This window comes from Cucurbita pepo, chromosome 2 (genome assembly GCF_057944985.1).
Source record: "Cucurbita pepo subsp. pepo isolate OVF chromosome 2, ASM5794498v1, whole genome shotgun sequence".
In the NCBI taxonomy this organism is placed as follows: domain Eukaryota; kingdom Viridiplantae; phylum Streptophyta; class Magnoliopsida; order Cucurbitales; family Cucurbitaceae; genus Cucurbita; species Cucurbita pepo.
The window spans coordinates 7,477,360-7,605,178 of record NC_141799.1 but is presented as its reverse complement, the minus strand read 5'-3'; the positions used below and the strand labels follow the sequence as shown (position 1 = coordinate 7,605,178).

Here is a 127,819-nt window from a genome sequence, read left to right as displayed (position 1 = left end):
GGTTAGCAATTACTTTTGCCAATTTAATCGATTCTATTTTGTGATCATGACATGTCTTTCTAATTGTGAATGGCTAAATAAAACTAAATAATTGGATAAAAGAAAAGGAGGGTGAGATATAATTTAGGGAGAAATCTCAAATCTCTCTCCCATGTAAATCTTGATCACCTCTATAAACCCATCTCCTATACATTTGATGTGAGACATGTTCTCTCAAATCTGACATTTTTCCATTTTGCACCAATTGAATTTGATATTTTCATTTTTGTTTCATTTTCAAGAAATCTCGCATCTCTCTCCCATGTAAATCTTGATATCTTTGTAAACCCATCCCCTATAAATTTGATGTGAGGCATTTCTTATTTCTCAAATCTGACCTTTTTCATTTTGTTTCATTTTGCAAGAATTGAATTTGACATTTTTCATTTCTGTTTCATTTTGCAAAAATTGTGAGGTGTATTGAGGAGAGATTATTGGGGGAGTGACTGCCGCGGGGAGAAACCAAGGGAATAATTGTTTTTATTTATTTATTATTATTATTATTATTTATTTATTTATTTTATTTTTTTTTATTTTTTTTATACGGTTAGTGGGGAGAAAGGAGGGAATACTTGTTTTTATTTACTTATTTATTAATTTGTTTTTTTTGGGCTGTTACATCCCCTCCCAGCCAATGTGGGACATCACAATCCACCCTTCTTCAGGCCCAACGTCATTGCTGGTACTCATTCCTTTTTCGAATCGATGTGGGACCTCCTCCAAATCCACCCCCCTTTGGGGCCAGCGTCCTTACTGGCACACCGCCTCATGTCTACCCCCCTTTGGAGTACAACGAGAAGGCTGTCACATCGTCTAGTGTCTGGCTCTGATATCATTTGTAACGACTTAGATCCACCACTAGCAGATATTTTCCTCTTTGGGCTTTCCATTTCGAGCTTTCCCTCAAGGCTTTAAAACACATCTACTAGGGGAAGCTTTCACACCCTTATAAAGGGTGTTTTGTTCTCCTCCCCAATCAATGTGGGACATCACATAGGGTGTATTGAATATAGAGATTCATGTGCTTCAGTCAGGAGATCTTCTTTGATCTGTTCATCTGCGGGGACACATAGTCGCCCCTGCCATAGTAGTCCTCCATCAGAAGACATGGTAAATCCTTCCTCCCTCTCTGCCTCATCCTTTGGCAAATCAAGTACAAGCGAGGGTCGTTGCTCTGAGCATTTATGATCTGCTGCCTCAGATCTGGCGGGATCCTAAGTTAACTTAATCTTCCTATTGCACCTCTTGCCATTACTTCTATTCCAACCTTCGCCATATCCTCCTGCAATTTGTACTCCCTTGTAATTAACGCCGAAGAGTGAGCGGTCTTTCTACTCAGAGCGTCAGCTACGATGTTAGCTTTACCTTGGTGATACATTATTTCAAGGTTATAGTCCTTGACTAATTCCAACTAGTGCCTTTGTCGCATGTTGAGTTCCTTTTGGATGAATAAGTATTTCAGGCTCTTGTGATCGGTGAAAATCTGTATCCGCTCGCTGTATAGGTAGTGTCACCATATCTTCAAAGAAAATACTACGGCAGCTAACTCCAGGTCATGCGTCGGGTAGTTTCTCTCGTAATCCTTTAACTGTCTCGAAGCATAGGCTATGACCTTGTCATTCTACATTAGGACACAATCTAGGCTCTTCCCTGATGCATCGCTATAGACCACAAAATTGCCTGAGTTATCTGGTACTGCAAGTACTAGCGCTGTAACCAGTCGGTGCTTGAGTTCCTTGAAACTTTGATCACATGCACTATCCCACGAGAACTCCTTTCCTTTCCTCATTAATTGTGTGAGACTGGCAGCTATTTTGGAGAAATCTTGAATAAATCTTCTATAGTATCCAGCTAAACCTAAGAAGCTTCTCACTTCGGTTACTGAGGTAGGTCAGGGCCAATCTATAATTGTCTCTACTTTGGTTGGATCCACTCATATACCCTTTCTGAACACAACATGCCCCAAGAAGATTACTTCTTGTAACCAGAATTCACACTTCAAAAACTTGGCATAAAGTCGATGTGCCCTTAGCCTTGACAGCACTTGACATAAATGCGCTTCGTGCTCCCCGTCGATCTTGGAGTATACTAATATGTCATCGATGAATACTATTACAAACGAATCCAGTAAGTCCTTAAACACCCTATTCATAAGGTCCATGAACGCTGCTGGGGCATTCGTCAAGGCAAAAGACATCACAGTGAACTCATAATGACCATATCGACTCTTAAAAGCCGTCTTAGGGATGTCGCCTTCCTTGATCCTCAACTGGTGGTACCCTGATCGCAGGTCAATATTCGAAAATACTAACGACCCTTGTAGTTGGTCAAACACATCATCAATGTGAGGCAATGGGTATTTGTTTCTTATTGTTATTTTATTCAACGCTTTGTAGTCAATGCACAATCTCAGGGTCCCGTCTTTTCTTCTTGACAAACAGTACTGGCCCCCCCATGGCGACACACTTGGCCTGATAAAACCTCGATCTAAGAGATCTTGCAACTGCTCTTTAAGTTCTTTCAACTCGGCAGGAGCCATCCTATACGGTGCCTTAGATATTGGGGTGGTACCTGGCTCCAACTCATTTGCAAAGTCCCTGTCCCTGATGGGCGGTAACTGTAGAAAACAAATTTGCTCTGATACCAATTTGTTGAAATTAAAAGTCGCTATGATACCGACTTGTAGAAAATGGACGCTCGCTCTGAAACTAACTCGTTTAGATAACTCTCACGAAAAGGGTGTCGAGAGGGAAGAGACAAGGAGACAAAGAATTCTCAAAAGCCTTTTTCTAGTACACTTTCTGTTCTGCTACTTTTTGCTCTATGACTCTTGCTCTACTTCTTTTCAAGTTTTCCTAAGGCTAAAAATGGTCATAATTATCCCACGTTCTCTCACCCATAAACTACTCCTTTCCTAAAATACGTATGCTTTTTGACTGAATTTAAAAACCAAAATTAATAACCGCTTCTTTCCTTTTTTTTTTTTTTTTTCCTCTCTCATTTAAGTTTATTTCCAACAAAACTCCCCCATAAACTTAAATGCTCCTACCATCTGTCATGCTAATCATCTTCTTGTATTTGTCGAGAAGTACTTTCGGTAGCAGTTTTGTAAAGATGTCCGCAACTTGATCCTGACTTGCCACATGCAGCAATACCACGTTTCCTTCCTTCACATGATCTCGAATAAAATGAAATCGAGCGTCAATGTGTTTGCTTCTTTTATGGGTCACTAGGTTCTTGGCCAACTCAATTGCTGATTTGTTGTCAACTTGTATTACGGTTGCACCTCGTTGCTTTAGCTCCATCTCACTCAACAAATTTTTAAGCCATATTGCGTGGCACACACACCAAGGTGTTGCTACATACTCAGCTTCACACGTTGAGAGTGTCACGATTGGTTGTTTCTTTGAAAGCCAAGTAAAAGATGTGTGGCCCATGAAGAATACATAACCCGATGTACTTTTCCGATCGTCTATGTCTCCACACCAATCATTGTCAGAGTAACCAACTAACTTGTAATCTTCTGTTCTTGAGTAGAATAACCCAAGTGACAATGTTCCTTGGAAGTATGGTAGGATTCACTTCAAAGCCTTCCAATGTGAATAAATTGGCTCCTCCATGAACTGACTTATTATGTCGTGTAACGACCCAAAAAAAAATAACTAAATAATTAAATAATTAAAATAATAATTTTCCCTAAACTACTCCCCACTAACTCCCTCCCTCTCCCAACTATCTCTCCTCAACCAACTCATCCGTAAAAAAAAACCCAAATCAGAATACTGGATGCATCCGAGATTACTACAAAGAAAAAAAAAATACCAACAACCAGATTTGCAAGGAGGAGCTGGAGAATTAATTATTGGAGAGAGATCTTGCTTTGTTATTACTGTAAGTCATAGATCTCTTTTTCATTTATCCCAATCAGATTTCCTTTTCCATCTCATTAATCTGAATAAGATCTCTTGTTCCCTGCCCATTTATTTAGATTTTTGGTTATGATGTTAGGTCATAGGAAAATAACGAACAGATTTTCTTTTCCTTTGTCTAATTATTCAGAATTAGATCCTGGTTCTCTTGCCCTAGATTTTTTGTTATGATATTAGGCCATAGAAAATAACTAGAACAGATAAGCAAATATTTGTCAACAGAACAGATAGAAAAATAAATACAAAATAGAGAGTAAAAGAGAAGAATCGGAACAAAAAATTAACAGGTAAATAAGAAAGGAAAGAGGGAAGAAGAAAGGAAAGATTTGAAATGAAAATATATCTGTCAATTTTAGATTTTAACAAAATTAAAGATAAAGGAAAGATTTGGAAAGAAAAATTAATTAGAATACACAAAAATAAATATGAGATGACGGTAGAGAGGCAAAGTACTGTTAACAAAATAAAAAAAAAAAGCGGAAAAAAAATAAAGAGCATGAACTAAAGAGAAAATAGAGAGAGCAGGAAAGAACTAAAAGAGAAAATAAAGAGAGCAGTACAGAAGTAAAAGAGAAAATAAAGAGAGTAGGAAAGAAGTAAAAGAGAAAATAAAGAGAGTAGGAAAGAAGTAAAAAGAGAAAATAGAGAGAAGGAGAAAAAAGATAGAGAGAAGTAAAAAGAAAAAAATAGAGAGGAAGAGAAAAATAAAAGGGAAGAGTTGGGAGTAAGAATGGATTCGAATTGACCAAGAATATGATTAAGTAAGAATCGATTAAAAATTGGTCAAGAATATGTCTTGAACAAAAATTGAGAGAAAAAGCAGAGTAAAGAAAGAATATCAAAAGACGAGAGAGAGGTCCATCAAAATAAAAAATAGAAAATGAAATCTTAATATAAATAGAATATATATATATATATATATATATATATATATATGTGTGTATATCTATTTAGAGGTATATTATAACGTTCCAAGACTTTATCTATGCAAAGTCTTTAATGCTCCCATGAAGTTTAACACATGAACCATTGTAAGAGTCAAAGAATTTAACGTGAAATTGATGCCATGGATTCTTATAGGTTGGCTTGGATACAAAGGGAAAAATCAAACTTTCATTAAAGATAAATTGGTGACTAATCAGGTAAGTGGCCTTACTATAGGATAGGTTAAAAATTGTATGAGTTACGATGATGTATGAACTATGTCATACGATGCGGTATATGAGTTTTGATGATATATGATGTATGACTTTGATGATGTATGAGTTATGATGATGTGTGGGTTATGATACCTGATGATGTGCTCAGTATATATATATTTTGATGAATGTCGTACTTGATATGTTTGATGCACTTTGTAGCAATATGATGAGTATGATGATTGCGTGACGTTTACCTTAATATGATGACGTTTTCCATATTGAGCATGCTATATGATGATGAGTGCCATATTGCATCATGTCGTTAGATCGACATAGGACACAACCTTAAGAGCGTGAAAATGATATTAATATAAATATCCACGAGTATGTGTTACCTAGAGTAACAAAGAGATGAGACTAGAGGGTTGTGTCAGAAGAGACATTATGATGGATTTAGAGAGACCTCATGCATATTGTCTGTTCATAAGCATAGGGCTACTTCCCCTAGAGATGATGAGTGCGGACGCGCACCGTACGATGGGCGCGAATGCGCACAGGTGCGAAAGCACACAGATGAGGGTGTTTATGAGGTGCATGACACTATGGGGTTCCGCTGACCTCCGGACGTCGCTACAGATTAGCTTGACCAGAGGGTCCAGGGAGTGTGCGAGCGCCCTAGGGATTCACACTCGCACGTGTGAGTCGTGTGTAGGGAAGTACTACACATCCAATTTGTCCGAGACTGGAAGCCACCCCTAAGATGATTAGAGATAGGTCCCTAAATCATGATTGCATGTGTTTGCATTTGCATGGCCCCTATAGTGGGGCCACTTACTGAGTATTCTTTGAAATACTCAGGCCGTATGCCACATCATTTTTCAGGTAAAGGCAAGGCGCACTTGTACGGAGGACGGCGGCATCGCGAGCAGAGACTGTGGCACGTGCATAGGATAGATTCATATTTAAATTCTTAGTTTTAAGTTAGAATAGGGTGTTTTGCATTCCATTGTTTTAAATTACCTTCTATTTGTTTTTATTTTCTCTAAAATTTAGTATTTTGTATTTAAACACGTAAGACCATGGCTGTCTTTTCTAGAGAAGAAGTTGTTTTAAACGTTTTTTAAGTTTACGTTATAAATGATGTTCATGTAAGAGTTATATTTCCACTTTTAGATGAGCATGAGACGTTAGTGGCTACTCTAGATATGTGGAAATTTAGGGTTGTTACATGCCGACACTTAATAAAAGATCTGGCCTTGTGCATGTAAGATAGCGAAGGCTTCCCACCAGGCTTCGGTACCTATTTGCATCTACTCGTTCTTCTTCATCGTACTTTGAGAGCTTTGGACCTGATTCCATTGGTGTTGATACCGGGTTGCAATTTTTCATCTTGTACTTCTTCAAAATTTCCTTTGCATATTTCTCCTGTGATATAAAAATACCTGTTTCTCCTTGTTTAACCTTCAAACCGAGGAAAAATTTCAACAAGCTCAAGTCCGTCATCTCAAATTCTCGCGTCATTGTGCTTTTGAATTCTTCTATCATTTCATCATTGTTGCCTGAAAGATGAGGTCATCGACATAAAGAGCGACAAGTATCACATTACCTCCACTCTTCTTTGTATAAAATGAATGTTCATGGGGACATTGCTTGTACCCGTTCTCCTTGAAGTATGTGTCGATACGGTGGCATCGTACACCCCGGGACCGTGGCACATGCATAGGGTAGTTGTTTTTCCATTTCATAGTCAAGGTTGAATTCGGTTTGCATCATTAGTATAGGTTAGTATAGGTTGAATTGTATTTGCATAATAAATCATAGGGTTAGTATAAGACATTCATTTCCGTTTTGTTCATTTTCCTTTATTTCAATAATTTTCTTTTCCTTTCTTTCCCTTATAATCATTTTCTCTTTCACGAGGCAATAAAAGGCGAGTGTAAGTCACATTTATGAACAGGGCTCATTTAATGAATATTTCGCATTTCAAGGTATAGTAATGACCTTAGATTAAATAGGTAAAATTTAGGGTCGTTACACTTTTGCTCTTAAGCATTGAGTGAACCATGTTGAGAATGGTTCAGTTCTTTCTCTCGGCCACACCATTTTGTTGAGGGGTGTACGGTGCAGTTAGAAATCGCCTTATGCCTTGCTCCTCGCAGTACTACATGAAAGCCGTCGAAGTATACTCACTCCTCTATCGGATTGTACAGCTTTGATGTGTCTACCTGTTTTCTTCTCCACCATTACTTTGAACTTTTTAAACACCTCAAATGCCTCGGATTTTCCTTTCAGAAAGTAAGTCCAAGTTTTCCATGAGTAATCATCGATAAAGGAAATAAATAACCCCTTTCCGCTGAAGGACTCGGGGTTAATTTGTCCACATATATCTGTATGGATCAACTCGAGAGGTTGTTTAGCCCAAAATTCAGCATTCTTTTGAATTGAGGTTCTCGCATGCTTGCTGAGCACGCATTCTTCACAAAATTTTCCTTCAAAGTCCATGTTTGGTAGCCCATGTACCATATTTTTCTTCGCTAACTTCTTTAGCCTGCCATGATGTAGGTGACCAAAACAGAGATGCCAGAGTGATGCCTTGTCTTCTACGTCAACTCTCAAACACTTTTCTCATATGCTTCTTAAGTTCAATTTGTACATTCGATTTCTTCCTATCTCGACTTGAGCAACCAAACGCTCTTTCTTATCCTTCAGGTGTAGTAGTTGGTCCTTTAGGAATATCGAGTAACCTTTCTCTGTGAGTTGCCCCATACTCAATATGTTGGTCTTGAGATCTGGTACGTAATAGACATCTTGGATTGACCCCATCACACCATCCTTTTGCAAGAAGTGTATCATACCTCGACCTTTTACCTCCACCTTCGACGCATCTCCAAATGACACGTGACCATCTTCAATCTTTTTCATTTCTTTAAATAGGTGCTCGGGACCGCACACATGGTTGCTTACCCCTGAGTCGAGGTACCACAGAGTGTCGTTATTGATGTTCTCTTCATCTTGAGCCATCAAGAGAAGATCTTCATCGGTTATGTCATCCATGGCTAGGTTGGTTGTTCCTTCCACCCTTTTTTTGGCTCGATATGCTTTTGCAACGTGCCCCATTCTGCCAAAATTGTAACATTTTTTGGAGTTACAATCATTCGCGTAATGACCATATTTTTGACATTTATAGCACTGAATGTTTGATAGGCCACCTCTTCCTCGACTGCGTCCTCTTCCACACCAATTTGCTTTGCTCGATAGTCTCTTCTCATTATAGATTTCTTCGTAAGTGTTGCCTTGACCACCTCGACCATTCCCGCGACTTCCACGACCTCTACCTCAAATTTTTTTAGAGTAGAGTGTCTTTTCATCCTTTATTGATTCCTTCGTTTGAAGCGCTTGATCAAATGGTTCCTCCTTCTTTTTCTTACGTTGTTCGTGTGCCTCGAGAGAACCGGCAAGCTCATCGACTGTGAACTTCGTCAGGTCCTTCGACTCTTCTATGGCAGATACGATATTCTCGAAGTTGTCTGTTAACGACCTCAAGATTTTCTCCACAACCCACATCTCGAGTAGCATTTCTTCTTCGTTTTGATTTAGCTGATTTGCCACGGTCTGTACATGTGCAATATAGTCAGATACATTTTCTAACTCCTTCATCTTCATGCTCTCCAACTCGCCACGCTGAGTCTGGAGACGCAACTGCTTGACTTGGTTGGTTCCTTTGAACACATTTTCTAAAGTGTCCCACACTTCTTTTGAAGTAGTTGTTCTTGTAATCTTCTCAAAGCCCGACTCGTCAACAGCCCGAAACAGCATGTATAATGCTGCCTTATCCTTCAATCGTAATTTCTTTAGCGCCTTGTTTTGCGCTGCTGTATAACCCGTGGTATCCTTCGGTTCTTTGAAACCTTCTTCGACCACCTTCCATGCGTCTTGCGAACCGAGAAGAGCTTTCATTTGGATGCTCCAATTCTTGTAGTTCGTCTTCGTCAATCGTGGTAGCGGCATTTGTCCCATCATGTTCGCCATCGGCTCTGATACCAATTCGTAGAAAACAATTTGCTCTCATACCAATGTGTTGAAATTAAAAGTCGCTCTGATACCGACTTGTAGAAAATGGACAGTCACTCTGAAACTAACTCGTTTAGATAACCCTCACAAAAGGGGTGTCGAGAGGGGAGAGACAAAGAGACCAAGAATTCTCAAAAGTCTTTTTTTATTACACTTTCTATTATGCTTCTTTTTGCTCTATGACTCTCACTCTACTTGCTTTGATATTACAATGACAAATAAAGCCTATTTATAAGTTTATTTATAAGTTTTACTAACTAAAAATGGCCATAATTATCACAGGTTTTCTCACCATAAACTACTCTTTTCCTCAAATATGTATAGCTTTTTTTTACTGAATTTAAAAACCAAAATTAATAACAGCTTTTTTTTTTCTCTCTCTCATTCAAGTTTGTTTCCAACAGTAACCTAGGGAGCTCTTCTAGAAACACATCCTCGAACTCCTGTACGACAGCACATTTATCACACTGCTTGTACCCCACCTCATGTCTGATATGCTCGCCAACCAGGCCCAAGCTCCTCGACCAACTAACTTCCTTGCTTTTAGAGTAGAGATAATTCGTGGGGTGTTTTGAGAATCCACCCCCTTAAACTTAAAGCTATGTCCGTTAGGTGGCCTAAAGATTACCTCAAATATTCATACAAACAAGCCATAATCATTCAAGGACCACACATCGTTACATGCATTACACATCACATCAGACTAAAAGCATACATTCACGTTCACATAACTACGTACTTAAGCACAATAATCTAGCATACAATGCATCATATCATAAACAAGTCATAACGTAAACACTTCATAGTCATATCGTTCTCTAACTTACCATAGCCTTAACGTTCTTATACCTATCACAGACATATCATTACGTAACGTACCTTAGTCATATCATCACCAGAACGTATCCTAACGCCATCGTTCTATCAATCTATCACAAACTTATCCTTTTCTACCCATAACCTAACTGTATTCTTTCATCAATCTCTCCTATCCATAGTACTCCGGTATGTAACCTAAGCTTAACGTTTCATGAACGTATCTTACTCCTATCGTTACATTTTGTTTTGTGCATCCTTCTCGTATCCTATCTCAAACATCTCCTAGAGCACATCGTACCATAATTATTATCATACAATCCACATATTATAACATAACATAACATATAGGAAGCATATCGATCCACAGACAATTCACACATTCAACATATATGACACGTGCAGAACCACAGGGCACGTGTCAACATCAAAAATAACCATGCCGATAGTAAGGTCACTTACCTGGCTCGCTTAAGTCATTGTCACAAATATATCTTTAATGAAAGTTCGATTTCGTCCTTTGAAATCCGAGTCAAGCTATATGAGCTCATGACATCAGTTTCAAGTTTGAACTCTATAAAATTATTTCCCTAATTTACATTAGCCATCTAGCCATCTTAAAATTCTGATCTTTTCTGTTAGACAAAATTTTAAGAAGGTCACTGCCCTCTGATAAAAATTCTAATCTTTTGTGTTAGTCAAAATTTAAAGGAGCTAAAGGAGCTCACTGCCTCTCATATTTCCTTTGTTTAACAAATTTTTTCTCAATCTCCCTTCCTCTCTCTCATTTTTTCCATGTAAATAGGTTTTTGAATTGTGTAAAAAGATATTAGTGGCCAATTTTAAGTAGAGGCTATGATCTTTCAGTTTATAGATCTGCCACCTACAATTTTATTGAATCTAACCTTATAACCTTATTTCGTATAACTAAAATGCTAACAAAAATCTAATAATTCTATATATCTGATTATTACAAATGGCAATATAGGAGAGAAGATTTGATCCTAAATTAATTTCTTATAACCAAAACTAAATTAATTTCTTATAACCATATCTCTACGGAAAAAGAAAATCTAAGATAGGATTTTACCGTAATAACTGACAAACTCTGAATCTGCAATCTGTTGAAAGCCATTTTACTTCTCAAATCTGACCATTGCAATCTGTTGAAAGCCATTTTACTTCTCAAATCTGACCATTGTTGTTCTTCTGTTTCTTTGTTTTTTTGTAGTTGGCTTAAGATGGGTCTACAGAGATAATTGTGGGAAGGAATGAGAGATTTGTGAGGAGAGGTGGGGAAAGATTTTTTTTTTTTTTTTTAATTTTAATTAATTAATTTTTTATTTTTTTATTTTTTTTGTTTATTTCTTTATTTATTTTTGGGCTATTACATTTCCTTTCTTATTACCCGTTAATTTTTTTTTTTTCTGATTCTTCTCTTTTGCTCTCTGTTCTTCTCTTTTCGTCTCTGTTTTGTATTTACTTCCTATCTTCCATTTTTCTATCTTTTCTGTATTCTTTTTTATTCCATTGACAAATATTTGATATTTGCCCTCATTTATTCGACTTATTTTCTTTTCTTATTTACCTGTTAATTTTTTTTTTTTCCGATTCTTCTCTTTTCCTCTATGTTCTTCTCTTTTCCTCTTTGTTTTGTATTTACTTCCTATCTTCCATTTTTATATTTGTTCTGTATTTTTTTTTATTCTGTTGAAAAATATTTGTCTCATTTATTCGAGTTATTTTCTACCACCTAACATCATAACAAAAAATTTAAATGACTGGTCAAGGGAACAAGAGATCTAATTTTGAATAATTAAACAGAAAGAAAATCTAATTCTTACTGATTTCTTATAAGATAAATGAGAAGAGACTTACCATACTAACAGATCTCTCTCCAAAAATTAAATCTCCGGCTCTCTTGTAAATTTGTTGGTATTTTTTTTTTCTTTCTTTTTTTAGTTTTAGGAACCACAAAATTCATCCTAAATTCTGGATTTGTGGGTTGGTGGAGGAGAGATAGCACTATTCTCGATTGAGATTTTGACTGATATGTTGGTTGAGGAGAGATAGTTTGGGGGAGGAAGAGGGGTTAGTGGAGGGTACTTTAGCGAAAATCATTATTTTAATTATTTAATTATTTACTTCTTATTATTATTATTATTCTCTTTTTTGGATCGTTACATTATCTACCCCTAAAAGAACTTTCGTCCTCGAAAGTCTCGAACTCTTACTAGCTCGGGGTATTTTTCTCTTATTTCGCCCTCACGCTCCCACGTGGCTTCCTCAATGTGGTGATTCTGCCACAGTACCTTAACGAATGCAATATTTCTGTTGCGTAAGGTTTTTACTTCTCTAGCTAAGATTTTTACTAGTTTTTCCTCAAAGCTCAGATCTTCATTGAGTTGGAGTGGTTCGTAGTCTATTTCGTGGATAGGGTCCGTAATGTACTTCCTCAACATCAACACATGAAATACATCGTGTACTCCTGAGTGGGCTTGAGGTAGGGCTAACTTATACGCTACTGGACCAACTCGCTCTAGGATCTCGAATGGTCCAATGAATTTAGGACTTAACTTGCCTTTACGTCCAAACCTCAAGACATCTTTCATAGGTGTCACCTTGAGGAATACTGGGTCTCCTATCTCGAACTCTAAGCTTCTACGCCTTACATCGGCGTAGCTTTTCTGTCGACTTTTAGCGGTACGCATCCTCGCTCGAATTTTGCTGAACATCCTCATTGGTGAGTCGAACCAGCTCGAGTCCTACTAACTCTCTTTCGCCTACTTCGTCCCAACATAGTGGGAACCTACACCGTTTCCCATACAGGGCCTCAAATGGTGTCATACCAATAGTGGCTTGGAAGTTGTTATTATACGAGAATTCCATAAGGTGGAGTTTGGAATCCCAACTTCCCTTAAAATCTAGTACGCAAGCGCGTAACATGTCCTCTAGAAGTTGGTTTAAACGCTCCGTTTGTCCATCTATTTGGGGGTGGAAAGCGTTACTAAAGTCGAGGTGGGTACCCAGCGCTTTTTGAAGTTTGAGCTAGAACACTGACGTAAAGCGTGGGTCCTGATCCGACACTATAGATAATGGGACTCCATGTAGTCTTACTATTTCTTTCACATACAGCTTTGCCCAATTGTCAACTGTATATGTAGCTTTCCCAGGTAGGAAGTGTGCCGACTTGGTCAACCTATCGACAACTACCCGATCATTGTATAGTCTTTAAGCGTTTTGGATAATCCTACTATGAAGTCCATTGCTATGTTTTCCCACTTCCACTCTAGTATGCTTAGGGGCTGCAACAACCCAGCCACCTTTTATCTAGGAGCTTTCACTTGTTGACAAACTAAGCACTTGCTCACAAACTTGGTCACGTCCCTCTTCATGCTCTCCCACCAGAAGTGTTGTTTTAAATCTTGGTACATCTTAGTACCTCCTGGGTGCATGGCAAATGGCGAGTTGTGAGCTTCGTCAGTATTTCTTTCCTTAGCTCCTCTATTGTCGAGACATATAGGCGTCCCTGATATAATAGCCCTTCATCTGAGGTCTTCGAGAATCTATTTACTAGACTCTCAGCTAGCTGGCTAAAGACTTTCTGTAGGTTTGGATCCTCTCGTTGGGAGGTAACCATTCTTTGCCCAAATGTAGGTTGCACTGTAAGTCGGGCCAGTTGTGCTATGACTCTCTCGGTCGCTACAACTATGTTGGCTCCCTTGAATTTTCTTTATACCCTTACTTCCCTCGTAATGAGGGCCGAAGAGTGGGTCGCCTTTCTACTCAAAGCGTCTACGACCACATTTGCTTTTCTAGGGTGGTATTGGATATCTACATCGTAGTCCTTCACCAATTCTAACCACCTTCTCTGTCTCATATTTGACTCTTTCTGGGTGAAGAATTATTTAAAATCTTGTGGTAAGTTAAACATTTTCTCTCCATACAGGTAGTGTCACCAAATTTTAAGCGTGAACACTACAGCGGCTAACTCTAGGTCGTGGGTAGGGTAATTATCTTCGTATTCTTTTAGTTGACGGAATGCGTATGCAACAATTTTACCATGTTGCATTAACACACATCCTAGTCCATTCTTTAAAGGCGTCACTATAGATTACGTACTCTTCTGAGATCTCGGGTACCGTGAGTTCCAGACGGTTACCAATCTCTCTTTTAGGTTTTGGAAGCTTGCCTCACAAGCATCATTTCATATAAATGGTACCCCTTTTCTCGTTAACTGTGTCAAAGGCGAGGCTATTCTAGCGAAGTCCTACACGAACCTTCGATAGTATCTCGCTAGTCCCAACAAACTCTGTACTGATGTTACCGAAGTTGGGCGTTCCTACTTCGTGACCGCTTTGACCTTAGTAGGATCTACGGATACTCAGTCCTTTGTCGCCACGTATCCTAGGAAAGAGACTTATCGTAACCAAAATTCACACTTTGAGAACTTGACATACAACTTGTTCTCTCTTAGGGTGGCTAGGACTTTTCAGAGGTGTTCCTAGTGTTTCAAGTCTGTTTTCGAGTACACTAGGATGTCATCAATGAGCACGATCACAAAAGTGTCTAGACGATCCTTGAACACTCGGTTCATTAACTCCGTTAACACAGCTGGAGCATTGGTGAGGCCAAATGGCATACCACGAACTTAAAGCGATCATACCTTGTCCTAAATGTTGTCTTTGGTGCGTCTTTTTCTTTACTCTTTATTTAATGGTAACCTGACCGCAGATCTATCTTAGAAAATATCGTTGCTTCTCTTAGTTGATCGAATAAGTCTTCTATTCTAGGCAGAGGGTATTTGTTCTTTATGGTTCTCTAATTTAACTCTCTGTAATCAATGCAAAAATGCATCGATCCATCTTTCTTCTGAACAAACAACACTGGCGCACCCTAGGGGAATATGCTAGGTCGAATGAACCCTTTATCCCGTAAGTCTTTAATTGCGCCTTGAGTTCTTTCAACTCTGCTAGCGCCATGCGATAGGGTGCTTTAGAAATAGACCCAGTTCCCAGCTCGAATTCGATGATGAAGTCGACCGCTTGGGAAAGGGGTATTCCAGGTAGGTCATCCATATACACATTTGGGAACTCATTTACGATGGACACATTTTCTAGAGTCTTTTCTTTTCCTCTTACGTCTATGGCACATGCTAATATAGGCCAATCACCTTGTTGAACTAGTCTCTTTGCTTTCATCATCGAGACTACTTTTGAGGTAATCTCGGTACTTGTGCTTCTAAATTTAAAGCAAAGTCACACCGGTGGTGAGAATATCTCTTTTTTTTTTTTTTTTTTGCGACAGTCTATACTAGCACGATTTGCAGCTAGTCAATCCATGCCTAGTATTACATCGAAGTTGGTCATCTTTACTACTATTCTTACTTACTAGGTCTACCCTTGCAAGGGCACTTGCCGACCATACATACAATAAGGGTTCTAATTCAAACTCTGTCTCTGATCCTTCTCGAGGAGGGCTCTCTTCAGCCTCACCTCGTCCTCTACCTCTAATAGGAGGTCATCCCCTTCCTCGTCTTACTCTTTTGCGTGATCTAGGCAGCATGGTTCTAGAAACCAAGATGGCATCTCATAAGCCTAAGGCTCATTACTTATGAACTTATGCTATACATCACATATACTAAGTTCACATCATATTGACCCATCCACGTATTAGACTACAACCACTCCAACTCAATGAAGATTTGAGCTACAAGGAAAAACTAGTAAAAATCTTAGCTAGAGAAGTAAAAACCTTACGCAACAGGAATATTGCGTTCATTAAGGTACTGTGGCAGAATCACCACAGCGAGGAAGCCACGTGGGAGCGTGAGGATGAAATAATAGAAAAATATCCTGAGCTAGTACAAGAGTTTGAGACTTTCGAGGACGAAAGTTATTTTTAGGGTAGATAATGTAACGACCCAAAAAAAAATAATTAAATAATTAAATAATTAAAATAATAATTTTCCCTAAACTACTCCCCATTAACCCCTCCCTCTCCCAACTATCTCTCCTCAACCAACTCATCCATAAAAAACCCAAATCAGAATACTGGATGCCTGGATGCAGAGTAGGTTCCTACAATGAAAAAAAAATACCAACAACCAGATTTGCAAGGAGAGCTGGAGATTTAATTATTGGGGAGAGATTTTGCTTTGTTATTACGGTAAATCATATTTCAGATCTCTTTTTCATTTATCCCAATCAGATTTCCTTTTCCTTTATCTAATTAATCAGAATAAGATCTCTTGTTCCTGCCCATTTATTTAGATTTTGGTTATCAGGTTATAGAAAATTAACCATGACTGAGGCTAATATCTGTACATAAAAACATACAGAGGGAAAATGGAAGATAAGAAGTAAATACAAGACAAAGAGAAACAAAAGATTCTGTTTTGGTTATAGGTAAAATTAACCATAGAGGCTAATATCTGTTTATAAAAAAATACACAAATAGAGGAAAAAAGAGGGAAGATAAGAAGTAAATACAGGGAGAAAGAAAGAAAAGATTCTGTTTAAAAAAAAATTAACAAGTAAATAAGAAAGGAAAGATTTTGTAAGAATAATTTATCTATGATATCTGTGAACTTAAATGATAACAAAATTAAAGGAAAAAAGAAAGGAAAACAAGATAAGATAAAAGAAAGATTTGGAAGGAAGAATTAATGATAACGGAATGAAAGAAAAAAAAACAAGATAAAAGAAAGATTTTGGAAGGAAGAAAAAATACAAAGAGAAGACCAGATAAAAACGAGAATACTTTTAATAAACTCAAAAGAAAAAAAGAAAAGAAAAAGAGGAAATACCTAAAAGAAGAAGAAAAAAAATAGAGAGGGAAGGAAAGAAAGAGAGAAGGAAATACAGAGAGAAGGAAGAGAAAAATAAAAGGGAAGAGTTAATATGATTAAGTAAGAATGGATCGAAATTGACCAATAATATGATTAAGTAAGAATCGATTAAAAATTGATCAAGAATATGTCTTGAACAAAAATTGAGAGAAAAAGTAGAGTACAGATTAGAAGACAAGAAAGTAGTCACTCGAGATAAAAAATAGAAAATGAAATCTTAATATAAATAGAATATGTATATATATTTAGATGTATATTATAAGGTTCCAAGACTTTATCCATGCAAAGTCTTTACTACTTGCATGAAATTTAGCACATGAACCATTGCAAGAGTCAGAGAATTGAACATGAAATTGATGTCATGGATTCTTATAGGTTGGCTTGGATACAAAGGGAAAAATCAAACTTTCGTTAAGGATAAATCGGTGACACCCTTATAAGCTAATCAGGAAAGTGGTCTTACTATAGGATAGGCTAAAAATTGTATGAGTTACGATGATGTATGAACTATATCGTACGATGCGGTATATGAGTTATGATGATGTGTGGGTTACGATACTTGATGTGCGCAGTATATATATATTTTGATGAATGTTGTACTTGATATGTTTGATGCACTTTGTGGCAATATGATGAGTATGATGATTGCGTGACGTTTACCTTAATATGATGATGTATTCCATATTGAGCATGTTATATGATGATGAGTGCCATATTGCATCATGTCGTTAGATCGACATAGGACACAACCCTTAGAGCGTGAAAATGATATTAATATAAATATCCACGAGTATGTGTTACCTAGAGTAACAAAGAGATGAGACTAGAGGGTTGTGTCAGGAGAGACATTATGATGGATTTAGAGGGACCTCATGCATATTGTATGTTCATAAGCATAGGGCTACTTCCCCTAGAGATGATGAGTGCGGACGCGCACCGTATGATGAGCGCGTATGCGCACAGGTGCGAAAGCACACAGATGAGGGTGTTCATGAGGTGCATGACACGATGGGGTTCCGCTGACCTCCGGACGTCGCTACAGATTAGCTTGACCAGAGGGTCCAGGGGGTGTGCGAGCGCCCTGGGATTCACACTCGCACGTGTGAGTCGTGTGTAGGGAAGTACTACACATCCAATATGTCCGAGACTGGAGGCCACCCCTAAGATGATTAGAGATAGGTCCCTAAATCATAATTGCATGTGTTTGCATTTGCATGGCCCCCTATAGTGGGGCCACTTACTGAGTATTCTTTGAAATACTCAGGCCGTGTGCCACATCATTTTTCAGGTAAAGGCAAGGCGCACTTGTACGGAGGACGGCAGCATCGTGAGCAGAGACTGTGGCACGTGCATAGGGTAGATTCATATTTAAATTTCTAGTCTTAAGTTAGATTAGGTTGTTTTGCATTTCATTGTTTTAAATTATTTTGTATTTGTTTTTGTTTTCTCTAAATTTCAGTATTTCATATTTAAACACGTAAGACCTTGGCTGTGTTTTCCAAAGAAGAGGTTGTTTTAAACGTTTTTTTGAAGTTTACGTTATCAATTATGTTTATGTAAGAGTTATATTTCCGCATTATAGATGAGCATGAGACGTAAGTAGCTACTCTGAGTATGTGAAAATTTAGGGTCATTACAATACTAAAAAAAAGAAAGGAAAAAAAAAAGAAATAAAAATAAAAAGGGAAGATTTGGAATAGAATAGATTAACAAAATTGGTCCATACTATCTCCTTACCATGAAAATAATTACAGGGGAAGAGGGAAGATTGAGAAAAAGATTTGAACAGAATTAAAGAAATAAAACCAGAAATATCATAGGGCAATTCCATTAAATTTCGTCTAACCAGAAATATCAGAATTTAACAATGGCCAATCTAAATTAGAGAAATAATTTTATAGAGTTCAAACTTGAAACTGCCATGATCCTGAACCGATCTTACCTGGGATCGCAAATCCCAAGTTTGTCTATGAAGAGCAGATCTAATTGTATTAGTATCTATAATTGATTTCTTATGCATAATCCTAATCGATAGGGCCTCATTGGTAAGTGCTACAAGATCTCGTACATTGGAACCCATGGTTATGGAACTGAATCCATTAGTATGGAACATTTTCTTTTCCAAGTGAAATCCCCTAGTATATGAAAGAGTGAAAAAGTGCTTTCGTTGTTGTGGAATAAGGATGTCATGGGCACACATAGGTTGACTTGGATTTCAATGGACTTTCAGTAAGGATAACGACGGAACATCAGCCTAAGCTAACCAGGTAAGTGACCTTACTATCAGCATGGTTATATCTGCACGTGTCATATATATTGATATGTGTGAATTGTCTGTGGATCGATATGCATCCTATGTGTTATGTATATGTTATAAGATGTGAATTGTAGGATAATAATTACGGTACGATGTGTTCAAGGATATATTTGAGATAAGATACAAGAAGAATGCACAAAACGAAATGTAACGATAGGAGTAAAATACGTTCATGAAACGTTAAGGTTAGGTTACATACCGGAGTGATATGGATAAGAGAGATTGATGGAAGAATACGGTTGAATACGGTTAGGCTACAGGTAGAAAGGGATAGGTTTGTGATAGATTGATAGAACGATAGCGTTAGGATTGATAGAACGATAGCGTTTGTAACGACCCAAAATTTTCTACTTAATGTAAGGTCGCTACTGTATACGTACCATAAATATTGAATGCGGAAGACTTCATTTAAATTTCATAAAACATAACGTTTATCTTAAAACACAACCATGGACTTACGTGTTTCGAAAACATATTTGAAACGACACAACAAAAGACTCGAAATAAAATAAATAAGCGTTTAAGTTTAAAACATCCTATTCTAGCCCTAGTCTAAGAAAATAAATACCACTATCCTATGCATGTGTCATGATCTCGAGTTGCGATATCGTCGTCAGCTATACAGGAATGTCTTGTCTTAACCTCAAAAATGTAGTAGCACATGACTTGAGTATTTAAAGAAATACTCTCAGTAAGTGACCCCACCATTGGGGTTAAATGCAACAATCACATGCAATAAAATGATGGGACCTATCTTTCATTAAGTTTCTTTCGTTTTCCCTACGGTGCTGTCCTAACGGGTAATTTTGAACGTGTACCATATACTCTACACATAGTCCATACGTGCGAGTATGGGCTCACCAGCTAGTTCGCACACCGCTAGGCCACTTTCCTTATCCGATGGGCATACTCTAGGAGCCCCTTATGCCGAAATCCGTTAGAACTAGTAACCGTCATGGCAGCGCTATGCAAAGCATAACGATCGTTGTCCTGCCATTGGATGTACGCGTCTATACCCTCACGATGGGATAGGGGTATCCCCCCAAATGCATGACCACACATAATGCATGAGGTCCCAAAACTTTTCCATTTTCATTATCCTTTAATACAACCCCGCTAGCATTATGTACATATCATATCATTTTTCATATCATTTCAGATATCATTCATCATTCATATCATATCGTTTCTCATTCTTCAGTTCTCAAATCATACATAATTCTAACGGGGTTATACTTCATGCCATTTATCGTAATTTCATGTCATTCATATCATGTGGTATACACACAATTTAAGAGACTTAACATAACGTTCTATGCTTTTAACATAACATTTCATCATATACACATCATACCATGACATATTGCGTCACAATGTATCATATCATAAACAAGTCATAACGTAAATCGTAGTCATATCGTTTTCTAACTTATCATAGTCTTAACGTTCTTATACCTATCACAGACATATCATTACGTAAACGTACCTCAGTCATATCATCACAAGAACGTAACTAGGGTTAATACGCCCTGGCTGGCACGACTACCAAGGTACCTAGGGAGGAATCGAAAACGTCTCAAGACTTTAGACTTCTGTGAGTCCTTAGATAGGAGCAAACCAGCGCTAGGGTACGTCGGGCAAGGATGGACAAACGCACCACCAGAGACAGACGGACGGACGACGACCATTCCACCGGCGACAGTAATCGAGTTCTTTGATTAGGGTTGTTGCGGCTTTCGGGTGAGGAAGACGAAGCGGCGGCCGCAGGTTGACCCTTCGGCACTCTGTGAGTTCGTCTCGGTCAGCGCACAGGCCGCACCTCGCGGGCCGAGCTCGAACACCACCATTGGGCCTCATTCCCTTTCAGCCCAAACTAAAGGCACGCCCAGAAACCTTGCGCCGTCAGGGTTCTTCGCAGCCCGTCGGTTTCGGCTCTATTGGTGGCTCAGTTAGGTCGGCTTGGCAGTGCAGCTTGGCGGCGTGGCTCGACAGCTCGGCAGCTTGGTGACGCGGCTCAGCGGCTCGACATCTGAATAGTATCTCGATGTCTAGGTTTTTGACCCTTCTTGAGCCATTCCCACCCTTGTTTCAGCCATCTGAGGTCAGTATAACTCCATTTTGAGAAAACAGCTTGTGATAGGGGCGTACCTTGGTAGCTAGGCATAAGAGCTAGTTGTGAAAGGGCTCTAAGTGTATCATGTTATCTTATAGAAGGTAGGTAGGCGCCGGAGTTAGCATTGTGGGTGACTTTGGCCAAGGCCAAGGAGGTAAGTAACCTTACTGTTGGTGTTAGTTATGTATATATGTTGGTGCGTGTCCTGTGGCCCTTGCTCGCACCATGTGTGTTGTTGATGTATGCTAGGTTAGATGTTTCTTGCAGTGAAATGCTATGTATGTCATGTTTATGTATGTGATTCTTGCAGCGAAATGTTATGTATGCCATGTTTATGTATGTGATTCTTGCAATGAAACGCTATGTATGTCATGTTCATGTATATGACGGTTGTGACACGGTTTGCTACTCTGTATGTATGAGTTTGATTGACATGTCATGATTGTAATGAGAACCCCGCATGCCATGAATGAGATGACTAGTATGCTATGATATGCTTGCTCGATGTTGACCCAGTTATGCTATGTAATGTGATAAGGGGATGGAACATTGTAGGTGTAATGCCATGGAGGTAAACCTTAAGAACCTCATACACGCTATGGTTATGTACTTGGGGCACTCCCCCGTTATGCTACTGATGGTATGGATGCGTATATTCGATATTGTGTTTGCCACGATATCATGCAGGCCCTCTTTGTCCGTGGCGTCCGGTATTGTATGTCATACATACCCGACCAAGCCAGGCCCAGGGAGTTCGCTTGCGAGCTCGCCTGGTGGGCCCACAATCACACACGTGGGCCATGTGTTGAAAAGTACCATGCATCCTGTAACGACCCGAAATTTTCTACTTAATTTAAGGTCGCTACTGTATACATACCATAAACATTGAATGCGGAAGACTTCATTTAAATTCCATAAAACATAACCTTTAACTTAAAACACAGCCATGGACTTACATGTTTCGAAAACATCTTTAAAATGACACAACAAAAGACTCGAAATAAAATAAATAAGCGTTTAAGTTTAAAACATCCTACACTATCCTAAGTCTAAGAAAATAAATGCCACTATCCTATGCATGTGCATGATCTCGAGTTGCGATGCTGTCGTCAGCCGTACAGGGATGCCTTGCCTTAACCTGAAAAATGTAGTAGCACATGGCTTGAGTATTTAAAGAAATACTCAGTAAGTGACCCCACTATTGGGGTTAAATGTAACAATCACATGCAATGAAATGATGGGACCTATCTTTCATTTCGTTTCGTTTCATTTCATTTCGTTTCATTTCGTTTTCCCTACGGTGTAATCATAACAGGTAATCGTGGACGTGTACCATATACTCTACACGCAGCCCATACGTGCGAGTATGGGCTCACCAGCTAGTTCGCACACCACTGGGCCACTGTCCCTAGCCGGTGGGCATGCTCTGGGGGCCCACTGGGACCCGTTAAAACTAAAACCGTCACGGCAGCGCTATGTAGGGCATAACGATCGTTGTCCTGCCATTTGGATGTACGCGTCCGTACCCTCGTGATGGGATAGGGGTATCCCCCCAAATGCATGATCACACAATATGCATGAGGTCCCACTAGTCCTACAATCATCATTTAATGAACATAACCCCATGTCACGTTTTCATGCTTACATGTCATTCTCATTCTCATTTCGTTACATATCATACATATTCCTAGCGGGGTTATGTATCATGCAATTTACCGTCTTTCATGTCAAACAATTCATTCAGTTACATTTCAATACTCATACAACAAGCCATAATCGTACAAGGGCCACACATCGTCACATGCATTCATATCACATCAACTAAGCAGCATAAATAACATACATTCACGTCCACATGATTTCGTACTTAAGCACAATAATCTAGCATACAATGTATCATATCATAACCAAGTCATAACGTAAACACTTCATAGTCATAACATTCTCTAACTTACCATAGCCTTAACGTTTTTATACCTATCACAGACATATCATTACGTGACGTACCTTAGTCATATCGTCACAAGAACGTACCCTAACGCTATCGTTCTATCAATCTATCACAAACCTATCCCTTTCTACCCATAACCTAATTGTATTCTTTCATCAATCTCTCCTATCCCATCACGAGGGTACGGACGCGTACATCCAAATGGCAGGACAACGATTGTTATGCCCTGCATAGCTGTCGTGACGGTTTTAGTTTTAACGGGTCCCGGTGGGCCCCCAGAGCATGCCCACCGGCTAGGGACAGTGGCCCAGCGGTGTGCGAACTAGCTGGTGAGCTCATACTCGCACGTATGGGCTGCGTGTAGAGTATATGGTACACGTCCACGATTACCTGTTAGGATTACACCGTAGGAAAAATGAAACGAAATGAAACGAACGAAAAAGAAACGAAACGAAACGAAAAAGAAACGAAACGAAACGAAACGAAAGATAGGTCCCATCATTTTATTGCATGTGATTGTTGCATTTAACCCCAATAGAGGGGTCACTTACTGAGTATTTCTTTAAATACTCAAGCCAGAAATACTCAAGCCATGTGCTACTACATTTTTCAGGTTAAGGCAAGGCATTCCTGTACGGCTCACGACGGCATCGTAACTCGAGATCATGGCACATGCATAGGATAGTGGTATTCATTTTCTTAGACTTAGGATAGAATAGGGTATTCATTTTCTTAGACTTAGGATAGAATAGGATGTTTTAAACATCATGGCACATGCATAGGATAGTGGTATTCATTTTCTTAGACTTAAAATAGAATAGGGTATTCATTTTCTTAGACTTAGGATAGAATAGGATGTTTTAAACATCATGGCACATGCATAGGATAGTGGTATTCATTTTCTTAGACTTAGGATAGAATAGGGTATTCATTTTCTTAGACTTAGGATAGAATAGGATGTTTTAAACATCATGGCACATGCATAGGATAGTGGTATTCATTTTCTTAGACTTAGGATAGAATAGGGTATTCATTTTCTTAGACTTAGGATAGAATAGGATGTTTTAAACATCATGGCACATGCATAGGATAGTGGTATTCATTTTCTTAGACTTAGGATAGAATAGGATGTTTTAAACTTAAACGCTTATTTATTTTATCTCGGGTCTTTTGTTGTGTCGTTTTAAAGATGTTTTCGAAACACGTAAGTCCATGGCTGTGTTTTTAAGTTAAAGGTTATGTTTTATGGAATTTAAATGAATTCTTCCGCATTCAATGTTTATGGTATGTATACAGTAGCGACCTTAAATTAAGTAGAAAATTTCGGGTCATTACAGAAGGTTTCCACACCCTTATAAATGGTGGTTTGTTCTCCTCCCCAACCAATGTAGGACATCACATGGGGTATCTTGTTTCGACTGTAACTACTTCATTTTTGGTGAATGAAAAATGTGTTGAAATCGTTTTTCTCAACTTTCCACCATAGACAATTCAAAATATTTATAATTCTTAATAATTAAGGGTAAGTTTGTTATCCTGGAAACATCAATTAATTAATTAATTAATTAATTTCAAGAATCTCTCCACAAACCATTTCAAAAGAAAAATGGTATGAAATTCATAAAATCTAAGCTCAAGCGATTTTGCAAACTTGATGAAAATATGGACTAATTGATTAGTAGAGTTTACAAAATCAAGAATAATATGTCCACACGCTCTCTACTAAAATGATGTCTAATGTCAATATATTTAGTTCTAGAATGATGAATATATATTTTTATTAAATTAATAGCACGAGTGTTATCACAAAATAGACACACTATCAAATTTTAATCCAAAATCACAAAGAGTTTGTTTCATCTAAAGAATTTGAGAACAACAACTAGCAATTGCAACATATTCTGCTTCGGTAGTAGATAAGTCAACCGAATTTTGCGTTTTACTAAACCAAGAAACTAATTAACTACCAAGAAATTGACAAGTTCCACGAGTACTTTTACGTAAACTTCAAAATCTGCATAACAATATCCTACGAATTTAAACTCAACATTTATAAAATACCAAACTTCTAAATTAATAGTCACAAGCAAATATTTAAATATTCTTTTAACTAATATTCCTTTTGACAAAATTGAAACCTGGTACACAGACGTACACTAAACATAATATCAAGTCTATTAGTGGTCGAGTAAAGTAAAAATTCAATCATACCTCGATAAGATTTAATATCCACACATTTACCTTTTTCATCCTGTCAAATTTAGTAGATGTGCAAATGAGAGTTTTTGCACTCGTTAATGTATTTCTCTTGATTTATGAAATGAATGTTTGATTTGAAGTCCAAGAAAGAAACTAAGCTCTCTCATCGTACTCATCTCAAACTTATTAGGCATACATTTAGAAAATTCTTCGGGATTAGTATAACTAAATATGATATCATTTACAAATATTTGCACTAATAGCATATCATTTTCTTCCATTTTAATAAAAAGAATAGTGTCGAGTTTACCCCTTTTAAAATCATTTTCAATAACTAAGTTTATGTAACGACCCTCAATTTCCATATACTCAGAGTCGCTACTAACGTCTCATGCTCATCACTAATGCGGAACTATAATTCTTAAAATGAACATCATTTATAACATAAACTCCGAAAACGCTTAAAACAACTTATTCTCTGGAAAGCACAATCATGGTCTTACGTGTTTAAATACGAAATACTAAAATTTAGAGAAAATAAAAACAAAATACAAAATAATTTAAATACTATAAAATGCAAAACAACCTATTCTAACCTAAGACTAGGGTATACATGGTCCGGATTGGGTTGGGTTGAGGGATTTTTTTTTATCCAACCCAAAAGTTTGAGTTGGTGCGATTGGTAACCCAACCCAACCCGAAAATTTTCACATCCCAACCCAACCCAACCCTCTATTTTTGGGTCGGATTGTCGGGTTGTCAACTTTTTAAAACAACTTAGTTCAACATTAATATAGAACTAAACACAAATAAATACTAGCACATGTTAAGCAAGGAAAATATAAGGATATATCATGAAAATAAAAAACAATTAAAAAAAAAAAAGATGAATTTGAAAGGAGTCGAGCCGGGCACAGAGTACTCTAATAAACCCAAATTACCACTCTACCTTACCCGTGAATACGCTTCACTTCTTAGCTTATACTTATAAAAACTTTTATTTGGTTCGGGTCCAACCCGAGTTTTTGTCTTATGAGCCCAAAATCGAACCGAGTCATTTCGAGTTCAGTAAAAATAACCCAACTCAACCGAAGTACTAATCCAACCCAACCCTTATAATTCTGGTTGGGTTGGTCCGGGTTGTCGGGTTAGATGTACACCCTTGCCTAAGACTAGGAATTTAAATATGAGTCTACCATATGCACGTGCCACAGTCTTTACTCGTGATGTCGTCGTTGTCCGTACAAGTGCGCCTTGCCTTTACCTGAAAAATAATGTGGCACACGGCCTGAGTATTTCGAAGAATACTCCTTAAGTGCCCCCATTGTAGGGGGCCATGCAAATACAAATGCAAACACATGTCATCATGATTTAGGGACCTATCTCTAACATCATAAGGGTGGCCTCCTCTAGTTTCGGACAAATTGGATGTGTAGTACTTCCCTACACGACTCACACGTGCGAGTGTGAATCTCCAGGGCGCTTGCACATCCCGTGGACCCTCTGGTTAAGCTAATCTGTAGCAACGTCCGGAGGTCAGCAGAACCCCATAGTGTCCGCACTCATCATCTCTAGGGGAAGTAGCCCTATGCTTATGAACATACAATATACATGAGGTCCTTCTAAATCCATCATAATGTCTCTTTTGACACAACCCTCTAGTCTCATTTCTTTCCCTTTCTGTTAAATTTGCTTCGTGTAGCCATTTCCAATTTTTCTCTCTCAAAATTTTTCTATTAAATTGCCATTTTTGTTTTTGTTTGGATTTTTTTTTTTTTTTTTTGGGATCATTTCGCTTGCAGGTGTTTGGGAGATATTTTGGGAAGGTGGGGAGGGAGTCCATAATTTGGTTTTTTTTTTTTTTTTTTTCATTATTTACTTATTATTATCTTTTTGTCGTTACAATGAACGTGTACATTATGATGACGATGATGATCATGTCTCGCATGACACTCAAGATCTACTGACCTCTGGACTTCACTATGGATAGCTAGCTTGACTATGATGGATCCAAGGGGTGCGAACCGCTTGGGGATCCACACTCGCATGTGTGTGTCATGAATAGGGAAGTACTACTCATCCAATTTTGTCCGGACTGAAGACCGCCCCTATAATGGTTTTAACGATAGGTCTCTAGATCATGAGTTGCATGTGTTTGCATTTCCTGACCCCAATAGTAGGGTCAAGTATTTCTTAAAATACGTAAGCGTGTGTTACTTGGAGACCATGACACATGCATAGAGTAGTTGTACTTACTTTCTTAGACAAGGTTAGAATAGAGTATTTTTAATTTTAACGCTTATTTATTTCATTTAGCATTTCGTTGTGTCGTTTTAAAAATATTTTCGAACACACAAGTCCATTACAGTGTTTTAAGATGAAGTTTATGTTTTTATGATAAAGTTTCAACGCTTATTTCGACACAAAATCATTACGTTATGATGATGATAACGACTCTAGGTAAGTAAAAGTTTAGGGCCCGTTACAAATCCAAAAACAGAGGAACCATCATCTATTATGCACCATGTACAAAGAATTTAGCTAACGAAGATCAAACTAGTTCAAAAACTCACCTTCGAAACTCGAATAGGATCTTCAACTTTCTTCCCTCTTCAGCTTTCAATCCCTTCACGAAAAAAGTTATCTTTGTTTGGAACGAGCTGCAAGAACATAAATCATTAAACTTGGTTGATCATAGAGGAAGAGTTCGGGCACAAAAGCTCGCAGTTCTTATAGCCAATTCACTCCTCCTTCGATGTCGATCTCGAGTATCTATCTCCAAAAATCATCTCTGTAGGACTCTTGGCCACACCTCAACGGAATCGCGAATCTGAGCACCAAGACTGCATGCAGGCTAAGTTGAATTTTTCTTCTTCTTTCCTTCTTTGTTTTCAGCCCCTAAACAATACCAAACTTCTCAATTTTTTTTCCTCCAACCGGAACAGTGGCATCTTTCACTTTGGTCCAACCACCTTCTTTCCTTCTATCGAGCAGTGTTTCCTTCTATCGAAACATCGGGCAGTGTTCCAGTGCTGGCGGCCTTTAATTTTTTTAATAATATTTTTACTTATTTATTCTTTAAGGTATGACATAATCAAGGATCAGAATGGGTTATGAAGCACTAATGAGATTAGAAAAAAAAATAGTTTCATTTTTATAATTTTCTAATTGTTCCGCGTTAGAGCATTGAGAGGACCTTTCCCTAGTGCGAGAGGACCGATCTAAAACTTTAGATAATAGGTGTAATCTGAATGTCTTTCCATTCATTTCAAAACTCCAACGATCCCTTTGGTTGATAGAGTAATTTGGTTGATAGAGTAATCCTTGATCGAATTTTCCAGTATAGGTACTTCACCCATCACAATTTTCTTCAATCTTTGGATCCTAAAACACACACTATTCTGATTCCATTATTATAAAAGTGAATTCTGATATACCCATTTAAATACAAATTGAAGGCACTGAAAAAATGCATATTACCCCCTTGACACAAACTAATTCTAATGGTGTAAACATATACTTTTTCGGGTTTGTACAATACAATGCTCCCTACCACAGCTCTAAAAGGATATTTGAAACTCGTTATGAAAGCTGAACAAAATATAAATTCACGAAAGCATGTCAAATAAAATTCCACTCATACCTCACATGTGTAGATCGGAACCACCACCAGACGAACGATCAGATCCCAGATTTGGTTTCTGTGAAGTAAATAGATTCGGGTATGAAAAGTATGGGTCGTCATCCATTGATGGGAGCCTCTGCGGCTGATGAGGATGTGCTATGCGTTCTGATGGTGAATTACTGGGCGAGGAATCAAAACCCGATTTCTGTGGCTCGAGCTGGTGATGACCAGTAACGTCTGAATCACAGCTTACCCTGTGATATTCTTTGAAAGAATCTTGTGAATAATATGGCATAGAATAATTCCCCAAAGAATCTTGTTGGAATGTTTGTTTATGATCAGGTGGAGTTACAGCAGCTCCGTGGAATGGATTCTCACAACTAACTTCAGCATCTCGATCATTCTTTTTCTTTGTGAGCTCATCGATTCTAACCTTCGCAAGACTGGCTGCAGAGCGAGCAGCCGCAGCAGCACGTTCAGCAGTTTCAGCAGCAGCCTGAGCAGCTGCCAACACATCCTGCAAATCCACACTGACATCCACATTGACCTCACTCTTTGTCCTTGAAACAGAGGGTGGTGGGGAATCTAGATTCTGCTCAAACTGTGGTTTGAAACCGAATTTTTCTTCAGGAGAAACAGAGGGTGGTAGTGAATTTATCTCCTCATGGGTCCTTGAAACAGAAGGTGATAGTGAATTTCTCTCCTCATGGGTCCTTGAAACAGAGGGTGGTGGTGAATTTATCTCCTGTTCAAACCGTGGTTTGAAACCAAGCTTCTCCTCAGGGGTCTTTGAATCAGAGGATGGGCACAAATCAGTTTGTCTATGAGAAAACGAAGACGACAGTGATGGCGGAGTAATAAATGGCAAAAACTGTTTATCTTCGCCAACAGAGATATTCAGATGATCGTTGCTGGGTGAAACAGACCTCACCTCCTCATGTCTCAAGTGTAAATCTTGAGGCGGGATTTCAGGAATAATACCAGAAGATTTGAATGAATCACGATCAGTTTCAGGTGGTGGGGATACAGATGGAGGTGGAATCAGTGGTTGTGCAGTGGCAGCATCAAAAGTAGTAGGAGGATGCAGAGATACTGATATCTTTGGAACTTCAGGAAAGTCTAACGTGTCCAATTCAGAATCAGAATCAGGTTGTGGAGCACTACCCAAATCAGGAGTAGCACTATATGTCTCGTCGTGTTTATCTTTAGGAAGGGGTAATTTTGACGCACTGACAAACTGCGCTGATCCATTCTGCAAGACAGAGAACAGAAACTAAGACACAAAGAGTCACCGCAAGTTGAGACAAAAAGGAACACTTACGAGCAAATCTTCTGGAGATTTGTTAAACTCAGCTTCAGTTCCAGCAGGATCCCAATCTAAGTCGTGTTCTTCAGCGATTTCCTTTAAGAGCTTCAGTTTCTTTTCAGGTGAAGGAGCACGAACAGAAAGCAACTCGATCAACTGCAATCAAAATTGAGAGGAAATATGAAAATCCTATCGACTGCAGTAAAGCTTTTCATCCAATAAATCTAACATAAACAAGATTCTATGAACCTGACGGTTAACACCACAGTTAGGCATGAGCTCAGTTGCAGCTGATACAAATTCCTTCCCATATTTAGCTGCAAAAAGCAACTGAACCTGGAGAAGCTCTGTTAGATCTGCACACCTTGGAGCAGCAAAACACACACTTGAGATTGCTTCTTTCAAGTCTAGAGGACATTCCCTGAAAATTTCATGAGTTTACAATGACGTTCGATACAAGCATAAAATAGAAGGGATAAATGTTCAATACAACTACCATAAGCAACAAAGTGAAATTAGAATGAAAAGGTTCATTTGTACTTCATATAGAAGCATAGAAAGATACCATTTAATATCATACAAGTTTTTTTTTTGTCAACCAAATCTAATAGAGTTAAGTGGTTGTCCCGTGAGATTAGACGAGGTGCACCAACCCAGCTTGGACACTCACAAATACAAATAAAAATAAAAATAAAAATAAACCTGGAAATAAAGAGAGAATAAGATTAAAAGATTTTACAGTCATACAAATTTGGACATGAAGTTTTGAGTTTCAAGTAACTTTGGACAAAAGCTATTATCCAAAAAATGACGAAGATTTTCAACAAAAAAGGAGAGCATGGTGATTAAACCATAAAAATTGTAAATTTAAAAGTGCAAACTAATTCAGTTCCTTGTAAATTTAACAATCAACCTCAAAGTAAAATCAACTGCTACTATATTTCCAGTTTGCAAGGCTTGATGCTTCGAGTCATTTGGCAGAGAAGTTGGATGATCAGGTTGGACAACTAGCTGTAGTTCTTGTTAACAATGCACAATCCATGACTTAATTTCCATCATTGTGAGATGGATCTTCAATACTCCAAACTAGGGTGAAAGAATATTCTTCACATAATTCACTAAAATTCATTTTGTGCATATATCCATTCAAACTTAACCAGCATATTTCTAATGTTCACTCTTATCACCAAAAGAGAACATAGATGTATACTAACGATGGGTTATACAAACACGACAGTAACCCAAGAAAGAGAGAGCCACAAGCAATTTACTAATAGACGAGGAGTAAGGCCAAACATTAGGACAAATTCACTTCATTCAACAATGGGAAAGAATGGACCATAGTGTGGATACAACATCTGTGAGAAACTTTGACATCAATTACATATTTATATATGATGCAGCTTCTCAATTATCAGTCACACTTTATGAAGGAAATCTCTAACCAAATATAAACATATCTAATCATAGAAATTAAATGCTCCTAAAAAGATAGAAATCCTTTATACAACTATACTTGTAGAGAAGTCCAGAATTGATTTAAATTTTAGAACCGCTTAAGAGATCTAACATCCTATTCTAGTTTTGTCAGTTATGTGCATATTGGATAAATAAACGTTTCCTAGAATAAAATGTGTTTCATAATTGCCAAACATAGGTTACAGGGTCCATGAAAACACATAATCTATTTAAATCAGTTGCATTCAGATCTTTCTCGTGCTTATTTACATAACCACAAGAAAACACTTAAAAATCTCACAAAAACTTGAAGATTAAATCCGTTCGGAAAGTTTACCTTTGTGTTTCAATATTTGGGAGACGAACAACAATAAGCTCACAAAACAACTCAAGAATTTCCTGAGCAGCCATCATATTCTCTTCTCTGATTATATGCTCTACCTGAATGCAGCAAAAGCAGATCTAATTAAGACAACAAAAAGTTCCAGGACATCAAACAATTCCCTTGTTTCTGATCCTCCCGATCAAATGCACTTCAGAAAGTAACACATACCCGAATGCGAGCCGTAGCTTCTTGACCCGTCTCAAGAAGCTTAGCTATGTCTCGTCGCATCTGCTTAAGTTGAATCTCCCTCCGATTCCTCAGCAACTTAATTCGTGGAATTGTCAATTTAAGCAGGGTTTTACTGTATACAGAGAAGAAAATTAGAATTAAAACAAAAAACAAAAAAAAACTAAAATTCTGTAATCGCATATCGATTGATGAATGCAGTCACCGACAGAATTAACAAAGAACGATGAGAGCGAAAATGAAAAAGGAAAAAAAGAAACCAGAATAAAAAGAAGAGATACCATTGGGCAGCCTTGAAGCCCCTGTTGAAGAAGGAGTTGAGCATCGACATGGAGATGAAGATCGAATGAAGATCAAAACGAAAACGCTTTTAAGCACGTAATTGAAGAACGACAAGAAACCGAATTAAAGAATCGAAAAGTGTGGAAGCTGTGATCGAGTTGAGAATTGGAAAAGAAATGGCGTCTGAGATGAAGAAACTGAACCTAATTATGAAGATCATCAAGTTGGAAAGACGATGGAGAGAGAGCGATGGGACCCGACCAGACGCGATATTTAGAAATTTTGTTGGAAAAGTTGAAACCATACGACGCCGTATGCATTTGCTTGGAACGTCGTACGCGTGTTCGGTTCCAAGTACAAACTTTTCCTTAAGCCTGAAGAAATTTATTATGTTGAGACGCAGATTTCTGCCATTTTCTTATTTATTAAAAAAAAATGATTTTTTTTTATAATCATTTAATTTTTTTTGTTTTACATTTTTATTTATTTAGAGGGTCCGAGAATGGACCAGTTTACTTCGACTGTTATCCAAACCTTACAACGTTAGATCTAAATTCAAAAAAACTTAAATATCAAACCAGAGACTCATTTGAATAGTTAAGGTAAGAACACTTAGCTCTAATAATAAGGAATTACTCCAAAGAAAAGTAAAAATTCAGATAATTTTATTAATCAAATATCTCAAAATAAGAACATTTGATTGAGATTCGAATCACTCCACAAGTAAGCTTAAATAATTCTAAACAATGAATCTAAACAGTATAAATAATTCTAAACAATGAATCTAAACACTGTATCATTGCAAACAAACTTAGCCCTTGCTAAAGAAAAACACAAATGTTCCCTCCACTACATTTTTTAGAAAATATATATGGTTTTATATAGCCTCAAAATAAAAACCTTTAACCTTTAAGGCATTTCAAGAGTGGTAATTGACCATAATTAGGTAATATGTATACTTTAGGACTATAATTAACCACTCAAGTAAATTTAACTGGAAAGTAAATAAAAAAACTTAAAACACATTAATAAATGTAATAACTATAAATTATCCTCTGCCCAAAATTTGTAACTTTGAATAAGTGAAACTTGAATCTTCTTAAATGTGACATGAATTGGAACATCTTATGATAATTTGAACAACATTTTCTTCACATCTTTGAACTGTGATAGAATTTGTAACTTGCTATCCTCTTGCCTAGTAGGCAAAGATTTACCACTGTGGAAAGGATGATTTATTTGGATCCACATGAGAGTCCAACTACATTGCATTGTCATAATCCATGTTGTATATATATTTGAAAGAGGTTGACCTCCTTACTTCTCTCATGTTACAATCCTGAGCCGAGACAAAAATGGAGGATTGGTGCCAACAGTTCATCACGGAAGAAAGGACTCACTGAGCCGAGATCACTAACTAATACTAATCTAATACTAATCTAATACTAATAGAATAGAAAAGAACTATCTTTTCTGTATACTTTCCTCGGTTTCGTTGCTACCGCGGGCTTTACGCAATCAATCGGATCATATAGGTATCCCGATCTTGCATGATTGATATCTTGGTTCATATCAAATGCATTATAAGAGTTGAAACTGGGCTTAATGGATTCGTGAGTGTGAAATCTACAATGTTGTAGTAGAAACCAAGAGGAGAAAATGAATATTTGGCAAGTTGGCAAGCGAGGGGACATGGAAGGAATTAACACAAAAGATCTGGAAAAAAAAAAGAAAACTACAAGTTGCATGAGGAAGAAGAAGATCGGAGACACGTGATATTCACATGCTCGTGGCCCTATAGAAAGCATGTGGCAATTTTCGATTCATCCTGTTTGAATCCTATTTGTCTATTTGTCGATATCTATCCATATCGACCATAAAAATTATTGAATATAGATTTAATTGGAGGAAATTGGGAAGGAATGATCGACTTAGGGATGTTCTAGGAGAGAAATTGCTATCGAAGCTTCTAAACAAGTTATAACGTGTAACATGTGCGAATCATGTTAATCATGTGATTAGGGACTTAGGTTTGAGTTGTGATGTCCCACATTGGTTGGGGAGGAGAACAAACCACCATTTATAAGAGTGTGGAAACTTTCCCCTAGCAGACGCGTTTTAAAGCCTTGAGGGGAAACCCGAAAGGGAAATCCCAAAGAGGACAATATCAGCTAGCGGTGGATCTAATGGTATTAGAGCCAGACACCGAACAATGTACCAGCCTTCTTGCTGTTCCCCGAAGGGGGTAGACACAAGGCGGTGTGCCAGTAAGGACGCTAGGTCATAAAGAGGGTGGATTTGGTGGTGGTCCCACATCAATTGGAGGAAGGAAAGAGTGCTAGCGAGGACGCTAGGCCACGAAGGGGGGTAGAAGAACAAACCACCATTTATAAGGGTGTGGAAACCTTTTCCTAGCAGATGCGTTTAGCAGATACCTTTTAAAGGTAGACACAAGGCGGTGTGCAAGTAAGGACGCTAGGCCATAAAGAGGGTGGATTTGGTGGTGGTCCCACATCAATTGGAGGAAGGAAAGAGTGCTAGCGAGGACGCTAGGCCACGAAGGGGGGTAGAAGAACAAACCACCATTTATAAGGGTGTGGAAACCTTTTCCTAGCAGATGCGTTTAGCAGATGCGTTTTAAAGCCTTGAGGGGAAGCCCGAAAGGGAAAGCCCAAAGAGGACAATATTTGCTAGCGATGGATTTGGGTCGTTACATGAGTAATGTTATTTGCATGTATGTTCGCATGAGTAGAATACAAGCATGTTTGGGATTCATGATTGTTACGTCTGGTGTGTGCTACTAGTTTATGCTTATGATCCAATCATAGTATGTGTCATGTATGGAAATGTATGGAAAATACCCTTTTGTATGATGGTACGATGAAGAAGCCACTAGAAGTTCAACAAACGAACTCTAGCCAATGGATTTGGGTCGTTACATGAGTAATGTTATTTGCATGTATGTTCGCATGAGTAGAATACAAGCATGTTTGGGATTCATGATTGTTACGTCTGGTGTGTGCTACTAGTTTATGCTTATGATCCAATCATAGTATGTGTCATGTATGGAAATGTATGGAAAATACCCTTTTGTATGATGGTACGATGAAGAAGCCACTAGAAGTTCAACAAACGAACTCTAGCCAATGGATTTGGGTCGTTACATGAGTAATGTTATTTGCATGTATGTTCGCATGAGTAGAATACAAGCATGTTTGGGATTCATGATTGTTACGTCTGGTGTGTGCTACTAGTTTATGCTTATGATCCAATCATAGTATGTGTCATGTATGGAAATGTATGGAAAATACCCTTTTGTATGATGGTACGATGAAGAAGCCACTAGAAGTTCAACAAACGAACTCTAGCCAATGGATTTGGGTCGTTACATGAGTAATGTTATTTGCATGTATGTTCGCATGAGTAGAATACAAGCATGTTTGGGATTCATGATTGTTACGTCTGGTGTGTGCTACTAGTTTATGCTTATGATCCAATCATAGTATGTGTCATGTATGGAAATGTATGGAAAATACCCCTTTTGTATGATGGTACGATGAAGAAGCCACTAGAAGTTCAACAAACGAACTCTAGCCGTGATTAGGCCTCAAATAAAGGTTGGATGGAGGATAGGTTGGAAGGGCATGTCGCCCATTAGTCTATTAAACCTCGCATAACCTCCTGGCTGACATGTTGAGTGATAAGTTAGAGACATGAGTATTCCTGATCATTGGGTTATGAATTATTTTAGACTACTAGAAGAGTGTCTAGTGGACGGGTCGTATGTGACCGAGAGTGAATCTTACATACCAATCCTAAATTCATAAGCATAAATAAATAAAATAGGTAAAGGTTAGTCAGAATACCATGAGACCTGCATTGATACCTAAAAATCCAAGTCTTCATTGGAAAATGAAAAATGTACAAATGGAGAAGGAGGTCCGTCAATAATAGGAATTCGAGAGGCGTCATAAGTAGAGAGCTCGAGCTAAAACAAGGACAGACGATCAAATATTATGAAACGAATGAATAGTTGGATCAAGAACTTGATGTAGAGCAAAAACTTTAGATGAGTAGTTAGTTATAAAATTTAAATGCATTGAAAAAAATAATTAACATAACTGATTAATTACATGCTAGCTAGTGCGAAATAATGAATTAATTACATGCTAGCTACCCAATCAAACATTCTCTTCCACTTACTCCAAAGTATTTGATGTCTTGTCACTATAGGGGTTCTTGCACCCAGTAAAAGTGTGACAAATATTTCGGAGGTTTGGTAGGGACACTAATTTGATTTTCTTTTTAAATTATTGCAAATCATTTCATCATACTCTTTAATTATAAAAATATGGATTTATGTATATATTATATTTAATATATCGTTCGCGCTCTCATAAACGTGGATGAAGCAACATCGCGAGCCCTTTTCGGAAAAAGATATTTCACTTCAAATTATTAAAAATGTACCATAAAATTTTGTTGTAAGTCAGAATTAATAAAAGAAAGTTCCAACTTAGAAATATTAAGGAATGTTAAGTGGGACATTTCAGTCATATGGTCGTATGGTGGAGAATCGCTGCGAGGGTCATAGAGAAGACAGAATCGTTGATGGAGGATATATTCTAGTAAGAAATAATCACCGCCACTGTGTTCGCAAATCTCTCGGAGAATTTGTGAATCCATTTCCTTTTGTTCTTTTTCATTGAAAGAAAAAAAAAAAAAAAAAACTTGAGAAATAATGGGAGCAGAGAAGATCTACAATGGCTCTCTGGATTTGGGAGGAGCTGTAGGAGATGGAGAAGGCAACCCCGAGTCGTATCGGTTATCTACTCTTTCTGTCGACCTCTCTCTTCCTCTTCCCGCCATGACCCCTCGCATCATGTTCGTATCAATTCCTCTTTCAAATTGTGTTTGTCGTGTTTTCCTGCTTTTTTTTTTCTTCTTGTTTTTCTATGAACTTGATAGTTTCATCTCCTACCTTCTGGAGCTCGCGGAATGCGGTTACTGAAGCTAATTCTGTAATATTGTTTGTTTCTTTTTGTTCTGAATCGTTTTCTTGTTTTTCTTGTAGCGAGCTATGTAAGGATCTGTTCAACGAGTGGTCGGAGCTGGATAATTCTCGGTTCTCTGTTGAAACGGTCTCTGGTGGAATCACTAATCTACGTGAGTGTTTGCTTGCAATGTGTTTCTTCGTTCAATTAGGTGAAAGAAAGATTGTGTTCGAGGTTGCGGTTGTTACTGATTTCTTTGTTGCTTGTGGAATTTGTTTTTCTGACTTCTGCAGTGCTTAAGGTTACGGTGAAAGAGGAAAGCGGTAGTTGCGTTTCTGTCACCGTCAGACTATATGGACCTAACACGGATTATGTTATTAATCGTGACAGGGAACTGCAGGTGACTTGCGACGCTTTTTTATCGACTGTTGAGTGTTTAACTATCCGTTCCTTGTGTACGCTAAGTGTTTGGTTTTAGTCTGTGTTCTTTAGGTCGTCTTTCCCTTTTTTCCTCTGCCTTGGCGGGCATGGGGTTTCATCTTTTAGCACAGTACGCCCTAGAACAATCTAATTGCATACTCTGTAAATCAAAAGCTAACCGTTCTTACCATGGAACGGTGATATATAGGTTTCATTTATTAGGTATGCTGTAAGGTTGATAAAGCTACCGGATTCTGGATGCATGGTTCTAGCAGTTAGCAATTCGATATTGATCTCTATTCACCTCTATAATTACAAACCAACATATGTTATAAGTAAGAAAGCTAAATTTCAGCTATCTTTGAAAATATTCTCATGAGATATTTGGTGTTCGGTCATGGTTACATGATAATCAAGAATTATAGCTTTGACGTAGAAGAAATCTATCATGCTCAAACCTCATTTGTGTTGGTTCAGAATTCAAATGTATATTAACTATCTTGTAATCATTCCCAGAGTATTGATTCAACATTTACAACAGTGGTTATATATTACTAGTAATGTTGTTAATTTGTGAATGATCAGTAAAATTGTTTTTGGTGTTCTGGTTGGTGTGTATACAACTCTTAAGATAGGCAATATTCTGTTAACTTTTGTTTTATGCATATATACGAGTGTCGAAGACTTATTCGTTGTAATTAATTCACATTTGTTAAGGAGAGTGTCTATTGTTTTTCTGTCTGTAATTGAGTCTAAGTTATCGTCTCTATGAGGAAAATCCTAATCTTGAGAGAGAGATTGCAAATTGCCTGGGTAAGATCTTGTGACTTTCAAGATTTTGATATTTGATTGGACTTGTTGCGGTCTCTTTGACGGTGTAGTGTAGGTCTTATAGCTGAATCTCTTAAATCCTTATCTTCTTTCTCTCCTCCACAATTTCCTATATATTTCGTTCCATTTTACTTTCGTAGGGTTTTTCCTTCTAGTATTATGATCTTACCCTCCTTACTTATGGGTCTTGAATCAAGAGGTTTCAGGAAAGTCTGGATTTCATTAAAATCTAGAGTGTTGTCTTAATCAAACGATGAATTTTTAATTTTTATCTTGAATTTGATTGTCCAAATAATGCTACTCATTGTTTATTTCTCACTTGACTTCCCCTCCCTTGTAGCGGGTGACTTTTGCTTATATCATGTTATTCACTCTGTAATCTCATGAAATCTTGTTTTAGGCAATCAAATATCTTTCAGCTGCAGGATTTGGTGCCAAGCTTCTTGGAGTTTTTAAAAATGGTATGGTGCAGTCATTTATTCATGCACGAACCCTAGAACCATCAGGTAAGAAACATTCAGAATCTATCTGATTTAGACGTTATCTGCAGACAATCCAATTCTAGCATTCAATGTTGAAGATTGCTACATTATTATATAGCCTTTCATTCTCTAGTGGCTGCATTGAAATTTTCGTAGTTAAGATCTATGTAGACAGAAAATTAAATGTTAATTTTATAATATCCATCTTTAATGGTTGGATCTTAGTCTAAAATTTGTGTTTCACGTTTAGCTGCCATTTGTGGGTTGGGATTTGAACATTGCTCTTGAGATTCTTAAAAATTTCCAGTAGTAATAGTAACAATTCAAATAGCCCTTGATTGGGTTCGAGGATATTGTTTGGAGTTTCGAAAATGCTAGCCTGTCACGGAGATGTGTGGCTTTGAGAATTGTAGCCTGTCATAGGGGATGTGTGGCTTCCGCAGACTTGAGGGTAATATTGTGGAGGATACTTTAATATGCATTAGTTGAGTTTAAAATGAAATTGGTTTGTTTTGGAGGTCAATTAAAAAGACGAATTGCTTTAGTTCACTAACAAATGGACTAAATCGACCTATACCCTGGTTTGGTGCAGGCAATCAATTTTTTATTTTTTATTTTTTTATTTTTTATTTTTGGATTTTGTAACCCGTAGTTTGAGTTGTCCAACTTTTGGTCATCAATAGAGTTGCATGTGTGTTTTATCTTGAAAGTGCTTTCCCCATTCAATCTCTAACGTTCTCATGTATCAAGTGCATATCTTTCCAACCTTTTTTTCTATCTCTATGGGGGTATCTTTTGTAACCTATGATTAATAACAAATATTTTGTTACCTTCGCTTGGTCCTGCAGATATGAGAAAGCCAAAGCTAGCTGCGGAAATTGCTAAACAGCTTAATAAATTCCACAAAGTATATATTCCAGGTTCTAAAGAACCCGAGTTATGGAACGAAATTTTAAAATTTTACGAGAAAGGTTATTTTTCTTGACCAAGAACAAGCTTCTTCTGGTTGGAGGACCTCTCATGCGGTTAAGCATTCTGTTTTCTTTTGAACTGGCTTTCATGTTTCTCATTGTTGAGTTTCAGCCTCTGCACTGCAATTTGATGATACTGGGAAGCAAAGTATATATGATACAATTTCATTTAAGGAAATTCATAATGAAGTACTTGAAATTAAGGTAGTTTCTTCCAATGAAAACTTTTTTAATGATATTTGTAGTAGCTTTTGATTGCTTTTCAAGTGACGAACTGCTGTTAATCATACACATATATGTATTTAGAAACAGAGTCCTGTTTATTGATGCAACTCATCATAATTGAACAGGAACTAACGAGCCTCCTCAATTCCCCCGTAGTGTTTGCCCACAATGACCTGCTTTCTGGGAACATAATGCTAAATGAGGAAGAAGGTAACCCCTTACAATAATATATTCCATTTCTTCTGTTGATTCCTTCAAATTCTCCATTACCATGCATTACTTCCTCGTTCATATAACAATACATGTGTACTCCCCTCGTGCCCTCATGCACTCACATTTACTTATCCTTTTCTATTTTTCATATCGCTTTCTTTTTCCCTTCTTTATGATATGAATTACGAGGATGGGCTATCATATCGCAAGTATTAAGGATGTTAATGCCTTATGAACAATAGGAAACGGTAGTCTGAGTTATTAGGAGGTGGGAGTTGGACTAGATGCTGATTGGTTCTTCAATTTGTAGTAATTCTTAAGCGACATCATCTAAATTAAATCTTTTCTGCTTTCCAAATAGTTGTGCAAGGGGAGATTTTATATCAAAGTTAAGTAATTCTTCCTTGGTTTGGTTTTACTTATTTAAGTTTTAGCTTTTTACCTGTTTGAAGTGATGGCTTTAAGAAGTTCCTCCGTAGAAAATAAATATTTCTGCATGTCCCAATGATTTCTTAATACTTCTCTGAAATGATTTTAGTTGGAGGAGAGGTTTTAGGTTTTTTTACCCCTCGTATGATTTTATACCAACTGTTTGCCTCCCAACGATCTAAATCAGAAAGATTCTCATTTCTTTGGTTCTATCTTTGTCGTTTGGTGTTATTAATGTGACAAATGATGGACTTGAAGGAATATAAATATCAAGATTGGGAGGGAGGATTTGGATGAGGATTTTGATAAAGAGTCTGATATTAGCATTAGTAGTTTAGATTTAGAAGGTTTTTGGGTGGTCCCTCCCCTTGGGGGGCTTTCCTAGAAGATATGGGCTCTCTCTTTTTATCAGTTAATTAGCTGTTAAGATTTTCCTAATACCTCACTAAAATGGATTTTAAGGAAATTGTGGAAGATCAAGCCATCGATAAACCTTTTCAAAGCTTGAGAAGTTTTCCTCTTTTATTGTTAGATGTGGGCTTGAAGTGTATGAAATCCCTCATTCTCCGACTACTGCAAGTTAGATTCTGTTTCATCCAGGGTTCGTTTTTGAAGATTTTGTTTTGGATATTTTCTGCCTTTTCAGAGGGTTTAAATTGTCAGCTTGTGTGTAGTCTCTTTTAGTTCAGTCAAAGGGTTTTTTTCCTCCTCTTTTGTCCTTTTGTGAAGGAAGCTGTCTAACCTGGGATCCTATTGGGCCTTTGCAGTTTACTTCTATTTAAGTTGTTAATTTGCTTCTTTGCTGCGGTCCTCTGTTTTTGGTGGTTTTGCCCTCTCTGATGAGGTGGGCTAAGGGCAGCGTTTTTTTAGTGGCCTTCCTTTTGTGGTTTACTTTTAGTGTCGTTCTATCTCGCTTGGTGGGGTGTGGTTCTTCTCATTGCCCTTGCTTCAGTCTTGCCAAGTTTGTTTCGTTTAGGGCTCCAAGTTTCTTTATCTTCTTGGCTTTCTTAATTAGAGTTTTGTTATCAGTTATGTTGGTATTTTGGGCTTCTTTTTTTTTTTTTTTTTTTTTTTTTTAAAATTCTATTTTACTTCCTTGTGGAGTTATATCCTTTAAGCATTAGTCTTCTAAATTCCATCAATAAGAAAGTTCTTTTCTTGTTAAAAAGGAAAAAAAAGAAAAAAAAAAAAAAAACTCTAGCTGTGCAAGGGACAATATAGAGTGGCTTTGACCGTTGAGAATGTACAACTTAGGAGATGTGGGAGTAGATGAAATGGTAGTATGTGTGGTTTAACATTGGCATAGGACTTCATATCTGGATCTTCTTCTGGTTAGCTAATTTATTTTCTCAGAATAGTGAGAGGGAACTTGACGACCAAGGATTGGTTGCGAGTCTTAGTTTGATTTCTGTGCTTTCCTCCAATAATACGCTCATCCTATTGACCTCATTGTGCATCTTACAAACGTACAGAACGACTCTACTTAATTGATTTCGAGTACGGATCATACAGTTACAGAGGCTTTGACATTGGTAATCACTTCAATGAATATGCCGGCTATGACTGTGACTATAGCTGGTAGGTTCATAACCTTCCTTTCATCTGGAAATTTTCATTCTAAAATATAGGAACATTCGAGTTTGACTTTTAGTTTACCAATGGTTGAGCAGTTATCCATCCAAGGAGGAACAGTATCATTTCTTCAGGCATTATTTGCATCCCGAAAAACCAGACGAGGTGCGTTGACATGATTTATATGTGCTTTTGTGTTCCTACATGATTCATATACTAATCAGAAGTAGTGTAATTTTGTGAAAGGTTTCTCAAAAAGATCTTGAAGCTCTGTACGTGGAGTCAAACACCTTCATGCTAGCTTCTCACTTATATTGGGCTTTATGGGCGCTTATACAGGTACGTACCTTACTCCATTCACTGCCCTTCTATTCTCAGTAACAACAGTAACCATGAACTATTTGACCAAAATGTTGCGTTTTATCCTCCTGCTTTATAGGCAAGGATGTCCCCGATCGATTTCGATTACCTTGCTTATTTCTTCCTGCGATACAACGAATATAAAAAGCAGAAGGAAAAATATTGCTCATTGGCAAGATCTTTCCTTTCTCGATCAGGATTGGGTTGTGAACCTGCTTAGAAGATACAATTGGGAGGAGAGTAGGATCGGCAATCAGTTCACATTCTATAAAACATGTAAGCAATTCTTTGTTTACTGGTTTTGTTTCTTATCTATTGTAAAGTGGTCTTTTGTATTCTAATAATTCGTCGTGAGTTATAATAGATTTGGAAGGTATTTTCTTACTATTATTGTTGATGATAAAAGGACTAAGTGGTTGAGGTATCTATATCTATTACTATATCTGTTTCATCTCAACCTTAGCATAGAACATAGATTGTATAATAATAGATAGAAGTGACAATCGTGTTTGATTTGGGTCACAAATAGCGACTTACAAATCATCTATAACAAATTTTTGTTCTAAAACGGTTAAGATTTGCAATGAAATGTTAGAATGTTGTAAGACTCGCATTGAAAGGTATTTTTAAAACAAAATCTGTTTATGTTTTTTTAAAAAAGAATATAAAACACAAAAGTTTGATCATTAGTCGTATTTTGTTGCTATTTTTTAATATATTTTATCTATTTATATATTTTGTATATTTATCATTAGTCGTATTTTGTTGTATATATTAAGTTATTCTCAGTATAAATGTCCTTTTATGCTCAAAGTTTTTGTTGTTGTCATGTGAATATGATGTTTTTTTTTTCCCTATTTAAATTTTAGAAACAACAATTGGCACCATTTATGACAGAAAATATTTCGTTTATGTGATTAACACGCCAGATTAAAGGATTAATAAGAAGACGGAGAAAACCAACCATATTCCCAAAATCCTCCCTCTGTTGATGAGGTCACTTTGGCCTCACAGACTAAACATAATCACTCATAAAAAAATTAAAGAACAAACCATCAAGGTTTTTGCGATCTTCATTTTAGTGATGAGATAAATTCAGCTTCATCCTCAGCTTTTTGAAGTTTAGAATCCACGTGAGTTAAATACAAAAGAAATCTCAAATATAGTGGGATACAAAATTCAAAACAAAAGACCATAAGACTATTTGACACAGATCTATGGATCCCCTTTAGTTGCACGAATCTACAGCATTCCCACCGGTGATGGTTATTTCACGAATCATTTGAAACAGAAAAGTAGCATGATTGAGTATAAAATACTTAATAAGAACTTCACCTGTACTTTTTAATCAAATTCTATAAGGCTATTTACCACATGGCTAAGTCGCCAACTTTTTCGATCAACTAATCTTGAGTTCTTACAATTTGATTTACCTTAAAAGACCCTACCTCTTTGTTCATAATTGGTCTATTTGAGCTCTTATCGACTCTCAATGTGTTGTATTTGGCTCCCTTGGAGCATGTCTAAACCCTTTTGAGTACTTATTTGGTCTTGAGCTTACTTAGATTAACCCTACTATGTCCTTTCCTATATCACTCGTCTACATGTCAAGTATTTACGAGTTTTTAGGGCATAAATCCCAAGAATATGTGCTCGTATTTTTATGACTAAAGGGTATCATTTTTCATGGAGTACTTTTTTACCCTGAATCTGAGAAAAGAAAGAGTTCCGTAAATATTCCATTCCAAAAAGAGAAAGTTCGAAACAATTGGGATTTTTTTGGAGATTGGATGCAGTTACTAATTCATGATCTGGCATGTACAGAATGAAAACTTCATTCTCGATTCTACGAGAAGCGGTCTGGTGTCCGAGCCAATTGGTCAGACGACGAGGACACGACTGTCAAGTTTCGTAATCGCTTTTGAACTAATAGCTGGAACTCGACTATAGAACCCGGCATTGATAGCACTACTGCCGTCAAGAACCCGGCCTCGGGCATTGGGGACGCCGTCTTCGGAGCACCGAGATTACCTGAACCTACACCTTATACGATATGACCTGACCCACAATTGGCTAAATCTCGTGAAACCATTTCATAGAAGTTCATTGCCAGCGGATGAAAGCATCACCCAATTGATCTTCATATTTTTGTACATTTAACGGTAAAATAAAAAAATAAAAAAAAGAATTTTTTTTGTTCAAAATACTGATCAGTAAAAAATGACCTATTTTGAGCTCAAAATTAATTTTTTTTTGGTGTGGTTATTTCTTTTTAGTTCCTTCCTAAGAATTCTTTCATTTGTTCCTCCCCAATTGGAACAAAAATCATGAGAAATAAATTAATTGGCTTAATCTAATGCCAGGTGTGAAAGTTATCTATTTATAATTAAATAAATTAGAAGGATATGAAAATAGTAATAAATGAAAATGGGACATACGTATGCTAAAAAAATATTTGACTATAATAAAATATCAAATATGATATATATATGATAAACTATAATTTAGTATTAAATATCCTTAACAAAAACCATAAAATATACCTTCAATTATAATGAAATCCACCGACTTGTAAAGTATAACGAACACTTTTCATTTAAAATACAAAGGATATAGAATGTAAAATACATTTTATTTAAAAATACAAAATAAAGTGCATGAGTTTGAGTACATTGAGCCTGATAAATAAAACGACTTCAAAGATTAAATAGTTGAAAACTAGGCATGACTTTCCTCTACCAGCTCCTTCTTGATAACCTGAAAAACATAGAAAACATGGAGTTACAAATACCCGGTAAGTAGCCTACTTTCGACCCTTAATTGTGTTTATGGAGAATGCTAGGGTACCACACTCTTTTCTTGTCATGCTCTTATTCTTATCTTGAGAACTTGGGTCTTTAGATTCTGTTTTTGAGATTTGAGTTCTTATCATGGTTCTGGTCTAAGGACCTTAGTTTTGAGGTTTTGGGTAATAGTTTTGAGAACTTGGATCTTGATACTTCTTCATGTTCTTCCTTGGATCTTGATACTTCATGTTCTTCATGTTCTTGTCTTTGGTACTTATTTATTGTACCTTGTCTTTGGTACTTATTTATTGTACCTTAGATACTCCCCTTAGTACTCTTGATCTCGGAGACATCTGGATGTGGACTAGGATTTGGATTTTGAATTTGGTCCATGGTGCCTCCAACATCTCTTGGATTAGGATTTGAATTAGGCTCGTTAGTACCCCTACATCCCCTTAGGCAAAATTCGGATTTGACATATAGAGGCCCTGACATCCCCTTTGGTCTAAATCCAAATTTGCCTTATAACCGGCGGTCCTAAATCCCTTGTGTCCCCTATGACGTGGCCCTATGATTATGAAGTATGAAAGATCCTAGGTGGTTTAGAATGTCACCTAGTAGTCTTCAAATCATGGTAGCCAAGACTTAAAAGGTTGTGCATTTTCTTATTGTCATCCTTCTTGACATAGTCCTTGACCTTGGAGCATCACATTAAGTTCATGAGGTTCTTAAGCCTCAACATTTCATACATGGTCTTTCATGAGTGTCATGCCATCATCAAACTTCCTCGATTTCATAGATTCTCATGTGAGTATTCTTGGTTCATGATTAAGGTAATATACTCTCTTATGCTAATGGGAAACTTATCTTAGTTTCTTAACGTCTTGTATTATGAGTCATGTAGTCAACCAACTTAGTTTCTTAACGTCTTGTATTATGAGTCATGTAGTCAACCAACGTAGTAGCTATCCTCATCATGCCTCATGACTACTCCCTATGAAGACTTAAAAGGTCACATGATCGGTAAACAACATGAATGTGACATCCTGCGATAAACGTGACCGAGACATCTTAACATGGGTAGGATGAACTTGCAAGTATGGACGGACATCCCCTAAACATGGTGCAAGGTATCTCATCTAGACAAGGAAAACATGACATCCAATTAAAATTGGTACGGGACATCCCATCTACTTGAGGAAATCAAGAAATATGTCATCATGCTAAAGTTAGCGCACAACATCCAACCTAAATGAGGAAAACATGAACATTCCGCTAAAGCTGGCGCCAGGTGTCACAATCGCACTTTTGAAGGCAGCGGACTTGCGATTGTGCGGCGCTCACTTTCCAACGACAAGTGAGCTAAGCCAATTCGTTCTTGCGTCGCCTACGGCCAAGCGACGTATGCTCGAGCCTCTAGCCTCGGTTTTAAGAGAAGGTTTAAGAAAACGAGGGCAGAGAGAAATTTTCGAAAGAGAGATTTTTGAAAGAGAGATTTTTGAAAGAGACGTTATATAAGCAAGCAAGAGAGAAATAACAACGGCTCACAATATATAACCTTAGGTAGGGAGAAGTTGACAACTAGTCATATCCCCCTATAGTACATTCTGAGGCATTTCATGTCTGGCAGGCCTAGACATGATATTTCTGAAACGTTATACTTCCTAGAAATACAAAAGTAAAACACTAGAATATGAAAAGACATAAACGGTTGGGCTTGTCATGGGCAACACGACAAAAGTAAAACACTAGAATATGAAAAGAAATCAAGGGTTGGGCTTGTCATGGGCAACACGACAAAAGTAAAACACTAGAATATGAAAAGACATAAAGGGTTGGGCTTGTCATGGGCAACACGCCTTGGACGAGCATGACCGTGACATCCTCCCCCACCTAATTGATTGACGTCCCTGTCAACCGACTACTTTCGAACCTGGCGATGTGGGTGGCGGCGGAGTCCAGATCTTCGGCGCGTTCCCAGCTAGTTTCCTCCGTAGGGGGATTCTTCCATTTGACAAGGAATTCACGAATCGTCCGTACGGGTCTTCCTATCTTCCTAACCCGTCAACCGACTACTTTCGAACCTGGTGATGTGGGTGGCGGCGGAGTCCAGATCTTCGGCGCGTTCCCAGTTGGTTTCCTCCCTCCTCCGTAGGGAGATTCTTCCATTTGACAAGGAATTCACGAATTGTCCGTACGAGTCTTCCTATCTTCCTAACCCTGTCAGCTAGGATCTCCTCTATTTCTTTATCTCCTACCCTCTATTTCTTTATCTCCTAACCCTGTCAGCTAGGATCTCCTCTATTTCTTTATCTCCTACCCTCTATTTCTTTATCTCCTAACCCTGTCAGCTAGGATCTCCTCCTGTCAGCTAGGATCTCCTCTATTTCTTTATCTTCTACCCTGTCAGCTAGGATCTCCTCTATTTCTTTATCTCCTACCCTGTCAGCTAGGATCTCCTCTATTTCTTTATCTCCTACCCTGTCAGCTAGGATCTCCTCTATTTCTTTATCTCCTACCCTGTCAGCTAGGATCTCCTCTATTTCTTTATCTTCTACCCTATCAGCTAGGATCTCCTCTATTTCTTTGCTGTCTCTTTGTTTCAGATCGATGCTCGGTCTTGTGATTACATGTAATAGTCCAAATCCACCGCTAGCAGATATTGTTCTCTTTGGGCTTTTCCTTTCGGGCTTCCCCTCAAGGCTTTAAAACGCGTCTGCTAGGGGAAGGTTTTCACACCCTTATAAATGGTGATTTTTTCTCCTCCCCAACCAATGTGGGACATCACAATCCACCCCCCTTCTGGCCCCAGCGTCCTCGATCGTACTCTTTGCTTCCTCCAATCGATGTGGGACCACCCCCAAATCCACCCCCCTTTGGGGACCAGCGTCCTTACTGGCACACCGCCTCGTGTCTACCCCCCTTTGAGGAACAGTGAGAAGGCTGGCACATCGTCCGGTGTCTGGCTCTAATACCATTTGTAACGACCCAGATCCACCGCCAGCAGATATTGTTCTCTTTGGGCTTTCCCTTTCGGGCTTTCCCTTAAGGCCTTAAAACGCGTTTTCTAGGGGAAGGTTTCCACACCCTTATAAATGGTGATTTGTTCTCCTCCCCAACCAATGGGGGACAACACAATATAATGTAACGGAACAAAATAATAATAATAATAATAATAATAATAAGGGTCGTCAGCAGAGCCGAAAACTTCGGCGAACGCCGAAGTTTTCGCTCGCACACGACCCACAAAGGGTGGCCGAGGGCTAGGATGCCAGAGAACCGGTCCCCAACCTTCAACCACCCTGAAATGACCTACAAAGAACAAAAACAGTGAAAAAAATGAGAAGGAACAGAAAACCCCGACGGAACTCCGGTGAAGCCGAACCATACGAGATCGACGTCAAAACCTCCATTTCACATCACAAAAGTAATCCCAGAACCCTTTACACACATCAGGGGTAGGTTTTAGACGAATCCCTTACACTGAACACTGTCGGCAAGGAAGACGGAACGTCGGACTTCCGAACTCCTCCAGATCCGGGAGTATAAGGCCCTTACAAACAAGATCTGTACCAAAAACGGGGTTAGGGTGAAGAAGAGTCTTGGGAATGGAGAAAAAAAGAGGGGAAAAGGACGTTAAGACGACATTGTCGAGGAGAGAGAAAGGCCGCCAGAAAATCGTGCAGGCAGTCGGGCGAAGAGGACGAAGTCCGACCCGAGGGCCGGATCTCGCAACCCAAACCGAACCCAGTTCCCTTAGGTCGGCCCAGATCCTGACAGTTCTCGTGGCCTAAACGCTCAAGCCAGCCCGCCTGCACTTCTTTCCTTCACCCGCGAACGGCCCTTCACCCGCGAAACGGCCCATCACCTGCAGACGACCCATCACCCGCGAACGGCCCAAGACCCGCGAGCGACCCGATAACCCGCGCCTCGACCCGAGACCCCTACACACGCGTTGCTCTCTGATTGTGCCATGTGGCACGTCTGCAGTGCGGCTCCCCTCGGCTCCGGCGGCTTATTCGGCTCGGAAAACCTATTTCCAGCCCGTTTAACACCGTTTCGACCCTCCCAGACCTAGTTTCAGCCCTGTTTAAGGTAAAAATGGAACATTTTAAGGTCGTATTTCACAAATTCAAGTTGGGAAATTAATTATATTTGTGAAACACTAACGAAAGTGACGAATGAATCGATAGGAACCAACCACCAACGGAGGCGTAGAACGTTCACGAGGAGCTAGAAGCTTACGTTATATTCTAGGGAGTACTTCGGCTAAGGCCTACCAAGTAAGTGGCTCACCCATCGTAGGTTACGCGTTATTTGCTGTATGTTGTCATGTGCCCGTGGATTTGCACGTGTCATTAAATTGTATGCTAGTTTAATATGCTTAAGTACGAAGACATGTGAACGTGTATGTATGCTATGTATGCTGCTTAGTTTGATGTGATAGGTTATGCATGTGACGATATGTGGTCCTTGAATGATTATGCCATGTTTGTATGGAATATGTGAATGTGAACAGCATGAATTGTATGACATGAAACACGGTAAACTGTCTGGAATCATAACCTCGATAGAAATGTGAACTAAAAATGCGAATGACATGAAGCATGGAACGTGACAGGGGGGTTATGGTCATTAAAGATAAATGTAGTAATAGGGGGACCTCATGCATTGTGTGTGTTCATGCATCTAGGGGATACCCCCATCCCATCACGAGGGTACGGAAGCGTACATCCAATGGCAGGACAACGATCGTTATGCATTGCATAGCGCTGCCGTGACGGTTCTAGTTTTAACGGGTCCCGGCATAAGGGGCTCCCAGAGTATGCCCGCCGGATAAAGACAGTGGCCCAGCGGTGTGCGAACTAGCTGGTGAGCCCATACTCGCACGTATGGGCTGTGTAGAGTATATGGTACACGTCCACGATTACCCGTTAGGATTGCACCGTAGGGAAAACGAAATGAAACGAAACGAAACGATAGGTCCCATCATTTCATTGCATGTGATTGTTGCATAACCCCGATAGGGGGTCACTTACTGAGTATTCTAGAAATACTCAAGCCTCGTGCTACTTTACTTTTGCAGATAAGGGCAAGGCACCCATGTGATAACAATGGTGGCATCGTACACCTCAGGACCGTGGCACATGCATAGGATAGTTGTTTGTTTTTTTTTTTTTTTAATTTCGTAGTCTAGGCTGAATTCGGTTTGCATCATTAGTATAGGTTAGTATAGGTTGAAATATTTTTGCATAATAAACCATGGGGTAGAATAAAACATTCATTTGGTTTTGGTCACTTTCCCTTTATTTTCAATAATGTTCTCTTCTTTTTTTCCTTGTAATCATTTTCTCTTTCACGAGGTAATAAAAGGCGAGAGTAAGTCGCATTTATGGATAGAGCCCATTTAATGTATATTCCGCATTTCAAGGTGTAATAATGATCTTAGATTAAATAGGTAAAATATTAGGGTCGTTACAGTTGGTATCAGAGCTCTAGGTTATAGATCTTGTAGACTAGCATATAGAGTAGCCTTGACATGTTCCACGGTCCAATTACCGGTGACTCGTCGTTGCCAGGTATACCTTAAGTAGGATGAAGGATGTATGAGCTTTGTGATATATTTAATGTTGTTGGCTATAAATGATGCATGACATGATACTGTATGAAAATGTGTTGTGATGTGAACTGATGTAATGCATGTCTTTACGTTTTACGTTATGATAGTTATGTTTTCTTCTATATGAATTATTAGATAGGATGTAAGGAATGTGTAAGTAAGTCATAAACTTAGCTAGAATCCTTCTCTTGGTTTCTAGAACCATGCCACACAGAGGACGTAGAAGAGGTAGGAGAGGGAGAGGACGACCTCCCATTAGGAGAGGGGGAAGAGGAGAAGCCGATAGAAGCTCTTCCCAAGAGGGGTCGACTACCGGACCATATGCATTTGTACAACCTCCTGAATACGCACCTCCCCCACAAACCGTACCACCTTCTGAATACCCACCTCCCCCACAAGCTGGACCCCCTCCTGAATATGCCCCGCCCCCTCAAGCTGCACCACAGGCCGGGTTAGACCCCGCCACAAAGTTACTGTTGGAATCCCTCCAAAAAACTATGCAAACCATGCTAGACACACAACAGGCCACGTTGTTGGCTACGCAACAAGTTGCGGCAATGGCCACGCAACCAGCCAACGGTGGCCACGCAACCAGCCAACGGTGGCCATGCAACCAGCCAACGCGGCGGCCCCGCAACCGGTGGATGCGGTAGCCATACAACTGGTCAACAACCCGCATCCAGATAGGGGTGCGAGTTGGTTAAAGGATTTCAGACGGTATAACCCTCGTCCTTTTGTAGGTTCAAAGGAAGATCCCACAGCGGCTCAGATGTGGATCGCAAACATAGAAACGACATTTGAATCAATGAGATGCCCTGATGAACATAAGGTGGCATGTGCGACATATGTGTTACAAAAAGATGCATAAGTGTGGTGGTCGGATAATAAACAGAGCATCAACCCGGGCGAGGGAGTTACAACGTGGGAAATCTTTAAGGAAGCCTTTCTAAAATATTATTATCCAAAGGAAACCCGTATAAAGAAACAACAAGAATTTAACAACTTAACCCAAGGTGATCGCACAGTGGATCAGTATGATCAGGACTTCATGAGATTGAGAAGGTTTGCACCGTCATTAGCTGACACTGAAGAGAAACAGACAGAAAAATTTGTGTTGGGATTGAACCCGAAGACCCGCCGCATGTTAGAGGCCTTTAACCCAAAAACCTATGAAGAGGCCCTAAGAACGGCCAAGGCCCTAGAGGAACCCCTAGAGGAAAAGAAAACAGAACCAACGGTTGTCATAGGGAGGAAACGCCCTATCGAGGTTGAAACCACAGAATTCCAACCACCGCCCCAAAGACCTTGATATCAGAGTAGGCCACCAGCTCCACCCCTAATGGCCCGATACCTAGCAATGGAGAAGCCCCTGTGCCGTAACTGTGGAAAACAACATGTTGGGAGATGTTTGGTGGGCTCAGGTATGTGCTATATCTGTGGTCATACAGGTCATGTGGCCAGAACTTGCCCTACAAGGAGCTCGGGAAATCCAAGGGAACCCCTTAGAGGACTGGTCATTCGGGAGCCCACCATACAAACCCGCCCACAGACCAGGGCATATGCAACGACCAGTAAAGAGGCGGGAACATCTGGCACCGTGGTGACAGGTACGCTTTCTATACTAGAACACTTTGCGTTGACATTATTTGATTCTGGTTCTACCCATTTCTTTGTTGCTTTACCATTTGTTAAACAAGCAGGGTTTGTAGTAGAACCCTTAATGCATGTATTGTCGGTCGGTACCCCAGCAGGGGTAGACTTAGTTACGAAAAATAGAGTAAAGGACGGACAAATGGTAATAGCAGGACAAACCATCCACATAGACTTAAAGGTAGTAGATATGACAGATTTTGACGTCATACTAGGAATGGACTGGCTAGTCGAAAACTTTGCTAGCATAGACTGCCATAAGAAAGAGGTGATATTCACACCTCCCAACAGACTTACCTTGTTTAAAGAAACCTCCACAGGTACCACCCCAAAAATAATATCGATGATAAAAGCGAGACGCCTGGTACAACAAGGGGGGTAGGCGTTTCTAGCCTGTGTAGTAAGCACAAAAGGAAAGAAAAAACCCATAGATACAGTACCCATAGTAAACGAATTTATGGATGTCTTCCCGGAGGACCTCCCGGGAATTCCTCCATCGCAAGAGGTAGACTTTGGAATAGATCTGGAACCAGGAATGAGACCCATCTCTAAGGCCCCGTACCGCATGGCACCAGCAGAACTAAAAGAACTTAAATCACAACTGCAAGACCTGTTAGATAAGGGCTTCATTCGACCTAGCGTGTCCCCTTGGGGTGCGCCAGTGTTGTTTGTCAAAAAGAAAGACGACTCAATGCGTTTATGCATTGATTACAGGGAATTAAACAAGAGGATGGTAAAGAACAAATACCCGTTACCCCGTATTGAGAACCTATTGACCAACTACGTGGGGCGACAGTGTTCTCTAAAATAGATCTTCGATCAGGATATCATCAAATTAAGATTAAAAATGAAGACGTACTAAAAACAGCCTTTCGAACCAGATATGGCCACTACGAGTTTGTGGTGATGTCTTTTGGTCTCACCAATGCCCCAGCGGTATTTATGGAATTAATGAACAGAGTATTTAAAGAGTGCTTAGACTTGTTTGTGATCGTGTTCATAGACGATATCCTGATATACTCGAAAACGGACCTAAAACACCAAGAGCACCTTCGCAAAGCCTTAACTATCCTAAGGGAGAACAAGTTGTATGCCAAATTCTCCAAGTGCGAATTTTGGCTACGAAAGGTTTCGTTTCTGGGGCACGTGGTGTCTAAAGACGGAATCTTCATAGATCCCAATAAGATAGAAGCGGTCACGAAATGGAAGCACCCAACAACGTTCACCGAGATACGAAGTTTCTTGGGATTGGCGGGCTACTATCGAAGGTTTGTCCAGGACTTCGCTAGAATAGCCACGCCTCTCATCCAATTGACAAAAAAAGGTGTACCTTTTGTTTGGGACGATACTTGTGAGGCCAGCTTTCAAGAGCTTAAACAAAGACTAGTATTCGTCCCAGTGCTCACAGTTCCAGAGAGTTCTGTGGGATACGTGATTTACAGTGATGCATCCAAAAAGGAGTTAGGTTGTGTACTGATGCAACATGGCAAGGTTGTTGCGTATGCACCATGTCAACTAAAGGATTATGAGAAAAACTATCCTACACATAATTTGGAGCTGGCAGTAGTAGTGTTCGCGTTAAAAATTTGGCGACACTACCTGTATGGCGAAAAGACCCGGATCTATACGGACCATAAAAGCCTAAAATATTTGTTCACGCAAAAAGAATTGAACATGAGACAACGTAGATGGTTAGAGCTGGTAAAAGATTACGACATAGACATCCAGTACCACCCTGGAAAAGCAAACGTAGTCGCTGATGCACTGAGTCGAAAAGCAGTACACTCGTCGACCCTCATCACTAGGGAGCCACGAGTGCGAACTGATTTCGAACGGGCTGACATAGCAGTAGTAACCGAAGAAGTTGCAGCCCAAATAGCTCGACTGACAGTGCGTCCCACGCTCAGACAAAGGATCATAGACTCACAACATGGGGATCCAAGCCAAACCAAAATCCTAGACCAATTGAAGGTAGGCCCAGTGGACGGATTCTCTAAGTCAACAGATGACGGATTATTATGTCAAGGACGTTTATGTGTCCCACCCATGAGCGAAATAAAGAATGAAATCCTAACTGAGGCACACAACTCACCTTTCGATACATCCAGGTGGAACAAAGATGTATCAAGACTTGAAACAACACTTCTGGTGGCGAAGTATGAAAAAGGATATCGCAGAGTACGTGAGTAAGTGTCTGGTGTGCCAACAAGTAAAAGCCCCTAGGTAGAAAATCGTCGGGCTACTACAACCTCTAAGTATACCGGAATGGAAATGGGAAAACATTGCCACGGATTTCATAGTAGGCCTACCCAAACATTAAAGAGATATACGGTAATCTAGGTAGTCGTGGATCGTCTGACAAAGTCGGCCCACTTCCTACCGGGTAAGGCAACATATATGGTAGACAATTGGACCCAATTGTATGTGAAAGAAATTGTGAGGTTGCATGGGGTACCGGTGTCAATTGTGTCGGATCGGGACCTTCGTTTCACATCGGCCTTTTGGCGCGGACTCCAAAAAGTGATGGGTACCCACCTCGACTTTAGCACCGCCTTCCACCCACAAACGGATGGCCAAACGGAACGGTTAAACCAAATCCTGGAATACATGCTTCTAGCATGCGTTATGGATTTCACATGGAGATGGGACACTAAACTGCACTTAATGGAATTCTCTTACAATAACAGCTTCTAAGCAACCATCGGGATGGCACCCTTTGAAGCGTTGTATGGAAAACGATGTAGATCCCCATTGTGCTGAAACTTGTAGGAGAACGAGAACTTGTAGGACCCGAGCTGGTCCACATCACCAATGAGGCAGTACAGAAAATTTGAGCAAGAATGCGTATCGCACAGAGTAGGCAAAAGAGCTACGCCGACGTTAGGCGTAGGAATTTAGAGTTCGAAGAGGGAGACCCAGTGTTCCTAAAAGTAGCTCCTATGAAAGGCATTCTAAGATTCGGACGAAAGGGGAAGTTAGGCCCCCGATTTATTGGACCGTTCGAAATTTTGGAAAGAGTAGGTTCGGTAGCTTACAAACTAGCTTTACCACCTTCGCTTTCAAGCGTACACAATGTATTCCATGTGTCCATGTTAAGGAAATATATTGCAGACCCTACGCACGTAATAGACTACAAACCTCTCGAAATCGAGAAAAATTTAAGTTATCAGGAGAAACCGATTAAAATCCTAGCCCGAGAAGTGAAAGCCTTACGTAATAGAAATATAGGTTTTGTTAAGGTATTGTGGCGTAACCACCAAATCGAGGAAGCTACGTGGGAACGAGAGGAGGAAATAAAGGAAAAATATCCCGAGTTGATCCACGAGTTCGAGACTTTCGAGGATGAAAGTTCTTTTTAGGGGTAGGTAATGTAACGGAACCAAAAAAAAAACATAAATAAATAAATAAAATAAAATAATAATAATAATGGGGGTCGTCGGCAGAGCCGAAAACTCCAGCGAACACCGAAGTTTTCGCTCGCACACAACCCACAAAGGGCGGCCGAGGGCTGGGATGCCAGAGAACTGATCCCCGACCTTCAGCCACCCCGAAATGACCTGGAAAGAACGAAAACAGTGGAAAAAACGAGAAGGTTAGTATAGATTAGTATAGGATAGTTGTTTGTTTTTTTTTTCCATTTCGTAGTCTAGGCTGAATTCGGTTTGCATCATTAGTATAAGTTAGTATAAGTTGAAATATTTTTGCATAATAAACCATAGGTAGAATAAAACATTCATTTGGTTTTGGTCACTTTCCCTTTATTTTCAATAATGTTCTTTTCTTTTTTTCCTTGTAATCAGTTTCTCTTTCATTAGGTAATAAAAGGCGACAGGCGAGAGTAAGTCGCATTTATGAATAGGGCCCATTTAATGTATATTATGCATTTCAAGGTGTAGTAATGACCTTAGATTAAATAGGTAAAATATTAGGGTCGTTACATTACATTTCGCTGGTCGTCGTCTGGGTCAGGGTGATAAGGCTTCAAGTTGCTCACATGAATTACTGGGTGGATTTTCATCCATGTGGGTAGCGTAACTCTGTAGGAGGTAGCCCCGATCTTTTTAAGGACTTCAACCGAGCCTTCATATTTTCGAACTAGTCGCTGGTCCTTTCAGCTGCAAAATCTGATCTGTTCTGGTCTCAACTTGATGAGGACTTGATCTCCTGCTCGGAATTGGAGGGGGCGACGCTTCTTATCTGCCCACTTCTTCATATGCTTGGAAGCTTTCTCTAAATATACCCGGGCTATATCTACTGTCTGCTTCCATTCTCTTGTGAAGTTTTGAGCTTGAGGGTTTTTCCCTCCATAAAGATGATCAATAATATGTGGTAAGGCCGGTTCTTGTCCACTTACAATTTCGAAGAGACTCTTCCCCGTAGACGAGCTCGTTTGACAATTGAAACAGAATTGGGCAACATCTAGTAGTTGTATCCAGTTCTTCTGGCGAGCGTCGACGAAGTGACGTAAGTATTCTTCGAGAAAGTAGTTCAACCGTTCCGTCTGTTCATCGGTTTGAGGATGGTAGCTCGAAGAGATGTTTAGTCGTTCCCAAGAAGGCGAATAATTCGGTCCAGAATGTGCCAATGAATCTACCATCCCTATCACTGATGATGCTCGACGGAATGCCCCATAACTTGACAACGTGTTTGAAAAATAGTTGGGCTGTTAGTTCAGCCGAGCATAATTTGGGAGTGGGACCAAACGTCGCATATTTCGAGAACCAATCTACGATAACCAAGATGGCGTCATATTCTCCGACTTTTAGGAGGTGTGTTATGAAGTCCAGAGACACTTTTCCAAGGTCATGTTGGCACAGGTAGAGGTTCCAAGAGTCCCGAGACTTTGGCTTTCTCGACTTTGTCCTGTTGGCAGATGAGGCATGTCTTGGTGTACTGCATGATATCGTCCCGCATATTCGGCCAGAAGTACCCTTTTTTTATTAGGGCATACGTTCTTTGCCACCCAGGGTGTCCTGCCCATAAGGTATCATGACATTCCTGAATGAGCTTCTTCCTCAGTTCTCCCGTTCTTGGGATGTATAATTTGTTTCCTTTAGTCATTAGAAGGTCTCCCTCGATCCAAAACTGTCGTGTCTTCCCAGCTTTAGCTAGTTCGACGATGGCTTTGGCCGATGGATTTTTGTGACGCATCGATCCATCGATCTTACTTGAATGAATATGGGCTAACATGAACAGGGCCGCATGTTCACCCTTCCAACTCAGCGCATCGGCTGCTTGATTACTCTTTCCTGCCATGTGTTCGAATTTGAAGTCGAATTCCGCCAACGACTCCTGCCACCGGGCTTATTTTGTCGTCAATTTTGGTTGATCGAAGAAGTGGCAAATGACGCTGTTATCCGTCTTCACTATGAACTGTGATCCCAAGAGATACTATCTCCAGACGCGTAGGTAATGGACCACAACCAGCATTTCCTTTTCGGAGATGGTGTATCTCCGGTTCGCATCGTTGAGCTTTCGACTTTCATAAGCGATGGGGTGGCCTTCTTGAATAAGGACACTGCCTAGGGCAAAGTCAGAAACATCTGTCTCTATTTCAAATGGCTTTGTAACATCTACTAACCCAAGGACAGGACCCCTCGTCATGGTTGACTTCAGATCTTCAAAGGCCATTTGACATTTATTTGACCACGACCAAGGGTGGTCTTTCTTCAGAAGCTCTGTTAATGGGGCGGCTCGCCGTGAAAACCCTTCGACAAACCACCTATAGTAGTTTGCCATGCCGATCGCACCTCGGATACGGAAGTAGGGATCTTTCACTCTTGGATAACTTTTATCTTGTCGCTATCCATGCCGATCTGTCCACAACTGATGACATGTCCAAGGAAGTTAATGCATGTTTGTGCGAAGGCACATTTCTCTTTTTGGACGTACAACTAATTCTGCTGCAGCTTGTCAAACACCAGCTTCAAGTGCACCTTGTGTTTCTCTAGGGTTGTGTTGTATACGACTATGTCATTGAGGTATACTATGACGAACTGATCCAAGTATTCGTAGAAAACTTGGTTCATTAACGTGCAAAACGTAGCTGGGGCGTTTTTCAAGCCAAAGGGCATTACTAAGAACTCAAAGGCCCCATATCTTGTTACGCACGTCGTCTTGGACTCGTCCCCTTTGGCAATACGTACTTGGTAGTACCCTGATCGTAAGTCCAACTTCGTGAAGTACTTGGCCCCGTGAAATTGGTCGAACAAGTCGGATATTATCAGCAGTGGGTATTTGTTGCGTACTGTCACCATGTTTAAGGCTCTATAATCTATGCACAGACGCAACGTCCCATCCATCTTTTTCTGGAATACTACGGGGGCTCCATAAGGTGCTTTTGCCGGGCAGATGAATCATGCTGTCAACAACTCATCTAATTGTTTCCTCAATTCGGTTAGCTCAGGGGGAGCCATCCGGTACGCGTTCTTCGCTGGGATTTTAACCCCGGGGAGAGTTCAATTTCGTGATCAATGCCTCAACGGAGTGGTAATGTTTGTGGTGAGCTCTCTGGCATTATGTCAGCATAACTGTTTAGTACCTTCTTGATTTCGCTTGGAATAGTTTCCTCAGTGGTCACTTCTTCCATCAGTGGTATAGTCATAAATGTAGGTTCCTCTCGTGCGAGTCCTCTTTTCTATTGTATAGCTGAGATCATTCTAAGATTACCTGGTTGCTTGATGCTTGCAGGTATTACTGTGGGGTTGCGGTCGGTGATCACCAAACATTTCGCCAGTGACATTGGGATAACTTTGTGTTCTAAGAGGAACTTCATCCCAAGTACCACGTCAAAGTCGTCCATGCGAACCACGACAAGGTCTAACTCTCCTGTCCAAGCCCCTAATTTGGAGGGAACTCTTTTGGAAACTCCCACAATAGGCAAGGCCTCGGAGTTGACAGCTTTCATTTTTCCAGGGTTCTTTTCTATGGTGAGTCCCAATCTTCGTGCTTCTTGATCGGCGATGAAGTTATGGATCGCTCCTGAGTCTATCAAGGTGCTCTTGCTTGGTCAAGAGTTTATTGTCGCATCCACAAACATAAGCCCTTTCTCTATTATCTCCTTCGGGTCGACCTTCCGTTGGAGGGCTGACAAGAATTTGAGCACGCCCATTCGGGGGTTGTCTTGATCTTCCTTCTTGTCTAGCATAGTCTAGATTCTTGTGTCGTTGCTCTCTTGAATGGACACTTGGAGTGCACTGAGAGAGGCCCGATGAGGACAGTAGAACATTTTGTGGGGGCCTCTACACAACAGACATTGTAACAGTGTCGTCGGGTGGTTCCTTTGAGGGTAAGGTCCTCGAGATGTCCCCGCTTGATTGTTCTGAGGAGATCTATCTGTCCACACGCTTGGTCTGTCGTTACTTCCGTTTGGCCTATTGGGGCTTCCATTTCAATGAGGCGGCTTATATGTTTTGCCCCCAGTGTTTGGGGCCTGCGTTATTTTTCTTTGGTAACCCGCTTCATTCCCATAGTCCAGGAGTCTCTCGGCGCTGGTAATTGCGGTAGCTAGGTCTTGGACATTTTTCTCGTGTACTTTTGTTTTGGCCCACGGTTGTAACCCATTTATAAAGAAGAACACCTTGTCCTTCTCTGATGTGCCCCTGATACCTAGCATCAGGGTCGAGAACTGTCTGACATAGTCCCTTATGCTTCCAGTTTGCTTTAGGGCTATTAGTTTTTCCATAGATGCTCTACGTTTTTTGGGAGGAATTGGTCCCTCAACTCTCTTTTGAGGTCTTCCCGCGAGTCTATGGTGCACAATCCATTCTCGATGTCTTGCACCTTCGTACGCCACCAAAGTTTGGTGTCGTCTACGAGATACATCGAGGCTACTGTCACCTTTATGTCGTCGGTACAAGCCGGTGTGGCTTTGAAGTACTGTTCGACATCAAAGATGAAGTTCTCCAACTCTTTGGCATTCCGGTTCCCTTTGAAAGATCTAGGGTCTGGGAACTTCAGTTTGTTGGATCCTGTATTAGTTTACCCAGCCGAGACGTTCTCCACGGCTTTCATGGTCACCTCAATTCGGGTGCTCATGACGGACATCTTTTCTTGGATTTCATCGATCGTTGTTTTGAATTTGTCAACTAATCCATTGAACAAACTCATCATTGTATTTTGTAGCACGTCAAACTCTTCGCTACGTCCCTCCTTGTGCGCGACAGAGCTATCGGGGCTACCAGACGGTCTTGGGCTGCTCGTAGGAGCAACTCTTTCTTCGAGTGAGATCACTCGAAACATCAGTTCTGCAATTGGCAACCCATCCAGGCGGTTACCCATTGCGTCGATTTCTACGACTTTTCCACTCAATTCTGTCACCCATGCTTCCAGGAAGCGGATTGTGTCAGGGACTTCTTTGAGGAACAGCATTTCCTCCTCTATTAAAGTAAGCCAATCGGCTTGTGATTTGGGTGTCGACTTTGTCGTTGACATGTTTTCGGTCTTTGCTATTTCACGGAGCTTACAAAGCTCTGATACCACTTGTCACAATTGCACTTTTGAAGGCAGTGGACTTGCGATTGTGCGGCACTCACTTTCCAACGACAAGTGAGCTAAGCCAATTCGTTCTTGCGTCGCCTAAGGCCAAGCGACATATGCTCGAGCCTCTAGCCTCAACTTTAAGATAAGGTTTTAGAAAATGAGGGCAGAGAGAGATTTTCGAAAGAGACGTTATATAAGCAAGCAAGAGAGAAATAACAATGGCTCACAATATATAACCTTGGGTAGGGAGAAGTTGACAACTAGTCGTATCCCTCTATAGTACATTCTGAGGCATTTCATGTCTAGTAGGCCTAGACATGATATTTCTGAAACGTCATACTTCCTAGAAATACAAAAGTAAAACACTAGAATATTGAAAAGACATAAAGGGTTGGGCTTGTCATGGGCATGCGGCCATGGGCAACACGCCTTGAACGAACATGATCGTGACACCAGGCATCCCATCTAGATGAGAAAAACATGGATATCATGATACACCACATGATGGGATGTTACAATTCTTGTTTGTTGTTAATGAAGAATTTGTTTGTTTGAATTATTATAGATTGATTTGTTTGTTTTAACTGTTCTAGTGTCTAGTGTAGCTTTTGAATCAACATTTAGTGTGGCTCGGAGTATTCTTGATTATTATAGGAGTTTTTTTTACCCTTCAAGCACACAAAATTGGATTGATAGAAAATTAGTTTCATTAGATATTTTGTTCTAGACGGGATCGTTTCAAGTTCTAATTTATTTATTATCTCTTTGTTGCAACCCATTGTTATATCACAATTTATATTTTTTTTTTATTTCCAGATAATTTAAGGTTACCGAGCTTTATCAATGTTGCACATAAATAAGTCGTTTTGGACGTGAATAATTTTTTTTTTTAATAATTTTAATTTTTGTTATGCATAATTTCCTTAACTAATTTTTTTTTTTTTTTTTTAATATTGGATCTATCATTGTATTTTTACTTTTTAGAGTAGGAAGTACTAGTATTTAGTTGTTGTTAGTTCTATGTTGAACTATGTTAAGATGTTACAATTCTCACCCGTTATTGATGAAAAATTTGTTTGTTTAAATGACTATAAATTGATTTGTGTTTATTTGTGAACTTTTAATTAGAAGTGTACATAGTCGGGGTTAGGTTGAGTTAGAATTACTCTACAAAATCTTTAAATTTATTGAAAGATCAAATTTTGTGTCTACTCGTGTTATAGAACTCCTAAATAATAAAAAAATATACCGAAAACACTATAACAATCAAAATATTTTGGACAACTCTCGATAAAACTCGATATTTAAAATCATTTACTTTCTCCAATAAAAATGATGGATAAAAAGTAAAAATTCTAAAAAAAAAAAATTCTAGCATTGATTTAAGAATCGTAAAATGAAAACAATTTCTTAAAATTATGGTGGTTTATTAACTTATTCATATTATAAAGCATGCTTTTCAGAAGAATATGATTAGTGGTTTATTTATTCCTGTTATAAACGATGTATTTAAAAATATTATTAAATATTGAGGTATTTAAATATATATATATATATATATATATATATATATATATATATATATATATATATATATATAATAAATTAAATAAAATAATAAAAAGAAAAAAAAAATCTAGATTAGGCCAAACTTCTTAATATATTTTATAAATTTTTGTTCGGTTTGGATCAACTCAAAGTTTCATAAACTCGAAACCAAACTAAATCAATTTAGATTTAGAAAAGAACCCGATAATTTAAATTGAGTCCGAGTTATTAGTTGCCGAATGGAATATACACTCCTGATTGAGTAATTACGAATCTAATGTGTTAAGAATGAGACATAGAATTGGAATTGAAGCTGTGTATTCCCATTCATATTCATAACCTTTTATAAACTACCGACTAATACTTACGAAAAAATATAGACTAATTAAATATTAAAAATAAAATAAAATATAGTATCCATCAAATCATAAATAAAAAAAAAAAAAAAAGAATATTAAAATATAATATTATTGTGTTGGATTATAAAATTTGTGTAGATCAACCCATCCCCTCTAATTTTCCATAGCCAAGAACGTTGAGGCGGAAGAACTTCTACCCTTTACCCTCCTTCCTCTTCGTCTAGTAGCCCCCTTACTACTACGCCCATCGGGGCTGTTTTAGCGATCAGCAACGCCGGCGTTCGATTCACGACCCACCCACAAGCTTCACGCCACCACCCACGCAATCAAACCCCACCTGCCACCCGATTCCTATCAACGGCCAGCTCTCTTCGACGGCGAACCAGTTCTATCACCTCTGTGGTGGCTTGTCCTCGGCAGCGGCGCGCTAATCTCGGCGCCCAGTAGGGAATCGCCGCTTCCGGCACTGATTTTTTCTTTTCTTGGGCTAGTTTCTGAATTTTTCAATCCAACTAAATCTCTGCAAATTTCAATGGGAAGTGGGAGGAAGAAGAAGCGTACCGAGTATTCAGAGCCTTCTTCATCGTCACCGTCCTCTTCAGATAACTCGGACAGCTCTTCTATGCGGTCGCGCCGCCATCGCCGCAGTGGCAGTTCAAGGAGGGAGAAGGACAAGAAGCGAGAGTCGAGGATTAGAGATAGGGAGAGGAAGAGAAAAGATAGGAATAGGGAGAGAGATAGAAAGATGAGAAAGAAGAAATTGAGAAGGGAGGCCAAGAGAAAGAGGGATGATTATGGATCTGAAAGTGATGCTGAGTCCTCACGTTCAGGGAATTCTAGTGACAGCGAGTTTGAGAGACGGAAGTTGAGAACTATTGAGCCTGAAGTGGTTGTACGCGAGCTTCTGAAGGAATTTCCTGATGTTGGGAATGATTTAAAACAGGTATTTTCCTTCAAGTCTTGCTTGCTTTCGTTTTGTTCGGATAATATTTTTCATTTGACATTGTTGTGGGTATGCATTGAATCTTTGAATTCTTGTTGGGAAAGGGAATTTCGTTTGAGTTGGGTGGCTCATTTCAGGTAGGGAGTATGAAACTGAGAAACATATACTGATACCAAAAATAGGAGATGCTCTTGCTTCATTGTTGGATGGGATGGTCTTAAAACTGGTGATTATCCGAGAAAGAGCCAAGAAGAAGTGTTATTTTAGCTGGGAGTTGAAAAGAACTTAATCTTCAGGGTTAATTATGAGTTCTTTTAACCAACCGGATTTGACTATTCTACAAAGAGCATGTCATTTTCTGGAAGGTCATTTCTTAGAAAATGGGAATAGTGAGTCATGGTTCTCTTAAAAAATGAAATTACAGTAGCTTGAGGAACCTTGATAAATGGATGTTCTCTTCAATCTTTGTTCTGAGGTTCGGTTCGGTTCGGTTCAAAAAGTATATGTTCTTCTAGGTTTTAGTTTGATAAGTTGCTCTAAGGGCTCTGGTCTTGGAATACTTTCCTCTCTTTTTCAAACAACCTAGATCATCTTTCTCATAAATGCTTATGTTACCTTGCTCCTTAAGTTATAACTCATTTGGTTTTTTAGGAAGCCTTAATGACCATCATCAAAGCTTCATTCCACTTCCTTAATTTGGGTGATGATGACATAATTTTTCAATCAACTAAATGGTTTAGTTTCCCTTCATTGTTACAATTCCACAAGAAATTTCCTATTTTTCTTTCGAAGTGTTTGCTTTAGAAAAATGGATAAGTATGTAGATACTAGGTAGATATACCAGCACTGCTTGACATAGAATCATAAATTTTTCATTTTCCTAGTCCTCTCCAAGTTTTTATGATTTGAAGTTTTTTGGGACCTGTTATTCAAAAAAGTTATCTGGTCATGGGATAGGGTATAAAATCAAGTAAATTGATTTGATGGTTTAAAAATTTCTCTGGTTAAATATTTAATTTGCTAGTTGATTTATCTACATTCTTGATACTAGCACATATTTTCTATCTATTTTTACTACCCCGCGGCACTCTTATGTCTGATTCTTTTTTTCCTCGGTCTTCTTCATATACAACAGCTTCTAAGAATTATAGATGATATACAAGACATTGGAAACTTATCTGCTGTTTATTTTTACTATCTCTTAATTCTCTTACATTAAATTTAATAATTGTTCTCACTTTTTTTACTTTCGTAATCTTATTCATTAACAGCTTCTCAGTATGATTGATGATGGACAAGCTGTTGATATCAGTGGGATTTCTGAAAGGACTTTGGCCAAGCGTTTAAAGAAGCTGTTCCTTTCATTAAACCTTGAAGAATCTCAAGAGAGGGTATTCCTACTACCTTCCAACGGTCATCCCACTCTAGAAGCTATTGGACCGCTTATTCAAACTCATATGGAACAAAAGAAGAACCAGTTTGACCATTCCGTAACTCCGGATAATAAGTCATCACCACCTTTGAATACAGAAACCACACAATCAAGCAAGGAGAATGTGTCAGATTTAACACACCCAGATGGTGAAGCCACTGGTCCTAAAAGAAGGTAATTATGCTTACTTCCCCGTTTCATTCTATATAGCTTGTAATACCCAATTAGCTTTGAAAAGTGATTGGAAGCATGAATCTGGAATATGAAATGAACCAGTCCTTAACATTTGCATCTTAAAAGTATTTCCATTATTAGTTTTTTTATGTACCTCATGTGGTATGTTTTTTATTTTTGTTTTTTTCTTTTTTTCATAAAAGATGTTTATTGTTATTTCATATGTACCTTGACAAAAAATTGGTAATTCTTTTCCTTAGCTACTTAATCCTATATAGCCGTGCATCAGATTCAGTTACTTTTCCTTCATATTTTGCTTCAGGATGCTTGGCCCTGAAATGCCATCAGCTGAGCTTCTTGCTGCTGCAGCAAAACTAACCGAAGCACAAACTGAGCTTAGGTATTCCACGACATGTTATATATTTTGTTTATTTGATCATGTAATCTTTAGATCCAAATTTTTGTTTAGGATAACGGTGTAGGTACTAGTGAAATAACTTATTTCCATCTCGTCTATATTTTCAGGGAAGTTGAGTTGGAGGAAGACCATGAATTATTTGTTGGGCCTCCACCACCTGCTATGGTTGCAGAAGCTGAAACAGCCAATGAGGCAGAACGATTTGAAGAGGTTTGCTTTTACTTATACTTGATGTAAGATTGGTGGGAAAAAATCGAATAAGAAAAAAAATTCTCAAGTCTAAATCTCCTGATGTTGTATCAAATTTCCAAGATTATTGGAAAAGGAGGACATGCCATATGTTGAGTTGATTGTCAACCCTCTCCTCTGGGGTTAGTTAAATCTCTCTCTTACTCTTGGATTTGGAGTTGAATTAGATTGGTGTATTCAATCCTCATTAATGATAAATCCAGATGGAGGATCAACACTACTAGAGGCGTGAGACAAGCGTGAGACAAGGTGGTCTTATTTCCTTTTTTCTCTTTTTGCTGGTGGTGGACATTCTCACTAGATTGGTCTCGAGAGGGGCGGAGGGCAAGGTTGTTGAGGGTTTTGAGGTGGGTTAGGATAGAGTGCTCCTATCTCACCTTCAACTTGCAAATGACACTATTTTCTTCGGTTATGATAAGGAGGAGTCTTTCCTTGTTTTGAGCCACGTCCTACCTTCTTCAAATCCATGTCAGGCCTTAAGAGGTAAGTGTCAAATCTTTGGTTTAATTATGAGCCAGACAAGTGGGAAAGATGGGCTGGCTGGCTTGGTGGGTTGTGAAATTGACACTTACCCCTCGTCCTATTTAGGTCTCCCTCTTGGCCGTAACCAAAAATGTTTCACCTTTTGGAATTCTATTAGGGAGAAGGTGCAAAAGAGATTGGGTAATTGGAAGAGAAGTTTTTTCTTCAAAGGGGGTAGGTTGACTCTCTTTGTTCTGTTTTGAATGGTATCTCTATCTATTTCGTTTCCTTCTTAGAGCCTTCGGTTATGTCGGTTAGAGCCTTCTTAGAAAATTTGTCTTTTTTCAGAGTTTTGGTTGCCTGTGTGCTAGACATTGAGACCTCCGGGAGGTGATCAAAGAGTTCCTTCTCCATCCTCCGTTTCAAGAGAAGAGGAAGTTCTTGTGGCATGGTGGTGTTTGTGCTTTGTTGTAGGGGTTGTGAGGTGAGAGAAATAGGACCTTTGGAGGAGTTTAGAGCCTAAGTATATTTGGTCTCTCATGAGTTTCTATGTTTCTCTTTGGGCGACGTTGACACGGTTATTTTGTAATTATTCCTTAAATCTCAATAGACGGCATTGGAATCCTTCTTTTAGTGGGTTTGATTTTTTGGTATGCCCGTGTATTCTTTCATTGTTGTGATGCTAATAGGAAGAGGAGTCTTAAGTTTATTTTATTTCCATTGCTACAAGAATGATAAGTTGAAAAGTGAGTTGTTCTACCCAAGGATATCACTTGAAGTTAAAAATCTCTTTATAAAAGGAATAGACCAGCCACATCTAGGTTGGAGGAGGTGCTTTTCAGAGGCAAAGTGTTCTGGGGTATTTAGTCGGGTAAGGAGGTTTGGGAGATTGTTAGATTTAATGCCTCCTTATGTGCATCTGTCAAAAGGCGTTTACGTAATTATGACCTTGGTCAAAAGGCCTTTACGTAAAAGGAATAGACCAGCCACATCTAGGTTGGAGGAGGTGCTTTTCAGAGGCAAAGTGTTCTGGGGTATTTAGTCGGGTAAGGAGGTTTGGGAAATTGTTAGATTTAATGCCTCCTTATGTGCGTCTGTCAAAAGGCCTTTACGTAATTATGACCTTGGTCTTGTTCTTTTGGATTGGAGTTCATTTCTGTAGTTAGTTTTGACTCATTCTTCTTTGCTTTTTTTTCTTTTTTTCTTTTTTTCTTTTTTTTGTATGCCTTTGTATTTTTTTCATTTCTTGTCAAAGAGAAAAAAAAAAAAAAAAAAAAAAACAGATGCACAAGAATTTGATGAAAATGTAATATTTTAACCAATCATATTTCATCTCAGGTTGCAAGAATTATGGATGTTGAGGGAGATAGTCCATATGACATTTTTGGATTGAACCGAAACCTTTCTATTGAAAATATTAAGAAGAGGTATGGTTTTGAGTTATTAATATACTACAACTCTCTCCAAAAAAAAAAAACGGTACTTAAGGCATTCATATATGAACCTATGATTGTTCCTCAATACCCATCCTTTTTAAATAGCGGTTTTTGTTTCATTCTTAGTTTACTATTTCCGAGCACTAGCTTTAGACAATGACTAGAATTTTGTATTTCAAAAAACTCAAACTAATAGGTTTGGGTAAACTTGATCTTTTTAATATATTCTTAGAACTGTTTAATAATTTCTGGTGCATTTTTCTTCAGGTATTGGAAGATGTCACTTTTAGTGCATCCAGACAAATGCTCTCATCCTCAGGCCAACCAAGCTTTTATTAGATTGAATAACGCCTTTAAGGAATTACAAGATCCTGATAAGGTAATTCTTTTCCCCCCAATTGGTTTGAATTTGATTCTGATAATGAGAATTCTTTTAATTGCCCGGTCACTTTTCCTTGTTGAAACCAATATTTAGCTTGTATTTGCAAACTATAATGCTTGTCATGTGAACAGATTTCAAGAGATATAGAATTTTATTCAAAAAAGATAAATTGTAAATTTCGAGTACACTACATTCTTGACATGATGTACAAAAAGAATCTCACCATTTCTTGCATAATATTGATTGGCACTTGTATTCGTGCATGTTTTTGGTCTTCTAACACTGCTTTCTTTTTAAATTTTTCTTGAGTTTTTTTGTTATGGGATTTAGATGGAAAAAAGAATTCTTATGGATTTGAACTATTCTAGAAATTTGATATTTAAGACAAATGAGGATGTATTGTTCTTTATATGAAAATGTTAAATGTTCTCAGAAATATCTGGTTCTCTAAACACAACAAGGAGCTTGGGGTAGGGTAAACAGTTTATCCTCTCCTTTTCTCCTCTTGTCCTTGGTTTCTTAGCCTCCATTCATCACTGGAGTTCTTTTCTTTTCGTCCGTTCAGTTGAGGTTATTAGTTTTCAGTCCAATTTTTTTAAAATTTTCAGTTGATTGGTATTGCTTAGTATCTTTCTCTCATCATGGAAGTCAAGAGTCGTGTTCGTAATATATTTTTCTGTATTTGGAGAGTAAAGGAAGTAATTTTTGTTGAAGATATCACATTTAAACAATTATTCCCTTTATCCCTTTAACATCTCGGTTGATTTGAGAGTTTTTTGTTAGATCTTTTGCATATGCCATTTTTTTTCTAAATTCCTCAAGAAAGATAGAGATATACTTATGTTTATCTAAGTTTAGGCTTCAACAATGATGGTTTCTTGAGAGTGTTGTTTGGCCTCCCACGGGGGTTGGCAGAGACTGTTCCAGTTTGTCCAAATAATTAAGTATGATTAGTTTTTTGGAAGATAAGGAAATTTTTATTGAAATTTGAAAATAAAGTACTTTCTTCAAAGGAGCATCCACAACAGCAGTTGGTTGATGTAATTCCTGAGGACAAGGTGAATTCTTGTTGATGGTATGCTGAGATAGTAAGGACACATTCAAAGGTTGTTGAGGGCAATAACAATTCTGCAGTTTTTTTGAGTAAGCTTCAGATTTCTTTTTCATTTTGGGTCAACAAAGAAAAAGGAATGTAGGAGTTGACTTAGCAAGCTCTTTGTGGTCTCAAGATTTTGTGCGCACAATTTATGGAATGAACATCGAACTCTCGAACATTATTTTGAAGCAATTTTAATCATCAACCCCTTCTTGACTGATAAGGGGCTGTTGAAGTCCACTGGCGATGATTTTGGATTTACCATTGGATGGAAAATGGAAACTAATTTGGGATTATCATTTACAGTTGGAAAATTGATCCGAAGGAAAACATTCTTTACGTAAAGTTATTGAAGGCTATGGTGACCCTTAATCTTCTTGACGGTTTGGCTGCCCGCATTGAAATTGAAAAAAAGATAAAAATAAAAATAATAATAATAATAAAAAAATAAAAAATAAAAAAATTTGTGGTTTTGTAAACACCATGATTATACATCCCTCCAGTAAGTTTCACTCATCAATGAAATTGTCTCTTATAAAAATAAAAAATAAAAAAGAATAAGCCGCGTAATTCCTGCCAGAAGAGAGGTCTTTCTTAATATCTACAAGGGCCATAGAACCCCGTTATCTAAAAACTTTAACTGTTGGCCAATATAATATGAGTGGCTTAAGGTGTATAGACCTTTGGTGACTTCGGAGATGATTAGAGTTAGGTGATTCCAAGTAATGTTTCAGTTATCTTGATTCAAAGCAGTTGTTTTTGCACTAATTCCATGAAAGTTTAATGGTCATTCGTCCACCTATTTAGTCTTTTAGGAACGGTGTTGTTTCTCCTCAAATAGTCTTTCGGTGCATTTCTTTGTCTTTCTTATTGAAGCTTCCTTTAGGTAGTCAAATTCCGCTTTTATGGAGAGCTTGAATCGATTTGTCATGAACTGGTTATTTACAAAGTAAAATATTTTCCAAAGAAGTTAGAGATTTTTCTCCAATACGTACAAGAGCTAATGATGCTTACGCCGCCATATCTAAGAAGTATAAAGTAAAAACTATACCAGAAGATTTGGAAGCAAATTTGGAAGACTTTCCCCAGTTTTCTCAAGTTTCTGAAAATGGTAGCAAAAGTTAATTATGGTCATTTTTTGTATAAGCAGTGTGTTTGTTTTGTTAGGTTTATTTAAAGTTCTTGTTCATGGTTGCTATATGGTTGTGCATCTGTTTTTTTTTTTTTTTCTTTTTTTTTTTTCCCCTCTCTTTGGGAGTATGTATCCCTTAAACTTTTAATCCTTTTCAGTATATCAATGAAAAATTGTTTCTCGTTAAAAAAAAAACAAAAAAACAAATATCTTGTTCCCTAAATGCACAATTGAATAATGAAGGGCCACCAAATATAACAATGAAAAATGTTTCATTAGCTGATGCAGCCAGATGGCTAATTATTTTCAAGTTTATATTCTCACCTGATCACATTGGTAGTTGCATCTGCTTGACTTGAAAAGTCGACCAGCTTCTGATATATATTGTTTTACTTTGCAGCGGAAGGCACTGGATGACAAGATTAAATTCAAGGAGGAACAGGAGCAATTTAAAGTATTTATTTTGATTCAAGTTCTATGTACGTGTAGGGAAGAAATGGTCAAGTTTGAATTTAATATTTTCTACTTTTATAGGTTGAGTTAAGAGGTATGCGTGAGGCTGCAAAATGGAGAAAATCACAAGGTTAGATCATCTGTCTATTCATGTGGCCAATTTTTTCTTGCAAGTTGGGTTCTTCTTTGTTCTTATCCTTCTCTTCTCCTAGTTTTAGGCTATTAGATTGTTTTAATGTGGGAACATGAGTTTCTATTCATGCTATAGGGATAAAACTAAACCATCTTAATTGCAGTTGTCACTAAGAATCTGTAAAGAGTGAGCTTGTTTTTTTGTATGCCCTTTGTATATTCTTTCATTTGTGTTAATGAAAGCTCAGCATATATATATAACAGAGTCTGTAAAGAGGATTGATGAAATAATGCAATTGGTGCATTAGTTTCTATCTAGGTTATCTTCTTTTATTTGCTATTCATGTGCCTGAAAGGAGAGGGAGGGGTATTGGGCTACTTGAAAAAGGTACAAGGGAAATAGAGATTGCAAGTTTCTTTGTGGGGATGGGAATGGAATTGACCGTAGCCCCATCACCACCCTAGAAATTTTAATTAATTTTTAGTATTTGAAAATTTTACCAATTGCTATAAATGAATGTAATGAATAAATGTTCAATATAATAGTACCAATTTTGCAGCTATTCATTAATAAGATACTGTCATTGTTACATCCCGCATTTTTCAACCCTTATCAATAGGGCTGCAATTAAAGCACAAGAAACAAAACCAATTCAGTTTATATATGCAACTCTCTATACCCTCTGATGTACATTTCAGAAGCTTACAGTATGAAAATACAATTTAGAGTTCTAAGCCACATAGCCTTATCGCCCTTCAACTCCAGTATGCACGTTACACCATTCGTACCTTCTAAAAAAAGAGTAGCACACTTATAATTAGGCACCAACTCACTTAGAATTAGTACAGTGTCCAACTTATATGCCTCCTAATGTGATAACTTAGACTCTCAATCATAGTTTACCATCACAAGAATACTATCAATAAGACTCACTCAACTCCTGGGCCAATCAATACTAAATGAGTCTTACATCAGGTTCTACTCAGCTCCCGTGGGTTCATAGTAAGGTTTTCACTCTCTAATATTATCTCATCTGGCTTTTTCGAGCTTATCTCAATGATCCATTATCACTTGGCCTAACTCAATAGTTGGATTTACATCCTTTAGCTCCTTTGACCCTATCTCAATCATTGATGTCAGTTGACCTGTCTCAATGATGGGTATATAGTGTAGCTCTTCTGAGTTATATCTCAATTATCGATGTCTCATGATCTACTCAACGATTGGTTTTTCATCAACCTTTGAGCTCTCAATGATTGGCTTACGCTATCTTGCTCCATCGAGCTTAGACCATTATTGCCATGTGATCCAGCTCTTTTGAGCATGTCTCCGTGGTTGGATTCATTAGAGTTCACATGTTTTAGCTATGCTCTTACTACTTCCCTGCTATCGATTCAAGTTGCAAATAGGTGAGGCGTGAACTTTTGGAATAGTATATTCCAATGCTATATATCACCTCTGGCACATCACACAACTTGTCACTAGAGATTAGTTGACGACTTTTTGGCAGTTCTCATATGTAATAACTATGTGGGGCACAACTCAGCCTGTCAACTATCTCGATATTATGTGGACTTTTGCTCCTCTAAACATTTTTATTGGCAGAGGATAGTTGGAGATCCTCAACAATCCCCACCTAAGAATCTGGTGGCACTACATATCATATGTATCTAGGGCATATCTTAGGTCAACTCTTCCCATATAAATACAAACTCTATCTATCAAGACATTTTACTATTAAAGGTTAACGACACCCTCTAATAGTCCCCGTATTGTACCCCATCAATATAAACATATGGGGAGTAGCCCGTGCCTTTGCCAGCCACACAATGCTATATAGTCTCATTTTCCTCGAGACAAGTTCACTATTAAAGATTGGTTCGCTGACCTCTAATAGATCTCACATAGTAACCTAATAACTGGTCCTATAATCTCCTAATAATAGGGTCTATAATCATGAATTATAGCCTGAGTACTATAATTTGCGTAACTAAAAGCATAACTAAAACCTATCATGATTTTAAAAGTTTACATGTATACTTCATTCAATCATACCCAAATTTTTACATACATACAAGCACTAGTGGGCCTTATCAAGTCAATAGTCAATCGATCTATATATCAAACATACATTCAATCTCATAAAACTCTCACAGTTTAGGAGCACTTCAGTACGCTACCAATAACTAATAGGCTTTCATAAATCGATCTCAATTAATTCAAGCATGTTCGAGTCATAAATCTAATAACAAATCTCAATAAGCTTGATTCAAATAGGAACTTTAAACAGCTATTTACATGTCTACTTCAATTTAACGTACTTTAACACACAACAGTTAACATTGACTGGCTATTACAGTCATCTAGATTAGTTGATGAGTTGTGTTTGCTTTCAGTTCATGCACCTTTGCTGTGGATGCTGTACATGAAAAATTGCAATTAGAAGTTGTTCGTTTTTTGAGGCTGCATGTCTTTATTTAATCTGGTTGGTGAAACTTCTATGTCTGCAGGAATATCAATGGAGGGTGATGATGAACTCCTTGCGAACATGGATGATGAAGTTAAAGTAGAACCAAAAAGAGATGAATGGATGACAAGCCTACCTCCTGAAAGAAAGGTAAGGCATTCCTTTTTTTGTGTTTTTTACTCTGTAGGTGTTAATTCTCTTCTGCTTTACTGTTTCAAATAGTCTACACTTTTTCTCAAGTTGTGTCTCACCATTTTAATTAAGTTGTTCAAACTCTTTTGAATTTGCAACTATTTTGTGATATTTGTAATACTTCAGGAAAATAGTGATTTCTTATTAAACCTTGTAAATTTCTGAAAATGGCTGCTGAGCTGATCCATTTCATTTACTTAATTTCATTTCATTTACTTAACATTAGCATTCGAAGGTTCAAAATCGTTGTTTTGATGTCTTGTAAACTCAAAACCATTAGTTCTGCAGTATGCTCTAACTTGATGAATAGCAAGGTTGCGTTTTAAACTTTATTTCCTTCTCTTCCAGCCTGGCATGACTATGCAATCTTCTAGATTTAGCAAGGGCTCCAAGGAAGGCCGTGGCGACACTAGTGTTTGGACAGATACGCCTTCGGACAGAGCGCAGAAAGCGAAGACAAGGCAAGCATTTGTCACCTTGAAGACTCGAACATTTAGTTCCAATTCTTGTCCATAACAAAATACTAACTAGCGTCGTGTTTGATTGATCAGTTATTTGGAAGCATACAACGAAGCCGCTGCACTTGCTTCAAACGAAGAAGCAAAGAAGAATAGTTCTGAATCCGCTTTAGTCGACAAATATAATCGAGAAAAACGCTCCAAACCGCTCATAGAGAAGCATCGTGAAGGGGGTAGAAGCAGTGGTGGAAAGAAAAAATCAAAGCAGCAGGTGGGAGAGAAAGAAGAAGAGTGGGTGGGAAAACATCCATGGAAGCCTTGGGATCGTGAGAAGGATTTAACTGCTGGTAGGAAGACCATAAATTTCGATCCTGAGAACATGGCTCAAGGCTTAGGCTCCAGGTTTTCTTCAGGAAGCTACCAAAGGAATTTTCTTTAAGATCACTTATGTATCTTTTGCCACTATCTCTTACTATGTACCATGCTTTATTGTACTTAATTTTGCAATAAAACAAATTTCTTATGAGTTCAATTGCGTTCTTACATTAATTTCTCCTTTTTGTGAAGATTAATATTAATTTATATATTTTCTATTTGAAACAACTTGTTTAACAAATTCTAAATAACATTTCAAAATTTTCAGAACTGTTGATGCTTTTTTACATCTAATGAATTTATGTTATTCCTGAAGATTACATTTTTATATTAACTATAGATCAGCCTTTGCGAGGGCCGAGGGGACTTTGAAGAGGGATGATGGACATGTTCAAACTTTTCTTTTTCCATTTTTAAGTTAAAAACACTTTTTAGTAGCCTTCAAACTTTATTACTAGGAAGTCCATGTTAATTTAAAATATACACCAACATAAATATACAATTAAAACCTTCGGTCCTTCCTCGAGGCTTTCACCGCCCCAAATACTTTTTTCTTTCATAGATGTTAAAGTCACACTATACTAAACTAATATTGAACTTCAACTAAAATACCATAAAATTATGAAAACTAATAATAGCCCACTCTATTGGTCATGGTACAACTCTATTGACAAAAAAATGTGTTAATAGGGTGTGCCTTTTAGCACATCAGAACCAATAGCAATGAGTGAACTTACAATATATATATATATATATATATATATATATAGAAAATGGTACAACCAAACAAAATTTTGGAACCAAAAACTGCTTAGACTTTTTATTACCACCACCGCCACTGCCACGTCGTTTCTGCTTCTGTTCGCTCATATCGTTTTGGAACATCTCTCGCATCTCTTCGGATCTTGATTGAGTTCTCTGAGAAGAACTTTTAGTTTTCTGGTTTTGCTTCTTCACAATCTTGCCAGAGTCAAATGCCTTTTTCACAGCCTTTACTGCTTTTGCCCGACGGTAGGCAAGTTTCACAAGTGATAATCCAGACTTGTCTTTCTTATTCTCTCCATCGCCCTGCAGTCAATAAAATTGTGTGACAAGCGACTAAGTTACAATAATGTATGGTGGATCTAAAATTAACTTCCTCACGTGTAGGATATCCTGATCCTTTTACTTTGTTCCCCTTAAATATATTATAATAGAATGGATTAAAAGAATACAGTACTTAAATGTGACAATGGGTAAAAAAAGAAGTCATTTCCCTAGCTGCTTCCAGTTTCCTACGTTTCTTCCTGGGCAAATTTTTCTGCTCAAACCATACATATCATCAAGTACATTATTAGGATTCTACTTGACAAATTTTAAATATTTGAAAGAGCATTAGTTCATGCAATGTTAGAGCACCTCATGCACACGCTTCCTCTTTTCTTTCATCCTAAGATCTTCAGCATGTTGAGCACTTAAGACCTCATTCCTAGAAGTCTTTCCCTTTTCCGAAGATACCTAATTGAGGAAAAAATAGAAAAAGCACAAAGCACAATGTTGCATACTAAAATTTGCAAAAAGGGGAGGGATCCAAATGATCATAAAGGCAAGCTGAAGCTTAAAAGCCGAAGTCCATATCACACGATCAGGAAAATCCAAACCTTTGTTATAGAAATTGGGATTTCTTTAGCATATACAGAAACAAGAACTTACCTTAGCTGCTTTCGCTACAAGCTTTTTCTCCTTTTCAGTTATAAACCAAGTCTTTTTAGGGCGAGAAAAAATTTCTTCCTGATGAACAATCATGTTTTCTGCCTGAGTACACAAAGAAAGAAAATAACAACCAGAGTTAATGAGAACTTCCAGTATAAGTTCTTATAAAAAAAAGTTCCAGTAAAATTAGAGTTTGTGTTGTTACACTGCAATATATGATGCTTTGGAAAAACTGGCAACTCATAATACAACTTGGAAGATAAAAACAGAGACGAAAGTATGAGTAAAATTACCTTGACAAAAAATGTCTTAAAAAAAAAACTAATTCACAAGAAACAAGCCAGTTAGCAATAAACACGAAAAAATAGCCTGAAAAAGGAGGAAACAAAAGCAGCTGAAGAATTGCTGTGTACCACTGATCCTAACAGTACAATGAAAAGGGTTGGTTACATCTAAATAATTCATTTTGTTCCATAATTTCTCTCCCCTTGTCGAATAAAAAGCAAACCAGAGAACGTATTGGTTAAAGTTTTCACAACAAGATAAATACAACTAACCATTACAATATACTAGTAAATGCAAAGAGAGACAAATGACCACAGCCTAAAGGCCTCGCAAACCCTCAGAAAAAAGAGATGCAAACAAGGTATTAGATATTGTAGATATTGTAGATTCCCCTTTATTTTCCTCAATTAATGGGTTGTATATCTATAATCTATGTTACCCTATTTTCTTGTACATTTATTTCTCTTCATTTCTTTGCAGATCATCTTCCTGCCAACCAGAGTGAAAAATAAATAAAGATGGAAGTTATTTAATCTATATACAATACGGTTCAGCCCTAAACTGGAATAAAGTTTTGGCCTACAGATGGAAGTTATTTAATCTATATACAATATAATTCAGCCCTAAATTCCATCGAAGACAACAATTTATTCTCTGAAAATATTTTGGACAAAGATTACTCCTCCTTTACCGACTAGTTTTCTATGGGTGGAAGAAAAAGATGTCATGATCAGCTAAGATAATCTATATGGAGTATTGAATATGTGAAGAAAAGAAAGGAAAATTTTAAAAGGTTGTGGGAGCTAGTCAACCTTATTTCTGAAGTTAATGAGAAGCTTGGCGAAAGCTTCTTCTGTAAAGGTAAGGAATGTCTCGCTTTCTTGGTTTTCATGGGATATTAAAAAAAACGAGACACCCAAAGCTAATGTCGATTTTGGAGGTTTCTGGCTTTAAAAATGAAGTTCAGGCTTCTCATTGGGAGTGTTAAAAAAAATGCATGTTCGGGAATCTCTGATGTCAGTTCGGTAAAAATTTGAATGTGGTTTTGATTTTGATTTGGATTTTGTGTGTGTGTGGATAGGATACATAAGCCATTCATTGATGTATGAAATATATACAAAATAAAGTCCTATCAGAGATAATATCTTTTTTATAAAGAAAACACCTCCATTAAGATAGGAAAGTTGATATCCTATAATTACAAAATGGAGGTGAAAGATGACTCCAAGATAAAACAAGATATGAAGTAGATTCGATTAGTGTGAATGTTTTGTTGCTTGTCTGAGAGGATATGAGCATTCCTTCCAACCACAAATTTCAGAACAAAGCGTGTAGGAAGTTGCACCACAAGATCTTATTTCCTTTCTTAAAAGGGTGGAAAGAAGGGATAATTTAAGAAGAGTAAAGATGTCTCTGGGCCCTGAAAGCTTGCTAGAAAGAAAAAATCCAAAAAGATGAAGCATAGATACAGTTGCTGAAGAGATGAATCTAACTCATTCAACCCAGTCAAGCTCATCATGACTTTTCAGTTACTTTCTGAAGGCCAGATGCTTTGAGAAAATCAGGTTTGATTTTGGGTAATGTTTTATTTAAATGGTAGTAGTTCGAAGGGGTAGTTATAACGTCCAAAAAACGTGGTCCATAATTTTTAGGGCCTACGAGAAAACACTACTTTGAATAGATTCCAGATAGCTTAACATAACCAATCCCTCAGGCTACCGTGAGAGTACTAGTACGGTAGGCTATGGGTAATGTAGGAGAGATTCTATGCTATTAGTTTGGAGTATTTTGATAATCAAGGAGTGTTAGGGACCTTACAAGGCTATTGTTATTTTGTAATTTTCCTTTGATATATTATTTTTTAATGAAAAAATCAAACTTTCATCGAGAACAATACACGGCATACAAAAAAGAAGCCCACAAAAAAAGGGAGACAATATAAAAAGGGGCTTCAATCAAGAAGATGAGACCTAACGAATATAGTTAGAAAAAAACTCCAACAATGAAGTCCAACGAGAAACATAGAATATAACAAGAAACCACATGTCACTAAAAGATCCCTCCCACCCCTTAAAGATTCTATTATTACTCACTCCATTGACTCCACAAAATAGCACAAACCCCAGCCTGCCACAAATATATTTATATCGCAGTGTTGTTAGTATCTTATGGTTTAGCTACCAGGTCACAAAAGATTCCTCTTAAAAGGCAGTAACTTTCAATTTTATTTTCCCAACTTGATGGAAGTAATAAGAATTTAATGTAAAAAAAACTCATAACAACATGCAATGTTCAAATGCCTTGAACACTCACTATGGCTTTCAAAAGAGATCTGTCGCAGTCAGTCACAAAAGTAACGGCATATCCTTCTCTACCAGCTCTTGCAGTACGACCAACTCGATGAACATAGCTGCAAAAAGAATGAAAGTGAAGAATGTAATCAATTCTATTAATCATATGTAATAAATAAAGGAAAGTTCAGTTACTTATTAAACAGGAAAAAAAATCATATATAATAAATAAATAACGGTTGACGCATGCCTTATCATAAATTTATATGGGGTTGATTCTTTGATCAAGGAATCATGAATTTGTCATAAAAGAAGCCTAAAATTTGGTGCATATAATACAATCAAGGAAAATTGTAAATTCGAATTTTCTAAAAGTGTAATACTAACAAATAAATAAATAAATAAAATCTGAAATTAAAAAGTTATTTGAAGAGTAAAAGGAAATGAAGCATAAAGAGTAAGGGGAAAAAATCAGACATTCCCTTCATATAAGAATCCTAGATGCTACGGTCGTACTTCTTCAATCGTGTGGTGTCGTGATCTTGACACGCTTACGACAAGCCTTAAGGGAGAACTCAAGCCTCATTCACATTTTTCACTCGGCTTTGCGGCTTCGTCGGACCTCAAGCAAGATTTTTCTTTGCCACCAAACATCACTTGAGCGGAATCCAAGCTTGTTCGGCAACACACGCCGTCTGCACAGGCATGTTAAATCGTCTATGGCACAATCGACTTGCCTGTACGCTAGGCTAAGTCATTCGGCTCAACCTGGGGTATCATCGGTCATCGCAACTCACTCGGTCATGTCATCGAGAAAGGGCCCACGTGTCGTTCATAACATCGAGACATATCGAACATTCATCCATTCGAGTTCTATCGAGGCATTGGCCCTCCCGTACCCATGACATGTCATTTATGGATCCCGTACTGGATAGCAGGTGCATAATTCAACCTCCGACACATGGGTTGGGCACAATATCGGCACACCCGTGCCGCTTGGTACTGTCCTTAAAAGACCCATTTCAAAGGAAGTCATCGGAGACACTCGTCTCAGAACACTCGCCCTCATTGTGACACACATACGTGCCACAGAGTAACTCGCTTAGGTCACAGGGCCCACGGGTGGTGGAAAGCTGACATCATGCCTCCCCCTATAATACATTTTGAGGCATTTCCAAATTGGTGGGTGTAGACATGATTTAGGTCACATGGCCCAGGGGTGGTGGAGAACGAACCTACAGTGTCGTGGAGCATCCATCTAGTCAATTGACACCAAATTTAGTGAGCTTTCATATTTTATATGGACGGACTTAACTCCAGAACCGCATGTCTAAATTTCCTTCGGAACCCCGACTTTCAAGGTTAAGGCCTGGGACCCTACCCGACCCTTCAACAAGCCTATCTGTGACGCTCATGTCTACTGGTTGCCCATATCTTACTTATGTCTCATTTCTTCTTTAATGCACACATTATATGGTATGTTGGATGATGCACTATCCTCCTTAGTCGCATCATGACATTCTTCTAGGTTCATAGCATGGTTGTGACACTTGAAGACTAGGAAGTCAACAAGACACATGGGCATGAATCATATGCAGAATACCAACACAACAAGGGTACCAGACTGATTGCTCCATAAAGAAAAACAATTAAATAAATGTGTTCTTTTTTTCTTTTCTTTTCTTTTTTTCTTTTTTTTTTTTTTTTTTTTTTTTAATGAGAAACATTCAACCAATATGAAATATACAGCATAAATGTGGTTTAAAATTAAATCAAAAGTGAATATTCCATAAAGAGAAAATAAGGATGTGATGCCAATAAAAGTAAATAAGGTCGCAGGTGACAAATAACACAAATCAGAACCCAATATCTACCTGGTGAGATCACGAGGACATGCAAAGTTTATAACAGTTTGAACACCAATAATACCTCAGCATTTCAATCGCAGCATAAATTGCCACAAAAGTATCAGTAAAATTAATGTAGCTGATTTTTCCTCAACTATATTGTATATCTATAGATCAAAAAACAAACAAAATTAAAAATGAGTTGTCACCCGAGCAGTCACATCAGTAGCTATAAGAAAATCACTTGCTGTTTCCTGAAGAGTTCCAAGGCCTTACATAAGACCATCAAAATAATGATCCGAGAGGGGAACACTGAGGATCCTGATTTAATGATTCCAAAATTATACATATTAACAAGAAAATCACTCACATCAAGACGCTGAACTTGGGTAAGGTTACCATGAAGCTCGGCGGCTTTAAGGCCAGCTAAGCCAAATAAAATCTTTAGTCTATGAGCTGCCTGTTTGGTTCCACTAAGGGTCCAAAGAAAAAACTGATTTAGTTAAAATTCTCAAGCAATACAGAAAACAAAATAATAAAACAAAAGGAATGATAAAGTTAAAATTCTCGAGCTTTTAAGAGTCTGAAAAATGGACCCTGTCAGATATATTACTTAGTAAATGAATTAGATGCATCCCTCCCACTAAAAGAATCCAATAACAAAGTTGAGCAAGAGCTCATGAACTTATTGCATTCCAGTACCTAAATATAATAACTCTAGAAGTAAATGTCTTAGAGCACAGAGCAAGGAGGACAGCTTCCTGGTTCACTTCACGCATTCTACGTAACCTGACCACCCTGCAAGTGGAATACACATTCTTGATAACTAAAAAGTCACCTAACAGATAAAAGACTTTCAGCTTAATATATGACTTATTTACAAAAATAAGTAAATTAATTAATTCCAGATGAGAAGTCAAGTTGGAAATTACTCTTCTGTCAACGTTTTTGGCCGCTTGGTAGCTGGGTCAGCTGAGAGGCGCAAAGGTTTAGTCAATGAAAGCTTGATGAGCTCATCAACTTCTTCTGTCATAGTAGCAGAGAACAACATTGTCTGCCTCCTTTTTGGACAAAAGCGAACCTTTAAAAATGAAGATCAAGAATTCTTTATACCAAACAGGAAATAGACGTAGTAAAGATTCATACAATTTCCATCATAAAAAGTGCACCAAGTGGCCCAAATATACCAATTCACGAATTTCAGCACTAAATCCAAGTTCCAAAAGACGATCTGCCTCATCAAGTATTAAAACGGCTAAATCATCCAAATCCACAGACATGGAATTGCGTAGATGATCAATCATGCGTCCTGGAGTGGCCACAACCACATCTGGCATTGATCTTAAGGCAGCCTCTTGCTCCTGAACAAAATTAAATTAATAAAATAACCTTATACCAAATAAATGAGAGCAAAATCAAACATATTTCTAGGAAAAAGAAGCCAACAATCCTGCAATAATGCATTTTGATTCTTTAATAAACCCTCACATTTATGATGAAACAGAACCTTGATATATTATGTGAAGTACATACCGGATTTTTTTTTAAATACATTACAATATAGGATACCAGGTAAATGTTCAAACTTCTGCATTATTGAAATAAAATCACCAACGTACAATAGGTCGTACCTTTCTTGAAAGCCCTCCAACAATCAGGCAACATCTGATATCAGTAAACTGAGCAAATTTCTATCATACTGTGAACTCTGAATGAAAAACAAAGCGAAGTATCCTTATTTTTGTTTAATATTAACATGAATATGTAAAGGAGGAACGTATATAACTAATAGATCTTTTAAAGCATGTTTTGGTGTTTCTTTGGGCACTAATGTTAGAAGAATTTGATTAGGTCAAAATAGTTAGAGTATTTGTAGGGATCTATTTAAATATTTTTTAAATTTGTTTATTTGTTTCCGATAGTTTCTATTTATGGTTATTTGTAAGGGCTATAAAAAGCCAAGTTCAGTATTCAATAATATCATCACCTCAAACTTCAATTGTTTATGTTTCTGGCTTAGTTATGTCAAAACCTAACAATTGGTATCAGAGCCGCAATTTTAGAGTGATCAAATAGAGCGTATGAGTGAAGATAAAACTTTAGCGAAGATCCCTCACTTCGATGATCACTATGATCATTGGAGTGAGCTGATGGAAAATTTGCTCAGAGCAAAGGGTGTATGGAGTGTGGTGAAGATTGGTTTCTCAGAACCCGAGGAAGGAAGAATTCTGACTGAGGAACAAAAGGGCCACCTTGATGATGCTAGACTCAAAGATTACCAAGTAAAGCATTAACTCTTCCAGGCAATTGTTCGTACGGTCTTTGAACAAATCTTGGATCGTCGCACAGCCAAGATTGTTTGGAACTCAATGAAAATTTGGCAGAAACCAAAAAGTGAAGAAATTTCTTCTTAATGCATTAAGAAGAGAATTTGAGATCCAAGAGATAAAGAATGATGAAAGTATCACAGATTATTTTGCAAAGAGTGATGATAATCTCCAACAAGAGAGAATTTGAGATCCAAGAGATAAAGAATGATGAAAGTATCACAGATTATTTTACAAGAGTGATGATAATCTCCAACAAGATGAGAAGCAATGGAGAAGATATGCCAGACAAGAAAATTGTAGAAAAAATTCTGCGTACCCTGACTGAAAAATTTACTTATGTTGTAGTATCCATTGAGGAATCCAAAGATACTGATAACATGTCCATTGATGAATTACAAAGTTCATTAGTGGTGCATGAACAAAAATTTCGAAGATCCAGCATTAATAGAGAGGAGCAAGTTCTAAAAGTCGAAGGACGAACGAAAATAAGTAACAGAGGAAGAGGAACTTACAGGGGCAGAGGACGCGGAAGAGGAAGATCAACTTTCAACAAAGCAACTGTTGAATGTTATAGGTGTCATGACTTAGGTCATTTTCAATATGAATGTCCAAAGTTGAATAAGAAATTGAATTACGCAGAGCTGGAAGAAGAGGATGAAATGTTGTTAATGGCTCATATGGAAAGACATGAAGCAAAAAGGAGTGATGCTTGGTTCTTAGATTCTAGTTGCTCAAACCATATGTGTGCAAGTGAAGGTATGTTTTCCAGCTAAGACAAGACATTTTCCCACATTGAAAGGGTGCCGTGAAATTAACTTTGCATGGGGTTCGTTGCACTATTAGTAATGTGTATTGGGTACCTGAACTCAAAAATAATCTCTTGAGCGTTGGACAACTACAAGAAAAAGGAGTAGCAGTATTATTTAAAGATATGTAGCCTTTATCATCCACAAAAAGGAAAAATAGCAGAGTCAATTATGAGTGCAAATCAGCAGTTTATTTTGGGTACTGAACCATCTACCACAACAAATGAAGAAAAATGCCTCCAAGTTTCAAATACGGATCAGTCAACACTTTGGCACCATCGATATGGTCATCTCGGCTACAAAAGCTTGTGCACCTTGAAACACAAAAACATGGTGAAAGGCTTGCCGCAAATTGGAGCTCCAAACACCACCTGTGAGGCATGTATGAAAGGCCAGCAACATCGGACTCCATTTCCAAAAATGGGTAAATGGAGAGCAACGGAAAAATTGGACCGGGGAAAAACATTGAATTGATAAGAACACAGCTGAAGGAGGAAGAATCACAAAGGAAACGACTGAACCGGTTGCTGAAACAATTGAACCAGTTGCTGAAAACTGTTGCACCAGATTTGACAATATGGGAGGGGAGAAATCGACATCCACCTATATGGTTAGCAGATTCCGGTGAAGGCTATGAGAAAAAAGGAAGTGAGGAGATGGTGTACAAACTCCAAAAGGCTCTCTACGGACTAAAACAAACACCTAGAACCTGGTTTAGTCGAATAGAATCCTACTTCATCAAGGAAGGATTCAAAAGCAGTTCCAGTGAGCAAACTCTCTTCATCAAGAGGAAGGGAGGTAAAATTCTTATTGTAAGCATTTATGTTGATGATCTTTTATTTACCGGAGACGATGAAGAATTATTGGAGGAGTTTAAACGTTTCATGAAGAAAGAGTTTGATATGACTGACTTAGGTCAGATGATATTTTTTCTTGGAATAGAGAAAATTGGCCAAGATAAAAATGGTGCAAAAGTAGATTTAACTTTGTATAAACAAATAGTGGGATGTCTGATGTATCTCACAGCTACTCGTCTTGATCTCATGTTTGCTGTAAGTTTGATAAGTCGTTTCATGGCATGTCCAACACAACAATATTTTACAGCAGCTAAAAGGGTTTTAAGATACTTGAAAGGTACGATAGATTATGGTGTATTTTATAGAAAGGGAGGAGTTAGTGATTTAAATGAATTTACTGATAGTGACTATGCCGGAGACATGGAAGATAGCAAGAGTACTTCAAGCTATGTGTTTATGATGAGTGGAGGAGCAGTAGCTTGGTCTTCTCGTAAGCAGCCTATAGTCACCTTATCAACCACGGAAGCTGAGTTTGTTGCTGCTAGTGCCGGTGCATGTCAAGCTGTTTGGATGAGGAGGCTACTCAAAGAGATTGGTCACTCTCAAATAGAAGGAACAAAGCTAATGTGTGATAATACTTCAACTATTAAGCTATCCAAAAATCCAATTCTACATGGACGTTCCAAACACATAAGAGTAAGATTTCACTTTCTTAGAGATCTTACAAAAGAAGGAACTGTTAATTTATTATTTTGTGGTACCGAAATCAACTTGCTGATTTGTTGACAAAGCCTTTAAAATTAGAAGCATTTCGGAAGTTGCGTGAAGAACTTGAAGAGTTTTTATAACTTGAACTAATTCTTAACCGGGAAGAATAGGTTAAGAATAAGTTAAAGGAGGGATGGTTAGAAGAATTTGATTAGGTAAAATAGTTAAGAGTATTTTTAGGGATCTATTTAAATATTTTTCATATTCGTTTAGGTTAGTTTCTATTTATGGTTATTTGTAAGGCTATAAGAGTCAGGTTCGTATTCAATAATATCACTTAATTGTTTAGGTTTCTCGCTTGGCTAAATGAAATGTATCTTTCATATTAGAAAAAATTAGTGGTTGGAGAATTTGATAAACAGAAAGAATGAAAAAATTAGTGGTTGGAGAGTTTGATAAAAAGAAAGAAAATTTCATCGAATGAATGAAATAAACAGAAAAGCAAAAAAAAAAAAAAAAAAATGATGGTAAGTAATCGCAAAGATTCCTACAAGGAGCGTTTTATAGAAACTGCAAAGTCAATAATGTTGCAGGACGCCTAGGGAAGTCTGTTTTTGCCATTTGTATAAAATATGGGTTTTAAGGTTTCGAGGGAAACCTTTGGTTCTTGTTGATTGAGGCTGGGCATGAGGTCAGTGAAGTTTGAAGCTTCTGTTTGAGTTTTTTTTTAGAACTGCAAGTCAAAGGATTTCCACTCTCCTTCAGCTTTTCCCAAAGGGCGGTTCATATTCAATATTGTGGTATTACAATGCAGGCGGATGTTCATATTCTCTGTAGGGATTTTCTAGAGTTTTTCCAATCTAGGCAGATAGTTTACGTGGCTGCTTCAAGATTCTCGAAGAACTAAAAATGAGCATTTCTTAAAAATAAAAATAAATAAAAAAATCCAAGATTTGTCACAACAGATACTTAATATTACTGAACTTTCCCTCGAAATATATGTAAAGTGAAGTTAAAATGACACTTAAATTGGTTGATTACATGAAAACATGCGAGGAAAGATACTTAATATTTAAAACCGTACTTACTGGATTAGCCAATTCTCTAGCAGGAGTTAGGATTAGAACTCTTATTTGCCCGATCACGTTTTGGCCGATAGAGTAGCCTCTCCAAAGTAGGCAGGGAGAAGGCTGCAGTCTGACAGAAAAGGACAAGGTCAATAGCAATACTGGGGGCCTTCGCACTTATTTTCCATATCATTCTGTAGTTCTCCAGCTTTTACAGAACTTCTGCAATAGTTCATAAAGCAAAATCCCCAAAAGCCAAAACTATCGTTCTATTCCAAAAACTCTAATTCTGGCAGTTGATTGCAAAGAAAGCTCAAGACAAATCCCTACCTTTCCAGAACCAGTAATTGCACTTCCCCATATATCACCTCCAGTGAATGCCAACGGTATACAAGCCGCCTACCCAACAAGATTAGTAAGAAAATCAAATTCAGATTATAGAAAACAAAGACATAAAAACAAAAATCATAAAACCAAAAACTAGCAAAAGAAACCTGAATTGGCGTCGGCTTTGCATATCCCAAAGCCTCACATGCTTGAATCAGTGGGCGCGACAAGTTGAGCTCCATGAACGAATTCGCATGAAAGGAAGCCCCATCAGAAGGCACAAAAAACGACTTACTCTCAGCAGCATTACTAGTTCCATCATCGTCATCTTCCGGTTTATAATCTTCCTAAAAATCAAAACGCAAGAATTAGCGAAGCCAGAAAACAACCAACCGACACAAAAGAGATAGGGCCACAGAGTCACTTGTCTGTCAGATTCTGATTCCGAACTTTCATCATCATCAGCGGCGGTAGGAGTGAAGCTTGCGGAGCGCTTCTGAAGCAATTTGGAGATTTTGAAATCAACAGAAGTAGTGCTTCTACGGGCATGTTCATCAGCCACAGACTCGGAGTAGGAAGCCAAATCCCAAGGAGACTCAGTGCGGCGGCGAGAGATTGGTTCATCTTCCGCCTCATCTTCTCCTCCTCGTTCCTTTCCTTGTTCGTCGTCGTCGTCTTCTTCTTGCTCTTCAGCTTCAGAATGGTCGAATTCTTCGCCACTGGGAGGATGGAATACAAAACTGGGAGCCATGGCGACCTTCGCTCTCCAACAAGTTGGTAAATTCGTTATACAGAGGAGGGTTTTAGCGAATGGGTTTAGGGTTATAAAATGAATTTATTTCAGGCGCTGGCGGGAACAAGGAATTTATGTCCTTCGTAATTAATTATTTAATTTATTAATAATCTAAAAAGTCAAAAACAGTTGTCGTACAACAATATCATATTCAAATAATAATATAATGTTTATAGTATCCGATGTTTTATACCAGTGATACAACCCACTTTTTAAATTTATTATTCAAAAAATTAATATTTCACGCGATCACATGCGACTTTATATTGGGTTATCAATTTCCTACTTGTGAGGTTTTGTCTGAGTGAGAATGACTTTTGTAGCCGATTCAATATGTCTATCATTTTGAAGATTTTAACAGATATGAGTTTGGAACATAATTTTATAGAAGAATTCACGATGTGACTTCCCTTAAATTTTAAATTCAAGACTGAACAATGGAGTCTCACCCTTTCACTTACTCAAGACGGACTTGGCCTTGGCCTGTGAAGATTATTAATAAGTTATTCATTAAAGCAGTGATACTTAAGGTGAAAGATATAATTACATGATAAAACAATTTGTTAACTCAACCTATAATTATGAACTAACTTTGACTTGCTTTTAACTCTAGACCTACAGTGAAGTTGATTAAATAAATAGTTTAATTAATTAATTTTGTATTATTAAAGCTTAAATTTTGTAGTTTCATAAGGTTCCTTTGTTAGTTCATATAAACACTATCGATTCCTAGGTTCATAAGGTTCCTTTGTTAGTTCATAAGAGTACTTAGGAGATTGACAAGAAAATCTCCTTAGAAAAGCATGCATGAGAGAACTCACGTAAGATTATGCCGCTACAGCGGTTTACATATTGACCCAAGTCAATATGTTTATAGTAGTAGACCTTGCATCTCAGGATCGTGAGCGGTTAGAGGTTTAGACCTGTGTACACCCAGAGATTGGTTTAGCTTGATGAGCTAACCCTAAGTGTCCTAGAAACGTGATAAGAGATTTAAATCGCTTAGACACCCCAAAGAACCTAGTAGATCTCCACAACATTCAAGAATGAGAAAGGTAGATTTTTAAGCCGATGACAGTCGATCGTATCCGAGGACCTTCCACTTGGTACAATGTCATTGAGCTAGGCATGAGGATGGAAAGGGTTTTGTGACTTAGTGTTTGATGGATTACCCTAAACAGTGAATCCATCATGTGGTAGTCAGTTTGTTACCCTGCATGGAGGTTCCATCCCTCGAGAGAGAGTGTGACTTAATGACTTGTGGGATGAATTGTAACACTAAAATAAGATTTAAAAGATCCAAGAAAAGAAATTAAGACATTTAAGCCCGTAGCTTCCTCCCTATACATTTAATACGGGCATAAAGCTTTAAAATTTTATTTTATTTTATTTTATTATTATTATTAATTATTATTTTCTAATTTCCTCCAAATTCCTATTCAGACCATCGATATATTGAAGGAGCTAGGTCAGGGGAGCGGTTCCCTTTAGTATCCGACGGCCACGGCGACGACAGCAGTTTCTGTGTCTCTCCAACGGCGAGTGGTTTCTGCCAGCCTCCGACGCCACCGGCTTCTGCGATTTCTTTTACTCTCCAACCGCAACGGCGAGCCTGTTTCTGGACGGATTTCTGTTAACATCCGGATACTCTACTCTCCGACGGCAAAAGAAACCGTACGGGATTCTGTTTCCGAACGATTCCGACGGTGAGAGATTTTCTCTCTTCCTCCGTTCCACTACGGCTCCATAGAAACGCAGTTACTGTACGTATCTTTCAAAGCACATTCGCACAAAGTCACAGAAAAATGTGCGCCAACAACAAAGTAATTCATTTGGACAAACAATGAGCCCTACCATTTCTTCTTTATTCTGTTACGGATCCTAATTTCTCATATGGAACCACCGGCCATGGACGAGCAATCAAACGAGGCACAAGGTCACGGCGAAGTGCCTCCTGTTCCATCTGCGCCGGCCGTGGCGGCGGAAATTCAATCACAATCTCAAGAAGAACGAGGGGAGGTTCACGAAGAAGAGGAGGCTAAGAATGAAGACGACGAGTTGATTGCCAGGGCACATAATTTGATGGAGAAGATCACTTCTTCGCCTGATAACCCCAGCCCTACTGTTCTTCATGCCCTTGCCTCACTTCTTGAGACTCAAGAGTCCAGGTGAGTGCTTCTTGTTAGTTTGATGATTTTAATACGCTTTGTGGACGTATATGTTTCTGAAACTGAATTTGTAATGTTATGTAACGAGCATGGGAATGGATTCTAGTATGGTGTGCATTGGATGAAATGGTCTTCGTAAGGAAAAGCTTGGCGTTTTTTCATTTTTCTTTTGGTTTTTTGGGTTTCTTTTGTAATATATTTTATTTTTCTGTGGGGTGGAAAAGGAGCTTTACGTAATGAGCCGTTGCAGTTTCTATCAATTATGACTTGGGGTTTATAAAAATTTCATAAATGAAGAACTTACGCCAACCCAACCCTTAACTGACATTACTAGTCAATATGGAAGACGAGCATCAGATTTTCTGTGGGGGGGTGGGGGGCGGGGGGCGGGGGGCGGGGGGGCGGTACTTTGGTCGACCTTAGACACAAGAATTGAAATAGTGGTAAGATCAACGGTCTTCAGGAGATCAAAACGTCATGGAGTGGGCCGCATTACCTACTCGGAAAGTTAACTATTACTAAGGTTTCTCAAATACTGGAGTCCATAGTTTGCTAGTATTCCTGGTTTCTAATCCAATAAGTCGGAGGATTTTTTATTGGATTAGAAACCAGGAATGCGAGCAATAGTTCAAGATCAATTCTAGTTTGACATTTGCTCTAGAGATGGTGAGGTGGGCTTGAATAGAGCTTGCGTTGGCTTTTTTGATCGACATTTGTTTTATTCTAAGTTTGCAGTAGCTGGCCTCATTTTTAGTAATATATACATCATTAAAATGTATGAAAAACAGTGCCATTTATTTGTTTCAGCTATTATTCATATTTCCTTTACTGTTAGCACGATTCTGTGTATAGTTTAAACCTATTTTGTTACACACACAATAATGCAGATACATTGCAGAAAATGGTAATTCGTCTAGCAATGCTCGCGTATCTCATAGTATTGGAAGGCTAGGGAATGTAGTCCGGGTAACCTAAATTTTGAGTTATCCTCCTCGTCTTTTAATTTACTTTGGTAGGTTGTTAGGTGATTTAGGAGCAATAGTTCATGACATTACTTATTTTGACTTTTTTTTCTCCCACTCTGTAGGAGAACGATGAATTTCTTGAATTGATTTCCTCAAAGTTTCTTTCGGACACAAGATACTCAATCTCCATTCAGGCTGCTGCTACAAGACTTCTTTTATGCTGTTCACTGGCTTGGACGGTAAACTGTCTGTCTGTCTGTCTCTCTCTTTCTCACACACACTCGCACAATCTTCTTTTGATAGCTGCTTGTTGAGTTTACTCAACGCGATATAACCTTTATGTGTTGCAGTATCCTCATGTTTTTGAGGATGACGTCTTGGAAAACATAAAAAAATGGGTGATGGAGGAAGCCGGGAGGATTTCGACCGAAGATCTCAACTGGAAAAATGAATTAGGAGGAAGGGATGTGTCAGATTCTGAAATGTTAAGGACATATTCTACTGGACTACTTGCTATATGCTTGGTTGGGTATGGCTGCAACTCTGTTTGCCATTCACTTTCATGCACTTCTTCATTTTGCAAAACATGTCAATGTTTGTTTTTCTAATTTTTTCAGTGGGAGTCAATTAGTAGAAGATGTTTTCACGGCTAGATTATCTGCAAAACTTATGCGCTTTCTTCGTGTTCATGTTCTTGGAGATGTGAGTCAAAAAGATGGTAATCATTTAATAGAAGCCAAAAATGCGTCTGGAGCTAGTGGCATCAAAGTTAGAGATGAAAATAGAGTGAGGGTACGACAAGTTCTAGAAACATCTCATTTAGATGATTCAAGAACAGCCGAGGAAAGATCTGTAGATGATCAAGGTTTTGATAGGGATCGTGAGAGAGGCCTAAGTAGGCTGGCACCAGCAGAAGAATGTTGGGCTGGTGAAGAGGAACCTGATGGGTTGGCTACAAGGTCTGATGTCTATGAGGTTGATGTAGAAGGCAAAGACAGATGGCATGCTGTAGATTTTCGGGATGGGAGGACAAAATATGGTGAGCTTGATGACAATGTTAGAGATGACTCTACAAGACACAAAATGAGCCGTAGCAGATCTAGAGGGAAAGGAAGAATGACTGAAGGTGCTCTTGAGATTGATCATGCACTCACTTCACCAATATCTGGTAATAGATGGCGAAGTTCTAGAGAAAGGAGTTCGTTTAAAAATCTGGATGTTAAAAAAGTATCTGATGCTGGTAGGACCGCTGGCAGGATCAATTGTGATATTTCTTCTATGGAAAGAGATGATAATGATGATTGCTACCAAGAATGCAGAGTTGGATCGAAAGATATTTCTGAGCTTGTAAAGAAAGCTGTTTGTGCTGCAGAAGCTGAAGCAAGAGCAGTCGGTGCACCATTAGAAGCCATAAAAGCAGCAGGTGATTCTGCTGCTGAGTTTGTTAAGAGTGCAGCTTTTGAGGTATATGCTTTCTTTCTCTCTCCATCTTTCGCGTGCACACATGAAATTTTTAGAACTCTTTTGTCCTTTATTTCTGAGTTACATGATTTATCTATTTAGGAATTTAAAACTTCGAATGATGAAGAGGCTGCATTTTTAGCTGCTTCTAGAGCTGCAACTACTGTGATTGATGCTGCAAATGCTACTGAGGTTTCCAGGTTTGTTATTTTTATTATGCATATGATGTACTGAAGCGGATGCATTGCACTTTCTCATTTCTCATGTGTTCCATTCTGTGGCCTAAAAAATGTGTGGATGGATTGGTACAGGAGCCAGAGCGATTCAAACGTTACTTCAGCAGATCCAGGTACCACAGGGAAGGAAATGAATGAGCAAACTGAAGATTTTTTCATCCCTGATTTTGACTCCCTCACACAACTGAGAAAGAAATATTGTATTCAATGCCTCGAGATTCTTGGGGAGTATGTTGAAGTACTTGGGCCTGTTTTGCGTGAAAAGGGCATAGATGTATGTCTTACACTACTGCAAAGGAGTTCCAAGCAAAGTGAAACATTGAATGCTGAAATGCTCTTGCCTGATGTGATGAAATTAATCTGTGCTTTGGCTGCTCATCGTAAGTTTGCAGCACTTTTTGTTGACCGAGGTGGCATGCAGAAACTCCTTGCAGTTCCCAGAGTTGCTCTAACATTTTTTGGGCTCTCTTTTTGCTTGTTCACAATTGGTTCCCTCCAGGTTGTTATTGATGCTAAACCTTCTATTTAGCTTCAGCTTTGTATTAATCTTTCATTTTTGTAGACCCATTATTTCATCTCACTTGCAAGGATGTTTTCCCCTCAGGGAATAATGGAACGAGTCTGTGCCCTTCCTTCTGACGTTGTCTATCAGGTGGTTCAATTAGCCATCCAGCTTCTTGAGTGCCCACAAGATCAGGCCAGGAAAAATGCAGCCTTATTTTTTGCTGCTGCTTTTGTGTTCAGAGCTGTTCTTGATGCTTTTGACGCTCAAGATGGCCTACAGAAATTACTGGAGCTGTTGAATGATGCTGCGTCTGTGAGGTCTGGAGTGAACTCTGGGGCTTTAGGCCTATCTGGTACAGGAGCTTTGCGAAATGATCGATCACCAACTGAAGTACTTGCATCATCTGGAAAGCAAATAGCTTATCATACATGTGTGGCGTTACGTCAGTATTTCAGAGCTCATCTTCTTTTGCTTGTGGAATCTATTCGTCCTAGTAAAAGTAGTCGAAGTGGTGCTCGAAATGCTTCAAGTGTGAGGGCAGCATACAAGCCACTTGATATTAGTAATGAGGCTATGGATACTGTACTTCTCCTTTTACAGAAGGACCGGAAGCTTGGTGCTGCATTTGTAAGAACTCGTTGGCCTGCTGCTGAAAAGTTCTTAAACTGTAATGGGCATATAACCATGTTGGAGTTGTGCCAGGTACTACTATCTAAAATTATGCAATCCTCTGTATCCATCTCTCCACACCTTGTTTATTTTTAGTTTTGGTCTTGTAGGCCCCTCCTGTTGATCGTTACTTGCATGATTTACTTCAATATGCATTGGGAGTTCTTCATATTGTAACGTTAGTGCCCAACTGCCGCAAAATGATTGTGAATGCCACATTAAGCAATAATCGTGTTGGTATAGCTGTCATTTTGGATGCAGCAAGTATTGCTAGCAATTTTGTTGACCCAGAGGTAATTGACCAATTTTCAAATATTTTTATTTTACTGCAAATGCTTGAACCAAGCTTTAGAGCAGATAAGTGTTTGAGCTATGAATGGTTTTAGCTTAATACCTAAATATATTTGCAGATCATTCAGCCGGCTTTGAATGTGTTGATCAATCTTGTTTGTCCCCCACCATCAATCAGCAATAAACCACCTGTTGTGGAGAGTAGAGCTGTTTACATGTCTGGTCAGGGAGATCAGAGAGAGCGCAATGGGGAGTCTAGCATTGTAGATCGAGGCAATACTTCAGTCACTGGTCAGGCTAATAACAATAATTCTCAAAATCAAGTTGCAACACCAACATCAAGGTTGGTTGGGGATCGTCGAATATCTTTAGGTGCAGGAGCAGGCTGCGCCGGTCTTGCTGCACAATTGGAACAAGCATATCGTCAAGCTAGGGAAGCAGTCCGTGCTAACAATGGTATTAAGGTTCTTTTGCATCTTCTTCAGCCAAGGATCTTTCTTCCTCCTGCTGCTCTCGATTGTCTGCGAGCTCTTGCATGTCGGGTCTTGCTTGGTTTAGCCAGAGATGATACAATAGCACACATATTGACAAAACTTCAGGTATGATTTGTGGTCAAGGGACTTTTGTCAATAGGAATTTATTGTACAGTATAAATTGGTTCATCTTATCTTTAGATGTTAGGCATTGCAGTAAAACTGTAAACACAGAGTGGCTTACATGGTAGTATCCAAGCAAAAAATTGACTCATCTGATTGGACACTGAAAAAATTACTTCAATATATACTTACTACTGTAACCTCATTTTTCTTGTTATACATGGAGATAATTTACATGATTCTTGTTATTACAAGAGAAAAATAAAATAAATAAACGGTTCTATAATGCTATATTTTAAAGTCTCGTTACTGTTTTGAACCCTGGTATATCACAAACTGGTTTACAGGTGGGGAAAAAATTATCAGAACTAATTCGAGATTCAGGTAGCCAGATATCAGGAACTGAGCAAGGTAGGTGGCAAGCGGAGCTTTCCCAGGTCGCTATTGAGCTTATTTCAGTGAGTACCTATTATCTCCATACTGTACTGGTGTGCCGGCTTGTATTTTCATTTCTCTTGATTTCATTGAGAGTGATCACTCCTACCGATTTCTATTATGTATGCCACATTTATATGCATTATGTTTGCCTATGACTTATTAAACTGAATGTTTACAACCTAGCTTTTGAATGGAGATAGGATGTGCATACATCATACAACATAACTTTATATAGCTATGTTAACAACAGGCTATCACAAGTTATTGTTGTTTTACTGCCAAGTGAGCAACTGACCATGATATTCAATAATATGATCAGATAGTGACAAATTCTGGGCGGGCGAGTGCTTTGGCAGCTAGTGATGCTGCTACCCCAACTTTGAGACGGATAGAAAGAGCAGCCATAGCTGCTGCTACACCTATAACTTACCATTCCAGGTAGTTGCTGATTTATTTTGAGTGTGGATTCTATGTAGTGGTTATAGAACACCTTATGATTATCCTGGCATTTATTTTTGAGTTTCTCATATGCTTGAGTATTATCTCAGGGAACTTCTTCTTTTAATTCACGAGCATCTTCAGGCATCTGGATTAAGCAAAGCTGCCTATGCATTGCTGAAAGAAGCCAAGTTGACTCCTTTGCCTCTTTTAGCAGCTCCATCATCTCTTGCATACCAAGTCTCCAAGCTGGAGGCACCCTCATCCCAGCTGCAATGGCCTTATGGTCGAGTCCCATGTGGATTTCTGACAGATAAACCGAAGTCTGCACGAGAAGAAGATACAAGTTTGAAAGGCGATATTAATATGTCTTGTCCAAGGAAAAAGCCGTTGATCTTCTCAACTCCTTTTGGTACAAATTCAAAGTGTCAGCCTAAATCCCTGGAATCTTCTTCCTCAGCAGTTAGAAAATTGTCTAGTGCTTCAAAACAATCTGCTGTACCTCTATCTTCAAATGAAACAACCCCTGTCATTGATACGGAGTCTCAATGTAAAACACCCATTATCTTGCCCATGAAGCGGAAGTTGTCCGAGTTGAAGGATACTTGCACCATATTGTCCTCAAAGCGACTTCACTCTAATGAGCCAGGACTTCATTCTCCTATTTGTCCTACTTCCATTTCCTCTCGCAAAAGTAGTTTAACAGATTTCGGCTTTTCTACCCCCAAAACTACTAACATGAGAGATCAGCTTGGGCGACCAACTCCTGGGGGTTTTTGGACCGATGGTTTGGATGACAACCAACACAGTAGTTCCCAAGTTGGTTTGGTTACACCATCGTCGCATCCTGGGAATCTAAATGACCCTCAACCCAGCAATAGTGAGAGACTAACTCTAGATTCCCTTGTTGTTCAGTATCTAAAACACCAGCACCGCCAATGTCCAACCCCGATAACTACTCTTCCTCCATTGTCTCTTTTGCAGCCTCATGTTTGCCCTGAACCAAAACGAAGCCTTGATGCCCCATGGAATGTAACATCTCGTCTTGGTTCACGTGAATTTAGAAGTATATATGGTGGAGTTCATGGCAACCGGAGGGACCGTCAGTTTGTCTACAGCAGGTTTAGGCCTTGGCGAACTTGTCGGGATGATGCTAGTGCTCTTTTGACCTGTCTTTGTTTCCTAGGAGACTCAAGAGTTGCCGTGGGCAGCCACGATGGGGAAGTTAAGATCTTCGATTCCAACAACAATAGCATATTAGAGAGTTGCTCCAGCCATCAGTCTCCTTTAACTATAATGGAGTCATATATTTCTGGCGAGACTCAGTTTGTGCTTTCATCTAGCTCTTTAGACGTAAGGTTATGGGATGCATCCTCCATTTCTGGTGGGCCCATGCATTCATTCGAAGGATGCAAGGCTGCCAGGTTTAGCAATGCTGGGAACGTTTTTGCAGCATTGGCATCTGAGCCTGCTCGACGGGAAATACTCTTGTATGATATTCAGACCTGCCAACTAGAACTGAAACTATCTGATACCAATGTCAGTTCTGCAGGTCGAGGGCTTGCTTATTCTCATGTACACTTCAGCCCTTCGGATACAATGTTGCTCTGGAATGGGGTCTTATGGGATCGACGGGAACCAGGACCTGTCCATCGCTTTGATCAGTTCACTGATTATGGTGGTGGTGGTTTTCATCCAGCTGGGAATGAGGTCAGCTGAACTGTCTTCCTTTGATTATACGAGCATTTACTATTTAAAAAAAAATCAAACATTTCATGGTGTTTTTTGCTAAAGCTTTTACAAATGAGAAGTGAAATAATTTCAAACAATCCAATGTTTCTGTGACATACTACGTTGTTGGCCTTAGATGTCAATACTACGAGAGGAATTTGTGCCAATATTTTGTGGAAAAGCGTTTTATATGCATGATCCTTTTGGATTGCCCCCATTGGATAATAAGCTAATTTGCTCTTGCATTGACTCTTTGTGGTACTGACATTCGTTCGTAAACTTGTATTGGACCCTTTCTTTTTCTTGATTTGTGTTTGGTTACTAATATGGTATATGCTGTCCAGGTAATTATTAACTCCGAGGTTTGGGATCTACGAAAGCTTAGGCTTCTCCGCAGTGTACCTTCCCTCGACCAAACGGCGATAACATTCAATGCGAGTGGTGATGTAATTTATGCAATCTTGAGGAGAAATCTTGAAGATGTAATGTCAGCTGTTCATACTCGTCGCATCAAACATCCACTTTTTGCTGCATTTCGGACCATTGATGCAGTGAACTATTCAGATATTGCAACTATCCCACTTGATCGATGTGTCCTAGATTTCACAACAGAGGAAACTGATTCTTTTGTTGGTTTAATCACAATGGATGATCAAGATGAGATGTTTTCTTCTGCACGAGTCTATGAAATTGGTCGACGAAGGCCCACTGATGATGATTCTGACCCCGACGATGCTGAAAGTGAGAGTGATGAAGACGAAGACGATGACGATGACGATGATGCGGATGATTTGGATCCAATTTTGGGTCTTGATATTGATGGGGATGGTGTGAGTGATTCTGATATGAGTAATGAGGACGATGACGACAGTGTGAGCGATCTTGATGACGAGGATGATGGAGATTTTGTGATGGATGATATTGAGTTTGGTGGGGGTCCTGGAATGTTGGAGATAATGACAGAAGGTGACGATGAAGAAGATGATAGTCAACTTCTGGAATATTTTAGCAGTGGGAACGACGACGATGATGATGATTTTGTCAGTAACGGATATGGGTTTTAAGCATTACAGGAGAATCAAAACAATGAAGTCAATTTTGGATGTATTTATTTAATTTTTAGGCAATTTTATTTTAACAATTTAGTTTAGATGAAAGAAATGAAAAAGGCAAAAAAAATTCAAAATTTTAATCTCTTGGAGTCTGGTTTGAGTTTATGGTTTTTCTTGCCTCTTTGAGATTTTATTTTTATTTTTATCTTTACATTCTTTTCCTTTGAGAATAGTGGAATTCGAATCTTCTCTTCTCTTCTCTTTTATTTGTAATTAATTAATTGTAAATCAAATTGTATATATAAGTTTCTAAATTATTTTACAGAACCTATTTAGCGTTGTTTGAATATGAAATTATTATAACATTCTCCAAAAATAAAACTTCCATCATGTTTATGTTTGTTTTTCTTCTTCTATTTTCCATTTATTTTCAATTAATAGAGTTCGAGAACTACCTTTAAATATAATTTTTCTTCTTTTATTTTCCATTTATTTTCAATTAATAGAGTTCGAGAACTACCTTTAAATACAAATTTTGTATTTTGTGAATTAATTTATGTTATTTATAATTATATTCAGATTATTAAATACTATAAGTAGGTTTATTATGAAATTTTAATCCAGGAGGTATGTTTTTGGTATTTAATGTGTTATTAAATATTATTGAAATAAGTACTTGAAATTAAATTTTATTCAATGTAATTGATTTAAATGATATTTAAACAATAAAATAAATATATGTTTGCACTATAATTATAAAAAAAAATATTATAACAAAATTTATATAGCAAACAAAAATATTATTAAAAGATTATTATATGCCTAAATAATTTTGTTTATCTATACCTATTATATTATAGCGCTAAAAAAATGCTATTATAAATTAAGATAACACAATATTTTAATTATATTAGCATACTAAAGGTGCTATAAAATATTTTTATTATATAATTACGTCACATACTCCATTATAACATTTATTGTTACATTTATTGTTGGTATATAAAAATATTATAAAACATCATAAACTTTTAATAACATCGATTGGCATGGCCTACAAAAATAAAATAAAATAAAATAAAATAAAATAAAAGGTTTATGGCATTTTATATTAGCTTTTGTATCCATTATTTTGTAGTGTGTGTTTTGCAAGATAGCCAATAGTTGATGGATTCTTGGTTTGTTTACCACACCCAACCTATACTTTATAATTTGATTGGCTTATAGAGCCATCCCACATTATCCATTTTTCAAAGCACTTGATTTGAAAGTGAAGACATTGAGGTCTCCTCATAGTCGGTGGTATAGTTCGACTCAACTCATACTAATCTATGTAAGACTATTTTATTGATAAATATGCACAACCCATAAAAAAAAAAAAAAAAAAAAAGGCTTGATAACACTCGAGTTAAGAGAAATAGTGCCAATGTCCTATATCATAAAATAAATTGGATTTATGGACCAAGAAGAAGTTAAATATCTTCTAACTCGAATATTTTACAAGTAGATAACTATATATATCTTTTGTTGCACTCTATTTAAAATGAGTTACATTAATTACAATTTTTATTTTTTTGGGTGAAAATTCCATTAAAAGTCCATTTAGGATAATTTACTTTAAAAAGAGTTTTAAACTTAATTTTTTGAGGTGCTTTTTATATATTAAATTAAAAAAAATAAAGCTAAACCCACCTTAAATTATTAATTTTTATACGGGTGATCATAAAAAAAAAAAAAAAAACCTTTGAAAAACATTTCTTTTAATAAAAGTTATTCCAAAAAAAGTATAAAACAATGTTTAAAACCAATTTTGAGTTCAAAAGTGTACCTATTGTGAGCTTTATTTTGTGGATAATGGTGAGTGGGACAAGCCAAGAGTATTTAAACTAAATGTAATAATTATTTTACTTATTTTAAATATATATATATATATTTAAGTAAATTCAATTATTTCAAACAAATGAATATAGTTTAAAGATGAATAAGATAATGTATATATGAAATATCGCTAGAGATTTGTGATTCTAAACCGCCCCAAAATGCCCCACTTGCTTTATTGCTGTCAAATATTCGTGATTTGGTACATTTGTTTGGTACAATCGTGATAACGATGTAAACAAACTCATTAATATTAAATTGTTTTGAAGATTCTATTATCCCACTTATGAAGCATACAAGTGTGGGAACGGCCGGCCCGCCCATGATAAGACACAAATTTCATTGCCGACCAAACAAAGAATTTGAGGTATTGACTTTATGAAAAGTTTCAATGTAGTTCTTAATGGTCCACTTAATTAACCAAGGTAAAAAGTCAACTCCATTTTTACTTTTGACTTTCTACTTTGCCTACATATTGGTATTAGGGGTAGCAAAAGCACTATAGATATTTGTTGATGTAATAATTGTATGGATGAATTTTGAAAATGAATAATAATATAGTAATTAAGATTGGAGTAATATAATTATTAGTATCATTCGAGGGCGTTTTTGTTGTTTGTGTAAGTGTGTCTGTAGTCTGATATGTGTAGTTGTATTTTTCATGTTTGTAGGTGTTCTAAAATGTCTATGTTTTTGTAAAGTATAGTGTTTGTGTGAATACCTTTTATTTTCCCATATTGTATCATACTTTATGATTTGACCAACATTTGAGATAATATTAAGTGCTCATGATGTCACATTACATACACTTCAACTATTTAACCATATATTGAAACTATTCGTTTGCCTTGCCAGGTTTACCTCTTGTTGCCTCGACTTTCCGATGTCATGTTCCCTTCTTAGTTGTTCTTAGTTGTCTAATGTAACACTCAAGTTCCTACCAAAATTAAATATTTGATTTTTTTTTTTTTTAATTTTAACTTTCGAAATTTTACTAAAGGTTTTCGAGGTTAAATTTGAAAATAAGGTAGTGAAAAATGCTATTTGAGGATTAAGGAAGAAAAAAGAAAAAAAAAAAAAAAAAAAAGAAAGAAAGAGAGAAGAAGTTAGGGTTTGGAATGAGAGGAAGAAGAAGGAATCGTCATCCACTCCAACTGATGGCTTAGATTCTAAATTTGGCCGAAGTCTCGTCACAAGAACTGTTAGAGAAGAATGGAGAACAAATCTGAGCACTTGAATCATCCTAATTCATCAAGAATCGAGAAAGAACAAGAGGTAAGAATTTCATGATTGAGTCTTGGTTCTTCTTGAGATCCTTCTTGAGATCCATGAATTTACCGTGGAATTAGGTTTTGAAGTTTTAATATGTTATCTTATGGAAGATTTTGCACACTTGTTGCGAAGGAATCTCGATCCGAAATGTGTCGAAAGTTGGAGCTCTGGTTAGTTCTCAAGAACGGTAAGAATCTAATTTCTAGTCAACTTCCAGTGCAATTTAATTTTTAAAAGAAAAATAGATTAAAACTCTACCATGTGAAAAACAAGTTAAATCCAATTAGGTAGAAAAAAAATACAAAAATTAAAAGAAATTAGAAAAAACATGAAATCAGGTCGCAATTCGTTTTGGAAAAAAATTCATGGATAGGGAAGCTGGGAGGACGACACGTGGCAACATCCGATTGGCTGCAGAAAATTAAAGAAAAATAAAATACCGCATGGGGCTCAAAGGCTAGCCAATGTGCAACCCGACTCGTATCGACCCGACCCCTGCATTTATCGTGACCACGACCCTCTTTAGCTGAACCGAGCCAACCTGACCCATGACTACCCTTTCTCTACAGCACGCGTAAGGACCTCTATAGTGCATGAAGTCAATTTTTGGTTTCCTTTATTAATTTTCACTCCAAATTTGATATATATATATATATATATATTAAGTTAATAGGTAACTTGAATTAGGACTTACAGAGAAATTTTCAAAAAATTGTAAGGAAGACACGCTTCATTCAAGTAAGTAACTATTCAGACTTCTACAACTAATACTTGTAGGGATAACTAGAACTTGATAGCATGCGAGCATATCTTGCTTTAGGTGGTTAGAATATGCATGTTTAGGATTCTAGAAGGAAAATTTGGATGAGAATTCTATGTATGATGTGGAAAGTTACTAAAATGCCCCCAAGATGAGATTTTGAGATGCATGTTCATTTTAATGCTTTCGTTGTACTAGAAAGAAGAGTTGGATATTGTAATGTGTTTGGGGTGATTGATAGATGTTATCTCCCCTAAGCTTGCATGAATGTTTAGATTATGTATTCCATGCTTTGGTTATCAATAAGATGGTGAGGGCTTTAGTTATAACCTCCTCGGTTACTATCGCCATTGTCAACTTGTTCGAAATCAGCTCGCACTCGCTGCTCTCTTGTGATGAGGGCAGACGAGTGTACTGTTTTTCGACTTAGTGCGTCTGCGACTATGTTTGCTTTGTCAGGGTGGTACTGGATATCTATGTCGTAATCTTTTACCAGCTCTAACCATCTACGTTGTCTCATGTTCAATTCTTTTTGTGTGAAGAAGTATTTTAGACTTTTATGATCCGTGTAAATTTGGGTCTTTTCTCCATATAGGTAGTGTCGCCAAATTTTTAATGCGAACACCATTGCTGCCAACTCTAAATCATGTGTAGGATAAGTTTTCTCGTAATTCTTTAATTGGCGTGACGCGTACGCAACGACCTTGCCGTGTTGCATCAGTATGCAGCCTAGCCCCTTTTTGGACGCATCACTGTAGATCACGTACCCGCTTTTTGGGACCATGAACACTAAAACGAATACTAACCTTTGTTTTAGATCTTGAAAGTTAGCCTCACAGGTATCGTCCCATACGAAAGATACGCCTTTTTTTTTGTCAATTGGGTGAGAGGCAAGGCTATCCTAGCGAAGTCTTAGACAAACCTTCGATAGTAACCCGCCAATCCAAGAAACTTTGTACCTCGGTGACCGTAGTCGTGCGTTTCCATTTCGTGACAGCTTCTATCTCGGTGGGATCTACTAAAATTCCATCTCTAGACACTATGTGTCCCAAGAACGAAACTTGTCGTAACTAAAATTTGCATTTGGAGAATTTGACATACAACTTGTTCTCCCTTAAGATAGCTAGGGTTTTTCGAAGGTGCTCTTAGTTTTCTTGGTCTGTTTTCAAGTATATCAAAATGTCGTCTATGAACACGATCACAAACGTGTCTAAGCACTCCTTGAATACTTGATTCATTAATTCCATGAATACCACTGGGGCATTGGTGAGGCTAAAGGACATTACTACAAACTCATAGTGGCCATATCTAGTTCAAAAGGTTGTTTTCGGTATATCTTCGTTTTTTTTTATCTTAATTTGATAGTATCCTGATCGAAGGTTTATTTTAGAAAACACCGTTGCTTCTCGAAGTTGGTCAAACAGGTCCTCGATGCGTGCTAACAAATATTTATTCTTTACCGTCCTCTTGTTTAATTCTCTATAGTCAATGCGTAGATGCATTGAACCATCTTTCTTTTTAATGAACAACACTGGCGCACCCCTTGAGGATACGCTAGGTCGAATGAAACCTTTATCTAATAGGTCTTATAGTTGTAATTTAAGTTCTTTTAGTTCTGCTGGGGCCATATGGTATGGGACTTTAGAGATGGGTCCCGTTCCTGGTTCAAGTTCTATTCCGAAGTCTACCGCTCGCAATGGAGGGATTTCTGGGAGGTCCTCCGGGATGAGATCTAGAAATTCGTTTACTATGGGTACCGTACCTATTGTTTTTTCTTTTCCTTTTGTATTTACTACACAGACTAGAATCGCCCACCCCACTTGTTGTACCAGGCGTCTGGCTTTCATCATCGATATTATTTTTGAGGTGGTGCCTATGAAGGTTCCTCTAAACTTAAAGATAAGTTCGTTTGGAGGTGTGAATACTACTTCTTTCTTATGACAGTCTATGTTAGCAAAGTTTTCGGCTAGCTAGTCCATTCCTAGTATAACGTCGAAATCCACCATATCTACTACTTTTAGGTCTACTTTGAGGGTTCGTCCAGCTATTACCACTTGTCCGTCTTTTACTCCATTTTCAGTAACTAAGTCTACCCTTGTTGGGGTATCAACGGACAATACATGCAATATGGGTTCTACTATGAATCGACTAACAGATGGAAAAGAAACAAATGAATGGATAGAACCCGAATCAAACAACGTCAATACAAAGTGTCATAGTATAGAAAGAGTACCTGTCACCACGGTGCCAGACGTTCCCGCCTCTTTACTGGTCGTTGCATATGTTGGGAATAAACTTAAATAAAAAAAAGGTAGTTTTTAATTTTGTTAATTTTAGTAAGGTTTTTGAAATTGAGTCGAGGAAAAAGCGAAAGAAAAGAATGAAGGGCTAATAATCATTTTAGGAGAGAGTGGGTTATGAGATAGCCAATTTTAGATTTTAGAAAACCTATAAATTAATTCGTTTTCCACTGCAAAGAGGAGAGTAAGAGCAGAGCAAGAGTTAAACACAGTGTAATAGAAAAGAGCTTTTTAGAATTTCTTTTGTCTCCTTGTTTCTCTCCTCTCGATATCTCCTCCACAGCTTCATGAGTATTATTTTAACAAGTTAGTTTCAGAGCGAGCGTTTATTTCTACAAATTGGTATCAGAGCCGATGGCGAACATGATGGGACAAATGCCACTGCCACATTTGACGAAGACGAACTACGAGAATTGGAGCATCTAAATGAAAGCTCTTCTCGGTTCTCAAGACGCATGGGAGATGGTCGAAGAAGGTTTCGAAGAACCGAAGGATACCACGGGTTATACGGCAGTGGAAAACAAGGTGCTAAAAGAATTACGATCAAAGGATAAGGCAACATTATACATGCTGTTCCGGGCTGTTGGCGAGTCGAGCTTTGAGAAGATTACAAGAGCAACTACTTTAAAAGAAGTGTGGGACACTTTAGAAAAAGTGTTCAAAAGAACCGACCGAGTCAAGCAGGTGCGTCTCCAGACTCTGCGTGGCGAGTTGGAGAGCATGAAGATGAATGAGTCATAAAATGTATCTGACGACATTACGCGCGTACAGACCGTGACAAATCAACTAAATCGAAACGGAGAAATGTTACCCGAGACGCGGGTTGTGGAGAAGATCTTGAGGTCATTAACAGACAACTTCGAGAATGTTGTATGTGCCATAGAAGAGTCAAAGGACCTAGCGACGTTCACGGTCGATGAGCTTGCCGGTTCTCTCGAGGCACACGAGTAATGTAAGAGAAAGAAGGAGGAGATACTCGATCAAGCGCTTCAGACTAAGGCATCAATAAAGGATGAAAAGGTACTCTACTCTCAAAATACTCAAGGTAGAGGTCGTGGAAGTCGCAGGAATGGTCGAGATAGTCAAGGCAATAGTAATGAAGAAAATTATAAGGAGAAGAGATTATCGAGCCAAGCAAATTGGCGTGGAAGAGGACGCAATCAAGAACGCGGTCAAGGATATAATTTTAACGTCCAGTGTTACAAATGTCAAAAATATGGCCACTATGCAAATAATTGTAACTCCGACAAATGTTATAATTGTGGCAGGATGGGTCACTATGCAAGAGATTATCGAGCCGAGGAAAAAGTGAAGAAATGATCAACCTAGCCTTGGATGACGCAACAAACGGAGGCATTCTCTTGATGGCCCAAAACGAAGAGCTGAAAATAAAAGAACACGGCAGTGTGAAAGACGATTGTGATAGTCGTGAGGTAGTAGAAACTATTGGAGATGAGGTGATGCGCAACGGATGTGGCGAAATCCTGATAGCAGAGACGAGAAAATCGAAGAAAGCTGAACAATCAAATAACAGAGAGCCCGAGCTTGAAGAGAGAGAGCTCCAATAGCCGGAAAGGCAATTCGAGGAAAAAAGAAGAAAGATGATGAAAATGGAAGAAGAAAAGAAAGAGTTAGAAATAAAGGTTAGAGAAGGAAATTGCTGAGTTGAGTGAGAGTTCATCCTATCTCAAACAGGAGAAGGAAGAGAATCAGGAGAGGAAGATATAGAGAATGGTCTATTAATGGAGATTGATGTTCTAGTGGATGAGCTAGTGAGGGAGAAAGATATAGAGATGCTGACTCAACAGAGAGACTCACTCGACGTGAACCTGAATCAAGTCCAACAGGAGGCAGTGAATTTACGACACACGATTGAGACGCTCACTCGTGATAAAGCCGAAATGGAGGAAGCAAAAATGGAAGTTGAAAATGTCGTTGTGGACTTGCAAAGGAAATTGAGTAAACTGAATGGAGCTATGACATCTGAATCGAGCGTGGCTGAGAACAGGAGAAATGAGGAGTTGGTATCTCAAATGGGCTGTTCTCGAGAAGCTCAAAATGAAGTCCCATCAGAAAAGGATAAGCTTAGTTTGCCGCTCGAGGACAAGGAGAGGAAATTGAAGAAACCACGATTGAGCTTGAGAAAACGAAAGCGGTGTAGGTAGAATCATTGAATAGAGTATTTAATTTATGGGGAGTTTTGTTGGGAATAAACCTAAATGAAAAAGGTAGTTTTTAATTTTGTTAATTTTAGTAAGGTTTTTGAAATTGAGTTTCAATGCCAAATAAAAGAATGAAGGGCCAATAATCATTGGGGTTATGAGATAGCCAATTTTAGATTTTAGAAAACCTATAAATTAATTTTAGAAAACCTATAAATTAATTGGTTTTCCATTGTAAAGAGCAGAGCAAGAGGAGAAAGAGCAAGAGTTAAAGAGCAAGAGTTAAAGTACAGTGTAATAGAAAAGAGTTTTCAGAATTTCTTTTGTCTCCTTGTCTCTCCCCTCTCGACTGCTCCTTCACAGCTTCGTGAGTGTTATTTTAACAAGTTAGTTTCAGAGCGAGCGTTTATTTCTACAAATTAGTATCAGAGTGGATTTTATTTCTACAGCATACGCCTTAGTCTGTGCGCGGGTTTGCGTGGTGGGTTCTCGAATAACCACACCTCTAAGTGGTCCCCTTAGATTTTTCGCGTTCGTTCCAATACAGAATTGCGCCGTGTGACCTGCACGTTCGCACTTGTAACATACCCTGGAGCCTGCCATACATCTGCTCCAATGTTGTTTCCCACATTCGCGACACATGGGTTTTTCCAGTACTAGGTATCGGGCTACTAGGGGCGGAGCAGGTCGCCTGTTCTGATGTCGAGGTCTCTAGAGTGGCGTTTGGAATTCTGTGGGCCTGGCCTCGATGGGGCGTTTCTTTCCTACGGCAACCGTTGGCTCCGAGTTTTTCTCCTCTGGAGGTTCCTCTAGGACCTTGGCCGTTCTCAGGGCCTCTTCGTAAGTTTTCGGGTTAAATGCTTCCAATATGCGGCGGGCCTTCGGGTTCAATCCCAACACAAATTTTTCCATCTATTTTTCTTTAGTGTCTGCTAGTGATGGTGCAAATCTCTTTAATCTCAGGAAGGTTTAGTGTCTGCTAGTGATACTGATCCACAATGCGTTTGCCTTGGGTCAGGTGGTTATATTATTGCTGTTTTTTATACGGGTATTCCTTGGATAGTAGTATTTCAGAAAGGTTTCCTTAAATGTTTCCCATGTTGTGATCCCCTCTCCCGGGTTGATATTCTGTTTGTTATCCACCCACCACACTTCTGCGTCTTTTTGCAGTACATATGTCGCACACGCTACTTTATGGTTATCAGGGCATTTCATTGATTCAAAGGTCGTTTGCATGGTTGTGATCCATATCTGAGCTGCTGTGGGATCTTCCTTTGAACCGATGAACTGATGGAGGTCATACCGTTTGAAGTCTTTTAACCAACTCACCCCCTGTCCGGTTGCAGATTTTTGGCCGGTTGTGTGGCCACCGCATCGACGGGTTGCGTGGCCATTACTGCGACTTGTTGTGTGGCCAACAATGTTTGCATTGTCGTCTAGAGTGACTCCAACCCCAATCATGTGATGGGGTCCAATCCAACCTGTGGTGCAGCTTGAGGGGGCGGTGCGTTTTTAGGAGGGGATGCAGCTTGTGGGGGAGGTGCATTTTCAAGAGGTGGTGCAGCTTGTGGGGAAGGTGTGTTTTCAGGAGGGAGTACAGTTTGTGGGGAAGGTGTGTTTTCGGGGGGGGGGGGGGGGGGTACAGTTTGTGGGGGAGGTGCATGTTCAGGAGGTGGAACAAACGCATAGGGTCCAGTGGTCGACCCTTCTTGGGAAGAGTTTCTTTCGGCTTCTCTTCTTCCCCCTCTCCTAATGGGAGGTAGGAGAGGTCGTCCTCTCCCTCTCCTACCTCTTCTACGTCCTCTGTGCGACATGGTTCTAGAAACCAAGAAAATGATTCTAGCTAAGTTTATGATTTACTTGTAACATTCCCTACATTCTACCCTATAATTCAGATACAAGAAAACATCGTAAAGACATGCATTAACACCAGATCACATCACAACATAAATCATAATATACTAATCCTGGAAAAGCATTTTCGATATTTTACCTCTAGATTCATAGTAATAGAAATGTAGCTCTTGTTATAAAATTTTCTCACTTGAAATGTAACGACCCTAAATTTTACCTATTTAATCTAAGGTCATTACTATACCTTGAAATGCGGAATTTACATTAAATGGGCCCTCATCATAAATGCTATTTAACTCAAGAGAATGATTACAAGGGAAAGAAAGGAAAAAGAACATTATTGAAATAAGAAAAAAGAACAAAACTGAAATGAATGTCTTATTTAATGTGACCTAAATTTTACCTATTTAATCGAAGATCATTCCTATACCTTGAAATCCGGAATATACATTAAATGGGCCCCGTTCATAAATGCGACTTACCCTCGCCTTCAATCATTCAATCAAATTATGGTTTGTTATAGTTTGTTATAATATTATATTCTCTCGGTACAAATAATAATAATTTCTCACAATCTTCCATTTTTCTTCTCCCTGTTGTACCACTTTGTTTCTCTTCTCTCTGTCTTCTTTTTCTTTCCTATAAACGACCATGTAATTATAAAACAATATTCAATCAATTCTGTTTTCTTCCCATGACTATCAATTAACAGAAGTCATTTTCAATCTATTTTTTTTTTTTGCTCTTTTCCCTAAAAACTACTATCATTAACATAAGCCATTTTCAATCTATTCTGTTTTCTTATCTTTCTTTTTCATCTATCCTAACACTACTTTATTAACCCTTTTCAATCTATTTTGTTTTTTCTCTTTCCTAAAAACTACTATCAACGGAAGATATTTTCAATCTGTTTTCTTCTCTCTCCCAAATGACTATCGATTAGAAGTCATTTTCAATCTATTTTAATTTTATTGTAGTAAAAATGCATATGCATCCATCAATTATGATTTTCTTCTCTTTCCTAAAAATGATGATTCAATTTAGATGCAATTGACATCGAAATCTAAATAATTGAAAAAGAGATCTAACATAACTTTTCTATCTCTTGCAAAAGATCTAACTTACCATAACTTTTCTCTCTTTCCATTCAAGATGTTCGGGTAGTTACAATCAAGCTCAAAGGTGGCATATTCAAGATGTTCGTATTTTCTTTCACAACCTCTCAAGTGATCTAGAGCACCGATCTTGATGTTATTATCCAACTTCAAAACTTCGGATGTTTGTTTAACACATTCTTATTATATTCATCACCCTGATAAGCTAGGATATTCCCTTGTTCCAATCAAATTAAATGGAACAAATTACCAATCCTAGAGTAAATCATTTATGCATAAATCAAGAAGCAGCTCTCTCTTCAAGTTCTGAGATACATCAAAGGCCGTCTATTTATGAGTTTGGCATCTTTTTGGGAAATTTAATAATTTCTTGAGAAGTTTAAAAATGCAAACCAATCAAACGCGTCTATTCTGAGTTTGGCATCTTTTTGGGAAATTTAATAATTTCTTGAGAAGTCTAAAAATGCAAACCAATCAAAGGGTCTATTTCTGAGTTTTGCATCTTTTTGAGAAATTCAATAATTTCTTGAGAAGTCTAAAAATGCAAACCAATCAAAGTCGGTCTATATTTTGGTTTTGCATCTTTCTTAAAAATTCAATAATTTCTTGAAAGTCTAAAAAGCAAACCAATGTGTCCAGATCATCAGCAAATACTTGTTTAGAGTTAACTTGACGAATATTTTCACTACTGTGAAGACAAAAGTGTTATTGACCTCCACTCTCTTCTCAAAGACAAGTTGAGTGTTATTGATCTCCACTCTCTTCTCAAAGATAAGTTGAGTGTTATTGACCTCCACTCTCTCCTCAAAGACAAGTTGAGTGTTATTGACCTACACTCTCTATTTTCACTACTGGGAAGACAAAAGTGTTATTGACCTACACTCACCTCTCAAAGACAACTTGGGTGTTATTGACCTACACTCTCTTCTCAAAGACAACTTGGGTGTTATTGACCTACACTCGTAAAGACAACTTGGGTGTTATTGACTACACTCGTAAAGACAACTTGGGTGTTATTGACCTACACTCGTAAAGACAAGTTGGATGTGATTGACATACACTCTCCAACTTGAGGGGGAGTGTTGAGATATATTATTTATGGAATATATCTTAGATATTATATTTTAATATTCTTTCCTTTATGATTTGATTTATAGTATATTTTATTTTATTCTCAATATTTAATTAGTTTATATTTTAGGTAGGTATTAGTTGCTAGCTTGTATCCTATTTAAAGGATATAAATATTAATGAGAATACACATCTTCCCAATTCTATTTCTATTTCTATTTCTCATTCTTAACATTACCAAACACGGAGTTGTGAACATAATATTATGAGATAGAATTCACTCATTTCCATATAATGAAAGTAGATGAGTTGTTCTTATTAATTTTGGGACTTGAACAATTGGCCCAAATGAGACTTGGTTTATGATTAGATCATAAACAATTTGTTTATAAGAGAATAGTGATACTTAAGATGAAAGATGTAATTATAGAGGTAAAACGAACTTTTGACCAAACTGTAATTATGAACAACTCGTGAATGATTAACTTGATTGTAATAATTATATTAATGGATATAACTTGTACTACAATACATAATAGTGCAACTCTAGTTCTATAGTGGAGTGACCTATAGTTAATGAATAAAAATTGACTAACTAAATAGTTTAATTAATTAATTAATTTTGAATCATTGAAATTTATAATGAGTAGGTCCATAAGGTCCCTTGCTAATTCATAGTAATACCAAAAGGTCCATTTAATTAAAAAAAATTAAATGGTTCAATTTACTATTTAATATATTAGATACGTTAAAAAGATAAAAAAAATAATTAAATTTAATTTAAAATGTTCAAATTAATATTTAGATACTATATATAAGAGAAAATATATTTAATTTGAAAAATATTAACATATTAAATATGTTAAATAAAAATGGAGTATATATATATTTGAATGGTTGAAATTAATATTTAATATATTAAATATATTAAAAGAAAAAAATATATTTATTATATTTGATACATTAAATATTAAATAATTCATATTTATAGATTCAAATTAGTCAAATATATTAAGATACATATTATATATGAATAGGACCTTTCGTTGAGCCAAAAGGACACTTATCTCTCCTACTTTGTCATAAGAATGAAACTCTCATTCACCAATCTCTTCATGATTTTCTTTCCGGAGTCTTTAGTAGAATTCTTTTGAAACTTTGTTTCTCTCATCCTTTTCTTTTAAGAGCCTCCCATAAGCTTTAGCCTCATGTTCAAGTCATAGCAAGAAAGATATTGTGGAATGTGAAGGTTTGCATTTTGGAGTTTTTACAAAGGTTAGTTCTTGGTCTCATATTTATTGCTTTCTTTTAATTCTTAATAAAATCAAAACGGTTGTCAATGCTTCTGCTATATGGATGAAAAGGGCCATGAACAGACCTTGGTTGTGAGTATTCCACGTGCTGATGTGTAATGACCCTAAATTTCCACACATCTAGAGTCGCCACTAACGTCACATGCTCATCTGTAATACGAAAATATAACTCTTACATGAACATCATTTATAACGTAAATTTCGAAAAACGTTTAAAACAACTTTTTCTCTTGAAAACATAGTCATGGTCTTACATGTTTGAATACAAAATACTAAAATTTAGAGAAAAAAAAAAAACAAATATAAAATAATTTAAAACAATGGAATGTAAAACAACCCATCCTAACTTAAAACTAAGAATTTAAATATGAGTCCACCTTATGCACATGCCACAGTCTCTGCTCGCAATGCCGCCGTCCTTCGTACAAGTGCGCCTTACCTTTACCTGAAAAATGATGTGGCACACGGCCTGAGTATTTCAAGGAATACTCAGTAAGTGGCCACACTATAGGGGCCATGCAAATGCAAATACATGCAATCATGATTTAGGGACCTATCTCTAATCATCTTAGGGGTGGCCTCTAGTCTCGGACAAATTGGATGTGTAGTACTTCCCTACACACAACTCACACGTGCGAGTGTGAATTCCCAGGGCGCTCGCACACCCCCTGGACCCTCTGGTCAAGCTAATCTGTAGCGACGTTCGGAGGTCAGCGGAACCCCATAATGTCATGCGCCTCATGAACACCCTCATCTGTGTGCGTTCGCACCTGTGCGCATTCGCGCTCATCATACGGTGCGCGTTCGCACTCATCATCTCTAGGGGAAGTAGCCCTATGCTTATGAATATACAATATGCATGAAGTCCCTCTAAATCCATCATAACGCCTCTTCTGACAAACCCTTTAGTCTCATCTCTTTGTTACTTTAGGTAACACATACGTGTGAATATTTATATTTATACCATTTTCACGCTCTTAGGGTTGTGTCCTATGTCGATCTAACGATATGATGCAATATGGTACTCATCATCATATAGCATGCTCAATATGGAAAACATCATCATATTAAGGTAAACGTCACGCAATCATCATACTCATCATATTGCCACAAAGTGCATCAAACATATCAAGTACGACATTCATCAAAATATATATACTGCGCACATCATCAAGTATCGTAACCCACACATCATCATAACTCATACATCATCATAACTCATATACCACATTGTACGACATAGTTCATACATCATCATAACTCATACAATTTTTAGCATATCCTATAATAATGTCACTTACCTGGTTGGTCTTAGCCGAAGTATTCCCTAATTTATTTAACGTAAGCTCCCGTTCCTCGAGAACTACACCAAATGTTGCCAAAGTTTGCTTCCTATCGTATCGTTCGTCACCTTTTGTTAGTATTTCACATTTTAATTAATAATCCAACTAACAGTGTGAAATATAGCTCTAAACGACCTCAATAAAAATCGAGTTCCATGTTTTCATTGTTTTTAAATTATATAGGATAATAAAACTTAAAACTGTAATAGTCCAAAAATAAATAAAGAAATAAAGAATAAAAATAATTATAAAAATAGTTAAAATTATAATAATAAAAAAATTAATTTAATTAATTAATTAATTTAAAAAAAAATAAAAAATAAAAAATAAAAAAATAAACCTTTCCCCATCTCTCTCCACTAACCTCTCCTTCCTTCCCACAATTATCTCTCCTCTGCACATCTAGGCTCCAAAAAAAAAAAGAAACAGAAAACCTGACAAAAAAAAAAAAAAAAAAGGAAAGAAACAGAAAATTCTGACAAAAAAAAAAAGGAAAGAAACAGAAAACAACCATCGTCAGATTTGAGAAGAAGTATTTGAACAGATTGCAGATTTAGAGATTTTTGTCAGTATTACGGTAAAATTCTATCTCAGAACTCCTTTTCCTTTATAGTTATGCTTATAAGAAATTAATTTAGGATTAAATCTTCTTTCCTATCTTACCATGTAATAATCAGATCCCATGTTCAATTAATTAGATTTTTTTTAGCATTGGAAGTTATAGGAAATAAGGTTAGAATCAATAGAATTTTAGCTGATCCATAAATATGTAAGATAGTAGCCAAATTAAAATTGGCCAATAATATCGATTTACATGATGAAAATAAATATAGAATTAGAGTAATATCTTATTTACAGATGTTTACAAAACTGAGAATCTATTTACAGAATGGGAATGAAAATAATTACCATGAGGGAGGAGGGAAGATTGAGGGAAGATTTGTTAAACAGAATTTAAAAATATAACAGGAGATATCAGAGTGCATGAAACTCCATTAAATTCTGTCTAACAGTACATATCAGAATTTTAACAAGGTAAATTAGAGAAATAATTGTATAGAGTTCAAACTTGAAACTGATGTTATGGGCTCACATAGGTTGGCTTGGATTTCAAAGGACGGAATCGAACTTTCAGTAAGGATATATACGTGACAACGACTTAAGCTAGCCAGGTAAGTGACCTTACTATCGGCATGGTTATATTTGATGTTGACACGTGCCCTGTGGTTTTGTACGTGTCATATATATTGATATGTGTGAATTGTCTGTGGATCGATATGCTTTCTATATGTTATGTTATGTTATAATATGTGGTTTGTATGATAATAATTATGGTACGATGTGCTCAAGGATATGTTTAAGATAGGGTACGAGAAAGATGCACAAAACGAAATGTAACGATAGGAGTAAGATACGTTCATGAAACGTTAGAGTTAGGTTACATACCGGAGTGCTATGGATAGGAGAGATTGATGAAAGAATACGGTTAGGTTATGGGTAGAAAGGGATAGGTTTGTGATAGATTGATAGAACGATAGCGTTAGGGTACGTTCTTGTGACGATATGACTAAGGTACGTCACGTAATGATATGTCTGTGATAGGTATAAGAACATTAAGGCTATGGTAAGTTAGAGAACGATATGACTATGAAGTGTTTACGTTATGACTTAGTTATGATATGATACATTGTATGCTAGATTATTGTGCTTAAGTACGAAATCATGTGAACGTGAATGTATGTTATTTATGCTGCTTAGTTGATGTGATATGAATGCATGTGACGATGTGTGCCCTTGTACGATTATGGCTTGTTGTATGAGTATTGAAATGTAACTGAATGAATTATATGACGAAATACGGTAAATTGCATGATACATAACCCCGCTAGGAATACGTATGATATGTAACGAAATGAGAATGAGAATGACATATAAGCATGAAAACGTGACATGGGGTTATGTTCATTAAATGATGACTGTAGGACTAGTGGGACCTCATGCATATTGTGTGATCATGCATTTGGGGGGATACCCCTATCCCATCACGAGGGTACGGACGCGTACATCCAAATGGCAGGACAACGATCGTTATGCCCTGCATAGCGCTGCTGTGACGGTTTTAGTTTTAACGGGTCCCGGTGGGCCCCCAGAGCATGCCCACTGGCTAGGGACAGTGGCCCAGCGGTGTGCGAACTAGCTGGTGAGCTCATACTTGCACGTATGGGCTGCGTGTAGAGTATATGGTACACGTCCACGATTACCTGTTAGGATTACACCGTAGGGAAAATGAAACAAAACGAAACGAAAAAGAAACGAAACGAAACGAAATGAAACAAAACGAAAGATAGGTCCCATCATTTCATTGCATGTGATTGTTGAATTTAACCCCAATAGTGGGGTCACTTACTGAGTATTTATTTAAATACTCAGGCCATGTGCTACTACATTTTTTCAGGTTAAGGCAAGGCATTCCTGTACGGCTGACGACGGCATCGCAACTCGAGATCATGGCACATGCATAAGATAGTGGTATTTATTTTCTTAGACTTAGGATAGAATAGGATGTTTTAAACTTAAACGCTTATTTATTTTATTTTGGGTCTTTTGTTGTGTCGTTTTAAAGATGTTTTCGAAACACGTAAGTCCATGGCTGTGTTTTTAAGTTAAAGGTTATGTTTTATGGAATTTAAATGAAGTCTTCCGCATTCAATGTTTATGGTATGTATACAGTAGCGACCTTAAATTAAGTAGAAAATTTCGGATCGTTACAAAAACTTAGATTAAAGATATGTCAATATTATTAATATTTCAAGCGGCTTGGATAATTCAACATTTATTGTTATATCTTATAGATACAACTATAATAATTTCTCATATCTTCCATTTTCTTTCTCGCACTTTACTCTACACACAGCCCATACGTGCGAGTATGGGCTCACCAGCTAGTTCGCACACCGCTGGGCCACTGTCCTTATCCGGTGGGCATACTCTGGGAGCCCCTTATGCCGGGACCCGTTAAAACTAGAACCATCACGGCAGCGCTATGCAAAGCATAACGATCGTTGTCCTGCCATTGGATGTACACGTCCGTACCATCGTGATGGGATAGGGGTATCCCCCAGATGCATGAACACACATAATGCATGAGGTCCCCCCTACTTCTACATTTATCATTAAGGATCATAACCCCCCTGTCACGTTCCATGCTTCATATCATTCTCATTTTCAATTCACATTTCATACATATTCCTATCAAGGTTATGATTCCAGACAGTTTACCGTGTTTCATGTAATACAATTCATGCTGTTCATATTCACATATTCCATACAATCATGCCATAATCATTCAGGGACCATATATCATCACATGCATAACATATCACATCAAACTAAGCAGCATACATTCACGTTCACATGAGTTCGTACTTAAGCACATTAAACTAGCATACAATTTAATGACATGTGCAAATCCACGGGCACGTGCTAACATACAGCAAATAACGCGTAACCTACGATGGGTGAGCTACTTACCTGGCTAGCTTAAGTCGTTGTCACGAATATATCTTTAATGAAAGTTTGATTCCATCCTTTGAAATCCAGTTTCACCTATGTGAGCCCATGACATTAGTTTCGGGTTTGAACTCTACAACATTATTTCTCTAATTTACATTGGTTCATTGTTAAAAGTCTTGAAGTGTTATATATCTATAATTATATTTTTATTAACAATCTTATTTTTCATGGTTACTGTTGTATAAGAAAGTAGATACAGTTATTTTAAGTTATTCTCGGTTTTACTGCTCTCTGTATTTACCCTATGTGTTTACCTTTCCCTTTGTATTTACTTTGTGGTTTTTAATTCTCTAATCTTTTTTTTTTTTTAATATGTTTCATTTTCATTTTGTTCTCATACATTCCAAATTTCTAGTGATCTTTGTTTCCAAATCTTTTCTTATCTCACTATTTTCTATTCAAAAGTTTTCGTCGTCATTCTATCTTTAATCTATTGCTACCGATAAAAATTTAATCTAATATTACTAATCTGACGTGATTGACTAGAATCGTATAAATGATTGACATTTAGTTTCTAACTCATACCTAGATCATTGTAATAATTCAATTAAAATCTAACTACAATTGGTTGTGATTTCTAAAAAAATAGGATAAAGGAAAATGAAGATTTAATATATACCTTATTGATCAGATCTATGTTCACGTAAATCTCCCATGAATCTCAACTGGGTAAAGGTCATTCTCTTTTTTTTTTTTTTTTTTATCATGTGAATCTGACCATTATTGTTTTCCTTTTTCTTTTTGCATTAACTTTTACTTTCTGGCGATGGGTTGAGGAGAGATAATTGTGGGAAGGGATGAGAGGTTAGTGGAGAGGAGTGGGGAAAGTTTTTTTTTTTTTTTTTTTTTTTTTTTTTTTTTTTTAAATTAATTAATTAATTTATTATTATTATTATTTTAACTATTTTTATAATTATTTTTATTTGTTTATTTGTTTATTTATTTTTGGGCTATTACAAGACGTACCTCTCTTTTCGCCTCTTGTTTTGGATGAAGGTCATGACAGTGATGCCCCTTTATCCAAGGTGACGATCCAGTGAACACGAAATGAGATAGCTGTGACTTTCTTACTTAAAATCACAACTAGATCGTCTCAGAAAGTAAGCGTTTTACTTGAGGGGGAGAGGCATGTGGTTTGTTGAGGCTGCAGAAATTCCGATACCTCGTTGGAATTCTAGTAAGACTAATAATTTGTATATGTTAGCTACGTCTTAAAAATAAGCATAATAATTCTTGTCGAACACATGTCAAACATTTAAAAGAACAATCTAATTGTTTCATAACTCAATATCATAATAACACAAAGCAAACTCATATATATTAAAAACAAAAAGATAGAGGGTGTGAACCAAATCTTTTCTTGTAATTGTTTTAAAGATCCTATTATCCCACTTATAAAGCATGTAAGTGTGGGAACTGCCAGCCCATAATAGAGAGGAAATTTGATAGCCGACCAAACCAGAAATTGGGACATTGACTTTATAAAAAGTTTCAAACCCTACATTCTACTTATCTGGTAGTAATATTGATTGGATTTTCAACTTCCATTTTCTTTATTTTTCTAATTGAGATTGTGTGGTTCTCATTGGTCCATTTAATTAATTATACTAAAAAGTCAACTCCTACATATTTGTATGAAGGGTAGCAATATTTGTTGATGTAATAATTGTATTAGATGAATTTTGGAAAGATAGTTTGAAAATAAATAATTGGGAATTATTGGGAATAGTGATATAGTAATAAAGTTGAAATTTAATAATGGTAAAACATTTCCTAATTACCATTTAGTTTTCCATGTTGTATGAGTGTGTTACCATGTGTTGTATGATTTGACCAACATTTGAGATAATATTAAGTGCTCATGACGTCACATTACATCCACTTCAACTATTTAACCACATATTAAAAGTATCATGTTTACCTTTTGTTGCCTCTCAGGTTCAAAATATCAAACCACAGTTATTTTCCTTTCATTTTACATATTCTCTGTAACGATTCGAAATTTTCTACTTAATTTAAGGTCGTTATAATTGGTATCAGAGTCCTAGGTTACAGATCTTGGACTAGCCTACAATGTAGGCTTGACATGTTCTATGGTCCCACTGTCGATGCTCCGTCTCCGTCAAGTATGTCTTGCATAAGATAAGAAAAAAAAATGTCATTGATTGCATATGTTGTTATTGCTTGGTCATTATAAAATATAACTCATAATTGAATTTTTACACTATTGACTGCATTATTGTTGGTTTAATTCTATATTTATTATAATGTAGAATATGTTATGTTTTACCTTGCATGGAATGTGAAATGTTTTAATTTACTGAGGTTGTTACTGTGAATGAGTAGCTATAGTTTTAGTAAGATACTAAATGTTAGTGTAGGTGTGAAAATGATTTTGCTAAGCAAAATCATATGTTTTAGTTAGATGTCTCGAACATAGATAAACTACATATTGTTATGACCATAGAAGTGGAAAGGAATGGAATGTACCAACACATAGTAAAAGAGTAAGTAGTTTCAAATGAAATAAAAATGACATAAGAAGCTTGATAAATGACAATATCTTATAATATGTTATAGATATTAAATGTGGTAGTGTCACTATGAAGTATGTAAATATGAAATTAAAGTATTCATATGAACAAAATAATAATAATAATAATAATAAGTGATTTGGGCTTACCACTTTTTTTTAGATCATAAAAGTTTAAAACATTATATACATAAATTAATTGGTGAATAATATAAGTACCTTTAATGGAAAGTAGTGAGAATAGAAAATTCTGGTGCCTTAATACGAATTGAAAAAAAAAAAAAATACAAACACAAGTATGAAAGTTATAAGGTGATTAAAAGATATAGCCACAGTTTGGATGAGACATTATGATCATAGTCAGAATTTTAGAGGTATATGGAGAGAGACTACAGTATGAGATTGTCAAGATGTCTTAAATTTAAGAAACCATGATTTAAGATAGACTTAGGTGAGGGATACACGAGGATTACGGTGGGACATTGTCTCTAAATCAACTAGAAGTTTTGTGGTAATCCTTCTTATGGTACACGAATTCACTCCAGGAAGCTCAATATAAACAAATTGTTATAGAAAATTTTCATGAATTTTTCCTTGCAATGTCAACCTGGTCAAAGGTATTACCATAGTTGTCATTTTAAATTTGATTTTTAAGTATCCCTAAAAGTTTTATGGCATCTGAGGATACCCAACATGCATATATAATACCAATTTTTAGGAGAGAATTTTGTTAAGCCCCTTCTTGATATTACAAAAGCATTGAAAAAAAAAAAAGTTGTGGTGCCTTACCTTTATGGTTATAGAAACTTTAGTTTTGTGTTGTACTAGATAAGGTATATCAAGAAAAAACGGGTTTCATTGAGTTAGGGTGGAGTTTTTAACGGGTTTCATGCCATGATTTTGACTTCAAAAAATTTATTAGAATTGGGGTAGGTAGCCCAAAGAGAAGAAGTATTACAAATTTCTTGATTTTGTAGGGGGAAAATAGGCAAATTTTCATATGTAATTCATCTACAAAGATAAAGATGAGACATTAATGATGAACCAAATTAAGTGGCCAGTTACAAACAATACTATACAAACAATAATTAGGAAAGGAAAATAAACAATTTTTATTAGAAATATTCTTCTAATGAATTCCCTAGAATTTCTATAGTAAATGAATTATACAGGGATAAGTCAAATATTGCAAAGTCCCGATATCTATTACCGGTCAGAATTGGACCATAACGGAATTTCGATCTATACCGGCACCATAATATCTGATTGGAGAGGAAGATTAGAATTAGAGATTTATCGAAAAACAAGGATATGGGCTCGTGTGAGTAGGAAACAGAAAATATCTATTCTAATTCTACCATCAGCTATGAGTTCGAATATAAGAGAAATTATCGAGAATGTTTGCTACCACAAGAATTTTTTTTTTGGTCTTTCCTGAATCATAAGGAGGAAAAAAAATTTGGAATAAAAGAAAATGCCACTTTGGAGTTTTATAAACAATTTTCTTGTGTAGGCAGAGATCTAGTATTTTAAAATGAGATTTTGAGGATGTAAGGAGAGAAAGTCGATTATTTAACCTTTAGCAAGTTCATGACTTGGAGAACCACGTAATGCATGAATCTACACAAAATGGTTGATCAAAACGGTTGATCAAGTTAATGGAATCTTCATGATAATAATAATAAAAATAATTAAAAAAAGTGAGGTTCTTGGAATTAAGATCGAATAAGTTTGCCAACCTTATTGTCCACATGAACATTTATTTCAATGAAACGTATGAGTTAAAAATCTACAAAATGAATTGTCGCTCATGAAATTTTAGAAAAAGACTCAATATGACATGATAATGTTATGTATGAAATTTGGTAATCATTAGGTTATGTTAACGGGCTAAATCAAGTGGTGTAAAATGACTAAAATGCCCCTATAATTAGATACCACTAGCTTATGACCAAAGTGACTTCTAAAGGACATAAAATTTGATGAGGAGCCTTATGTCATGATGTAAAGGGATTACACAAAGTACAAGGTCGTTGGAATATGTTGAAGAATTAAACCGAGATTTAGGTGTTAAATGACCAAAAGACCCTTATGGAAACTCTACGATGTTTTTAAGATCCTAGAAGACTCAAAATAGTATAGGAAAATTATATGAGACTCATTTATGATATTAAGGGTAAGTATGTAAAGATTGTAAGGAGATTAAGACAACTTTAGAATGTGAACCAAGAGAAAAAGTACGAAATTACCCTTCAAGACGGTTTATAAGAAATCAAGGTTTATGAATACCCAGTGACAAGATGTTTATGCAAGATTTATACCTGTAAAGAAATATTTATGATTCATGTGGATGGAGGCGTACTTGTTAAGAATTTTCCGTTAGTGGTACTTCAAAACTTAACAAAAAAAACTCTTAGAATAAGAGACATGAGTGATATTAAAACACTTTGGTGACAAAAGTTTTTTTTTAGAGATATATGATGTAATAGCCAAAAATAAATAAATAAGTAAAGAAAGAAAAAAACAAATAAAAAAAATTATTACGTTTAAAAATAAATAAATAAACAATCCTTTTCCACTACTCTCATTCACTTGTCATCCATTTCTCAACTATCACTCCTTAATCTACCTCAAAATGAAACAGAAACAGAAGGAAGAAAGAAAAGAAAGGAGGAAAGAAAGAAAAAAAAGGTCAGATTTGAAACCTTAGTCCAATCTGTAAATCAATTAATCTCATTTTTAGCTATCCAATTATTTAGAATTTTGTTAGCCTTTTAAATTGAAATCCCGTAGGATCAATAAAATTTTAGTTAAAAGTTCTGGTAAATTATGTAGTCAACAATGGATTAAAAAAAAATTGGCTCACAATATCTCAAGTTAAACGGCTAAGAAATTAAAACAAAAGAAGGAAATAAAGTAAGATTTGACGAAGAATATCTTTCCGAATTAAACTGGTAAGGAATTTAAAATAAATAAAAGAAGAAATATAGTTACGATGGAAGTAAGAAAATAAGGAAGCACAGAGTAAGAGAGGAAAAAAAAAAAAAAAAAAAAAAGTAAAATTTAAAATTTTGAAAGTACGAATGGATTAACAAAATTGGTCAATAATATGTCTTTTAGAATTAAAATAAATACACAGAGTAAGAGAGGAAAGATTTGATGAGAAGAATCAAAAGATAAAACAATAAATTTGGGAAGCTAAAAAACTACATCAAAATGTTGTCCACTAACCATATATTCCTTATGGAAAGCCTTCCTTGGAAAGAGTAGAAAATAAATATATTTAATAAAAATAAAATTATATATATATATATTCAAGACTCCAACCATAAAGTCTCCAATGCTCACGTGAAGTCTATCAAATCATGGTAAAATTTAGAGAATTGAAACTGAAATTGATGTCATGGTTCATATAGGTTGACTTGATACAAAGGACAAAATCAAACTTTCTTAAGAATAAATTGGTGACACCAGCCTAAGCTAATCAGGTAAGTGGTCTTACTATCGGCATGGTTATATTTGATATTGACACGTGCCCCGTGGTTTTGAACGTGTCATATATATTGATATGTGTGAATTGTTTGTGGATCGATATGTTTATGATATGTTATGTATATGTTATAATATGTGAGTTATATGATAATAATTACGGTACGATGTGTTCGATGATATGTTTGAGATAGGATATGAGAAGGATGCACAAAACGAAATTTAACGATAGGAGTAAAATACGTTCATGAAACGTTAAGGTTAGGCTACATATCGAAGTGTTATGAATATGAGAGATTGATTAAAGAATACGATTAGGTTATGAGTAGAAAAGAATATGTTTGTGACAGAGTGATAGAACGATAGCTTTTGGATACGTTCCTATGATGATATGACTAAGGTACGTTCATGTAACGATATGACTGTGATAGGTATAAGAACGTTAAGGCTATGATAAGTTAGGGAACGATATGACCACGAAGTGTTTACGATATGATATGATTATGATACAACATGTGAATGACATATATATATATGTTGTCATATGATATGAAAATGATATGAAATATGTTATGGTACGAGATATGTGATAAATTGTTTAGGATATGATATATTGTGATGCAATATGTCATGGTATGATATGTATATGATGAAATATTATGTTAAAAGTATGGAACGTTATGTTATGTCTCCTAAATTGTGTGTCTACAACATGATATGAATGACATGAAATCACGATAAATGACATGAAATATAATCTCGTTAGAATTATGTATGATATGAGAACTAAAAAAGGAGAAACGATATGATATGAATGATAAACGATATGTGAAATGATATGAAAGACGATATGATATGTACAGAACGTCAGCGGCGTTGTATTAAATGATAATGAAAATAGAAAAATATTGGCCTCATGCATTATGTGTGCTCATGCCATCATGAGGGTACGAACGCGTACACCACTAGGAATGTGAAGTATCATTATGTTTTACATAATGATGTCGTGACGGTTACTAATTCTAATGGGTGTTGGCATAAGTAGAGCTACCAGAGCAGGCTCGCCCGACAAGAAAAGGGGCCCAACTGTGTGCGAACTGTCTGGTGAGCCCATACTCGCACATATGAGCTATGTATAGAATATATGGTACACATCCAAACTACCCATTAGGACAGTGTCGTAAAAAAAAAAAAACTGATATGATAGGTTCCATCATTGCATTCGCATGTTCTTGCATTTAACCCCCGACAGTGGGGTCACATACTGAGTATTTCTTAAAATACTCAAGTCATGTGCTATTACATTTGTCAGGTTAAGGCAAGACATTCCTGTACGGCTGATAACGACATCGCAACTCGAGACTATGACACATGAATAGGATATTTTTTTATTTAAATATTTATTTATTTTATTTGGTCTTTTGTTGTGTCGTTTTCAAAACTGTTTTCAAAATACGTAAGTCCATGGCTCTGTTTTAAGTTGAAGGTTATGTTTTATGAAGGTTTAAATGAAATATTTCCGCATTCAATGTTTATGATATGTATACAGTAGCGACCTTAAATTAAGTAGAAAATTTCGGGCTGTTACATGTAGTCTATAACATTCTTGAAATGTGAGTGGAGATTTAAATTGTTAGGTTATGGAGCCTGATGCTTATTTATAGCTTGGTAAATGGTTATATCCGTTAAAGCTATATTTGGTAAAGCTATATCCGGTAAAGCTATATATGGTAAATAACTATATATAGTAGATGGTTAAATCGGGTAAAACTATATATAGTAAATAGCTAATATAGTAGATGGTTAAATCTAGTAAAGCTATATATAGTAAATTGAACTTATATATATCACGGTAGAGCTTTGAGATGTACTTCCTATTTTCTGTAATTCTCTCTTGTTGTACCTACCTGAAGTCATCAATAAAACAAATCTTTTTAGCAAGAGTTCTCCTTGCACTTTTCTCTATCCCATTCTTTGTGTTCATCTAGATCGAGCGTGTGCGTTGTTGTGCGATCCTAACATAAATTACCTAGACGTCCTAGGAACCTAGTAAACTTCTACGACATCTAATGATTACTAGGAAAGCTTAATAGGTCAAGTAGGAGTGCTAATGGCATCACAAGAGCATCCACCTTCTACGTTCTCGGTAGTCCCCAAGCTTGAGTATGATAGGGCCAAAGGAAATTTCCAATGGAATGGTAAAATGCTTAGAGATCGGAAAGAACACCAATATGATTAGTGATGTAGGTCGAACCTTTAATTCACTCAAGTGGTAGGAGAAAACGAGCAGTACCATTGAGCCAAGTTTAGGCTAGATAGTGTACCCAACCAGGTGCCTTTATCTAGTGGAATGGCCATGGGTCTTCTAAACAAGGTCTTTGCACTCTAACACATCCTAAGAGAGGTGTGAGACCACATAAGTAACTTAGTAGCTGACCAACACACAAAGTCGTTCCCTAAGACTTAGAGTGACTCTATGGCCCAGGGGAAGGGTTTGTCAGTTAACCTTCCACAAATGATGTTGAGACCCATTGATGTCATACTGTTCTATCAGATTTTATGAACTAATGCCTAAATCTAAGTTATTGGTCATTCATTATTGTGACAATACAAGCTGACTAAGTCAAAGAATAGTAAAAATAGTTCACCTTCAGCTAAGATACGTTGTCCAATAGATCCGTGGCACTAGGAATGGGTGAACATCCTCCAAACTAAGAGTGGGTTTACGATAGACAAGAGAACTGCTCAAAATTTCGAGGTCTTCCCAAAAACTCAGATAACTGTAGAACCTAGACCCGAACTTCTTAGAGACTGTGGTAACCTATTAGGGATTGGATGCAATGAGAGCCTACAAGTAAACTGCCAGAATATTTTTATACTCACTCCATTCTACATTTCTTATCCAAGTGTACGTTGACTGTCAGTCAACGTGGGAGAGCGTTTGAGAGCAGGGCAATTACAAAAGGGATCGTCCAAGGCGTTAGTCCTTTTGTGATTTTTGGGTCATTTTTGTGTTGTTTTAATTTGTAGTCAAAACTCTAACTTGAACATTATTTGATTTCAATTGTGATGTACCTATTTTACTTTTTTATTTGATTTCATCACCGTCCGAAATGCGAAACCTTTTATAAAATCACAAACAAGTAGTTGAATGTTAGGCCTCTAGTTAATATATTTGGATTATTTTAACTTTCAAAAGGTTTATTTTAATCCTCTCTTTAAAAAAACCCTTTCATTTCTAAAATTAATTTATTTTAGTCTAGTCTTAAAATAAATTATTATTTTGATTTGTGTATGACATCTTTCATTTAAAATTCATCTTAAAGCTCCAAACGTATTATAGATATCATCACATCATATTAATGTATACACATTTCAACTCATGTTATCTGTTTAATACAAATTTGATAATAGATGGAATAATGACAATAATGGCTCTTTTTTTTGCTTAAAGGAACCACTTTTTTTAATTTTATTTTAAAATCAATTTCAACGTAGAATAAACCTTAGAATTTAATCTTTTGTAGAAAGAAAAAAAGAAAACTAAAAGAGAATTCAAGCACCAAAAAGAATATCCATGACACAAATTCAGACACCAATTCATAGTTACAACTCACTATATAATTAAATATCTAATATATTGAATATTAATTTCAATCTTTTAAATTAAATTTATTTCTTCTTTATATTTAATACGTTTAATAATATTAAATATTAATTTAAATACTTTCAAATTTTCTTTTATGGATAGCTTAAAAGCATTAGTTGGATAATTTATTTTCCCCAAGTCTCATTAAATTAGTGTAATAGATATCTTATGTGATGTCTTGAGGAGGAGAACAAACCACCTTTGTGGGAAACCTTTTTCCTAGCAGACACGTTTTAAAGCCTTGAGAGGAAGCTCGAAGGGGAAAACCCAAAAAGGACAATATCTGCTAGCGGTGGATCTGGGGCGTTACAAATGGTATCAGAGCCAGACACCGAACGATGTGTCAGTCTTCTCGCTGTTCCCCGAAGGGGGGAAACACGAGGCAGTGTGCCAGTAAGGATGCTGGGCCCCAAAGGGGGTGGATTGTGATGTCCTCCCACATTGGTTGTGGAGGAGAACAAATCACCATCTTTCCCAATGGTTGTATTTTGTTTTTTATTCTCATTTTTTTCTTAAAAGGGTTGAGGCGTGGGCTAATTAGACGAACTTCCCTTTTTGGGAGTTTCTCAATTTTCCGAAAGCCTTCAGCTTCCTCACTAAGT

General features: G+C 37.4%; 6 protein-coding genes across 15 annotated transcripts; 3 read left to right on the top strand and 3 right to left on the bottom strand.

The window, feature by feature from the left end:
* Positions 1 to 8,446: 8,446 nt before the first annotated feature.
* On the bottom strand, positions 8,447 to 9,139 carry LOC147793459 (uncharacterized). The gene has a single exon (XM_087121128.1). The coding sequence runs from the start codon at positions 9,137 to 9,139 to the stop codon at positions 8,447 to 8,449; it is 693 nt and encodes a 230-aa protein (XP_086977254.1).
* Positions 9,140 to 28,803: 19,664 nt separating this feature from the next.
* Positions 28,804 to 32,943, bottom strand: LOC111784587 (uncharacterized). Its single transcript, XM_023665237.2, has 6 exons — positions 32,669 to 32,943; positions 32,370 to 32,502; positions 32,154 to 32,257; positions 30,608 to 30,779; positions 30,374 to 30,514; positions 28,804 to 30,304 (listed from the first exon to the last, which is right to left on the bottom strand). The coding sequence occupies exons 1-6, from the start codon at positions 32,716 to 32,718 to the stop codon at positions 29,072 to 29,074; spliced, it is 1,833 nt and encodes a 610-aa protein (XP_023521005.2). The 5' UTR covers positions 32,719 to 32,943; the 3' UTR covers positions 28,804 to 29,071.
* Positions 32,944 to 37,204: 4,261 nt separating this feature from the next.
* On the top strand, positions 37,205 to 43,592 carry LOC111784589 (putative ethanolamine kinase). Of its 2 annotated transcripts, none has more exons than XM_023665239.2 (11): positions 37,205 to 37,553; positions 37,744 to 37,835; positions 37,957 to 38,063; positions 39,315 to 39,420; positions 40,245 to 40,316; positions 40,480 to 40,571; positions 40,718 to 40,802; positions 42,707 to 42,812; positions 42,905 to 42,971; positions 43,053 to 43,145; positions 43,246 to 43,592. In XM_023665239.2, exons 1-11 carry the CDS (start codon positions 37,411 to 37,413, stop codon positions 43,384 to 43,386), a joined length of 1,104 nt encoding a protein of 367 aa, XP_023521007.1. In that variant the 5' UTR covers positions 37,205 to 37,410; the 3' UTR covers positions 43,387 to 43,592. The 2 variants fall into 2 exon arrangements, with proteins under 2 accessions (XP_023521007.1, XP_023521006.2); XM_023665238.2 differs by having other exon boundaries at positions 37,206 to 37,553; positions 40,245 to 40,367.
* A 20,159-nt stretch (positions 43,593 to 63,751) lies between these two features.
* Positions 63,752 to 75,569, top strand: LOC111784590 (DNAJ heat shock N-terminal domain-containing protein). Its single transcript, XM_087121068.1, has 11 exons — positions 63,752 to 64,553; positions 65,825 to 66,159; positions 66,482 to 66,559; positions 66,685 to 66,787; positions 68,627 to 68,715; positions 68,992 to 69,103; positions 71,735 to 71,788; positions 71,869 to 71,917; positions 74,431 to 74,537; positions 74,928 to 75,040; positions 75,131 to 75,569. The coding sequence occupies exons 1-11, from the start codon at positions 64,143 to 64,145 to the stop codon at positions 75,474 to 75,476; spliced, it is 1,797 nt and encodes a 598-aa protein (XP_086977194.1). The 5' UTR covers positions 63,752 to 64,142; the 3' UTR covers positions 75,477 to 75,569.
* Positions 75,570 to 76,031: 462 nt separating this feature from the next.
* Positions 76,032 to 88,400, bottom strand: LOC111784586 (DEAD-box ATP-dependent RNA helicase 28-like). 7 transcript variants are annotated; one of them, XM_087121071.1, is made up of 12 exons: positions 87,987 to 88,400; positions 87,730 to 87,909; positions 87,566 to 87,634; positions 87,257 to 87,358; positions 82,715 to 82,888; positions 82,460 to 82,608; positions 82,230 to 82,325; positions 79,703 to 79,799; positions 77,105 to 77,206; positions 76,811 to 76,909; positions 76,632 to 76,712; positions 76,349 to 76,480 (listed from the first exon to the last, which is right to left on the bottom strand). In XM_087121071.1, exons 1-11 carry the CDS (start codon positions 88,311 to 88,313, stop codon positions 76,632 to 76,634), a joined length of 1,476 nt encoding a protein of 491 aa, XP_086977197.1. In that variant the 5' UTR covers positions 88,314 to 88,400; the 3' UTR covers positions 76,349 to 76,480. The 7 variants fall into 7 exon arrangements, 3 of the variants coding, with proteins under 3 accessions (XP_086977195.1, XP_086977196.1, XP_086977197.1); XM_087121069.1 differs by lacking the exon at positions 76,632 to 76,712 and having other exon boundaries at positions 76,032 to 76,480; XR_015419747.1 differs by lacking the exons at positions 76,349 to 76,480; positions 76,632 to 76,712; positions 76,811 to 76,909 and adding exons at positions 81,737 to 81,781; positions 81,898 to 82,000.
* A 1,393-nt stretch (positions 88,401 to 89,793) lies between these two features.
* LOC111784585 (DDB1- and CUL4-associated factor homolog 1) lies at positions 89,794 to 99,045 on the top strand. 3 transcript variants are annotated; one of them, XM_023665234.2, is made up of 14 exons: positions 89,794 to 90,523; positions 91,411 to 91,489; positions 91,611 to 91,727; positions 91,839 to 92,017; positions 92,106 to 92,952; positions 93,052 to 93,149; positions 93,261 to 93,684; positions 93,790 to 94,392; positions 94,470 to 94,652; positions 94,770 to 95,249; positions 95,594 to 95,704; positions 96,004 to 96,122; positions 96,233 to 97,832; positions 98,198 to 99,045. In XM_023665234.2, the coding sequence occupies exons 1-14, from the start codon at positions 90,249 to 90,251 to the stop codon at positions 98,915 to 98,917; spliced, it is 5,835 nt and encodes a 1,944-aa protein (XP_023521002.2). In that variant the 5' UTR covers positions 89,794 to 90,248; the 3' UTR covers positions 98,918 to 99,045. The 3 variants fall into 3 exon arrangements, with proteins under 3 accessions (XP_023521002.2, XP_023521003.2, XP_023521004.2); XM_023665235.2 differs by having other exon boundaries at positions 90,349 to 90,523; positions 91,422 to 91,489; XM_023665236.2 differs by lacking the exon at positions 91,411 to 91,489 and having other exon boundaries at positions 90,384 to 90,523.
* The last annotated feature ends 28,774 nt before the right edge of the window (positions 99,046 to 127,819 follow it).

What these genes read in the sequence shown, in the direction of transcription:
- LOC111784585 (XM_023665234.2), top strand. Translation starts at nt 90,249, where the DNA reads ATGGAACCACCGGCCATGGACGAGCAATCAAACGAGGCACAAGGTCAC. An exon ending in CCATGTTGGAGTTGTGCCAG is followed by an intron (nt 94,393 to 94,469) that starts GTACTACTATCT and finishes TTGGTCTTGTAG; the next exon opens with GCCCCTCCTGTTGATCGTTA. An exon ending in TTCATCCAGCTGGGAATGAG is followed by an intron (nt 97,833 to 98,197) that starts GTCAGCTGAACT and finishes TATGCTGTCCAG; the next exon opens with GTAATTATTAACTCCGAGGT.
- LOC111784587 (XM_023665237.2), bottom strand. Translation starts at nt 32,718, where the DNA reads ATGTCGATGCTCAACTCCTTCTTCAACAGGGGCTTCAAGGCTGCCCAA. An exon ending in AAGCTACGGCTCGCATTCGG is followed by an intron (nt 32,258 to 32,369) that starts GTATGTGTTACT and finishes TGCTGCATTCAG; the next exon opens with GTAGAGCATATAATCAGAGA. An exon ending in CCAAATATTGAAACACAAAG is followed by an intron (nt 30,780 to 32,153) that starts GTAAACTTTCCG and finishes TGAAATTTTCAG; the next exon opens with GGAATGTCCTCTAGACTTGA.
- LOC111784589 (XM_023665238.2), top strand. Translation starts at nt 37,411, where the DNA reads ATGGGAGCAGAGAAGATCTACAATGGCTCTCTGGATTTGGGAGGAGCT. An exon ending in AATGCTAAATGAGGAAGAAG is followed by an intron (nt 40,803 to 42,706) that starts GTAACCCCTTAC and finishes ACAAACGTACAG; the next exon opens with AACGACTCTACTTAATTGAT. An exon ending in TATGACTGTGACTATAGCTG is followed by an intron (nt 42,813 to 42,904) that starts GTAGGTTCATAA and finishes ATGGTTGAGCAG; the next exon opens with TTATCCATCCAAGGAGGAAC.
- LOC147793459 (XM_087121128.1), bottom strand. Translation starts at nt 9,139, where the DNA reads ATGGCGAACATGATGGGACAAATGCCGCTACCACGATTGACGAAGACG.
- LOC111784586 (XM_087121069.1), bottom strand. Translation starts at nt 88,313, where the DNA reads ATGGCTCCCAGTTTTGTATTCCATCCTCCCAGTGGCGAAGAATTCGAC. An exon ending in GTGCTGAAATTCGTGAATTG is followed by an intron (nt 82,609 to 82,714) that starts GTATATTTGGGC and finishes TCATTTTTAAAG; the next exon opens with GTTCGCTTTTGTCCAAAAAG. An exon ending in GATCTCTTTTGAAAGCCATA is followed by an intron (nt 77,207 to 79,702) that starts GTGAGTGTTCAA and finishes TTGTGTACTCAG; the next exon opens with GCAGAAAACATGATTGTTCA.
- LOC111784590 (XM_087121068.1), top strand. Translation starts at nt 64,143, where the DNA reads ATGGGAAGTGGGAGGAAGAAGAAGCGTACCGAGTATTCAGAGCCTTCT. An exon ending in TTGGGAATGATTTAAAACAG is followed by an intron (nt 64,554 to 65,824) that starts GTATTTTCCTTC and finishes ATTCATTAACAG; the next exon opens with CTTCTCAGTATGATTGATGA. An exon ending in AGGCAGAACGATTTGAAGAG is followed by an intron (nt 66,788 to 68,626) that starts GTTTGCTTTTAC and finishes ATTTCATCTCAG; the next exon opens with GTTGCAAGAATTATGGATGT.